Source organism: Schistocerca cancellata, chromosome 5, assembly GCF_023864275.1.
Source record: "Schistocerca cancellata isolate TAMUIC-IGC-003103 chromosome 5, iqSchCanc2.1, whole genome shotgun sequence".
NCBI classification, from domain to species: domain Eukaryota; kingdom Metazoa; phylum Arthropoda; class Insecta; order Orthoptera; family Acrididae; genus Schistocerca; species Schistocerca cancellata.
This window is the reverse complement of record NC_064630.1, coordinates 165,515,402-165,659,580: the sequence shown is the minus strand read 5'-3', so window position 1 is coordinate 165,659,580 and position 144,179 is coordinate 165,515,402.

Genomic DNA, 144,179 nt, shown 5'->3' with positions numbered 1-144,179 from the left:
TGGTCCAGAGGCAGCAACGCTACCCACTTCTTTTTCTTTATTATCAGACTGACTTGGCACTATCATGACACTTCAGTAGACCATAGTCAAATCGTCTTGTAATATAAGCTGCAAATGCGAAAAAATTAATTATGATAACAGAATAATAATAATAATAAACAGAGAACGTAGCCGACAAACCACCACCAAACTCACATGATATGTATCAACAATTATTTTTATATAGTTTTTCAGTAATTTTTAATTTTTTTTTATTTTGTGTTTTATTTATTTTTATCGTTTGTAATAGAATCTAAAAGTAGAAGGAAACGAAACCAGATTACATTCGAAGTAGCAAACTAAGAAAACTCTCAATTTGATTGCAAGGATTGTAGACATTCATGCGTATCTATACTTCATCTGTACACATTTTACATTAGAAATAAAGCGGTGCTGAGTCAATACACAAAACAAAACGAACAGGGAAACCAGGAGAGGATAAGCTGAAGCAAATCAGATGCGAACGCAAATAACAAAGAAAAACACTAATCAGAAAAATTAAATTAACCATCACCTTGCCGACCGGAAACAAGATTCAACAGGTTGGCGAAAATGTCTCGATATCGGGACATTCACAAGCATGTCCAATAGGCAGTGATCATGTACTGCATGAAGTTCACGTGATCTTCCCCCTCGCCCTCTACAACATAATGAAGTGTCCCAGCAATCGCATAATGGCGTGTGTTTTAGACCGTGGAAAGAGAGAAGAATCTGGCCGCAATATGATGTCCGTAGTGTATGCAGCCTCAGATGATCGAGAAAAGAAGGCCAATTGTATCCTGATCCAAGACCAGTTTGCCATATGACCTCCACAAGAAAAGCGATGTCGTATCGTATCTGGAGACGTACAACGACTACTTAAATCCGTTGCACTAAGCCCAATACGGAAAAGTCGCTCGTTCGTTGGAATCAAGTTACTTACTACTTTACACCACGAGGACGATATGCATATCGGTAAAATTGGAAGACTGATATTGAACAAAACTGTCGTCCAGGTTGTATGCGGCGATTTTCTTGCAACGAGGTTCGGACAAGGGACTGCTTCCCATCGAGTCTTTAGAAATTTCATGGTGAGGGCAGCCCCTAAATAGTTTACCGCAAGATAGAAGTCACGAATGTGTTTTAACTTATAAATTATTAGACCAATACCCAGTAAGGGGTCCAAGACTAGCAGGACAGACACAGAGAAATAAATGCGACGTGAATTTCTTGAGTCAGGGTCAAAAGGGTCAAAACAATACGTAGCACATATGGCATCTGCGTCTTCCTTCGTATATCAGTCAGGCTCACACCCCCCCCCCCCCTCTCCCCACCAAAGGACGAGGCTTCGTGATCACCCTATACCGTAAGTGAAATATATGTCTCTTCCATAAGAAACAACCAGACAATTGTTGTAGTTTCTTCGCCATCATCGAGGGAAGCGGATAAACTTGGGCCACGTAATAGGCTTTGTGTAAGACATATGCGTCCAGTATTCGGCTGGAGCAGAGTAAGAGATCGCATTTCATGCTCTAATATCGCTCCCTGAATTTTTTCCGTAACGGACTTCCAGTTGAGCGTCGCTATTTTGAGTGGATAACGATGATACCGAGAGACGTATGCCGATGCACCTCAGTAGCCCATGTAACAACCGCGTCATCAAAACCTCGCAAGGGAAGAAGTTTGCATTTACCTTCATTAAGTTTTGCACCTGAACTCTGACAAAAATCATCCATTACAGCCTTCAGTCGAGGTATCTCAGCAGGATTGCGAAGTAGAACCATCACGTCATCCGCGTATGCACGAATGAGTATAGTCCCGCTGGAAAGCATCCAACCTGTCACCTGGGATTCTAACATTTGAAGTAGGAGCTCCAGAGACATAAAAAAAATGGTTCAAATGGCTCTGAGCACTATTGGGCTCTACTTCTGAGGTCATTAGTCCCCTAGAACTTAGAACTAGTTAAACCTAACTAACTTAAGGACACCACACACATCCTTGCCCGAGGCAAGGACCCTGCGACCGTAGTAGTGCAGCGGTTCCAGACTTAAGCGCCTAGAACCGCACGGCCACTTCGGCCGGCAGAGACATCAAAAGCAAAGTCATTGACAGCGGGCTTCCTTGAGCACTCCCCTGCGGAGCGTCAGTTCGTGGCGTCAGTTGGTCATTAACAACCACCGAAGCCGAAATACCCGTAAACAGATTTGAGAGAACTGAAACCAACTGCCGCTAGAATCCGAATCAGAAAGTCGTGATTAACACGATCAAATGCCTTATCGAAGTCTAGAAAAGCAAGGGCACAAGGAACGGACGTTACAGCAGCAACCGAAACAATGTCACGACATTCGACTATAGGGGTAAAAATGGTATGACCAGGCACGCAGCTTTGATGTTTTGCAACAACCGTCTCCATCAGAGACGACATCCTACTGTTAACTGCCCTCGGCACACTCTTATGATCAAAGTTTATCAAAGTAAGTGCTCGGAAGCTATCAGGGACAGCCGGTCCAATGCGTTTCGGGATTAAAAGAATTTTTCCCACTTTGAACGAGGTCGGCTCTACTCTACCCTGTAACACTTCATTCAAAAGGGAGGTAAAGATAGCACCCAACAACGGCCAAAAGTTCAAGTAACATTCCTTGGGAAGTCCATCTAGTCCCGGGGACTTTTGAGAAGGCGATCCCAAACTTCCTCAGGCTGAAAGGCAGCTAAGGGTGTTGCATTATGCTCAGGTGCAATTGTCGTATCCAAGATGCAGACAAGTGGGTCGTAAAAGGTTTCTTTGGACTCATCCATGTCGTAGATGTCTACTTAGTACTGCTGTAAGATACGCACTATATCAGCTTGCACCGTTACGATACGTCCATCATTTGTCGTGAGAGAATGAAGACAAGCACGTCGGCGGCTTTTCTGATGCCGAAGCAAATGATATGAGGAAGTCAGTTTTTGTCACCAAAGAACATGGTTTCCATCGGATTTTCAAACCTTCCATTTGTATTCGCTCCAAGGTCAATAATTTTGTTATTACACGCCTAACATCCGCAATTCGCAGAGGGGCGTGATCCAAAGCAGCGTAAAGTTCACGCAGAATGGGATAGTAATATTCGTAAGTTCTCCAAAAGTCTCGTGCTTTGGCAACACAAAAAAATATCAAAGCTTGCCTGAGCCGCATATGACACTGGATGTACCTACAAAATTCTATCATTGTACAACAAATAGTTCAGGAGGTGTCTTAAACACTGAGTTGCGTGATAACGAAACTGCAGGGTGAAATTTGCTACACTTGCAGGTGGAAGTAAAAACACGTGTGAAGTATATTAAAGAAATGAGAAATCTACTTCTCATGTGTGTATGCGAGCAAATCCACCTGTAAAAAGCACTTCCTAAACCGCGAGAACTATTTCATCAAATTTGGTACACATATTGGTTACAAATTGGAAAGTAATACTGTAAGGAAAACAAACAGTCTCCTACTGGGGTGAGCGTGATAACGTGTAGGGAGAAGGAGGGGGAGGAAATGGAGAAGCAGCGAGGGAATTTGGAGATAGGCACAGATAGGAGGAAGAGCAGATGGGCAGAGATAAAGGGAGAGGAGCAAACTCACAGAGAGAAGGCAGAGGAAGAGAGGTGCACAGAGAGGACAGGCGAGGAGAAAGGGGTAGGAGGAGATGGATAGTGTTTCAACCAAACATGATCCCAGTGTCTTCTCAACATCCTTACCGCAGTGGTAAAGGTTAAACGCTGTCGGGCTTGGCTAGCACTTACATATATCACGGTACGGTTCTGCCGAGTGCTGTTGGCAATTAGGATGCACACAGCCCGTATGAGGGCAATTGAGGAGGAGCATGATTGAGAGGAAGAGGTACCAGTCACGAAAACTAACAACGGTCGGGAGAGCGGTGTGCTGACCACATTCCCTCCGTATCCGCATCCCATGATACTCAAAGGCTGAGTATGACACGGTGGACGATCGGTAGCGTCGGGCCTTCAAGGCCTCTACGGGCCTGTTTTTTTCTTGTTTTTATGGTCACACTGTGTTACGACTTCCTTAGTAACCCTCCCCCCCCCCATCTAGACTTAGAAACTACTTAAACCTAACTAACCTAAGGACATCACACACATCCATGCCCGAGGCAGGATTCGAACATGCGACCGTAGTAGCAGCGCGGTTCCGGAATGAAGCGCCTAGAACCGCTCGACAACAACGGCCGGCTAAAACTTGCAGATAAACAAACTGCTTTCATAACAAAAGACAACTGAAAGAAACGCTGAGAGTATGTAAATAAAATTGAGGTGCAATATATTGTAAGTTGAACGGAATGGACAGTGTCTTGAAAGGAGGGTATAAGATGAACATCAACAAAAGCAAAACGAGGATAATGGAATGTAGTCGAATTAAGTCGGGTGATGCTGAGGGAATTAGATTAGGAAATTAGACACTTAAAGCAGTCAAGGAGTTTTGCTATTTGGGGAGCAAGATAACAGATGATGGTCGAAGTAGAGAGGATATAAAATATAGACTGGCAATGGGAAGGAAAGCGTTTATGAAGAAGAGGAATTTGTTAACTTCGAGTATTGATTTAAGTGTCAGGAAGTCGTTTCTGGAAGTATTTGTATGGAGTGTAGCCATGTATGGAAGTGAAACATGGACTATAAATAGTTCAGACAAGAAGAAATGTGGTGCTACAGAAGAATGCTGAAGATTAGATGGGTAGATCACATAACTAATGATGAGGTATTGAACAGAATTGGGGAGAAGAGGAGTTTGTGGCACAACTTGACTAGCAGAAGGGATCGGTTGGTAGGACATGTTCTGAGGCATCAGGGGATCACCAATTTAGTACTGCAGGGCAGCGTGGAGGGTAAAAATCGTAGAGGTAGACCAAGAGATGAATACACTAAGCAGATTAAGAAGGATATAGGCTGCAGTAGGTACTGAGAGATGAAGAAGCTTGCACAGGATGGAGTAGCATGGAGAGCTGCATCAAACCAGTCTCAGGACTGAAGACCACAACAACAACAACATATTGTAAGTGACCGTTTTCCAGACCTAGCACAGGAAATTATCATAATGCAGGAAATGGTACAATCTCGGATAATGGTAGCCATAGCGATGGAAGGAGCTAAATTGATTCCAGAAGTCAAGATGACAATGAATGAAATAAAACTGCCAGTGCAAGTGAAGCGCGCACGGCTATTGCAAAATAAAAAACGCAGGGAGGGCATTTTCTAAATGTGTTTAGTATGTTGAAGCAGTGACAGTGAAAGATACATAGTATTATGTCAAACGATTTTTCAATGTGCAGTTGCGTCTGCAATTACTCGAAAGATCTGTGAACGTGCTCTTAACAGTGAAGCTACTGTTTACGACCAAATTGTATGTCTCATATGGCTGCGCTCGTGAAATGTACTCTCTTAACATTTTCTGTCGTATGCTCGCTCCGCCTCTAGCCCCTTTGCTAGTCCTCTACATTGTAGTACCACTCCGTCTCTCTCTGGTATTTCCCCTTCTGTGCATACGAGTGTCCTCCACTGTTTGCATCCCTAGTACATGAAACCTATCGTCGGACTGAAGATCACAGCAAGAACTTCCCAGTAACAGTTGCTGTGCCGTAGGCTAGACGATTCCTTGCAGGTCCGAAGCTGCAGAATGGCGTCGAGACTGTAGTGGAGAGACGCTGCGACGTCTACGACTCTAGCGCATACTTGTGTGAGAGTGTGTGCCCCGCGAGGGAGGTCGCGACGTCGCGGCCTAGCCCAGGCAGCCGGTTGGTCCGTGGGAACTGGCGGCCTCCGCTGTTGGCCAACGCGGGCGCACACCTGCAGAGGCGAGCGGCGCAGCTGACATTAACACCCGGGGCGGGCGCGCGCCGCGCAGCTGCGTGTCCCGGCGACCCACATAGCGGCGGCGGCACCAGCTCCGCTTCCAGCCGAGGGCTCCCGGCCGTGTCCCGAGCTGGAGCCGCCGCCGCCGCCTCTGCCCTCGCCGCCAGCCGCTTGTGCAACGACCAGCGGGGAGGGGGGCTCGGGGGTCCGCCTTCCAAACACCCGCGGCCCCCAAATGGCAGTGAGTAATTGCTCCGCCGAGCTGCGCCGCCCAGTTGCCACATTACGGGCGGCGCAAGTTGTTGGGACGTAACGCTCGCTGCGTTCAAGCGAGTGCCGCACTCCGAAAAAAAGTGGTCGCTTCCTAACTTTCCCAGCAACTTGTCGTTCCCGCGAGAGGCTTTCACTTTAACGACTCTCGGAGTAGCTGGTGACCACCTTGCATCTTCTACATTTCCGTACTAACAGTCCCTTCGGCAGTGACTGAACAGTCTCAACAACAGTTAATAAGCTTTTCACACAGTAGCGATAAAAGGTATATGTGGAAGCGTGTAACTACCAGAAGGGATAGCGTCATGGGATCTGTGTTAACATTATGTTTAGATGATTAAAGTAAGTATTAAAATAACGCCGTTGGCCTTTCATTTAAGTGATATGAATATTCGGCAATAAGGACACGTAAACTGTAGTGTAACTTTACCCATTAGTGCTGGGAACACGCAGGTCGCCGAAGTGAGTCCAGCTTAAGGACTTGTAGACCCATCACATTACCAAGCCTCCCAAGAACATCAAGTGCAGTGACGAGCGCATGGGCGCACGCAAAATGCTAGAAAAAAAGGATGAGGCGAGAAGTAACTAGAGAATATGACATCACGTGACAGATTCGACAACTTTTGAACAAATCACTGCTCTACCCATAATTTGCATATAGATTTTATTTTGAAAGGTATAAAGATTCAGCCCCGAATTACAGCATCTGAATAATCACAGAAATGATGTTGTTGTTGTTGTGGTCTTCAGTCCTGAGACTGGTTTGATGCAGCTTTCCATGCTACCCTATCCTGTGTAAGCTTCTTCATCTCCCAGTACTTACTACAACCCACATCCTTCTGAATCTGCTTAGTGTATTCATCTCTTGCTCTCCCTCTACATTTTTTACCCTCCACGCTGCCCTCCAATACTAAATTGGTGATCCCTTGATGCCTTAGAACATGTTCTACCAACCGATCCCTTCTTCTAGTCAAGGTGTGCCACAAACTCCTCTTCTCCCCAATTCTATTCAATACCTCCTCATTAGTTATGTGATCTACCCATCTAATCTACAGCATTCTTCTGTAGCACCACATTTCGAAAGCTTCTATTGTCTTCTTGTCCAAACTATTTATCGTACATTTTTCTCTTCCATACATGGCTACACTCCATACAAATACTTTCAGAAACGACTTCCTGACACTTAAATCTATACTCGATGTTAACAAATTTCTCTTCTGTAGAAACGCTTTCCTTGCCATTGCCAGTCTACATTTTATACCTTCTCTACTTCGACCATCATCAGTTATTTTACTCCGCAAATAGAAACTCCTTGACTACTTTAAGTGTCCCATTTCCTAATCTAATTCCCTCAGCATCACCCGACTTAATTCGACTACATTCCATTATCCTCGTTTTGCTTTTGTTGATGTTCATCTTATATCCTCCTTTCAAGACACTGTCCATTCCGTTCAACTGCTCTTCCAAGTCCTTTGCTGTCTCTGATAAAATTATAATGTCATCGGCGAACATCAAAGTTTTTATTTCTTCTCCATGGATTTTAATACCTACTCCGAATTTTCCTTTTGTTTCCTTTACTGCTTGCTCAATATACAGATTGAATAACATCGGAGACAGGCTACAACCCTGTCTCACTCCCTTCCCAACCACTGCTTCCCTCCTCATGCCCCTCGACTCTTATAACTGCCATCTGGTTTCTGTACAAATTGTAAATAGCCTTTAGCTCCCTGTATTTTACCCCTGCCACCTTTAGAATTAGAAAGAGAGTATTCCAGTCAACATTGTCAAAAGCTTTCTCTAAGTCTACAAATGCTAGAAACGTAGGTTTGCCTTTCCTTGATCTTTCTTCTAAGATAAGTCGTAAGGTCAGTATTGCCTCACGTGTTCCAATATTTCTACGGAATCCAAACTGATCTTCCCTGAGGTCGGCTTCTACCAGTTTTTCCAGTCGTCTGTAAAGAATTCGCGTTAGTATTTTGCAGCACAGAAATGATAGAAACCTAAAACCCTGTAAGCAGATTTCGGCTGACGTCATATTGAGAGAAATTAATGAGTAGGCCAATATGACGGCGGAAGTTAAAATTATTCAAGTTCAAATCGAGCATCTTCTTCGTCTTGGTCTTCATTTGTGTTGGTTTCTACTACCTTCTCCCAGTATCCATTCAAATCAGTGGCTCCCTACAAGTGGGATCGTAGTCCATGCCTTTCTACGGCCTGTTACTGTGTAGAATAATAACGCCAGATCCCGATGGCCTATCAATAGTTATCGCGCTCACTAACTGGGGCAAGCTCTTTTTATTCAGCCCGCTTGATACGAAAACTGTGACTGGCACTTTAGGTGTTGTACCGTATGTACACCAGTTCGTTGAGCCACACAAAATTACTACGACAGTGATTCAAATGATAACACTAAACCCGGCCGGAGTGGCCGTGCCGTTCTAGGCGCTACAGTCTGGAGACGAGCGACCGCTACGGTCGCAGGTTCGAATCCTGCCTCAGGCATGGCTGTGTGTGATGTCCTTAGGTTAGTTAGGTTTAATTAGTTCTAAGTTGTAGGCGACTGATGACCTCAGAAGTTAAGTCGCGTAGTCCTCAGAGCCATTTGAGCCATTTGATAACACTAAAAATTCAGTAAAATTAAGGGAAATTCAGGAATACAAAAATAAAAGTCGCAAGTCACTGAGAGGCAACACCAGCCGACGCTGCGCATCTCCGCCTTGCCGGCAGACAATTAGCCCCTCAGCGCACTCGCGCCAAAGTTCTGTGGTATTGATAGCCAGAGATTTGCTGGCACGGCTCAAGTAAACTCCAAAATATCTCAGTCTGCTGATGAGACTAGCTAGGTAGTGAAGAATGTTGAATGCAACAAAGGCAATGTATCGAATTCTGCAGTTGAAGACACAAATTCTTGGCTTGTACAAGAAAATAAACCTGTAACGCAGCCATCTGTGTGACTTGCTTATAATTATGTATTATTGATATATTAGGACAACTAATCAGTAAAAAAATGCAGCACATGTTGTAATGAAAGCATGAAAGCCGTCTGACGATGAATTGTAATTATTCGAAACCGGTAACGGTACCTTTTGAATAAAGGAACTTAAAATAAATTTGTGGCTGGTTGCTGTCTCAACGCCATCAAAATCTGTCGAAAAATTAACACTCGGATACAAGTAGCAGCAAACGACGACGTTGACCACGATAGAGGAAGAAATAATTTTATATAAAATTCATTAAATAAATGAAAAGGCTACATGAACTCGTACCAAGATATTCTCACCGACTGAAAACTTCTCCTTTTCACAAGTTTCTAATCAATATGGTTTCCCAATGTACTTCTGTGGCATCAGATTACTCACTGAAGGGCAAAAAAACGAGGACAGCGATGTGGAACGCTAAGGATTTCTACAGTGAAAATGAATCTAGATTGCGGATGTAATTCACAGATTGCCGTCCTATGACAAAAGTGGATCTGGATAATTTAATATGACACGACAACTAGCGGAATCTTTTGAGGACTTCACATGAAAGGAGAAATGTTGAAAGTGGGTTTACATGGAACAAAAGAGTTAAAGCCGTATGCAGATAGAAGCACTTTTCTTAAATATTTCATTTTAGTGACACTAGTGGTCCTTAGACTTTCATAAGAACGTGACCAACGAACAAGCATAGCAAACTTTGTTTTTCCTCAGTTCAAATCTTGCTGGTTTGTGGCTTTCTCTCTTCTAGATCAGCTGAATACAGTGACACTTCAGAAGCTATTTCAAGGGCCTGAAAAAGAGTTGACATTCTTCTGTTCCGATGTGTAGAATGAGACACCATACGGAGACTTTTGTCATTGTGCACTGAAGTTTGCTTTCTGACGTGCAGTCCGATCATTGTATACATACCTAAAGTTTTTTTTTTAAGTTTATTTATGGTGCATTATTTTGGTGAAAATATTTCTATTTTTGTGTCTATCTAATCTGTAAGATTCTGGACAGTATGGTTTCATTTTATGCACTGTTTAATGTCTCCCAATCTAAAATGAGCAACGTTCGAAATATGTCAAGATAAATTATTTTGATAATGATTACCATACGTTATTACGAAAGTCCATACAGTCACTGTGAAACATGACATAAGAAATAGTTTCCTGAATAGTGATTTATGAGTAACGCCAAGAATAACATTGTCAAACGTAATCCATATAATTTATGTATAAGTTTTAAGAACAAAGCACAGCAATGACCAGTTTCGACCCAATTAGACTATCTTCAGGTCTAAACTAGGGACAGCATAATAGCTATCACCAGCATCAACAGTTGCGCATATCTTTACTCTTCCATAACACGCTTGTTGACAAATCATCTCATAACAGTCAGGTGGTATACTTTGATCCAATATTATAATCTGCGAAAAAAAATCTTTTTTCCTTCATAAGCCATAGATAAATGTGGTCCCTCTAGCTTTCCAAAGCAAGACACACTGATGAGCTAAAACATTATACCCACCTGCTTAACAGCTTTTTTGTCCGCCTTTGGAACGAAATACATCACTGATTATCAGGGATCCGACAGTTTGTTGGTAGTTTTGTGGAGGTATGTCGCAGATCATATAATTCCTGTTAATAACGGGCCGCTGTTTCACGTACGCGGTGATGGCGCCCCATTGCGACTCAGATGGGTTCCGTAGGGTTTATATCATGCCAACGTGAGTTGGCTATAATGATCATCAAACCACTGTAGCAAGGTCCTGGCTCCGAGAAACGGACAGTAATACTGCTGAAAGATGACATCAAGCATGAAGGGATGCAGGTAGTTCGCAACTGTCAGCTCGTGTTCGACTACTAACAAAGGTCCCATGCAAGCGCTTGAGAATGTCCCTCATCGTATAATACTGCTTCCACCAACCTGCCTCCGTAGCGTGTTGCACATTTAGAGCCGCCAATCACCTCAATGACGGCGTTTGTGGGGACAAGCGATCTGGTGTACCAAGAACGTGATTCGCCCGACGAGCCGACACGTTTCCTTGATCGATGGTCTAATCCCGATGGTCCCGTGCCCACTACAATCGTATTTGACGGCGTCATTGGGTCAGCAAGTTAACACATAGGAGTGGATAGCTTCGGAGCTCTATGTTCAACAATGTACGATGAACGGTGTGCTTCGAAACACAGAGATGCCACAGATCACCATTTACCCTACTTTACAGAGCAGAGAAGCCTTCGAACACAACGTTATGTGAACAGTCGTGGACTTCCAACCATCTAGTGCCTAGTGGTAGTTTCACTGTCCTTCTACCTCTTTCCGCAGATGTTCACGACAGTAGCATGTGAACGTTCGTAGATACTCTTTCAAAGGCTCTGCGTAATAATAATCTGCCCTTTGTCAAAGTCTCTGATCTCAACTCATTTCCCTGTTTTCAGCCCATATCTTTGCTGGGGTGATTCCCCGCCCGTGTCTCCTCCGCTTATATACTTTCGTTACCACGCCACCTGCCCGCAACGCCACCAGACGGCATCCACCGACGCGGCGGGTAGTGGTCGTAATGTTTTGGGTCACCAGTGTATTTGTGGGTGTTGTGCCCCACACAACTACGCCTGCCAGGTAGTCCACCCTTCGATCACACCGGTGTATCAGCATAGCCTACGTTTAGTCGAGGCCACAACTGGCGAGCACTTCAGCGGTCGTCCACATAGCTTGTGAGAAACATACCCTGCGCTCCAGCACATGCACCGATCACAACCTTTTATATGTAGAGCTTCTCATTAAAAAATGACGTTACTTTGGGAGTGCACAGAAAATCTGCCAGACACAGGCATACAAAGCCATGGATACACCGAAAACTTTTGTATTGTCATAAGGATACACCAGCATATGCATAAGGTTTTTATTGTTGTACTATCCCGTTGAGGGTGATGCACAAACTAGTCAAGAACAATTTTATTACTACAGAGAAAGAACACAAAAACTTTAACAACTCCCGAGTAAAAGCAATGTAAAGGTAAAATTGATCTAATAAAGGTTCCACCCAAACACGATAACAGTTCTTGAACGTACAAGTAGAGTGCACTATCGGTCACTATCGACAAACACTGCGTCAGTAGAGTCTGTACACGTGGCACTGGCGTTATCTCTGGGTTCACTGGCGAGCGCTGCGCTCTGACCAGTAGACTAACGGCACTTCTGATGTTGAGTCGAGACGTCGAGGTCAGGTATGGAATTAGCACTGACTGTAGAGCTGCTGGTCCCTGTCCTAAAAAGGCCACCCGCCAGAGGGGTACAGGGGAAGTTGACTTGTTCATGTCACCCATGAACGCAGTCTAGTGCCAGCCGTATCGGGCAGATGTAGCATCCTCATATATTACAGGGTCTGTCACAAGCAAGATCAGTTGCTGTTGAGTGATGAATCCTGTGACTGAATCGTAGGGCATCAGCTGTAGGCTACGACTGTAGGTAGGTACTGCATACACTAAATGTTGTAGGACTGGTAGGGACAATGGAAGTAACATATATGTTAATAATCGAAGATAGAAACCGCGTAGGATTTCAGTAATGTTTAAGAGATGTAATCTGGGAAAAGACAATGCCCATGAGAAATAGTTCGTTAAAATAAGTTTGAGCCGGCTGGGATGGCCGAGTGGTTCTGGGCGCTATAGTCTGGAACCACGCGACCGCTACGGTCGCAGGTTCGAATCCTGCCTCGGGTATGGATGTGTGTGATGTCCTTAGGTTAGTTAGGTTTAAGTAGTTCTAAGTTCAAGGGGACTGATGACCTCTGAAGTTAAGTCCCATAGTGCTCAGAGCCATTTGAACCAATAAGTTTGAAACTTGGCACATCACCGATAAATAAGAATTGGAAAAAAGAGTAGCAACATTTTTGTTTGTTTAGGTTTTACTGTCTTCACGTCATGTGAAATTGTCTCAAAACAGCCAAAGCCGTGAGCTAACACACGGATCAGAGACGCTTCTTTCGCTGTGGCATGTCAATTAAACCGCTCCAGACCCCTCCAGAGGTATTGTTCATGATATTGGTAAAGTAACCATCAATAGCTTGCCAAGTGAAAGAAGTGGCTTAGCGGAAAAGCCTATCAGATAAGGGGAATTAAAGGAACAGTGGATGATACAGCAGCTGTAGTCAGGCAATTATAGGATTCATGCACTGCAGCACAAGTGGGTCTGTTTAGCGCATGTAGCAGTGTCAGTGGTAGCGGAGAGTTCTTATGGTGGTGCCACTGGACAAATCTCTCAGTGTGAAAGAAACTGAGTAAGGAATTAATAAATGGTAAAATAGAGAGAGAAAGATCAGATAGATTCCCAGTCTTCGATGTCTTGAAACCACAACCAAAGCAAGGCTATCATGGATCTCCTACTACTATAAATAATCTGTTCTCAATATGGAGCAAACAATGGCGTCCAGGCCACAGAGTTCAATCATGCAAGTATTGACAAACTATATGAGCAGTGCACGAAGCATTCTGTTTGCTTAGGTCGTTTCTGGGCTGCCTCTGTTTTTAAAATGAAACCGACAACGTCTGTATTCTCCCTGTTAGTCAATAACCATAAGTTGTAAGATAGTAGCTTAAACTTGCAGATGTCGAACCACTTGCTGTGTCATAGTGATAAAGTGACATGATAGAATGCATATAGATTAACGAAAAATAAGTGTACAGGTCAAAGGGTGTCGGGTTTTTGCATGTTAGTGCGGCATACCATGGCATATTATTTGTGACATGCACGGTATGACTTAACGTTGTATTTGAGACTCCTGTTCCAGCTGTTAAAGGAATGAGATGTGAGAAATATGAGACACGAATTTAGCACGCAGAAGGTGATGAGGTAAAACGCCTTCCTGATTCCCATTACCTTCCTATAATGTGAAGTGACATAGCTGCTACAAGGAATAAAAATGAAGAAATGAACGAAGCGACGAGATGAAAGAAGAGGTTCATAACTTTCTAAACAGCATGGCGGCGAGCTGGTATGACATGGGCATACAAAAACTGCCACAGCGTCTACAAAAATGCATCGACAGAAATGGTGATTATGTCGAAAAATAGCTAAACGTTCAAGCTGTAAACTGATGTAAACCACTGTGGAAATAAACAGGTCTATGTACTTACAAAAAAAGTGGAGGCCGTTACTTTTGGGATTACCCTCGTACTTAGAGGCAGATACACTCGAATGATTGCATGGATTGGATGGAGTAATGCAAAAAATATTGTGTTCACTTTCATGCCTGTCCACAGCCAATTCGGACCTTTCACATGGTAGAGTCCAAGCTGTAGAAATTAGTAAAGAAGTAATGAAATATGAAGTTATTGTATCCTCACCACGTTCTTCCTTTGCTGTTGCTCATCCATCCCATCTTCAGCAGAGAAATGTACCCACACACCCCGCCAACCACTTCCTCCCTGTTACAGAAGGAAATACAGAAGGAAACGAAGATTATAATTTATTGTCCTATCAACCACGATGCCATTAGTGATGGGGAACGTAGTTGGATTATGAAACTATATGGAAGGGTAATCAGCTATACTCTTTCGAAGGGACCATTTCAGCATTTGTCTTTCGCAGTTTAATGGAATCATGAAAACCACACATCTGAACGGTAGAATGTGCATTGGAACCTCCGTTCTTTTGCATATGAGTCCAACGTTTTCTCACACTGTCATCCTGATCGGTGTATTTACATGTAACAGACTTTGTCTCACTGTCGGACACTAGATTACGTATCAAAACAAATTGAAGCAATAAGGCTTTTAGGAAAATGTAAAGAGATCTGAAACATCTTCTGTTTCTAATATCATTTTGAAAAGAGCTTGTATCCATACATTTTGTTGTGAATGACCATTTCTGTCACGTCCAGGAATTTTTTTCTACCAGAAGTAGAAATAAAAATCTCTCCGTAAAATTTACACACTAGCTGAAATTCTATATCAGTAAAGGTACAGCCGTCAAAAAGATCAGCGAAATTGTTGCTAATTCAAAATATTTTTTACATCCACATCTACATTTGCACCCTTAAATCTACCGTTCAGTGCGTGGTTGAAATAAGAATACGTTCCATTTTCCTTATCACTGCTCCATTCGCGGATATCGTACACCTTTTCCTTATCACTGCTCCATTCGTGGATGTCCGTACACCTGTGTGTATAAGTCGACACTTTTCTGATGTAACCACCGTGCCGTAGTCGTTATGTGAGATTTATGTCGTAGAAAGTACTGCATTCCCTTCCTAGATTTGAAACGTGATGCGACTAAGGCACTCTTTGAAACACAACGTATTTCACGTAATTCCGGCAGATTTTTGAGGACTTCCTTAACACTCTCTCATTGAATAAAGTAATCCGAGACGATGCACATATGCCAAAAAGCGACATTCAAGATAAAGGAAGTAAATGCCACTAATTTCTGTTTGAAAAGGGAAAATGTCACAGTTCTATGACATGTACGAGACACCGCTATAGACTGCGTAACCAAAAGAAAATTGATGTAAAGCTTCTCCAGTTGCCAATAATAACATTATTAAGTCCACCCTACCGGTTTCAGCCTTAATATTAAGTCATTTTGAAGTGCTTCTCTACAGCATAACTTTCCGATACACATGAAAATGGCCTAACATAAAAGCCGAAACCGGTCGCGTGGACTTAATAAAGTTCTTACTACCAACTGGAGTAGCTTTTCAGTAAATGAACGTAAAGTTGCGAAAACACAACCATCCGAACGTGGAGAAACTAATAAAATCAAAAGTTTTGCGATTGTATGTTGGTTCTCAGTTGAAGGTACATAGAAAGAGAATGTCATCAGCAGGTTATTTCCCTTAGATGTCATGTCATTAGTGTGTAACAGTCAGTGTCTTTTAGTAGGACAGTACTCATATGTACATCCAGTTCTAAGCCATGGAATTCTTTTTTGGGGAATTTTTCATTGTAAAGACCTGTTCGAGCACTGGGGTTATTACATTTACTGACCAGTTATGGACATCAGAGATGCAACTGATAATTGCTGTACAGATAGCTCTCTCCATAACCATGGAAAAAGGTATAGACTGAATTTACGTGTAGCAAGAATGAGTAAAGGTAAAACTGAAAACGGCATTTTCTCTTCAGGAATAAAACTATACAATAAATTGCCAAAGGAGAACAAAGAGGTTGCTAAAACGAAGCTTTAAAAGAAAGAAAAAGTATTGGTTAAGGAATACACTGTGGGCTACACTGCAAGATTATTTAAAAGATTCAGAGTAGGTGTTAGATAAAAAACTGTAACACAACTAAAAAATAATTGTAAAACACGTTTATTTCAAACAACACTTTAGCACCATGTATTATCTTTTCTTCTTATCTGGAAAACCGTTCTATCAAAGCATGAAAAATCTGACACTAACTCATTATCCTCCTGCTGAGCTCAACATCTCACTCATTACAGGGAAGTTTTTTGTTTTTTTTCAGCCTGGTAAACAGGAATTTTCAGTGCATAAAATGGAAACGGAACATTATTCTTATGGATAATGTGCGCTGAATGCGTGTTACGTAATGAAATAGCTAGTTTGTAGTGTCCACAATGTGCCTAGTGAGTGATGGTAAGAGGTGAATAAAGAACGTAGCAGTAGCGTTTTAATTTCTTCTCTTTTTTTTCTTTTTTTTTTGGCAGAACACTTCTAAATGAGAGAATCTCCAGTTTCCATCCTGCGATCCTTATTAAGGTTTTCAGTGATTTCTCTAAGTTATATTTGGAATATATTAGGAAAGTACGGAGATGGATACTTTTTATTGAGAAAATAGACAACATGATTTATTGGGTATCATCATATCTGTAGCTCTTTCTTCTCTGAATGTGTTGAAGCTGTGCCTGTAATAGTTTGTGTTTTTGAGGGTAAAGGCAGCGTATCGCTCCTTATGTTTCCATTTGCATGGTGAATTTAATGTTGTGATGTATGACACATATCTGCATTTGTAAAATGTGTGTATGTTCTTCTGGTTCGCCGTGGGTTAAAAATGGTTCAAATGGCTCTGAGCACTTTGGAACTTAACATCTGTGGTCATCAGTCCCCTATACTTAGAACTACTTAAACCTAACTAACCCAAGGACTTCACACGCATCCATGCCCGAGGCAGGATACGAACCTGCGACCGTATCAGCACCGCGGTTCCGGACTGAAGCACCTAGAACTTCTCGGCTACAGCTCCTGACGCCAGCAGGAGGGTTAAAAAACACCATTACATGTAAACATGAATTAATAGTTTATAAAATATTTTTATCGGCCATAATGAAGCTACAGCATAATTCCTCTTAGCCATATGCCATTTATTGACAAAATGATATACTGGGGTATCGAACTATATTTGAACGTAATGCTGTCTGAGAAGTCTGAACTAGCTGTAGGCTCTCTACACCATTCAGTTCAGAGAAAAGCCTACAAGTACTTTTTCTGAGGATCATAAACCACACTTCAAAACATCTGATTTACTGAGAACAAAAGCTATTTTCTCAAGTGATTTTAAGCTTCCACCCAACACTTCTAGCCACAGAAACTTATTTTTTTCTTCATTTAGAATCCTAACAAGAAGTCCTAGTCATTTGTCTCTGGAATTTAACTCACTAACAACAACTACAAGTGTGTATTGTTTGTTGTTGGCGCCTGAACAATCAGAGAGCAGCTGATTTGTACACTTGGTTGGTCATCCTTGAATTCCCCCGCACTTCAGAAGTATCTTCAGCCATTCTTTCCAAATTATCATCAGCTGTGAAATAAGAATAAAATAAAATAATCCAGGTCGTTAAACAGAGCAATAACAAGAGCAAAAAAAATGTGAATTAAAAACTGCACAAACGTACACGATGTTACCTGTGTTTCATGAATGAAAAATATGGAACATTATCTCGCTGGAAGGGGAATATATATAGTCTACAAGGTCCTCCATACACATATTCTTTTCTGCTGTGACCTTTACTTTGGAAAGGTGTCTGCGAGGTTGCGTGTTTTCCTCATGGCTTATGGATTTCAAATTAGCTATCAATGCGTTGGACACCGTAGGGACAATTGTATCATAGTAAGAGTTATTTTGAGCAGGTGGATGGTTCAGTATCTGTTATGGATTATAAGTCCAGGTACAAATATTCTGAATCAGAAATAACATCGTGACTTACAGTTTTATTTTCCTGTGAGTCTTTGAGCTCATCATGCGGATTGAATAATAATATCGGGAAACTAATTTTGACAACATGTGTGACCTCTTTTTTAAGCCATTTTTCATGTCATCCAAAATCTGTCTCCAATATTTATTTTCAGGGCCATAAAACGCCATATCCAGCGGTTTGAGTTTTTTGGGATGCACACAAATGCAGTGTTATTTCTGACAGCTGTTTGTATGACTGCAGTTCAGTGGCAAGAGAATTACCTCCAATAAGCACAACTGTGAGATCAAGCTATTTAGCACGTGGAAAAAATCATCCCATAGACCAGACGGTGTAAATATTGGCATTAAACCAGCCAGAACGACTTAAATTTTAACTGGTTTTACTGGGGCCTCCTTTCAACCAGGTTTGCTACAAATGTTCCGAGTTATAAACTACATACGAGGGGTGGAACTTAAATAGTGGCGACTATTTATTTGTGGGATTAAAGGGACCAGACTGCTACGGTCATCGGTCGACTATTTATTCACAACCGATACAAAAGAGTTACATGTTTGCACCTATTACTGTCCTTCAAAGTAGTCACCAGCGTTGTGTAGAACCCGTTGCCAGCGACGTGGAAGGCGTAGTATACCGTTAGCAGAGCCTGTTCTGTTGATGGTTGCGAATGGAGCGGTCTACTGCCTGTCGAATCTCTGGAACTGTTCTGAAGTGAATGCCACGAAGTGGTTCCTTCGTCTTTGGAATCAAATCAAGGTCACATGGATTTAAGTCCGGGGAGTATGGTGGATGGTACAGTACTTCCCAGTCACATCAACCGAACAGAGCAGCCACAGCTTGCGCTGTATGCGCCCACGCATTGTCATGCAAAATGATGGGTGGATTGAGCAGAAAGTGTCGCTTCTTCTTACGCCGCGAAAGTCGAAAGTGCGTCAGAGCCCCAGTATGGGGAAAGTTATGGTGATTCTCGTGCACGACTGTGATGGTGTTATCCTAAAGCATTACTTTCCTCCACGGCAGACCGTCAGTGAACAGTATTACTGTTCGTTTCTGGAGCATTACCTGCGACCAGCTTTGAAACATGAATGAAATGCTCGTTTTACTGCTATCCTTTATACATTCTGCAAATTTCACCTCTCGCTTAAAAATGCGCTGCTTCACACCTAGAGCATCGCAGAGGCTGTTTTTTTTTTTTCAAAACTAAAAATTCTTTCTGGGGGACAGCTTTTTCTTCGTTTTCCTCTCTAAGGGGCTGTTCCAGATTAATTAAATATTTGTTAACCAGCTGTGGTGTAGTTCCTGCTTTTGTGCACTTGACAGTCTGGCAGCTACGAAATGTGAGACGCTCCTTACGTTCTTTACGTCTGTTGAGAAATGAGTGCACGCAAAAAATTCCTGTCATATTATTCTTATCAAACTCTTTATCTTCCCTTCCCTGCATGTCTTCATAAGCCTTAGCCTTTAAATCAAGGGTCTCAAAAATGAAATTTCATCACCAACAACGACTCGATGCCGCATTAAAGTTATCTCCTCTTCTTTTGAAAACTGAGGGGGCTTACCAGACTGTTTCTCATGTCTGTTGTGAAGCGTATTAATTAATATTCTTTTGGCTCTACTGTAGTTTTTAGCAGCTGCAGTTATCGGTATGGTACCTTTTCTTGACTTCATTTAATGATAATTGGGTATTTTCTGGAGTAGCGCTGTTATATTTCCTTACTGAAAACAAACTTTTATTCTTTTTTGGTATATTCTATTCATGTGCCTACAACATGGAAGTGAAAAAATACTGTAAAGCACAAAAAATGCCACTGAAATGGTGCCTCATGCATAAATTTAGTGCTCAACTAGATGTATGTTTTATGTTTAATGCGTCAGTTCTCATACAAAGTATTACATAAGTACTGTCATTAGTTACATTTGTTTTTAATACTCGTATAATAGCCAGAAAATTCAAATCACACCTTACATTCTTGACAAACTTAGATTTCGCCAAGCAAAGAAAGTAAACGGACTTTAACCTCCATTATGTCCGCTAGTTATGGATGCGCACGCATGATAATTGGTTAATGTGATTTGTGCTGCCAGCTGGCAAAAACATAGAACTGTGACAACAAGAGTGCGCTTGGCTACGTTCAGAAATATCCGTGGAAGAGCCACGAATCGTTTTCGTAATTTACGGCGAAACATGGAGTCGAAATATCCCAAACTGGCAGTAATAGAAAACTTCCGGAAAAGTTAGGTGATAGTAGTTTGTTTGTTGTACCCACCATCCCCTGACATTATCTGCAATAAAAGATGCTATCCCCACATTGCACACAATACTATCAGCAAAATTCAGCATGCTGTAACTGGAATAGTGCAAGGCTGTAGTATATAGAAAAGAAACAGTTTTATATTTTACTCACAAATATGTTTGAGTCACAACCAGATATAGCAAAACCAAAACTGATAATTGATTTCATTGTATAAATGGCTGTCGCTTCAAATATTTTTTCTACAAAATGTTAAACTATGAAATGAAGCTAACATCTGTTTGCGACACCTACGAGGTTAACGCACATATGTTTTATGTGCATACTGCTCATAAAATATACGTCAAAACTTGAAAATCTAGCAAAATCAACCAATAATCTGCTGTCAAACACCTCGTGGTATTATGTTTTCCCTCGCTGTTGACGAGACATTAGACCCTAATCTTCCTTTTTCCTTCTTATAATGTTTCACTATTTTAAGCTCCAAGGATATGTAAAACGATATCACAACGACGATTTTGCGAATACATCTGACGCCATGCGTACACTCCGCAGTTACCAATAGCACTGGACTAGAACGACGTTATGACGTCACAAACGTACTGTAACAAGCCCTGTGTCCGACCTTTTGCAAAGAAAGGGAATCGCTTAAGAAAAAGTCGAGAAATGTTATTGGATAAGCTGATGTGGTAGTAATATACCTGAGCTAGCTATATGTGTTTGATCTCTAATGGGCCTATTTATAGTAAAAGCTGTGAGGACTTAAGGGACAAGTTGGGGATGTCATTGGTGAACAAAATACTGAGCTTTTATTGGAAGATATGCGTAAAACAATTGGCTTAGAAGCTCTCTCTTTGGCCGATTGTCAAAGAAGGCCGTGGCTTAGTAGAGGGCAGGAAAGGTGAAGGGGTATGACTTAGAAAGAGTAACGGAGGGACTGAGGATAGCAGGGGTATGGGGGTGGGGGGAAAATGGGCCTTGATGGGGAGGAGGCAGAAAACGGCCGTGACGTGGGAAAGAAGAATGGCCTGAGAAAGGGGCTGGGGCACTATGAGCTCACGCAATAACCACTGTATGCCTATCGCTCTCATCTTGTGACCCAGAATGCCTATTTTCCTCCTACTTTCTTTGAGAAATATGGCATGGACACCGTGCCATTTAACATGACAGAAGTAAATTTTTCAAGAATCAATGAGTAACAGTTGGCAAGTATTTGTGGAAAATCATTTAACATATTAACTTCGTATCATGTAGCTTCTTTATACACAGGGTTTAAAAAAACTTTGTATACAAAATCTTAGCGTTTAGAGGAGATTAGACAACTTCTTTATGCGACAACTTTGTCACAGGTGGCACTGTTTCTCCATTAGGGTTCAATGTAGGTTTTGATCCCAGCAGTGTGCAGAGATGGCGTGTGATAAATATTGCTTTAAGTATGTAGCTGACCTCCTATAGGTTTCATTTGGTCTGGTGGGAGTGGGGAGGACACAGCGTTCGATGTACGAGACATCTGTAGCCGTACCAGAAATGCTGGTTTCCAGTTTGGCTGAAGTTGCAACCGTTATTTGTGAAACACGTTCTGAGTGTGGTAGGCAGTCATTAACTTGCAAATGTCAGTTATCCGTTATATAAAAGGATAACAGTTTCCGCAACATCTCTAAAACAATATATAGCGGTATCCAGTTTGAAGACCCTCTCCGAACATAACTCACCTCAAAATGTGCATGAACTCCACAATGAGGAAACGGTGAACTTATATTTTTCTCACAAGAAAAAAAGTAGTTTCTATGTACTGTAAAATTCAGTAAATGCAGTTTTCTTGCACACTGTATAATAGTTAAAAGATTTGAATGTTATATAACCACAAAATTTTTACACACTGAGTTAACACGTAATATTCTAAAAACCATCAGTATTATAATGAAGATTGCTGTAGTATGAAATCATGTACAGATGACTTACTGAGAATTATACGATTAAGCGACCGAAGAAATTTTCAGAACGTGATAACGATTATAGCTGATAGTTGAACAAACAGGCAACTTGATCGCAAACATCTACCGAGGGGTATAAGTCACTGTTTACATCGCTGGATTTGCTTTCGGAAGGTGATGGGTTGAAATCAACGCACAGTTCCTCTAAATCAATAACGATGAATACTGGGATCGTTCCTTCGAAATGGCTGCGTTACATGTTCTCCCCATCCCTGTCTAGTCAGACTTATTATTCAGTCTATCATGACAGCAATTTTTTTTAAAATTTGTGGTAAGATCTTATTTTACCAATCTGATGAGGTCAACGATCCCTAGGCTTACACACTGCTTAATCTAACTTAAACTGACTTACGCTAAGGACAACACACACACACCCACGCCCGAGGGAGGACTCGAACCTCTGACAGGGGGGGCAGCGCAGACCGTGACAAGGAACCCTAGACCGCGCGGCTAACCCGCGCGGTTATCATGACCGCATCCTTAACGGGACACCGTAGATTCTTCATTCCTATAGTCCAGATATTCCAAATATTCCTTAATCCTTCTACTTTGATTGGTTTTCTCCAATATTTCTGTAATTCATTATGTAAGGAAGCAGGTAAGTTACTTCATCACGGTCGTGCACCTTACGTTTTCGTTCCGTTATGCATCCAGCTGCCGGAGTTACTTTAACCCCTCAGACAGATGAAGGTAAAAAAAAATCAACACGTTGGCATTTCAAGTACCATCTCAGTGATTTCCTGTGGCAATGAAGTACTTCCCTGCTACTAAAAACCTACGGAGCACTTCATTTACCGTAGATGAGAAACTGTTCTGTTTCTCATATCTTTTAGCGGGCACATGATTTTGTCTGTGTATTTTCTTCAGACGCACAGGTCTGGTGAGTACGATGCTAGCTAGCACACTCAGGAAGATCTACACGCTACACGAGTCCCAATTACTCGCACAATTACCGTATTAAATAAAACTAATTATTCGAGTTTACAACCGGCGCCATAAAGCGGTAAAAATTATTGTGCTGTAGTTTGCATCAGAAAGAGAGAGAGAGAGAGATAGAGCCACTGAGAGAGAAAGAGAACGTGTGGTCGCATTTGACAGCACATGATGAACGACAGCAATAAAATTACGCACAGCCCAGGAAAAAAGGCACTCGCCTCTTTCTTGCAACTACTTGCTTCCCGAGCGGGCCGAGAAGCCAGCGGGTAGCTGCGCTGGGAAAATGAGACGGCGGACGTTGCGAGGCTGTACGTGATGATCTCGCATTCTGCGAGACGCCGCTCGTCGCTGATATAAGGACTGCGGAGGTAATACGGCGACGCTTAATGGGTCCAGCCAATTAGACGGGCCGGCGTGCGAAGCGCGTGGTAACAGACTCATGACGCCGTCGGGCCTGTACATGAGTACAAACCGGTTCCACTCGCTCGTCCAGGCGTCCTAATTTGGGCTTTATAACTTGGACAAAGATCCCTCCAGGCAAATGACGAACCGGTCCCATGATAAAGCATACGAACTGGATCACATGCTGCTTCTGCCGATTTGTGTGAGGTCCAGAATACTAGAGGAGAGCGCTCGGAAGTAACGCGCGCGAAGGCGTTTTGAACATTAGGTTTACGTCTCCTAAAATAAAAAGTGACGTCAAAGCTTATACATTGAAGAGCAAAAGAAACTGGTATACCTGCCTAATACCGTGTAGCTCTCCTGCGAGCGCGCAGAACTGCCGCAGCATGACGTGGCATCGACCTGACTAATGTCTGAGGTAGTGCTGGACGCCATGAATCCTGCAGAGTACGAGGGGATGGAGATCTCTTCTGAACAGCACGTTGCAAGGCATCCCAGATATAATTTTCATGTCTGGGGATTTGGTGGCCAGGGGAAGTGCTTAAACTCAGAACAGTGTTCCTGGAGCCACTCTGTAGCGATTCTGGACGACTGGGGGTCGCTGTGTGCTGCTGGAATTGCCCAACTCCGTCGGAATCCACAATGGACATGAACCGATACATGTGATCAGGCAGGATGCTTTCTTACTCGTCACCTCTCAGAGTCGTATCTAGACATATGAGAAGTCCCATATCGCTCCAGCTGCACACGCTCCACACCATCACAGAGCCTCCACTAGCTTGTACAGTCCTCTGCTGACATACAGGGTCCTTGGATTCATGAGTTTGTCTCCATACCCTTACATATGCATCCGCTCGACACAATTTGAAACGAGACTCGTCCGACCAGGCGACGTGTTGCCAGTCACAAACAGTCCAATGTCGGTGTTGACGGGCCCAGGCGAGGCGTCAAGTTTTGTGTCGTGCAGTCATCAAGGGTACACGAGTGGGCTTTCAGCTCCGAAAGCCCATATCGGTGATGTTTCGTTGAATGGTTAGCACGCTGACATTTGCTGATGGTCCAGCATTGATATCTGCAGCAATTTTCAGAAAGGTTGCACTTTTGTCACGACGAACGATTCGTCATTGGTCCCGTTCCTGCAGGATCCTTTTCCGGCGGCAGCGATGTCGGACATTTGATGTTATATCCGATTCCTGATATTCAGGGTCGCACGGGAAAATCCCCACTTCATCGCTACCTCGGAGATGCTTTGTCCCATCGCTCGTGTGTCGACTAATACCACGTTCATACTCTGTGGAATCTTGATAATCTGTCATTGTAGCAGCAGTAACCGATCTAACAACTGCGCTAGATATTTGTTGTCTTATATAGACGTTGCCTGTTTACATATATCTGTATTTGAATACGCTTGCCTATACCAGTTTGTTTGGGTCTTCAGTGTATCATAGGATTTATTTCGGACCACCAGAAGTCAACAGATGACGTTAAATAGAATGCACAACCCGCCCGATTAGCAGTACCCGATAGCATGGGGCTACCGGGACTGAAAGACGTGCCGGTCATGGTTCAAATGGCTCTGAGCACCATGCGACTTAACTTCTGAGGTCATCAGTCGCCTAGAACTTAGAACTAATTAAACCTAACTAACCTAAGGACATCACACACATCCATGCCCGAGGCAGGATTCGAACCTGCGATCGTAGCGGTCGCTCGGTTCCAGACTGTAGCGCCTAGAACCGCACGGCCACTCCGGCCGGCGTGCCGGTCATGTATCGAATTCAGTGGAGTGCCGGCCAGCCTACATGCATTTAGGGGGTTTCACTCGTCCGACTAGGTGAATACCAGTCTGGTACCCATGTCTCCCTAAAGTTAACGGTTCACAAACATTTAGAGAACTTTCCTAACTTTCACATGGGTAACGCTGGACTTAGACAGATAGGGAACACCAATTCCGTCCCATGGAGGAATGGGATTGTTACATTTAGGACATCTGTCTGCGGTCTACCACTAACATTGGCAAATCCAAAAACAATTTACAACTTTGATCAGTATATTTCATAAGTGGGGATTGGTAGAAAGGTGCGGTTTATGGAATAATGTTCACTCGCATACGCACTAAAATTGGCACTCCCGCCTGATGGCACAGTGTGTGGAATGGTTAATAGAGATCATTTCTGACTCCCAGGAACCTCGGAACTGCCGGATATGTTACAGAAGCACATCACTATCATGTCCGACCATTAGAGCACAATAGCACAGAAGATTCAAGTAATCCGGAAGTGTCATGAAGAGGACGAGTCTTGGCGTCCAAGCCAGAGCGATGCGAACGTGAAATTGTGCAAAGGGCAGTCATCCGGGGTCCAGCCAAATCAATCACTCAATCGTCTGGACAGTTGCAGCTACCACCAACCCCGTGGTGCACGGGATGCTACACAAGAGACCGAAAATTTGTGCCTACTAGGTGCAGCTGGTACATATGCTTCAATCTGGTGACAGGCCAAAGCACAAGGCATTTTCAACTCAGATTCTGAGTCGCACAGACGATGAACGAGAGAAAGGTGTTGTTCGCTGACGAAGCTTGCTTTCATGTCCATGCGAAGATGAGCGAGCGCAGTGTGAGGATCAGGGGCTTTGAGAACCCACCACTTTAGAATGAAATAGGTGCGCAACAGTTCGAAGATAAATGAGTGGTATGATATGATTCTTGGCCGTGTGGTGGGACTGTTCTTCTTCGCAGAGGCGTCACTGGCCTCGACTGTTTACCTGGTCACGTCTGGACAGTTTACATTTCCGCAGGTCGAAGAACTGCAACCTGCTATCACACTGCAGCAGGATGTGTCCCGAGTCACTGATTGTTGATTGTTAGGAAGGCATTCAACGACGATTTTCATTTCACTGCATTGGCCCAGAAGGCCCACAAGCTCTCACTGAATTTTTATTTGTGGCTTTGTGAAAGATACTGCCTATTAGGCGCCGGTGCGTAGTAGCAGTTACATACGTAATGAGGACTTGCTAGGCCGGACATGGGAGGAACTGGAATATCGCTTTGATATCGTACGTGCGACAGATGTTAAACGACTACTGAAACTGTATGTGTGTGTGAACATTATGCTGCAAAACGCACCTTTCTGCCTATAACCATTAATAAAATATATGTGATCAAAATGGTGTAGATAATTTTTGAAAAACTTATTTATAGACAGAGCGCAGGGGAACGATGCGGGAGACCCGCACCACCGTACTATGAAGGTCCTAATGCAGGTGGTTTGCCATTGCCTTCGTCCGACCGTAATGGGGATGAATGATGATGATGAAGCCAACACAACAACACTCAGTCATCTCGAGGCAGGTGAAAATCCCTGACCCCACCGGGGATCGAACCCGGGACGCCATGCTCGGGAAGCGAGAACGCTACCGCGAAACCACGAGCTGCGGGCTATAGAAGTTAATATGGCTCTAACATGACGTATGGTCTTTGACTGGGGAATGTGCTATATGCATGATGTGGCGAAGGGGCATTTTGCTATTGACGCGAGAGGACACCTAACGTACCAGTATGAATGGGGCATGCATGGGCTATACCTTGGCGTCCAAGATCACCGGATCACAGTCCTCTGGGTTTTTCTGTCTGATGTCATCTCAAAAGTGAAGCAATGTCGTTGGTATGGCTGAAGAACTGGGGCAGCGAATTTTTCAGTGTTGTCAATATTTACGAAATGATCTGCAGATATTGCAGAGACTTCATTTAAAAGCGTACGAGCGTAACGTAAATGGCAACATGCAGAGTGCTGAAGTATTGTACGTCTTGTTTAGATAGGTCATGGGTAAAATTTGAACCCAGTTACATGAGGAATCAATCGAAAAATCTACATTCCAAATACATCTGAAGTAAGTAGGAAATATTTTATACTGAAGTCAGTGGGGATAGTAACTGCAAATTCGCAATTATATAGCAGGTGGCTTATAAGTGGACCCCTGTTTGCTAGAGCGTTTTTTGCTCTCTTAGCACACACTTACGTTTGTCAGTGCAATACTTAACGTTTATAAATGAATGGCATAAACTGCGGATGTCCTGCACTAGCACCTATAACTGTTACAATTTGGATTCATGTATAGGACTATGTCGTTTTCCTCCAATTCTTCGTCATTGTTGTACAAACTCATGGTTTTTACAATGTACGGCCTTAATGTTTGGTGTTATGCTTCCTTCGCATTTATTTCCTGTTCGCCTAACGGCTAAATATTTCCGCTCCCGGGTACCGTAGTAGGTCGCTACAGGATCCAAAACCAAATGGCTTAGCTCAGTGGTAAAATGGAGGTTACTGCTGCATTGTTCAGTCTCCTACTGCAAAAACAACAAAAAATTATTTATACAACATTTTTTCGATGTGATAATTAAAACTTTATGATAAACTCTCGTATGATTACTGCCAAGGCGTGGGTACAATGTAAGGTGTGTGGGTATAAATAGTGGGTATAAATAGTATAATAGTGGCCATGTGATTGAAATGTACCAGTGAGCCGGCCGGGGTGGCCAACGGTTAAAGACGCTACAGTCTGGAACCGCGCGACCGCTACGGTCGGAGGTTCGAATTCTGCCTCGGGCATGGATGTGTGTGATGTCCTTAGGTTAGTTAGGTTCAAGTAGTTCTAAGTTCTAGGGGACTGATGACCTCCGATGTTAAGTCCCATAGTGCTCAGAGCCAATTTTTTTTTTTAAACAGAGAAATCAATTGTTCACTTCACAAAACTAAAGAGGCCTTTTACGCTGCAAAAAGCAATTACTGAATTAAATATCAAAATGTAATAAGGAATATTTGACTTATCTTTCTCTGTACGTGACTGTGTGCTTCGCAGAGATAATATACATGCTGTCAAACAACTATATCCTCCTACACTTCTCTAAATTACGAGGGTCGTTCAAAAAGGAATGCCTCACATTTTTTAAGCCATTAATATCCATAGACAAACGTCCTTGTTGGTGCTTCATAATTAATGTTTGTTCTGTGCGCCGGTGAAGTTTAGAGACGTTCTGGCAGATGGAAGAGCCGTGGTACAGCGTCAGAATGGCTTCTACATACGACTCACGTTACAAGCAGCGTGCCATTATTGAATTCTTGTGTGCAGAAAAAGAAACCCTGGTGAACATCTATAAACGTTTGTGTGCAGTGTATGGCAATGCTGCAGTTGATAGCAGTATAGTTGGGCGATGGGTAAAGAAAGTTACACGCTCAGGAAATGCAGAAACAGAGCTCCTTGATCAGCCACGCTCGGTACTTGCTGCCACAGCCACTGCTCCAGGTATGCTGAATCGTGTGGAGGCCATTGTTCGTGCCGACCGGCGCATCACAACCCGACAATTGGCTCTTCATTTGCCGGTCAGCATTGGAAGTGCGTTTGCAATGATCAAGACTCTTGGATATTCAAAGAGGTGCTCACGATGGGTTCTACGAATGTTCACAGCGGCCCGCAAGATTCAAAGACAGGCCATTTCATCTGAATTGTTGGAGCGTTTTGAGACCAACGGAGAGAATTTTCTGTCGTGGAGTGCTACGGGGGACGAAAGCTCGGTGCACCATTTTGTGCCGGAAACAAAAAGGCAGTCCATGGAGTGGCATCTTCCTCATTCACCAGAAAAGAAGAAATTCAAGACAACCCCCTCTACCGGAAAAGTCATGGTGACCGTCTTCTGGGATTGTGATGGCGTCATTCTCGTGGATGCGGTACCAAAAGAGTCAACCATCAATTCAGAGGCATACGTGAATACTCTGAATAAACTCAACAACCGTTTCCGACGTGTTCGATCGGACAAGAATCCAGCAGAAATCTTGCTCCAGCACGATCATGCACGCCCTCACACGTCTGAGAACCCATGAACGCATCACCAAATTGGGTTCGACATCATTACCTCATCCACCCTACAGTCCACACCTGGCATCCTCGGACTTCCACCTCTTTGGGCTGCTTAAAGATTCTCTACGGGGAACACACTTTGAAGATGACGAGAGTGTCAGTCATGCAGTGAAAAAATGGCTACGCCTATAGGACAAGAGCTTTTATCAGCAGGGAGTACATGCTCTACCACAACGTTGGCGTGCAACCATAGAGCGTGATAGAGACTGCGTAGAAAAATAGGAATTAGACAAGGCATTTTTATGTATATTTTCACCAAATTCTGACTCTTAAAATGAACACGTTCTCAGAAAAAATTGTGGGGCATTACTTATTGAACGACCCTCGTATATCATATGGGACACATTCGTTGAACTAAACATTTTGTTAAAAATACTTTGGTGACCACCTGTACAATGCAAAACAAATATTCTTCTTAACGAAACGTCGTTTCATGCTGAACGTAAGCGCGCAATGACAGTGCTACCAGCTACGTGCAATACACGCGGTCGACTTCTTTGACATTGCAATGCAGTTTGGCACACACATAAATGAAATAAACAATTTACTAACAGTGATTTCGTAAGAACCGAATTCACAAAACATAAACTTTGTCTCCAAAAAAAGTAACTTTATTCTTTATTTCAGCAAGTATGCAAACTGTTGACCATGCACTGAAAGGCACATTTGCAATCGCCGTTCGAAAGGAAAATGAACAGATCTAGTTACAGTGGACGATATGGTAGAACATGCACTTGCAATTCGACGACATATATCGTCTGCCGTAGTTGAGGCTTCGTCATAGACTTGTAACGTTTATGTCTAAAGTAGGGTGTGACGTTTATGCACAACAAAGAACAGTTATATCAAGTGGTGTGCTGACTGCTGTCCTGGTAGAATGACGCTGACATACACTAATGATGATACATACCAGTGTAGTTCTACATGCCGGTTCATTCAGTATCTCCTTGCTTTCTCCCTACTTGGTAAAAACAACTAATCATTATCCTATTTATGTACCGTGTAGCCGCAGCCTGTAATCTATATAACTGCAAACACCAATACAAGTGTCAACTCTATCTCCGTACTCATGTCCACCAGCTATCCAAGCATAAAATGCAATGGTTCCTCCACTATCTGCCGAATCTGTTGGACTAATTCGCCTACAGTGCTTTATAACTGCCCACGTCGTGTTGTGCCGACTCCACTGTAGCTTGAATGGATTTTTAAGTTTGTTTTATATGCCCGACTTCTAATTTCACCACACAAGTCTCCAGGGTTGAGTAGTTATTGCCCGATGACGACACGCAATACAGTTTGTTAAAGCGGAATTCGCCGTTATTAATTATGCTTTTAGATTTAATTTTATTATTCGTACAGAGACTCAACGTTCCTTTGTTTAACAGCGCATCGTCAAAATAAGTATGAAATGCTAATATCTTTGCAATACATAATGTCGACTATTGAGTTAAAGTTCGTAACTATTTTGCCATTTTAGAGAAGAGCAACCTTAAGCGCTTCTGCTTCTATAGTCTCAGTATCAAATGTTCACTAATTTCTATTTACTTCCTATCTCAGTTCAGTATTTAACACAAATTAAATATCAGTGTCATTTCAGAGATATTATGTCAGTTCCACACTAACGGAATAACACGTAATTGTTATTTAACATCACTTTTATTAATAATCCTTTTTCTTATGACGTAAATCTTAATGAATGATTACTATCTAGGAGGAAAGAGGGATTGATCCTGATCATGAGATAATAGCTTTTAATGAGCCCGCAATCGTTAATTAAATAAAAAGTCACGTTCAAGGATGATATGCGAACAACTTTCGTTACGTCCGTTTTCACGTATCTGTCAAAACTAATCCAGTCGCCCACAATTCAAATTAACAATGACGTTAACCCCTTTTGTCCCCGAATTAATTCCTTTCAGATACGCGCACGTCCGAACAGCAGAACGGAACACAAACAACTTGTTTTAACAACCGAACAACGCAATGACGTTACGTTACGACAATGAACATCTCTTTGACTCTATCTTCTCTACTATGCTTAATTAAATCATTCCTAATTACAATTTATTCAGCTATTTAACGAAAACATCTAACAAAAAATAAAATTAATTTATCCCAACGTAAAAGATCCGTTATAGCTTGCAGGGACCTACATCACATTTAATTAGTAAGGATGTGACATACCAAGCAGACTTTTCGGATGACTTCTAATCTGGGAAAATTACAGTTTTGTTGGTGGCGGTCGTGATAAGACATTGTGTGAAACATAACTCAATGCTTTCCCTGAAAACTATCTCGAAAGATAGTTCGGACCTCGGCTCATGATGGAAATACATTGGATCTAATGGCAACAAACAGACATGACCTCTTTGAGAATTTCACATCGAAACTGGTATCTGTGACCATGATGTAGTTGTGTCGCTAATGATTACCGGAGTACAAAGGACAACTAAAAGAGTAGAAATATACATATGTTCAGTAAACTGGAGAAAAAATCAGCGGTGTCATATTTCAGCGAGGAACAGGGCAGGAACACGTGGAGGTACTATGACTCAAGTTTAAAAGAACAGTTGACCTTATAGTGGATAGATATGTATCCAGTAGAACAGTTCGTAATGGGAGGGACCGACCATGGTGTACGGTCACTGTAAAGGGACTTCTAAAGAAACAGACTACTGCATAATAGGTGTCAGACAACGCATAGGACTGTAGACACAGAGAATAAAACACGTTAGGCTGCCACGACGACAATACGTGAAGCCTTCAGCGACTACCGTAGCAGAATGTTGTCAAATGATATTTCACAAAAACAAAGAAATTCTGGTTGTCTGTAAAGATCGTTAGTGGAACGGAATGTAGTGTACAGTTGTTAGCGGAGGAGACAGAAATTTAGAGTAGCCAAACGAAAGCTGAAATGCTTAGCTCGGTTTTCAAACGTGCCTTTACAAAGGAAGACACAGGAGTACTGCTGCAAATTAACCCTCGCCACACCGAAAAGATGAGTGAAATTAGTATTACTGTCAGTGCTGATGAGAAACAGCTCCAGTGCCTGATGGAATCCCTACTAGATTCTATATTGAACTTGCGGCTGAATTAGTCCCTTCTAAATAAAATCCATCGCAGATCCCTCGAACAAAAGACCGTGCCCTGTAATTGGAAGAGAGCACAGCTAACACCCATCTACAAGAAGGGTAGTGGAAGTGGTCGTTGACACCGACTTGCTGTAGAATCTTAGAACATATTCTGAGGTCAGAAATGATGAGGCAGCTTGGACAGAATGCCTCCTCCACACCAACCAGCACGGATCCAGAAACATTGATCTTTTGGAATCCAGCTCCTACTTTACTCACGTGACATACTGAAAATGCTTTGGATCAAGGCACTAAGGTAGATGGAGTATTTCTTGATTTCCGAAAAGCATATGACTCAGTATCACACCTACGCTTATTGTCAAAAGTTCGGTCAAATGGGGTATCAAGTGAAATTTGTGAGTGGATCGAGAAGTTTTAGGTAAGAACGTCACAGTGTGTTATCTTGGAGGGAGAGTCGTTGTCATATCTAGAAATAACTTCGGTTGTGCCCCAGGGAAGTGTGTTGGGGCCACTGCTGTTCATTTTGTATATTAATGACCTTGCAGACAACATGAATAGTTAACCTCAGGCTTTTTGCAAACTATGCTGTCATCTGTAACGAACAGCTGTCTGAGAGAAGCTGCATCAAAATTCAGTCGGACATTGATAAGTTTTCAAAGTTGTGCAAAGATTGGCAACTTACTTTCAAAGTTAAGAACTGTAAAACTGTGCACTTCACAAAGTGAAAAATGTGGTATCCTATGACTATAATATCACTGAATCACAGATAGAATAGGCCAGCTCATACAAATACCTGGGTGTAGCACTTTGTAGGGATATGAAATGGAATGATCACATAGGTTCAGTCGTCGGTAAATTAGGTGATAGTCTTCAGTTTATTGGTGGAATACCGCGTAAGTTCAATCAGTCTACAAAGGAGACTGCCTGCAAATCACTCGTGCGAACCATTCTAGAATACTGGTCAAGTGTGTGGGACCTGTACCAAATGAGACTAATAGGGAATGTTGAACGTATATACGTATACAGAGAAGCGCAGCACGAATGGTCTTAGTTTTCTCTTTTTTGACCCGTTAGAGTAATGTTGAAGAAACTTAACTGGCACACTGTTGAACACAGACGTAAACTATCCCGAGGAAGTCTACTAAGTTTCAAGAACCGACTTTAAACGGTGACTTCAGAATCATGCTGCAGTCCTCTCCGTATCGCTCACACAGGGATCGTGAGGACAAGATTAGAATAATTGCAGCACGTTCGGAGGCTTTCTAAACATCTTTCTTCCCATGCTCCATACATGAATGGAAGAAACTCCAGTAACTGGTACAATGGGACGTACGCTCACACACGCACCTCGCAGTGGTTTACAGAGTATGGATGTAGATGAAGATGTAGAGGTAGGTGTAGGTGTCATTTTGATTCCAGAAACATTTTCCTCTTACCAACGTTTCTCACATAATGAACATGCAGGTGAACTTGGAATTCTGGTTACACGTGGGAGTACCAACATCCTTTTCCCGCGTACGACCTTTCAGTGGATCAGGAGAAAGTAAAATATTGATCATTCTCTTCTAATAATTATCCACTGTGCACCGTGTGAAGACTTCTGCAGTACAGATGCAGTCTAGGTAAATTGTCGTAAGGGCTAGGCAGTTTCATCAGGACGTGTTAGACACAGGTCCGGCTGACATCCCTATCTCGCAAGATGGCGCACAGGTCGCATAAGAAAGAGCAGGCAGCAGCTTGGGTGACCACAAGGACATTCCGTTCCAGAAGTTTACAGTGTTGCAGAAAGCAGTCGTAATGAGTTTCCTCTTCTCCCGAATGTGCGCACGGTTCATTAACGTGGCTCTCCGCCCTATACGCAACTGGAAGGTGGACGGCCGAGTGTTCTCGTAAGAGAAATGAGCGGTTGCACGGTGGGGCCGTGTAATTTGTGACAAAGAGCTGCGCGGCCTCCCGGCTGCGGGATCAGAAGGCGGCGCGGCTGCCCGGTCTCCAGGAGGCTGCCAGCACGGGCAGTGGGCGGGACTGCAGCAGGTGGCCGCCGGCTGCTAAAGCACACGCTGCCAGTGTGCGCCTTGTGTGCCGTGTGACGTCACGGCCCCTCCACAAGTCACCACACAACGGGACCACACGCCCAGCCGACAAAGACAAAATTTCATGAGCACTAAATTATTTTTGTAGGGGTACCTCATTTTGGGGAAAAAAACCAGTCGACAGTTTGAAGCATGTGCGGTTACTGAACGGCACCGTGTGGAACACGAAAGAAGTTTTCGCCTTCTGAGAAATCAGTGGTAGAAAATCACGCATTGCGAAACGGACACGGTACTGGATTCGACGAGACATCTGCTACTACAGAGAGTAATAAACTCTAAGACAAAGAAAGATGCACTACGAAGGAATTATACGAACGGGACGGAAACTGGTAGATGTGACGTACATGCACAGACAAACATATGAAACATGTGAGAAAAATTTGATGATTTATTCAAGAGAAAGAGCTTCACAAATTGAGCATGTCAACAGTGCGTTGGTCCCACTCTGGCCTCAATGCAATAAGGCATCGATCCATAAAGTTCCTGGAGGTCCTCCTGAGAGGCATCGGCCAAATTATGTCCAAATGGTGCTTTAGACCGTCAGAATACCGAGCTGGTTGGAGGGCCATGTCGACCGTGCTCCAAACCTTCTCAATTGGAGAGAGATCCGGCGACATTGATGGTCAAAGTACGCTCTGGCAAGCTGCAGACACGTCTTCGGCGATGAATCTCATTGACTGGAGTAGAATTGTCTTCAGCAATGAGTCCCGCTTCGAACTGAGTACGACACGGTGTCCTGAAACGCCCCAGACAGTGGTGGGATACTAGCCTGACTGTATCCCACCATACTGCGCGACAACCAGGAGTTGTGGTCTGGGTGTCATTTCATTTCATTACAGGTCCCCTTTGGTTGTCATCTGCGGCATCCTTGCAGCACAGAAGTACGTCGAAGATATTATACTCCAAGTTTTGTAGCCCTTCATGGTAAGCCATCCTGTGCTCACATTTCCGCAAGATAATGCTCTTCCATACACGGCGAGAGTTTTTACTGCCTGCCTTCCTGATTGCCAAACCATACCATGGCGAGCAGTGTTGCCAGATTTGTTCCCAGTGGGTAGGACCCTCCAGCCAGCTTGGAATTTTAAAGATCTAACTTGCCAGTTGTATAGAATTTGGGACATCCAACGACTCTACCTGTACCAAACCGAATAACTGATTGCATAAGGGACCAATGTACTACTGACATGCTCAATTTGTGAAGCTCTTTTTCTTGAATAAATCATCCAATTTCATATCCTTACAAAGTGTTACACCCTGGTATTTGTATGAGCTGCCCTATTCAATCTGTCATGCATCGATACTGATGACGAACTTGGGACACTTAAAATCTTTACATGTACGCCACATCTATCGATTTCCGTCCTCTTTGGATAAATTCAGTCAGACCTCGATAAGTTTTCAAAGTGGTGCAAAGATTGGCAACTTACTTGTAAAACTGTGCACTTCACAAAATGAAAAAATTGGTATCCTATGACTATAATATTCTTTCAGACAGCTGCAAGGCACGCTCTGGAGGTGGCAGCGTTAGGAGGATCAGCGCTCTCGTCTTGAAACAGGGCATGGCCGTGGAAGTTCAAAGACGAGAAACCCACCGGTTGCAAAGCCTCCTCCACGTACTGTGCGGCTATCGCGTAGGTCATTATAAATTCTAACGGCGAACGGGCACCACAGGATGTCGGCCCCACACCAGGCTGGAGGAACGTGTGTTGGGAGACCACAAACCGCTCTCCGTTGCGCTCTCAACAGCGCCTCCAGACAGGGACCCTGTGGTTGTCGCCCTCAAGGAAGAGGCAGGATTTGTCGCTAAATATTACCCGCTGCCATTCTGTAGAGCCTCATGTCCGCCTTTGGCGACCACAGGCCAAACGGGTGCGACCTTGCTGGGGTGTGAGTGACAGACGTTGGCCGGCTGTGGTAGCCGAGCGGTTCTAGGCGCTCCAGTCCGGAACCGCGCTGCTGCCACGGTCGTAGGTTCGAATCCTGCCTCGGGCATGGATGTGTGTGATGTCCTTAGGTTTAAGTAGTTCTAAGTCTAGGGGACTAATGACCTCAGATGTTGAGTCCCATAGTGCTCAGAACCATTTGAACCATTTGACAGACGTTGTAATGGTCGGCGTGCGGCGAACCCTGCGTCATGCAGTCGCCTTCCAATGGGATTAGCACTTACTTGATGTTGCATAGAAAGTATGGCAGTTCATTGAATGGCCTGTATCGTTGCCGTTGAATCATTTCACTCGTGGCGGACAGTTCACCGGACCTCCCGCCTTGTGATGCGTATCGGACGTCCAGAGCCCAAATGCGGCACTCGCGTTCCTTCCTCAGTCCATTGCCGCCAACAACGAGCACTGGTGTAGCCCTTACGACCCAAGTGGCGCACAGTACGACGATAGGACCACCCAGCCTCCCACCTCCCCACGATGCGGCCTCTCTCCTGTCGAACGAGTCGCCTGAGCTTAGTACACGTTCCAGAGATGCTCTACCCGCTGTCGTACTGGCCGTCACGGCCATCTGGAGCGCTCTTTTACCAACCGGTGGGGCACGGCGTCACGGCTCCACCTACGCTCCCCGAGTACACAGCCGATCGTGGAAACGAAATCATTGCCGTAGCTGAGAGTGTTCATCATTCCCACCCGGTTTGCGTTGGGTGCATTGGGTCGATCGTGTCCTTGTGGGTGCAACTCTTTTTGTGACGGTGAGTGTATAAAAGAACTGAAACCTGCTAGTCAAGGGAAGGCAGGATTCGGTTACGATTGTGGACGGGGCCGTAATCAGTTACTGCTGGTTGCCTTTTACAGTTACACACAGTTTATTTTGAACCAGTAATTCCAAACACAACAATAAATAAAAATACCACACATTATTAACGGTCTAAATAATAGTGTTTTCAGTGAGTTATAATTCAGCAAACCACCATTAAATACAGATACAGTAGATAATGTTTTAAAAGCAAGCCACTGTGATCCGGGCAGAAGGCTTTAGACGCCAGGAATGACAATAAATTAAGAATTGTTTAAAACTCGTTGCAACCTACAAATTACAGGCTTTGAAACATTAAAGGTAAGTCGCCACAAACACAGCAGAAGACTTCTGATCCCAGGAATGGCAATAAACAAGGTTTTAAGGCTTACTGCTAAAATACAAATCCCAAATTAGAATTTTAAGGCAAATGACCACAATCACGGCTGAAGGCCTTACACAATGGGAACGGCAATAATATATAAAAAAAATTAGAAACCAGCTGTAAAACAGAAAATACAATAGCAAAGGTTAATGAAAAACAAGTAACTGATCACCAAACGGGTGAATAAGATGAAGGTAAACTTTGTAACACAACCCTTAACGTCCACTGAACACTAACTACAGTGCTAGATTTATTCCAGAAGGCGACCGGAACTATTACACTAGACTTATATAACCTTTAATGTAGGCATTATAAGGTGTTGTAATAAATAACACTATAATAAAACACAAGGACCAGTACATAAGTTTCTTAAAGGGTACTGAGGCAGATTATACCCGCAGAAGGCGTGGGCTGAAGCAGCGTTACACTGAACTACTGACCATCAGACCATCTTTTAGAACACACATGTGTTACAAGAACCAAGGAGCCACAGACGGTGTTCCAGAAATCGAAGGTCCGGCAGCAAACACTTTCGTGTGCGATGAGATAGGCAGCCAAGAATTGCATTCATTTCACAAGACGGTAACTCAGACTGGTGGCAACCTAACGAATCACTAACGATAATCTTGCTGAAGCAACCTGACGTCCGATAAACCAAATGCAAAGACGTAAATGCAACGATGGAACAATACGCCAAGGCTGGAACCAGCGGTCTGCACTACATCCCCAGAATACTGTGATTAGAGCGACCAGAACGAGAAAGGAATCACTGCTACCAGAGTAGAAGAATCACCAACCGGCCTACAATCAAGAAAGTTGTGAAAACTACACGACTTACCAGACAGCAGCGGCAATGAGAGGAAACGTACACTGCCGTTACATACGCTAACCCCCAGGGCAGGTATCTGGGGCGTTAGTGGCCACCAAACAAGAAAAATACCCGCTGGTTAAACTTAACAAACTGTAACAAGTTGAAAGCAGTAAATAGTAGTAAGAAGTCGAGGAAAGCTAATCAGACCCGCCATCCCCGAGCACTCCACTCGCTGCTCTTCGCCTCGACGACACTACGAGCAGCAACACGAACCCAAGTCACTGGAGAATTGCGAGGTATCGCAGTGGTGGAGGTGTCTCTACTTGGATTGAAATGCACTCATCTTAAAGCTTGCTGGGTCCGGTTTACGACGAGGTCGTGCACCCTCGTGACCACAGCCCTTCTGTCTGGCAGTCCATGCGTGCCGCCAGCGGTCCCAGCGTGTTATCGGGCTGCGCGGACCTGGCTCTTCCTCAGTCCTCCACCCAATTGGCCCACTCACACGACCCGGAAAAACAACGACGTCACCCCAAAGATAGGGCTACAGTTACTACAGATCCATAACCGCCGCTGCTGCCACTAGCGGACAGGCAACACTTGAGAAACCGAATGGCGCCAGTCAACACGAGAAAAAGACAAACAACCGCAACCATGCCAACTAAACGATACGGTCTGGCATCCAGCAGAGCTGTAGCATGGCTCAAGAATACTACACTCCTGGAAATTGAAATAAGAACACCGTGAATTCATTGTCCCAGGAAGGGGAAACTTTATTGACACATTCCTGGGGTCAGATACATCACATGATCACACTGACAGAACCACAGGCACATAGACACAGGCAACAGAACATGCAAAATGTCGGCACTAGTACAGTGTATATCCACCTTTCGCAGCAATGCAGGCTGCTATTCTCCCATGGAGACGATCGTAGAGATGCTGGATGTAGTCCTGTGGAACGGCTTGCCATGCCATTTCCACCTGGCGCCTCAGTTGGACCAGCATTCGTACTGGACGTGCAGACCGCGTGAGACGACGCTTCATCCAGTCCCAAACATGCTCCATGGGGGACAGATCCGGAGATCTTGCTGGCCAGGGTAGTTGAATTACACCTTCTAGAGCACGTTGGGTGGCACGGGATACATGCGGTCGTGCATTGTCCTGTTGGAACAGCAAGTTCCCTTGCCGGTCTAGGAATGGTAGAACGATGGGTTCGATGACGGTTTGGATGTACCGTGCACTATTTAGTGTCCCCTCGACGATCACCAGTGGTGTACGGCCAGTGTAGGAGATCGCTCCCCACACCATGATGCCGGGTGTTGGCCCTGTGTGCCTCGGTCGTATGCAGTCCTGATTGTGGCGCTCACCTGCACGGCGCCAAACACGCATACGACCATCATTGGCACCAAGGCAGAAGCGACTCTCATCGCTGAAGACGACACGTCTCCATTCGTCCCTCCATTCACGCCTGTCGCGACACCACTGGAGGCGGGCTGCACGATGTTGGGGCGTGAGCGGAAGACGGCCTAACGGTGTGCGGGACCGTAGCCCAGCTTCATGGAGACGGTTGCGAATGGTCCTCGCCGATACCCCAGGAGCAACAGTGTCCCTAATTTGCTGGGAAGTGGCGGTGCAGTCCCCTACGGCACTGCGTAGAATCCTACGGTCTTGGCGTGCATCCGTGCGTCGCTGCGGTCCGGTCCCAGGTCGACGGGCACGTGCACCTTCCGCCGACCACTGGCGACAACATCGATGTACTGTGGAGACCTCACGCCCCACGTGTTGAGCAATTCGGCGGTACGTCCACCCGGCCTCCCGCATGCCCACTATACGCCCTCGCTCAAAGTCCGTCAACTGCACATACGGTTCACGTCCACGCTGTCGCGGCATGCTACCAGTGTTAAAGACTGCGATGGAGCTCCGTATGCCACGGCAAACTGGCTGACACTGACGGCGGCGGTGCACAAATGCTGCGCAGCTAGCGCCATTCGACGGCCAACACCGCGGTTCCTGGTGTGTCCGCTGTGCCGTGCGTGTGATCATTGCTTGTACAGCCCTCTCGCAGTATCCGGAGCAAGTATGGTGGGTCTGACACACCGGTGTCAATGTGTTCTTTTTTCCATTTCCAGGAGTGTATGTCTAATCAAATGCCTTTTCATGATCCCCTTGAGACATCCTTTGTTTTCGTCTGAACTGGAACCGAGAGAGAAAATGTCAGTCTTTGCCTCCAGCTCCCTTTTTATCCACAAACATGACTTTTGTCTCGTTGTTATTTATTTTCTACTTTATTTTTGTAACCTCTTGATTTAAGACCCTAAACATTTTGTTTCTTTCGTTCCATCACTCTATAACTATACTGTATTTAATAGTCCATGTGTTATAGCGACAGCAGCGGAGACAGCCAGAAACATTTGCGCCATGTATGAGGATAATGCCAAAGGACAGAGCACGGCAATAAAACGGTTTTCTCGTTTTAAGGTGGATCATTTTGACATTAGTGACTCTCCATGTTCAACAAAACTTTCGGGGTTTGATGAAGATCGTTTAAAAGCTTTAATCGACAATGAACCACATCAGTGTACTCTAGAACTGGCAGACGTGATCAAGTGTGATCATTCTACCATCGTGCGACATTTGTAAGCAATGGGAAAGGTTCCAAATAGTGTGCGTGGATACCGTATGCTGTAAGTCAAAATCGCAAAAAAACAGTGGGTGGCCATAAATGCATCTCATATGCATCTCATAGACGCCCCTCATCAATTGACTCGTGAACAACCCTTACCATTCCTACCCTGTATCATTATTGGTAACGAGACATGTCTTTATGCTAAAATAATGAAAAGAAAGGAATGGTTGAATCCATGCATCCACAAAGATATTGTTACTCATCTGGTGGAACAGTGACGGTGTGGTATACTGCGAATTGCCTCTTCGAGGTCTGTCAACAACTGAGACATCTTGCAGACGCAGTCGAAGAAGAACGACCAGGAAGAGTGGGTGAAGTGATGCTATTCCACGATAACGCCCGCCCCCAGTCTGCTGGACTGGCAAAGAACAGGAGCTGGGTTGCAAAGTCACATCGCGTCCATTTTATTCACCTCATCTTGCACTCTCAGATTTCCTATTTCTACGCTCTCTATCGAGGAGCTAACCGGGTGAAAATTTTCTCCGAACTTGGCTCGACGTGTTTTCATCTCAAAACGATATGATTTCTACAGTCGCGGAATCGAGAAGTTACCCAAGCATTGGCAGACAGTTGTAAATAGTGAAGAAGAACATATTATTGATGAAAAAAGTCTCTGTTGTGTGTACCTGTTGTGTTTATTAAAATTACGGAAAAACGCTAGGAACGTATGCACCATACTGATGTATTGTACGGCACTTAAATATGTAGAACTCATGATATTTAAAAACGCTGTGCAGACCACAGCCTCATGTCCCTCAACAACACAAACGGTAGAAAATCCCTGAAATTGCTTCTCGCATTCTAGTGCACGTTTTTTTGATGTGATTATAAGCTTGATCACTAGACTGCAACATGATCATGAAACACCACGCTTTCCTAGGTACACTATCTTCCACGTGTAACATACTCCCTACAACAAGGAAACACATATGATCTTAATTGACTTCATTAAACCTTTTGATCATGTTAAAGAGGGAAGCTGTTTCAGATATTTGTCAATAGGGATTTTCCTCAATCTTTAATACTCAAAACGTTGTATGAACAGTGACACACACCTTCTCCAGGAAAAAGTGGTCATAATATAGAAAGCGTCAATGTACTTAAACTAAATTCTTGTGGAATGGATAAGCGAGTTGCCACTACACTCTTTTAAAAATTCGTACTATACACTATTGTCATTTAGCGTTCGAGTAGTACCGACTTACCAGTGATTACATATACATACACTACTGGTCATTAAAATCGCTACACCAAGAATAAATGCAGACGATAAACGGGTATTCATTGGACAAATATATTATACTAGAACTGACATGTCATTACATTTTCACGCAATTTGGGTGCATAGATCCTGAGAAATCTGTACCCAGAACAACTACATCTGACCGTAATAACGGCCTTGATACGCCTGGGCATTGGATCAAACAGAGCTTGGATGGCGTGTACAGGTACAGCTGCCCATGCAGCTTCAACACGATACAGTAGTGACTGGCGTATTGTGACGAGCCAGTTGCTCGACCACCATTGACCAGGCGTTTTCAATTGCTGAGATATCTGGAGAATGTGCTGGCCAGGGCAGCAGTCGAACATTTTCTGTATCCAGAAAGGCCCGTACAAACCTACAACATGCGGTCGTGCATTATCCTGCTGAAATGTAGGGTTTCGCAGGGATCGAATGAAGGGTAGAGCCACGGGTCGTAACACATCTGAAATGTGACGTCCACTGTTCAATGTGCGGGCAGTGCGAACAGGAGGTGACCGAGAAGTGTAACTAATGGCACCCTATACCATCACGTCGGGTGATACGCCAGTATGGCGATGACGAATACGCGCTTCCAATGTGCTTTCACCACGATATCGCCAAACACGGATGCGACCATCATGATGCTGTTAACAGAACCTGGATTTATCCGAAAAACTGACATTTTACCATTCGTGCACCCAGGTCAGTCGTTGAGTACACCATCGCAGGCGCTCAAAAATGGCTCTGAGGACTATGGGACTCAACATCTTAGGTCATAAGTCCCCTAGAACTTAGAACTACTTAAACCTAACTAACCTAAGGACATCACACACGTCCATGCCAGAGGCAGGATTCGAACCTGCGACCGTAGCAGTCTCGCGGTTCCGGACTGCAGCGCCAGAACCGCTAGACCACCGCGGCGGGCTCGCAGGCGCTCCTGTCTGTAATGCAGCGTCAACGGTAACCGCAGCCATGGTCTCCGAGTTGATAGTCCATGCTGCTGCAAACGTCGTCGAACTATTCGTGTAGATGGTTGTTGTCTTGCAAACGTCCACATCTGTTGACTCAGGGATCGAGACGTGGCTGCACGATCCGTTACAGCCATGCAGATAAGATGCCTGTCATCTCGACTACTAGTGATACGAGGTCGTTGGGATCCAGCACGGCGTTCCGTATTACCCTCCTGAACCCACCGATTCCATATTCTGCTAACAGTAATTGGATCTCGACCTACGCGAGCAGCAATGTCGCGATACGATAAACCGCAATCGCTATAGGCTACAATCCGACCTTTATCAAATTCGGAAGCGTGATGGTACGCATTTCTCCTTCTTACACGAGGCATCACAACCACGTTTCACCAGACAACGCCGGTCAACTGCTGTTTGTGTATAAGAAATCGGTTGGAAATTTTCCTCATGTCAGCACTTTGTAGGTGTCGCCACCGGCGCCAACCTTGTTTGAATGCTGTGAAAAGCTAATCATTTGCATATCACCGCATCTTCTTCCTGAGGTTTAAATTTCGCGTCTGTAGCGCGTCATCTTCGTGGTGTAGCAATTTTAATGGCCAATAGTGTATATTTTTCAGATGAGAAACTCGATGTGGCAGGTGGGGTCTACTTGGAAGTCTAGCATCTGTAAAGATGCGCACATCTGTTACTGCTTCCCACCTACCTTCCCATTTATTAAGCGGTTTAAAATCCTTGCCCTCCATTTCACTACAAGCTGATGAAGCTATTTGCGGATGACTGGTTACTTATTCACAATAGTGAAGTCTACCAAGAACAGAAATCTATCTTAATACATTATGCAGAATCTGGTAACAAAACAAAGGTGATGATATGTTATGGGAAAAGTAAATCTTCCAAAATTGTAATTACTGGATAAGCAGTGGAATAAGCAACTGTAGACGGTTTTTTTACTATTAATGTGGAAATGAATGAACTTGGATATATTAAACATTTGTGTAAGTTCCACATGTTGCTGAGCGCGATCTGGCGTTTGGTGGTAAATAAGAATTTTTGCAGCCAAAATGGCGTGTTGAAATAATTTTATTTCCTCAATGAGCGGTTCCGGCAGAGTCAAGCAGTCATTTTCGGATATTCTGGAAATAATATTACTGTGCATGAATCGCACAACCACAACGAGTGTGCTTTCGTAATCGTCACTGGGGAAATAAAAATGTATCAACACGTGATCTTGACTGTGAACGTTGTTATTTATCATCATTAATCATTTAGGTTAATTATCATTTCGACAACTCACTCTTATGGCTAAAAGGCTTAATTCTCAATAATATTTCATAAAGGCATCCTGTGGCATCTCTATAAACATTTTCTTAAGGCAACCAGTGCGAATGCAGTTCACAAATCTGACATGGGGGAGAGTCTAAAATTGAAAATTAATCGCCTAAGTACAGAGCGTATTAATGTATGAAATGTATTAGTAACAGATAGAACTGCTGGAGATGACACGCTGAATTATGGAAGATAGTACCTCGCACCTGTTGTCGAATTTGGAAGCAAACGTTTCATGTCTTTCAAGGTAACAAATTTTAAGTACTTTTGTTGTATATGACATCATCCTGAAATTGATTTTCGACTTCAGATAGACTAATTTAACTTAATCAAAGACAGGACCTATTATAACAACTTTTAAATGAATGTAAGAAAACAGACACGTCTGAGATTTTACAAGAAAACTATCACTTCTAGTTGTAACATATGAAGGCAAGACTTAGATAACAACAAAGGGTACACCTTGAAACCAGAGTGTAAGTGAAAGTAATCAAATGTGCAGCAGAATACACTATATAATTTCGAAAGCGAAATATCGGAATAAGAGCATAATTACGACCAATGTATGTAAATGAAGAAAAATAAGAATGTAGGAGGAATCGGAACGAGAACATCAGTTGAATTTAAGACGACAGACTACCAAAAATGGCTGGCTCTGAGCACTATGGGACTCAACATCTTAGGTCATAAGTCCCCTAGAACTTAGAACTACTTAAACCTAACTAACCTAAGGACATCACACACACCCATGCCCGAGGCAGGATTCGAACCTGCGACCGTAGCAGTCCCGCGGTTCCGGACTGCAGCGCCAGAACCGCTAGACCACCGCGGCCGGCACCAAAAATGCATGGACACCCGAAACCAGATCGAAGGACGCAGATTAAGCTCTGAAAGTAGGTGTAACATGCAAAGCATAATACGTGAAGAAGATAATGATAAGTATGACAATAATGGTCCTTCTAGGACAAACTTACTGGATGACATCAGTTGAAAAGCTCTTGTAGACGATCACATATCAGTAATTTTTGGAAGTATTTTTACGGCGATGAAACATCCACCTTTAAAATTAAAATAGTCAGTCGCAATAGAACAGTTATTAAAAACGTCAACAGGTTTCCCTCAAATAGCGAACGTCTTCACCACATGCACTGAAATATGAGTACGATATAGATTTTGAGGGAAATGTAATAATGAATGCTAATGTAAGAAACATAAATTATGACCAAAATTAGCTGAGTTAGACCCATGATGGCAATGGTAACGATGAATGGAGCAGGTATCGTGGATGGACACACTTTAACTGTGCTTAGGACAGAGGGCCTTTGCGATGCTCCTTCCACCGCTTATTGCTTTACGTCGGTAACAGCCAATCAGGCATACAGTACTTAAAAAGCGTTATTGCATATTGTGTACAGATAAAAAACTGTACGAAGATTAATAAAAAAGTTACATAACATAACATAAATATCAGCTATATAAAGTGTCGAATTACATTTAAATAGATACAGGAGAATATACGGGAATATAACCAATTAAAATTGATTGTCAGTGCGTAGAATGCCCTCTATGGGCGTTTTAAGAAAACTCGTAGAGTGTAATCGTAGCAAAGAGAGAGCTATGCGACGCCGTTGGTTTCCATAGAGATGGCGTGAAGACATCTATTTGCATCATCGAGGACTGATGGAGACTACGTCAAAGATGTAACAGTAACCGACCATCATGGATATATCTTATCTAACCGTGGTCATATTTTTCGTATCTTCTATTAACTGTTATTACTAGATTTCCCAATAAATCTGATTTCACAGTAGTGGAAATCAGTATAATGGCAGAGATTTGAATGCAAATTAACATTGGTGGGAATAGTTGTGTACAGTGTAAACGCAGTAGTATGAGATCTTATATACCGACAGATGCAGTCGAATGGTATCGCACTTAATGTCAGTTGTACAGTATATAACAAGACATTAACGATTCAGATGGTAGAGGGCGGAACTCGCGATAAAGGCAGTCGGCTCTGTGCGGTGTTAATGTGTGCGTACCTGTACGCGCCTTTGCTGCAAACAGAAAGCAGACAGCACTAGTGACAGTGACTGTTGTGTACATAAGCCACGATTGTGACAAAGCCTTACAGGAAACAATTATCATGTGGTGAAAAAGCAAGTATCGGTGCGGACCAGGAAATGGGACTCTCTAATCGCCAAATCGCCAAGAAGTTGGACCGTTCACGTACAGAGATTGATAATTTCACTAGGCACACGATACAGGCAGAAGGGAAAATATGCGTGAAGTAGAAAATTATATGAGCGGTCGAAACGGTTACTTTTGCGCAAAGAAAGTGCCACAAACCGTTATTCTTGTCAGTTTGTTATTGATTTACAGCTATCGGTAAGTGCCAGACGTGTACGACAAACTATATCTAAAGAGAAACATTTTGTATTCAAGGAACGACAGCAGAAAACTGCTCTGTAACTCAAACGGGTTAGACTGGATTTTGCTGGAAAACGTTTTTCATGGATTTTATAATGAGATAAAGTGATCTTCAGTCACGAAAAGCAGTTTAATTTAGATGGACCGGATGGATTTTAGTATTGTTGGCATGATGAGAGAACAGAGTCGCAGGCAAGAATGAGCAGAAATTTTGGTAGTGTTAGTGTAATGATTTGGACGGCCTTCTGCCCTAAGCGTAAATCACGCATTGTTTGGCTTGGCTGAACATTAGAATCAACTCTGACATGTACACTTAGATGTTAGAGATAGAACTGATTATAATGTATGGGGAACCAAAGGACGAAAGTCTACCGTTTCAACAAGATAATGAATCTGTGCATGTTACCGCTACAATCAAAATGTTTGAAGATAAAAATATGGCTGTCGTCCCATGGCCTGCTCTTAGCCTGGATGCGAACAGCATAGCAGACCTTTGGGGAATACATGCAGGGTGTGTTTATCGTCAAGGAAGGCAATTTGACGCCTTATGTGAGCCGTATTGAGGACGTAGGTTGCAGGTGCTACTCTGAGATGTTATCACAGGAGAGGAATTCGTGGCGGGCCGCATCAAACCAGTCACAAGATTGATGACCAAAAAAAATATGAGCCGGTAAGAGCGATACGTGAAGAGCGGGCGTTAATTTCACTGCAATAACTACAAACGTATACAAAATCAGTGCCAAAGAGAGTTTTTGAGGTAATAAGGATAACGGAGATTGCATAAAGTACTAACAATGCAGTAACACAACAGAACTGTGAGTACCTTTACAACAACTTCCATCTTGGAAATGCTGACGCCATATTTTATTACTCATGTTATCAAAGAAACTACAGCACTGGCCTTTAAAATTGCTACAACAAGAAGAAATGCACATGATAAACGGGTATTCATTGGACAGATATATTATACTACAACTGGCATGTGATTACATTTTCACGCAATACGGGTGCATAGATCCTGATAAATCAAAACCCAGAACAACCACCTCTGGCCGTAACAAAGGACCTGATACGCCTGGGCATTGAGTCAAACAGAGCTTGGATGGCGTGTACAGGTACAGCTGCCAATGCAGCTTCTACACGATACCACAGTTCATCAAGAGTAGTGACTGGCGTATTCTGACGAGGCAGTTGCTTGGCCACCATTGACCAGACGTTTTCAATTGGTGAGAGATCTGGAGAATGTGCTGGCCAGGGCAGCAGACGAACATTTTCTGTATCCAGAAAGGCCCGTACAGGACCTGCAACATGTGGTCGTGCATAATTCCTGTTGAAATGTAGGGTTTCGCAGGGATCGGATGAAGGGTAGAGCCACGGGTCGTAACACATCTGAAATGTAACGTCTGCTGTTCAAAGTGCCGTCAATGCGAAAAAGAGGTGACCGAGACGTGTATGTAACCAATGGCACCCCGTACCATCACGCCGGGTGATATGCCAGTATGGCGATGACGAAAACACGGTTCCAATGTGCGTTCACCGCGATGTCACCAAACACGGATGCGACCATCATGATGCTGTAAACCTGGATTCATCTGAAAAAATGACGTTTTGCCATTCGTGCACCCAGGTTCGTCGTTGAGTACACCATCGGAGGCGCTCCTATCTGTGATGCAGCGTCAAGAGTAACCGCAGCCATGGTCTCCGAGCTGATGGTCCATGCTGCTGCAAACGTCGTCGAACTGTTCGTGCACATGGTTGTTGTCTTGCAAAATTCCCCATCTGTTGTCTCAGGGATCGAGACGTGGCTGCACCATCCGTTACAGCCATGCGGATAAGATGCCTGTAATCTCGACTGCTAGTGATACGAGGTCGTTGGGATCCAGCACGGCGTTCCGTATTACCCTCCTGAACCCACCGATTCCATATTCTGCTAACAGTCATCGGATCTCGACCAACGCGAGCAGGAATGTCGCGATACGATAAACTGCAATCGCGATAGGCTACGTTTATGAAAGTCGGAAACGTGATGGTACGCATTTCTCCTCCTTACACAAGGCATCACAATAACGTTTCACCAGGCAACCCCTGTCAACTGCTGTTTGTGTATGAGGAATCGGTTGGAAACTTTCCTCGTGTCAGCACATTGTAGGTGTCGCCACCGGCGCCAACCTTGTATCAATTTTCCGAATAGCCAATAATAAACTGACAGCATCTTCTTCCTGTCAGTTAAATTTCGCATCTGTAGCACATCTTCGTGGTGTAGCAATTTTAATGGCCATAGTGTATGTACTCGTTATTTCGTCATGATTGTTTATGTTATATTAGTGTCTACTACCTTCATAGTAATTTCGATACATGTATGCTTCAGACACTGTACCATTACTTTCATAGGATGCCTGCCTTAATTCTGATTTCTACTACTGTATTGTACTACTGTATGAATGAAGATGGTCGTTATTTAACCGAAACTGGTAGTCACTTTTGATAAATGTTCTACCGCAATCAAAACTGTTTTAATTTTTAAAAAGTACGAAAACTTGAGCTTTTTTTAATAGGCAGTGTGGTACTACATCGGACACCCTTTGGCGTACATTGGGAAACGATTCAGTTTTGATGCTTTTTATGCAATCTCGATATATGAAAAAGAGAAGTCAAACAGGTCTCCAGAAACATATCTCGCCAGACTAGTGAAGCACATTATGCACGCGTCATCACAGCCTAATTAATGAAGAGTTTCCCGGAATCTGCGCTGCCGCGATGCTGGTCACGTCCACAGAGATTTACTGCTGCGGACACTGGCGTACCATCTGCCCGTTCCTTGGCAGGTCGCTTTAGCGCAGTGCGGGGAGAAAGCCGGCAATGCTTCGTCCCGCTTCGCCACGCGCCACGCATCTCGATGAAATTCCGTTACCACTCAGGCCCAGTGATTTCATTCGTCCGAGGAGAACCGAAAGTCGCATTACCATACTTCATTTCGAGTTCTTCACATCTCCAATTAAAGACAGTCGAGACTGAAAAGTAAAGGTTACTAGCAGAATGAGGGGGCCCAGGCCACACGTCGAAAGTACAGTGTATAACGTACAAAATACGGCCGTCTCGTGTGCCATAATGTTAGCAACAACATTCAGCCTTTCCAGCTCCCTTATTTTGAGAAGAGGAGCCTCGTAAATTCTCATCTTCTCAGCGGGATACCTGCTTTGTTTATTGCAACATGAAACAGCATCATATCATTACAAGGTAACAGTCATAACACGACAAGACAGACTTCAGATAATTTACTGAGCCTCATAAACATTTGTGAGCAATTATTTTAAATGAAGCATTTGTTGTTCCCTTTGTTTAGGGAACTGAGTGAAACAGTGTTTTAGATTTATCTGTAATTACACTACTACACGTTCATCACTCTGCACTGCTAATGAGTCTCGGTTTAGCAACGAATAACAGGATCATATTTAAGTAATATTTTAACTGTTGTCCTATTTCTGGAGAAGGTAAGCAGAAAATTTAGCGAAACGTTGTTTGTCATAGAACAAGAAATTATCATGCGTGAGACTCACTGAAAATGTCGCTTTACATTTGTTAAAAAATGTTCAAATGTGTGTGAAATCGTATGGGACTTAACTGCTAAGGTCATCAATCCCTACGCTTACACACTACGTAACCTAAATTATCCTAAGAACAAACACACACGCCCATGCCCGAGGGAGGACTCGAACCTCCGCCGGGACCAGCCGCGCAGTCCATGACTGCAGCACCTAGACCGCTCGGCTAATCCCACGCGGCGGTTTACATTTGTACATGTACGCCTGGAAACCGATAAAAATTATAGGAAAATGCTCCAAAAGGATGTATGGGAAAAACGTTCAACGATATAATATGACAAAAAAGCTTCATTACTAAAGGAATAACTGAACGATGTGAGCTCTCGAATCCACCCTATTCATCATATTTGATCACTTCTCATTTCCTTATTCACTGAAGCGCCAAGGAAACTGGTATACAAATACAGAGATATGTAAACAGGTAGAACACAGCGCTATGGTCATCAACGCCTATATGAGACATCAAGTGTCTGGCGCAATAGTTGATCGGTTACTGCTCCTGCAATAGCAGGTTATCAAGATTTAAGTAAGTTTGAATGTGGTGTTATGGTCGGTGCACGAGTGATGGGACACAGCATCTCCGAGGTAGCGATGAAGTGGCGTCTTTCCCGTACGACAATTTCACGAGTGAATATCAGGAAACCGGTAAAACATCAAATCTCCGACATCGCTGCGACCGGAAAAATATCCTGCAAGAACGGGACCAACGACGAATGAAGAGAATCGTTCAACATGACAGAAGTGCAACAATCCCGTAAATTACTACAGGTTTCAAAGCTGAGCCATCAGAAAGTGTCAGTGTGCGAAACATTCAACAAAATATTATCAATATGGGCTTTCGGAGCCGAAGGCCCACTCGAGTACCTTTAATGACTGCATGACATAAAGCTTTACGCCTCACCTGGGCCCATCAACACCGACTTTGGGCTGTTGATTACAGGAAACATGTTGCCTGGTCGGAGAAGTCTTGTTTCAGATTATATTGAAAGGATGAAAGCGTACGGGTTTGGTGACAACATCATGAATGCATGGGCCCTGAATGTCAGCAGGGGCTTGTTCAAGCTGATGGAGGTTCTGCAATGGTTTGGGGTGTGTGCAGTTGGAGAGATATGGGCCCCTGTTACGTCTAGATACGACTCCGACAGGTGACACGTACGTAAGCATCCTGACTGATCACCTCCATCCATTCATGTCCACTGTGCATTCCGAAGAACTTGGGAAATTCCAACAGGACAATGCGACACGCACACGTCCAGAATTGCTACACAGTGGCTCCAGGAATAATCTTCTGATTTTAAGCACCTCCGCTTGCCGCCACACTCCCCACACATGCACATCATTTAGCATATCAGGGTTGCTTTGCAACGTGCTGTTCAGAAGAGATCTCCACCCTCTCGTACTCTTACGGATTTATGGACAGCCCTGCAGAATTCATGGTGTCAGTTCCCTCCAGCACTACTTCAGACATTAATCGAGTCCATGCCACATCGTTTCGAGGCACTTCTGCGTGCTCTCTGGGACCCTACAAGATATTACGCAGGTGTACCAGATTCTTTCGCTTAGAAGTGATTTGATCTCTACGGACCATTCAGCTACTCTTTTTGCACTACACATGACAGTCCTTCCACCCCAGACGTGTGGTGCAAAAACGTGCGCAACAAATTTATTCAGTTTCGCAATAGAATAATGCTCACTATTTTCTGAGTGTTTCAATTATGGCTAAGCTGCTCAGCTCAAACGTTTCTGGCTCTTTAATCTATCTTAATCCTGTTTGACCCAGATGAAATGTGAGAATCTTGCAATTTTTAAAACCTGTTTACTAGCTTCGGATAAAAACAGTATTTAGAACTGGGAGTTTATTTCTTTCAAACTTCAAACCGTATAACTTAACATTGCGTCTCAAATTTGGTATACTTGTGAAAGTATACTTGTGTTTGAAGATTATGCCCTCACAAATACAATATTTCAACCCATGAAACAAATTTGAGAACCTAATCTGACTGCTAGCCAGTTAACAACTTCTTAAGCAGCGCAAAGAGTTATAATGAGCACAACAAAACGAAAAAGAGCGTAAGTGATCATGTGATCTCTTAGTAGACGTGAAATGTTCGCTCAACAGTAGCTTATAGCCACTCGCAGCTCCGTGAGAGTGAGCTTCCGGTTTGTTATAGCAGAGATTCTGGTCGTACATAATGCACCCCGTTGGTAAGACGCAATCAATACCTTCACTGCGCTATAACAAAGGTGAAGTCACTGATGACAGTACCACTAAGGCAGAGTTATTAAACACGGCTTTCCGAAACTCCTTGTTTCACCAAAGAAGACGAAGTAAATATTCCTGAATTCAAATCAAGAACAATTGCCAAGATGAGAATCACAGAAGTAGATATCCTCGGTGTAACAAAGCAGCTTAAATCGTTTAACAAAGCCACGGCCTCCGGTCCCGATTCTATACCCGTCAGGCTCCTCTCGTAGCATGCTGAAACAATAGAGCCATATTTAGCAATTATATACAACACAAGGACTGTGGTCTGGGGATAGCGTCTTTGATTCATAATCAAATCGTCTTTGGTTCCGGTTCGAATCCTGCCGCTGCATGAATTCTGATTAATAATCAGCACTGGCGGCCGAAGACTTCCGACGTAACAAGTCAGCCTCATTCTGCCAACGGTCTTGTTAAAGAGGGTGGAGGAGCGGACAGAGGTTCAGGGCACTCTCTCGTCATATGGGTGGGAAATTGCACCTAAGGCGGAAGCATCAGCAATGATCAACGGCATGAGTATGCAGAAGGCAGTGGAAAGCACTGCATTAAAGACACGTAACGTGTATCCACAGGACATGTGGCCTGTAATTGAAGAGGTGTCACGCTGATCTCTCCATTGGCAAAAGATTCCGGAATAGTCCCCCATTCGGATCTCCGGGAGGGGGCTGCGAAGGGAGAGGTTACAACGAGGAAAAGACGAACTAATCAACGAAAGGACAACGTTCTGTGAGTCGGGCCGTGGAATGTCAGAAGCCTCAACGTGGTAGGGCAACTACAAAATCTGAAAAGGGAAATGCAAAGGCTCAATCTAGAATTAGTAGGGGTCAGTGAAGTGAAGTGAAGTGAAAAGAAGACAAGGATTTATGGTCAGACGAGTATAGGGTAATATCAACAGCAGCAGAAAATGGTATAACGGGAGTAGGATTCGTTACGAATAGGAAGATAGGGCGGAGATTGTGTTACTGTGAACAGTTCAGTGACAGCTGGCCGGTGTGGCGCTTCAGTCTGGAACCGCGTGGCCGCTACGGTAGCAGGATCGAATCCCGCCTCGGGCGTGGATGTGTATGATGTCCTTAGGTTAGTTAGGTTTAACTAGTTCTAAGTTCTAGGGGACGGATGACCTCAGATGTTAAGTCCCATAGTGCTCCGAGCCATTTGATTTTTGAAGTTTAGTGACAGGGTTGTTCTTATCGGAATTGACAGCAGAACAACATCGACCACGATAGTTCAGGTACACGTGCCTACGTCGCAGGCTGAAGAGGAAGAGATAGGGAAAGTATATGACGATACTGGAAGGGTAATACAGTACGTAAAGAGGGATGAAAATCCAATAGTCATGGGGGACTGGAAGGCAGTTGTAGGGGAAGGAGTAGAAGAAAAGGCTACAGGAGAAATACAAGAAATGAGAGAGTAGAAAGACTAATCGAGTTCTGTTACAATTTTCAGCTAATAACAGCGAATACTCTGTTCAAGAATCACAAGAGGAGGAGGTATACTTGGAAAAGGCCTGGTGATAAGGGAAGATTTCAGATATATAACATCATGGTCAGACAGAGATTCCGAAATCTGATACTGGTTTGTAAGGCGTACCCAGGAGCAGACACAGACTCAAATCACAATATAATAGTGATGAAGAGTAGGCTGAAGTTGTAAGATATTAGTCAGGAAGAATTAATACCCAGAGAAGCGGGATACGGAAGTACTAAGGAATGACGAGATACGGTTGAAGTTATCTAAGGGTAACAAGGAATAGCTCAGTAGAGGGAAGCAGTAGAAATGAGAACAGCGAGAAACTTAACATCAGGACTGATGGTCACGAAATAGATGAAATTAAGGAACTCTGCTACCTAGGCAGAGTAATAACCAATGATAGAAGGAGCAAGGGGGACATCAAAAGCAGATTAGCACTGGCAAGAAGGACATTCCTAGCCAAGAGAAGTTTACTAGCATCAATCATAAGCCTTAATGTGAGGAAGAAATTTCTGAGAATATACGTTTGGAGCACAGCATTGTATGGTAATCAAACAAGGACAGTGAGGAAACCAGAACAGAAGAGAATCGAAGAATTTCAGATGTGGTGCTATAGACGAATGTTGAAAATTAGGTAGACTGCTAAGGTAAGGAATGAGTAGATTCTGTGCAGAAACGGAGAGGAAAGGAACATGTGGAAAACGCAGATAAGAAGAAGGGACATGATAATAGGACACCTGTTAAGACATAAGGGGATGACTTCCATGGTTCTAGAAGGAGCTGTAGAGGGCAAAAGCTGTAGAGGAAGACAGAGATTGGAATACATCCAGCAGATAATTGAGGACGTAGGTTGGAAGTGCTACTCTGAGTTGAAGAGGTTAGCACAGGAGAAGAATTCGTGGTGGGCCGCATCAAACAAGTAAGAAGACTGATGACAAAAAACAAAAATTACAACCGCTCGTTTACAGAAGGATCCGTACCTAAAGACTGGAAAATTGGTCATGTCACACCAATATCCAGAAGGGAAGTGGGAGTAATACGCTGAATTACAGGCCCATATCACTAACGTCGATTTGCAGTAGGGTCTTGGAACATATACTGTATTCGAACATTATGAAGTACCTCGAAGAAAATGATTTATTGACACATAGTCAGCTCGGATTCAGAAAATATCGTTCTTGCGAAACACGACTAGCTCTTTACACTCACGAAGTAATAAGTACTATCGATAGGGGATGTCAAACTGATTCCACATTTTTAGATTTCCAGAAGGCTTTCGACACCGTTTCTCACAACCAGACTGGGTGCCTATCGAATATCGCCTCAGTTGTGCGATTAGATTCGTAATTTCCTGTTAGAAAGGTCACAGCTCGTAATTATGGACGGAAGGTCATCGAGTAAAACAGAAGTAAGCCGGCCGCGGTGGCCTAGCGGTACTAGGCGCTTCAGTCCGGATCCGCGTAACTGCTACGGTCGCAGGTTCGAATCCTGCCTCGGGCATGGACGTATGTCATGTCCTTAGGTTGGTTAGGTTTAAGTAATTCTAAGTCTAGGGGACTGATGACCTTGGAGACAATCGGCGCAGCCCTCTTACATTGTCTGCAGATGATGCTGTCAATTACCGTCTTGTAAAGTCATCAGATAACCAAAACGAATTGCAAAATGATTTAAAAAATCGTTCAAATGGCTCTGAGCATTATGGGACTTAACTTCTGAGGTCGTTGGTCCCCTAGAACTTAAAACTACTTACTCCTAACCAACCTAAGGACATCACACACATCCATGCCCGAGGCAGGATTCGAACCTTCGACCGTAGCGGTGGCGCTGTTCCAGACAGTAGCGCCTAGAACCGCTCGGCCACACTGGCCGGCGCAAAATAATTTAGATTAGATATCTTTATGGTATGAAAAGTGGCACTTGATTCTGAATGAAGAAAAGTGTGAAGTTACTCATATGAGTACTAAAAGAAATTCACTAAATTTCGATTACGCGATAAGTCACACAAATCCGAAGGCCGTAAATTCAACTAAATACTTAGGGATTACAGTTACAAATAAGATAAGTTGGAACAATCACATAGATAATTTTGTGGTAGAGCAAACCAAAGACTGCGAATCATTGGCAGAACACTTCGAAGGTGCAACAGGTCTACTACAGAGACTGCTTACACCACGCCTGTCCGCCCTATGCTGGAGTATTGCTGTGCGGTGTGGGATCCGCATCAGGTGGGACTGACGGATGCCATCGAAAAAGTACAAAGAAGGGCAGCTCGTTCTATATTATCGCGAAATAGGGGAGATAGTGCCACAGACATGATTCGTGAATTGGAGGGCCAATCATTAAAACAAAGGCGTTTTTCGTTGCAACGGGATCTTCTCATGAAATTTCAATCACCAGTTTTCTCCTCCGATTTCGAAAACATTCTATTGGCACCCACCTACATAGGGAGAAATGATCATCACGATAAAATAAGAGAAATCAGGGTTCGCACAGAAAACATTCTAGTGCTCGTTTTTCCCTAGTGCCGTTCGAGAGGAACGGTAGAGAGGCAGCTTGAAGGTGGTTCATTGAACCCTCTGCCAGGCACTTAATAGTGAATAGCAGAGTAATCACGTAGATGTAGATGTACAATTTTCATATTAATAGCTACTTGCTCTGGCGGACAAATTTAAACGCGATGCTCGTGAAATATTACCAGTTGCAGAAGGAATCACGCGATCGTGTACTGACTTCCGAGTCAAACTCACATTAATTCTTTCGGTTGGACAAAATAGTGAAAAGAAAAAATGAATAGTAAGACTATTTCGATGTAGCAAGGATGCGCAACAGGGCAACAAAAGCATTACTGGTGACCAAGAGCACGTGGTCCATAGAGTTCAAATATAAAATAAAATTAGATAAACGGAATGGTGTACAATTAGTAGAGCATTGACTATTATTCAACGAAAAGGAGAGTGATAAATTTGACTTCGTCGCTCTTCGAATAGATTGATTGCAAGCAGATTCTGTATGGAGTTTCGTTCCAAACTATCCCCATAAAATCACAAAATACCAGGCATCCACATGTCTAACACGTTTAAGTACAGTAACTTCGCGACATAACCAGCAAACAGTTAAACACGAAACACACTGAAGTGAATAACTCAAAATAAAATGTTGAAATGTGTGTGAAATCTTATGGGTCTTAACTGCTGAGGTCATCAGTCCCTAAGCTTACACTGTTGTTGTGGTCTTCAGTCCTGAGACTGGTTTGATGCAGCTCTCCATGCTACCCTATCCTGTGCAAGTTTCTTCATCTCCCAGTACTTACTACAACCCACGCCCTTCTGAATCTGCTTAGTGTATTCATCTCTTGGTCTCCCCCTACGATTTGTTTCCTCCACGCTGCCCTCCAATGCTAAATTTGTGATCCCTTGATGACCCAGAACATGTCCTGCTAGCCTGTCCCTTCTTTTTGTCAAGTTGTGCCACATACTGCTCTTCTCCCCAATTCTATTCAATACTTCATCATTAGTGGTGTGATCCACCCATCTAATCTTCAGCATTATTCTGTAGCACCACATTTCGAAAGCTTCTATTCTCTTCTTGTCGAAACTATTTATCGTCCACGTTTCACTTCCATACATGGCTACACTCCATACAAATGCTTTCAGAAACGACTTCCTGACACTAAATCTATACTTGATGTTAACAAATTTCTCTTTTTCAGAAACGCTTTCCTTGCCATTGCCAGTCTACATTTTATATCCTCTCTACTTCGACCATCATCAGTTATTTTGCTCCCCAAAGAGAAAATCTCCTTGACTACTTTAAATGTCTCATTTCCTAATCTAATTCCCTCAGCATCACCCGACTTAATTCGACTACATTCCATTATCCTCGATTTGCTTTTGTTGATGTTCATCTTATATCCTCCTTTCAAGACACTGTCCATTCCGTTCAACTGCTCTTCCAAGTCCTTTGCTGTCTCCGATAGAATTACAATGTCATCGGCGAACCTCAAAGTTTTTATTTCTTCTCCATGGATTTTAATACCTACTCCGAATTTTTCTTTTGTTTCCTTTACTGCTTGCTCAGTATACAGATTGAATAACATCGGGGAGAGGCTACAACCCTGTCTCACTCCCTTCCCAACCACTGCTTCCCTTTCATGCCCCTCGACTCTTATAACTGCCATCTGATTTCTGTACAAACTGTAAATAGCCTTTCGCTCCCTGTATTTTACCCCTGCCACCTTTAGAATTTGAAAGAGAGTATTCCAGTCAGCATTGTCAAAAGCTTTCTCTGAGTCTAAAAATGCTTTAAACGTAGGTTTGCCTTTCCTTAATCTTTCTTCTAAGATAAGTCGTAAGGTCAGTATTGCCTCACGTGTTCCAATATTTCTACGGAATCCAAACTGATCTTCCCCGAGGTCGGCTTCTACCAGTTTTTCCATTCGTCTGTAAAGAATTCGCGTTAGTATTTTGCAGCTGTGACTTATTAAAATGATAGTTCGGTAATTTTCACATCTGTCAACACTTGCTTTCTTTGGGATTGGAATTATTATATTCTTCTTGAAGTCTGAGGGTATTTTGCCTGTCGCATACATATTGCTGACCAGACGGTAGAGTTTTGTCAGTAATGGCTCTCCCAAGGCCATCAGTAGTTCTAATGGAATGTTGTCTACTCCCGGGGCCTTGTTTCGACCCAGGTCTTTCAGTGCTCTGTCAAAATCTTCATGCAGTATCGTATCTCCCATTTCATCTTCATCTACATCCTCTTCCATTTCGATAATATTGTCCTCAAGTACATCGCCCTTGTATAGACCCTCTATATACCCCTTCCACCTTTCTGCTTTCCCTTCTTTGCTTAGAACTGGGTTTCCACCTGATCTCTTGATATTCATACTAGTTGTTCTCTTTTCTCCAAAGGTCTCTTTAATTTTCCTCTAGGCAGTATCTATCTTACCCCTAGTGAGATAAGCCTCTACATCCTTACATTTGTCCTCTAGCCATCCCTGCTTAGCCATTTTGCACTTCCTGTCAATCTCATTTTTCAAACGTCTGTATTGCTTTTTGTCTGCTTCATTTACTGCATTTTTCTATTTTCTCCTTTCGTCATCTATGTTCAATATTTCTTCTGTTACCCAAGGATTTGTACTAGCCCTCGTCTTTTTACCTACTTGATCCTCTGCTGCCTTCACTACTTCATCCCTCAGAGCTACCCATTCTTCTTCTACTGTACTTCTTTCCACCATTCCTGTCAATTGTTCCCTTATGCTCTCGCTGAAACTCTGTACAACCTCTGGTTCTTTCAGTTTATCCAGGTACCATCTCCTTATATTCCCACCTTTTTGCAGTTTCTTCAGCTTACACACTACTTAACCTAAATTATCCTAAGGACAAACACACAAACCCATGCCCGAGAGAGGAGTCGAGCCTCTGCCGGGACCAGCCGCAAAGACCATGACTGCAGCGCCTTATACCGCCGTGAATAGCTAGCGAAAGATTATTATAGATGCCATCTGACGATACAGCAACTCAGCAAACTGCGGCATTCAACCCAAGCAATCCTCACGTCTTCGCAGCGGAATCTAGATAGACTACTCGAACTCCAGTACCGAGTTCCTAGCGCAGCAGGGAGCGATCTCATTCAGTTGCTGTACAGGTAGCCAAACACATGACCTCTTATAAAACTCAGTCTTCCCAAGACTAACCACACTGTCTGCAGTCGACACTAGGTACCGTAGAGTATTTTTAGTTTGTCTGCATCTACTGTCACGTGAAGTAATTCAAACTTAAACAGTAACAACCGAAATATAATCTGAGACAAATAAAAAACTACAACGCACTACCAATGAATGGTCCGGAAGGGACAGAAATCGCTTGATATGACGTATATGTAAAGACAAATTATTAAAATTTCAGAAAAATTCGATGATTTACTCAAGAGAAAGAGCTGGTTCAAATGGTTCAAATGCCTCTGAGCAATATGGGACTTAACTTCTGAGGTCATCAGTCCCCTAGAACTTAGAACTACTTAAACCTAACTAACCTAAGGACATCACACACATCCATGCCCGAGGCAGGATGTAGCGCCTAGAACCGCTCGGTTACCCCGGCCGTCAAAGAGCTGGTCATCGGGACTCATCACTAAAGACAATTCTACTCCAGTCAATGAGATTCCAGCCCCCGATGACCAGTGAAGACATGACTGGAGACGCCCTGGACAACGGTGGGAAACCATCCCGAATGTCACCCGCCATAGGGTCCAACAACCTAGAGAGATAGTCTGGGGTGAAATTTCATTTCATAGCAGGATCCCATTGGTTGTCACATGATCTGTACTGTTGCGATGCCAGTACAAAATGGACCCTGACAAAATGTTGCTTTCATACTGCCTATATCGTTCTCGTATGTAGATTAGTTGCTTAGCTGAGTCGTAATGTATTTGCCTACCATGCAGCGTGCCCGGTTTCGATTCCCGGCTGAATTGGGGATTTTCTCTATTCTTGGATTGGGCATCATCCCCGACGCGCAAGTCGCCCAATGTGGCGTCGAGTGATATAGGATTTGCACCTCGCGGCCGAACTTCCCTGGTTGGGGCCTCCCGGCCAACAATGCCACAGGATAATTTCATTTCATAGTCCGCCCCGCTAGCTGAATGGTCAGCGTGACGGAGTGCCGTCCCATGGGGCCCGGGTTCGATTCCCAGATGGGTCAGGGATTTTCTCCGATCAGGGACTGGGCGTGGTGTTGTCTTCATCATCATTTCATCCCCATCCAGCGCGCAGGTCGCCCAATGTGGCGTTTAATGTAATAAGACCTGCACCAAGGCTGCCGGACCTGCCCCATAATGGGCCTTCCGGTCAATGACGCCAAACGCTCATTTCCATTTCATTTCACATACATTACAGGTTAGTTTGAAAAAATATTCGTGTTACATATGTCAGGAGAAACCAATTATGCGAATCACGGAGAATACAGAAGGAAAGCGGACAGAACTGTTGAGTTGTAGCCGGCCGGAGTGGCCGTGCGGTTATAGGCGCTACAGTCTGAAACCGAGCGACCGCTACGGTCGCAGGTTCGAATCCTGCCTCGGGCATGGATGTGTGTGATGTCCTTAGGTTAGTTAGGTTTAAGTATTTCTAAGTTCTAGGCGACTGATGCCCTCAGAAATTAAGTCGCATAGTCCTCAGTGCCATTTTGTTGAGTTGTATGCACAAAGATACCCCAACAGAAGGTGTCCAACAACAATGTTATTGGAGGGACTGTAGAATACTTCACAAAGAGTATAGATTGTTATTCTAGCAGCTATTGTTAATAGTCCAAAAATGGTTCAAATGGCTCTGAGCACTATGGGACTTAACTTCTGAGTTTATCAGTCCCCTAGAACTTAGAACTACTTAAATCTAAATAACCTAAGGACATCACACACATCCATTACCGAGTCAGGATTCGAACCTGTGACCGTAGCGGTCACGCAGTCCCAGACTGTAGCGCCTAGAACCGCTTGGCCACACCGGCCATCGTTAATAGTCCACCTGTTAGCTCTAGGGAAACTGAGAGTGCCTCTGGAATAAGACAGCTCAGTGTTGTTCGCATTTTTCGCGAAAACAGCTTCCATGCATACCGTGTGTCACTTCACCAGCAGATTAACCAGCAGGATTGCAGGAGACGTATGGAATTCTGTCTTTCGGGTCTAGTGTGACATCAGAACAATTAGATCCTCCGTCAAATAATTCTCTTTACTGATACCGTCTATAATGACCTCGTTGCCGACGGTACGTCAAACACTAATCTCCTTCTCCTCTTCCTCCTCTCTTTATTGGTAAAGCTACCGTAACAAATCATAGAAACCTGAATATAAAGGAATGTGTGATATTGGGATGCTGAGTATCCACACTGGCTAAGGCAGATTGAACATCAGAGCGAGTGGAGGGAGGACGTTTGGTATGGAATTATTGGACCCTACGTGATTGGTTTCCACTGAAGAAACCTAAACGGGTAAAAGACACACATAATTTCTTACAGGACTGGTAAGTGTTCTGATTGGGGAAACCCACTCCAGGTATGTAAATGTAGGAGGTACGACTGAAAGGGTCATTATTTTGGTACCCCATTCATAATTTTTTTGTTTGTCACATGACAATGCAGGGAGAAGGGTTTTCTGCTGAACATTTGAATTATCCTTCCATACTCCAAGCCTCAGTGTAGTCAGCTGCATGAGATGAGTACACGACAACATAGCTTCCGGTTAAAGGCGGACACTTTCCTTCTTTTTCGGGAGCTCTGGGAATTTTCTTTTGATTCCTTTATACCTACGTGATGCAATGAAGTCTCAGCGGCAGTATCGAGTTCACTGATTGGCCAATAGTATCCCGAGCAGAATTTTTTGGAACCTTTCTCTGTTCGAAAGAACCTATCAGGAAAGGCTGTCCGTGATTTTCCAGCTCTTCTTGTAGCCCTAGTGGTCCTCGCTTTTTAATAGGCGCTGGGGATTGGTCAGTTGCCACCCCTCAATAAAGAACAGACTATAGACACTGCGTCCTTGGCAGGTTTTGTGAATTTTCGTCAGAAAGAGACGCAGATCCGAGCAGCCGGTGTGAGTATAAAGGGTGAGCACTCGTGTTATGATGGAATGTAGATTTATATGTTAAGTTAGTTCGAGATTTTAATAGTTATGTATCGTTCAAATCTGCTAGTTTCAGCTCCTCTGAAAGAAGGGCGTATTCACTTTACTCGTTTCTGGTTTTGCACGTGAAGCTTCATCCTGTAACTCAAAATCATGAAGTGAAGCTGTTGCGTTTTTTTCTCTTTTTTTCTTTTTTTTTACTGTGTTGCACGGCCACCCTATTACGTCACCGGTTAATTGTGCACTATTTCTCCCTCGCGGTCCTCAGATGCAGTTAGGTGTCCGAAGCGTTAATTTCGTATGTCCTAAATTCGGTGTCGAGCAAGTCTTACGATAGTCATCAGCCATTCCAATTTCAAAATTTCAAGTGTAGCCTCCTTAGCTGGAGAGCACTCACATCCGCGAATCTATCGAGAAGGGTTATTCACTACATCAAATGAATAATCCACAGCTGCCTAGAATTTGTTGCAGTTGAGGACAACGGGTCTTCCCCTCTTGCTGAGTTCTGTCTCTATGGATTCGCTACGTGAGTGCATGTCCGTAGATCTACTATAAAGCAGATCATTACCCCAAACGTGTGAATAAACTTTTCGGGCTAAATTTCCGCTTTAAATCAACGAAATTCACCCTTTCGTAGATAAGGCACTAAAGCACTCTAAGGTTTTTCTATTTTTTTTATATATGTCCAATCTGGTATCGAGCTTTGTAATAAATAACGATGCTTGTGGATGTAGGTTAACCGTCGTTTAGCATTATTCCCTCACCATTTCTCATCACAAAGGACTGGTACGATACCACAAATTTATCCAAGGAAATTCGTGCTGAATGAAAGACGGATTTTAGCTTAGCCCTTGCGTCTCTTTGTTGTTTTCCCTTTGTCAGATCATTTAGAAACCATAAGGCTTAGATATTTTATCTTAGCAAGACCGGATCCCGTATGACTCTTGTAGTCGGCGATTTATCCGTCTACGGCAAGTGAAACTTTGCCCACTGTGTTAACGTAAATAGAATCCCCCTTGTTATAACAACACTCACGATTTACCAAATGATGGGGTAGTGATCAGTGGAAAACTGAAGACAAAATAAGGACCCCGCCCTTTTCGCATAATGTGTCTGCTTGGACTTGCAGTGGGAAATGTCGAACTGTATCATAGGTATTTAGAGATACCCCACGGTGGATGCCCCGTTCACTACTCGTTTATGGCTACGATGGCGCTGACTCACCTCTCCTGGTCGCTAGGTAGGACATGAAGGCATTATACTGGGTGGTTGTAACTAAAGGGCATCTACTCAGACAGGTACAGAGTGAACTGTAAGTATCGTATGGCAGTGAGACTTGCTAGGTACTCTAATGCGTTAAAGCGGAACTGATTTCCACTTGAAAAAATTAGTTCCAGTTCTTGCCACCAGGTGCAAACCTGGCGGTGCGAATGTAAGGAAGACGTATAGAAATGTTTCCGTACGTAAAGGGTTAGAAACGTGACGTGATCAGAAATGGTTAAACAAGTGAGAATGGCCTAATGTTGATTTTATTATTAACCGCAGCTTAGAAAATTTATTCAACACGAGCCCGGGAGACGTCGACGATATGCTGCATCTGCAAAACGACGTGATCAACAGTTGTTCGCAGCAATTCCGGTGGAATCCGAGCAAGGTATCCCTGTAGAATGGCCTCCAGACCAGCTAGAGACCGACCTTGTCCCTAGTAAACGCATTGCTTTAGATGTCTTCAGACCCAAAGGCACATGGATTCAGTTCAGATGAACTTGCAGGCCGTGTATCTGGAAAACCTCCGTAGATAACAGGCTCGTGGAAGGTTGGACAAAGCAGCCCTTTCACTGGGCAACGAATATGAGGTGTTTCCCCATCAACCATGAAAAAAGTAGCTTGCATAACTAGCGCTCTTCCAAAGGAGAAATCACATACTCTACAATGAGGTCTCGATAACATGCAGTCCTCAAGGTAGACCTGACAGGCGCTTCCGGTGTGTTCTCTTCAGAGAAGGACGGACCGAGAATAGATGTGCTTGTAAATCCACACCACGCCGTCAGATACGGCGAGCGCAATGGCTCTTCGTGCACAACACGAGGTTTAGCAGTACCCCACATTTGTCTGTTAACTACACCCTGTAATGTAAAGTTTGTCTCATTACTCCATAGAATATTGACATATGTCATCAACTGCGATCCATACCAGAAACCGAAGAGGAAATTCGGAATGTTGTTGTTGATCATGAGGTTTCAGTTGCTGCACCGTCTGCAGCTTGTATGGCGCAGGTGTAATACATACGGCAAAACTTTCCGTACTGTTGGCCATGGGTTGACAATTCTCGTGACATTGTAAGAGCACTAGCACCACCCAGGGCACGTGCTGCATGGTGAGTTACAGCAGCAGCAACCTCGTCAATGACTTCCAGCGGGATAGGCTGCCTTCCTCTTCCATGTGCCACACCAAGCTCACCAGTGTTTTCTAATTTCATTATTATAATCTTCTTTAACCAATTTAATGACATTAGGCTTCTCCTTACACCTTTTAGTCAGCGATACTCTCTCAGTGCATCAGTGTAATTGCTGGAATTCACACAAAACAGGGTCACGAATAATGCGCGGTCTCTCCATACTGTTCACTCAAGTTATGGCACATCAAATGACACCATAAATGTAGTACCGTCATACAGCGTACAGCGCCATATTTGCACCTGGTGGCCAAAATTGGAACCAATTTTTTTTTCGGCGTAAATCGGTTCAGCATTAACGCACTATCACATCCACCACGTTTCGCTGCCATATGATATTACAGCCCACACTGTACCTGTATGGGTAGCTGAACTTTAATTATAGCTCACACGTTCTCATGATTTGAAGCCAGTACACTTTTTCCTCTGGGGAAATATTAAAAACGAGGCCTAGGTACAGGTTCCGACCACCCAAGAGAATTTAAAACACGGCATTGTTGCAGCATGTGCTATGATATCGACGGAATCTCTTCCGTCTGTCCTGAAGTCCGAGCAATAGCGACTACAGAAGTGTTTTGCAGAAGATGGTGGGCGTTTTGGACACTTGATGACTGACAAAAATACAAGTTTAAGGAATTGCCTAGGAGCAAAATATTCCGCGATTTCCTCTTTGGTTGCTGATGTAATTGTGCGATGTAAGTGTTGTGTATCTCAACATCAAACGCATGAGGCGAAGTTATTATTTAATCATATGTGTACCTCAGTCTGTTCAGTTTTAGATGTGCTCTCTTTTTTTCTAATCGTTCAGAGCACGTTTAATTTGGCACAGTGAACGTTAATGTTCGAAAGCACGGTCCTTGTGCCGACGGCGTAAGACAGAACTATCGTGCTCTCAAAAATCTTACGTCAGTGTTACGTGGGTATCACACCCCTGCAGGAGACTCACACGGAAGATGAGAATGCACTACGGAAGCGAGGTCGCGACACTGACTATAAACTAGTGTCCAGCACTAACCACCCTCAGTATGAGACTAGTACGTTCTTTTGCAACGACTGAATGGATGTCTCGGTTATTCTCGAAGAGGAACCTACCAATTACGCAGCTAAATGTATGTTTCTCGGAGTCTTCTAGTGAAGAAGGCCATACGCTACTTATATTCCTTTGTTGCTTGAGCTATAGTGTACTCTCTCATGTAGATGTGTTTATCCTAAACGCTGCAAATACACTACTGCCCATTAAAATTGCTATACTAAGAAGAAATGCAGACGATAAAGGGGTATTCATTGGACAAAGATATTATACTAGAACTGACATCTGATTACATTTTCACGCAATTTGGATGCACAAATCCTGAGAAATCAGTACCCAGAACAACCATCTCTGGCCGTAATAACGGCCTTGATACGCCTGGGCATTGAGTCGAACATAGCTTGGATGGCGTGTACAGGTACAGATGCCTATGCAGATTCAACACGATACCACAGTTCATCAAGAGTAGTGACTGGCGTATTGTGACGACCTAGTTAGTCGGCCACCATTGACCAGACGTTTTCAATTCGTGAGAGATCTGGAGAATGTGTTGGCCAGGTCAGCAGTCGAACATTTTCTGTATCCAGAAAGGCCCAGGACCTGCAACATGCGGTCGTGCATTATCCTACTGAAATGTATGGTTTCGCAGGGATCGAATGAAGGGTACAGCCACGCGTCGTAACACATCTGAACTGTAACGTCCACTGTTCAAAGTGCCGTCAATGCGAACAAGAGGTGACCGAGATGAGTAACCAATGGCACCCCATACCATCACGCCGGGTGATACGCCAGTATGGCGATGACGAATACACGCTTCCAATGTGCGTTCACCGCGATGTCGCCAAACACAGATGCGACCATCATAATGCTGTAAACAGAACCTGGATTCATTCGAAGAAATGACGTTTTGCCATTCGTGCTCCCAGGTTCGTCGTTGAGCACACCATCGCAGGCGCTCCTGTCTGTGATGCAGCGTCAAGGGTAACCACAGTCGTGGTCTCCGAGCTGACAGTTCATGCTGCTGCAAACGTCGTCGAACTGTTCGTGCAGATGGTGTCTTGCAAACATCCCCATCTGTTGAGTCAAGGATCGAGACGTGGCTGCACGATCCGTTACAGCCATGCGGATAAGATGCGTGTTATCTCGTCTGCTAGTGAAACGAGGCCGTTGGGATCCAGCACGGCGTTCCGTATTACCCTCCTGAACCCGCCGATTCCATATTCTGCTAACATTCACTGGATCTAGACAAACTCTAGCAGCAATGTCACTATACGATAAACCACAATTGCGTTCGGCTACAATCCGATCTTTATCAAAGTCGGAAACGTGATGGCACGCATTTCGCCTTTTTACAGAGGCATCACAACAACGTTTCGCCAGGCAACGCCGGTCAGCTACTGTCTATGTATGAGAAATCGGTTGGAAACTTTCTTGTCAACACGTTGTAGGTGTCGCCATTGGCGCCAACCTTGTGCGAATGCTCTGAAAAGCTAATCATTTGCATATCACAGCATCTTCTTCCTGTCGGTTAAATTTCGCGTCTGTAGCACGTCATCTTCATGGTGTAGAAAGTTTAATGGCCAGTAGAGTAACACTTGCAATCGGTTCGGCCAGAAGTTTTGCGCGTGTCTAAATCAGCGCATTATACTAAAGTCTTCACGTGTGCTCGTGGGTGCGACAAACAACGAAGCTACGTAGTAAACGCCGACAGCATCCAGGAACAACCCGGTTCTTCTAAGCCTGGTGCTCCTGCTGTGTCAAATTTTCTGCCAGCAAAACGGCCGCGACCGCAGAGTGCAGGAACAGGCGCCTGCAGACCAGACGCGGTCGTAACTCCACCTCGCATGGTCCTGGCGTCTCTCCCACGCAGTGCGCATGCGCCGTGTCGGCCACGATGGCGCCCTGTGTGACGTACGACGGCCGTAATTTGGCACGACGTTGCCCGCGCCGTAACTCAGCAGAGGCGCGGATGCGCCCGTCGCTGCTTGCCAAAGCTCGTATTTCTCTGCACAACACACGAACTCACGCACACATACATACGCACGCACGCACAGGCGGACGCACAGGAATAGCGGTGCGTTTCCCACAGTCGCTACCCCCCCGCCTTGACCTGCCCAGCCGGGCCCCGCCTTCAGGCTAATCAGCTTCTAGTCTCCACTATGCAGCAGTCCCCCTAACCTCAGGGTTAACGCCAGAGCGGTACCCGTCAATTTACTGAACACAGTTAATAAATCATGGCCGCTTATTTGACGCGGCCGTACACAGCTCTTCCTCTGCAAGACGCGGTGTGACGGGGTAAAAGAGCTTCAGCCACCGTGGCATGAGACGTTGTTTGCCTTAATGAATATTTATTGTTGCGCACACAGGTATTTCTCTGATGGCGGCGACTTAACGTCGACCAGTCCTGAATGCGTGCGATGCAGTTGATATATTGCTAGTCCCCCGCCACTGTATGACCTTTCAAAGAGAGTCCTGATGGGAATCTTCGTATTTTCTGCGACTCAACGTACTTTCATGGCCCCGGCATTACTTTCACAAGCCTCGTGGCTTCCTTGTAAGAATACTGCATGTAAATGGCTGGTTTGCAACGTATCACAATGGTGTAGAACAAGTCGAAACACAACTTAAAATCACATCTAGCATACAACGACTATCTACAGCAACTACCACACATATAGCATGTGCGCCGTGTAAGATTTCGAGTATTCTCTCGCCTTCTCACACAACCGGCTTAATAGTTCAGATCTTAGACATTTTTTATTTCGTTACTTTCCTGCCCCGCCGGGTAGCTGCTTGGTCTTAGGCTTCTTGCCACGGTTCGCGCAGCTCCCTCCGTCGGAGGTTCGAGTTTTCCCTCGGGCATGGGTGTGTGTGTTGTCCTTAGCGTAAATTAGTTTAAGTTGGGTTTAGTAGTGCGTAAGCCTAGAGACAGATGACCTCAGCAGTTTGGTCCCATAGCAACTTACCATAAATGTCCAAAAGAAACTTTCCCGTGAGGATAACGAAAGATAAAAGATTTTTGGGAACATTTTACAAAAGCTAACTACACTTACAATTAGTTCTGTACTCAGCCATTACAACAGCAGTAGAAAGAATGCTAGAGAAACGAAACAGTTTAACTGTTAATCTTACATTGCTAGAATTACCGAAATGTTGGTACAAAATTTACATAGACGTCAATTTTACAATTTGTAAGTTTAAGAATGAGTGTGGTTTGTATTCATAGACTACTTTAGCTAGAAAGAGTAATGAGTTTCTAATGGTTAAGGCAGACTAAACAAGTGGAGTAAGAGGACGAAAGGATATTCAAAACTGCGCACGTTTGTTGTATGTAGCTTACGCGGCTTTTGAAGGGCAATTCGAGGTAGTTTCGCGCCTTTATTGACCACAAGTGTCCCGTATCAGATGGTTTCTTTCGACTTCCCGAACACCACAGTGGTACGTTAAACACACCCTGCATACTACTTCCATGTGAGGTCATTACAGTTATTCGATAACGATGGTTGATTCCCACGATAAATTTTGCCATATCACCTCTTAGTAGCTTCAAAGATTGTGACATGTGCATTACAAAAACCTTTTTTTTTAGTGAAATCGTTTCATTCCAAATTATCGTCTAGTATCGAACATGAGTCATTTTATGTTCTCGTACATGAAGAAATGGCAGATGGAACAACCGGTCATTAGTGAAATCGCATCATTCTAAATTATCGTCTAGTTTCGAACATCGAATCATTTGCAAGTGCTCCTACATAAAGCAATGGCAGATGGAATAACCAGTCATTAGTGAATATCCCAAGAAGACCGGCGTCCCAACAGGTATCACGTTGAAATGCATCATAGCAATTGATAGAGAAAACATCTGTACCTAGTTTGATGTTCTGGTTTATCCGTACGGATGTAAGACAGATCCCGTGGACGACGAGGTCATTACAGACAGAGAACAAGCTCACATTGGGGAAGGATGGGGAAGGAAATCAGCCTTACCCTCTAAAAGGAACTAAACCGTCATTCGCCTTCAGTGATTCAGAGAAACCATAAAAAACCTAAATTTGAAACGCCAGTTGGCGTCTTGAAGAGCCATGCTCCAGAATAAGAGTCTAGTGTGCTTCCAGTGTCACGCCTCGCTATATGGGCTAGCAGATTAAGCTTGTAAATAAGTACATAAGTAATCGTGCAAGGTTGAATACGATGTCTCTTCAAAAAATTCCAGAACTTCGTCCACAAAATTTTTCTGAGCTTACCTTTCACTTCTTGTTCCCGGTCTCTTTCGAAATACTCTCCTCAAAAATTCATACACCGCTCCCAACGCCATGTCCACTTCCGGAAGCTATCTTGGTACGCCCTTGCAGGATTGTGCGAAGCGCCGCCTGCGTTTTTTTTTATCTCGTCTGCTGTTGGAGATCTTCGTCTTTCAACGGGGTTTCCAACTTTGGAAGTAAAAAAAAATGTCCGCGAGGACCAGGTCTGCACAGTAAGAAGGAGGAGGCAGCACAGTGATTTCGTTATTTGTGCAACAGTCAAGCACCAACAAGGATGAATGTGCGGGTGCGTTATGGTGATGCAAGAGTGCACATTTCAGGCCGTTTCCTTCTCACACTTTCTCGCAGGAGTAGCATTACGACCCCATAGTATCATCGATTAACAGTTTGTCCCTGTGGGGCGAATTCATGACGAACTAATCCTTCAGTGTGAAGGAAAACTATCAGCATGGATTTGACATTTGACCTGACCTGATGAGCTTTTTTGGTATTGGAGAACCTTCCCCGACCCTTGTGAAGAGTGCACCGTGCTCTCAACTCAAAACCGTTGACCCTCGTTCATGACCAGTTATGATTCTCTTAACGAACATCTCGTTCTCATTTGCGGGATCCAAAAGCTCTTCACAGATGGCGACGCGAAGGTCTTTCTGGTCTTGACTCAATGCCGTGGGACGAACCTGGCGGCAATACGTTGCATTCCAAAATGCTGCGTCAGGACTTCATGACACGATCCAACTGAAAAATTACATTCTTCTGCAACCTTTGGGCAGTTAGTCTTCGATTAGCACGCGCAATTTCATTGACGCTCCTGACATGAGCGTCATCGGTAGACTCTGGCGGGCGTCCGGCCATTTTTAACCCGTGTGAACCGTTCGTAACACCGAGGACGGCTTAATCACTCATCACCATGTGTTTCTTGTGTCTTTTGTGTGTGTCTGTAAAGGTTTTCTTAAATTGCATGCAAAATTTAAAGCACACGCGTTGCTCCTCTACCTCTGTCATCTGGAAGTCCACAAACTATGCGACCCAGTGTGCTACTCAATACAGCACTGAACAATAACTAACAGACGTACAACAAAGAAACTTCCGGTAGTTGCAAATGAAACACGGAGGTGTGCAGGGATACTAATCGCATTTCGCTCCAACGCGAATGTTCCGGAATTCAGCAATAACAATTAACCATAAGGGAAAGGTAATAAGCGAATCATTTGTGCCACAAACTAATTTACTTGGCACGGGTGAATAAAAAAAGACGCCAAAATGTTTCATGAAAGCCCTTATTAGCGAGTCAGAATGGGACGGGCCACGCCCTTTCATCAGGAGCGACCTGCTAATGCAACAGGCACTGTCACTACGGAAAGCTGAGCAGAGAGATCTTAAACATAACATCATCGGCACAACGAAGGCAGGCCCGCTGGGGGGGTTACCTGGTTGATTCACGTCTGCTGTCGCTCTGTTGTGACTTACAAAGAACGGGCCAAGCCCACATAAATGCCACAGAAGCATCTGGTCTGGTAGCCACCAGCTTCAAGGGCTTGTATACGTTGGCCTGCGTCATGCGTCTGCCATCTGGTATCATCGGACATTGCTAGCTTCAGCCATGATGTTCGCCCAGCTTAATACTGGTCCCTTGTCGCCCTCCAACCAATGAGCCACCTGCGAGCCTGGTTCAGCCGCTTGCGGCCTCCTGCCTTTGTAGTCACGGTTCGTGGCCGGGATCATACAGTACAGGCACTCAGCCACCATCGCGGGCAGATTCCTGGCTGTCTACTTCCGGTTGCACGGATAGCACTGTTGCTGAGGGCCGCCGCCTCCACGTTCGGCCGACGGCAAGATTCTGCGAGCGAGTCCCAGCGCGCTCTGTCTCTATCCGTGGGGCTGCCGTTGGTCCATGTGAGTGCCCTCGTGGGCTGCCAACAGCTGCTGGAGTCAGCGACGGTCCCGAGACGCTGCCGCTATCATCCCGCCGGCCGCACGACACAGAAGGTGGCCAGTGACAGGCCACTCAATGACGGCAGCGCCTTTTCGCTGACAGTGCACAGCTGACACCATGAGGACACTGCCTTCTTCGAGCATTGTCAAGACTATTTTAGTTTGCTGTTTTTTGCATAACAAGACCTCCATAGGCAGCCATCACCGCTCACCGCTCCAGCACTACCTTACATAGATGCGAACTATTACCGGAGTGACCTCTGGCAACCCATCTCCACCATCCACTGTAAGGGTCAAACATCACTGGCCTCTTAAATTAGTAATGACAAAAATCAAAATTAAATATTCACATTTAAAAAGTTGAAACGCTTATGCTCAGTAAGTTCTTGTCTGCATAAGAAAAGCATATTCGTTGAACACTAATGAATAAAGCCCCTACAAAAAGTAGACTTACAAAGCAGTATTAAGTTATAAGATCAGCCTTTAAGAAGGACTGAAAAAATTTAGAAAAATATTTTTTATATGCAAATATAGCAGTAGGGATAAGAATGTCCCCAAACCTTGATGACTGTGCCTTCCTCTAGCAGAGACAAGAGCAAAGTGAATAGCCTTAAAAATATTTGATTACCTACACAGTGATTTAAAAGCCATCGGAAATAATAACAGTTTTAAAAGCAACTTGAAACGTTATTTGCCTGTTAATCTCTTTCGCTTCTACGACGGGTATTTGAATAGTTTGTATGTGTGTGTTATCTCTGCTAAATGTCTGGATTGATTTATCACATGAAGTACTGGGAGAATTTCGGTAAAGGTGGGTCAGCTGCAAAGGAGACCGTATATAGGATGTTAGTGCTACCCATTCTTGAGTACAGATCGGGTGTTTGGCACCTGCATCAGGTCGTATTAAAGGAAGACATCGAAGTTGTTCAGAGGCGGGCTCGTCGATTTGTCATCGGTAAGTTCGAACAACTTGTAAGTATTACGGAGATGGTTCGGGAACTCAAATGCTAATCCCTGGAGCGAAGGCGACGTTCTTTTAGAGGAACAATATTGAGAAAATTTAGCGAAGCGTTGATTAATGCTGACTACATAACGGTTCTAATGCCACCAACCTTCATTTCTCGCAATATCCACGAAGATTAGATAATTTGGGGCTGTCACGGTGTCAAATAAACAGTCGCTTTCCTTTTGCGCTCTTTGCGAGTGGAACAGGATAGAAATGTCTAGTAGTGGTACAGGGTAACCTCAGCCACACACCGTACGGTGGTTTGCGGAGTATATGTTTGGATGTAAATGTATAAATTCAACAACGTTTCGTCTGTACAAATAAATTTGTACTTTTTGCTTCCGCCGATATACCATTGAAATTCATTTACGAAATTTGATAAAAGCTAGCTGGTAGTACAAATGCTGATGTAAGACTAGTTATTATAAAAGACACATACCACATACACCTGAATACCACATAAAGAGTGCATAGTCAGCTGTTGGTCTAGCTTAAAACATCAGACTTGCATCAAGTGAGCTCTTTGTGAAATGTCTGAACGTGAGTGCTCTGTATATCTTCATAAAGTATGTTTTATAATGCTACGAACATGAATCTTGGTCACTGAGCCTGTAGCTGCTGTTGTGGTCTTTAGTACGAGTGGTTTGCTGCAGTTGTCAATGTTAATGTGTCCTGTGGAGGCCTCTTCATCTCACCATAGCTACAGCAACCTACATCCTTTTAAGGATGTCTACAGTTTTTATCCTCAGGCGCTTCCTGATGATTCTTTGACGCCTCAGTATGTTTGCCATCAACCGATCCCGTCTTTTAGTAAAATTGTGTCACAAGTTTCTTTTTACCCTCAGTCTGAATCAGTGCCAACGCATTAGTTACTCGATCTACCCATCTGATCTTCAGTATTCTTCTACAGCACTAAATTAAAAGTTTGCGTTGTCTTGCCCCATCGAGGCTCCACTTCTGTACATGACGCACTCTATACAAACACCTTCAGATACATCCTCGTAACACTTAAATTTGTTTTCGATGTTAAATTTCTCTTCTTCAGAAATACTTTTCTTACTATTGCCAGTCTCCATTTTATATCATTTCTATTACTGACATCGACAGTTGTTTGTTGCCGAAGTAGCAAAATTAATCTATCACTCTTAGTGCCTCTTTTCTATTCCAATTAGACTACATTCTATCGTCCTGCACGTCCATGGGAAATATAACGGATGTACTTTCCTCTTTCTTTCAGCCGTCTGTGATTCACTGCTACACTTCCTTCGGTTTACAGTTTGATGCAGTGTACGAACCAGAACAACATTATGAAAATCATATTTCCTCTGGTAAACTGACACCAAATTGCATTCGACGAGACATCTCTCATTAAATGATCATGTGGCTTCTGGGCTAGCTTAATGAAAGATGCGATAGAGATAAAAGTATCTGACAAGACCCTCAATTGCCCAAATCTGCCCCCTTTTATGGCTACGCGATCTAATATGAAGAACGCGAGATGGCTGACATCACCTACGAACCAAACAGTAGGAGACACTACTTTCAAAGATGATCTACAGTGGTGTGCAACCCCAGTGGAAATAAAATTTACGTGATCACAGTCGTTTAACTTTATAGCCCTAATAAGCCAAAGCAATTAGCAATATTTATTTATTTTTATTTATTTATGCATTTATTTTACCTGGCAAGATTAGGGCCTTCAGGCCCTCTCGTACACCTAACCAGGCATACTCAGATTCAACAAATTTCAGTTTCTACAGAACATTAAGGGCATATAACATGTTATACAGTATTAATGTTAAAGAAAAAAATAGAGATTATAAAAGTAGTACAATGATAATTATAACAATCAAAAAATAATTATAACAATCAAGAATAATAATAATAATAATAATAATAATAATTACTATGTATATGAAAGTAAACATATTTTTCTTTTATGAATGTCAGTCCTATTGCTAGTTGGGAATTTTCTCGTTATGTTCTTGCAGCTTGTGAGTTATTCTCATCAAGCAGAGACATAAGACGATAGAATGGGGTGAGAGAGATATAGAAGAGGTAGATAGGTTAGAGGAAGAGAAATAGAACGGTAAAATTCGAAGCTATGATGGAGAGGAGAAAGAAAAAGATGAGAGGGGCACAACAATGGTGGCTATACCGTCCCTAATATGTAAGTCTTGAGTTCCCTCTTGAATGTTGAGTGGTTCTGCATAAGACGCAGATCACAGGGGAGCGCGTTCCATAGTCGTATGGCTGAGATGGAGAATGACACGTACATACTGCGTCCGGTGCGTCGGAGTGACGGTTCTCGTACACGTCTGCAACGACGGAAGAACTCCAGCCACTAGGACGGCAGAAGACGGTTCTCCGACTAGTGTAATCTAATACTGTCTTCTCCTCTGTTTTCTACAGACGAGAAACGTGAACTCCCAGCCACAAGGACAGAGTTCAGATAACGTCTCAACGTGAGTATAGGCGGAAGAAGTGCTCTCAATCACTGAACGCTGCGTACTCAACGATGACTCCCAACTCGGTGGCGAAGTCCAGAATCGCATATGTTCGCAACAGTACAGTGCCTAACCGTTCTAACTATAAAATCTCCTTAGAGCAAAGACAGCAAGTCTGTCTGTACCAACAAAAGCTGATACTGAGTGATCGTCAAAGCCGGGCGCTCAAAACGGAAGACCTCTTCTCTCCACCGCTGGCTTCCCAGCAAAGCTCGGCTCCCCTCCTTCCTAACTCAGAGGGCGAATCATATTCTCGAAACCACGGAATATTCTCCCTCTCTACAGATTCTTCCGAACGCCGACCAACCATCTTTTAGTCTTTTGTCTTCCAGCGCGGAAAGTTTGCGAGGAAACACCCATACTCATACGATGGTACGCTTCTCAGAGTAAAAAGTCCTCGGAAATAACCCAGCCTACGATTTCCGAGGTAACGCTTCCTCATTCCTCTCTGCTGCGTCCAAGATTTTCAGAGTTTCCAAAGTATTATCTGGTTATCCTTCCTGCCCCACTATAATACTGGCTGGCCGCCGCTGTACTGTGCTTCCGCTCTCAGGTGCCGCGACCTTCCTGTCCATCTTGGCTACTTCCTGTGTCAAGCAGGACCAAAACACCTGTGCAAGCTTTTTCCACCCAGGTCTTGAGTTACGCCTGCCGTTTCATTTCCACTGGCGTTCCAACCCCTACTAGTACAGACAATCATTCATTACGCCGTATTGACACTAAAGACACTCCGTCACCTTTCTTGCAATAAGCGTTAACAACTATTTACAAGATGTACGTGACAATGTCAGACTTCTTTAAATATTCCTATATACGATGTACAACCTACCAAATGATACGCAATTCCGCTTGTAAATCACGGCAAAGTATGTAGATGAGTGCCTGTAAGATGCGAAATTAAAGCCACCTTAAAACTTAAGAAGTCGTTAAGCCACCCTCATATCTGGGAATTTAATCCGCATGCTCTTCATACCTTCGTTAACTGCATTGGGACACCAAATCAAATGCTTTTCGGAAACTTAGGAGTATAGAATATGCTTGTTGCCTTTCATCCATAATTCGCAGGAAATGATGTGGGAAAAGGGAATTTGAGTTGCACCGTTCTGAATCGCAGACAGAGGTTCTTCCATCACAAGGAATTTTATTATATCGAACCTGAGAATATGTTCTAGATTTATACAGCAAACTGATGTTAAGGATACTGGCCAGTAATTTTGCCGTTCTTTTATTTTTTTTTATGCACAGGAATAATTTACGCTTTTCTCTGGTAGCTTGGGACGTGGTTCTGGACGAGAGGTTCGCGATAAATACAAGGTAAGTAACGGGCCAGTGCTGTAGAGTACTCTTTGTAAAACCGAACTGTGATTCCATCCGCACCTTTAGACGTCTTTGCTTTGAACTCTTTGAGATTTTTTCTTCTACGCCATGCAGGAGCCCGTGCGATAGTCAAATGACGATGTGCTTGTTCGATTCTCCTATGTGATCGATTTCTAAAATGAGAAATTTAAAACTTCGACTTTCCTTTCTCTGTCTTCTGCTGCCAAACCAGACTGGTCAACGAGTGAACTGAAAGAAGCCTTAGACCCGCTTAACGTCATTAGTTAGGGTCATAATTTTGTAGGGTTCTCGGCAAGATCTTTTGCTATGGGCATCAATTTTTTACAGACGCAGGAACTTCTGCTAAAAAATCAACCTTCTTAACTACAGTGTCACATCATTCAAAACAGTGATTCTTAATTTGAGTCACTTAAATAATCCTTCCTTGTACGATGAAGAATTGAGGATCAAGAATGAAGTTTTCGAATTAAAAATGGTGTGACATAGTGATGGAACACCGGCTGGTCTTAAGAACCGATTGTGCAGTCGACTGTTTTTTCGTTCAGTCGGTTTTTTTAATCGATTGGAACAACCGAAATAAGGTGGTCTGTGCCGCCACGTCATCTACAGACTAGCGACGAATTGAACATGAGACTGAGGATGACGAAATTAAAGGATTGTGCTACTATGGAAACAAAATAACAGAGTAAGCAAATTAGCACAGGCGAAGAGGGCATTCCTGGCCAAGAGAATCCTGCTAGTATGAAACCAGCCTTAACGTGAGGAAGAAATATCTGAGAATGTGCGTTTGGAATACAGGATTGTATGGTAGAGGATGATGGAGTATGGGAAAACCACTCAAGAAGGGAATCGTAGCGTTTCAGATGTGCCGCTAGAGCAGAATTTTGAAAATTACGTGGACTAATAAGGTAAGAAATGAGAAGGCACTCCTAAGAACCAGCGAAGAATGTAATATGTGGAGAGGGGACTGGACTGAAGGACTTGTGTTAATATCTTAGGGAATAACTTCCATGGTACCAGAGAGAGTTATAGAGAGTATAAACAGAAGGTGAAGACATAGACTGGAAAATATCTACAAATAACTGAGGCCGTAGAAAGCAAATGTTACTCTGAAATCTACATCTACCTAATACTTTACAAGCCACCTAACATGGTGTGGGGGAGGGTATTTCTGGTACCACTAACTAATCCCCCCTTGCTTGCTCTGATCGGGGATGGCACTTGGGAAGAATGACTGAAGATAAGCCTCTCCATTAGCTCTAATTTCTCATACTTTCTCTTCTTGGTTATTTCGCGATATGTATGTGGGAAAAGCAATTTTTTGTCATACCCTTCCCAGAAAGCACTCTCTCGAAATTTCAATAGTAAATGCACAACGCCTGTCGTGTAACGTCTGCCAAAGGATTTTGTTGAGCATCTCTGTAACGCTCTATCACCAATTAAAGGATCTCGTGACGAAACGGGCTACTCATTGTTGGATCTTTTCTATCAGTCTTCCTTACAAAGAATCCCAGACTGATGAACAATAATCAGAAAGAAGCGTTTTGGAAACCACATCCTTCGTGGATGAGTTACATTTTTTTGAGATTCTTCCTATGAATCTCCGTTTGGCATCTGATTTTCTTACTATTTGTTTTGTGTGCTAATTACACTGTAGGTCTCTTTACGATGCATACTGCTTCCACCAATTTGTCATCAATAGTATAGATGTGCTGTAGTGGCTTTCCTTTTCTATGTATGTGCAATACGTTGCAATTATCTACGTCCAGGATCAACTGCCAAAGCCTACACCACCCATGAATCTCTGTAGATCGTTCTGCACATGGATACCGTCTTCTGGGATTGTCGCTTTGTTAAAAACAACCGCGTCATCTGCTTCCGAAGTGGTTGGCACATCAGAAATGCGCGGCGGGCCGCACCGAACCAGACGGAAGATTGATGACTACAAAGAATTGTACGGTTACTGCTCTGGTAGGGGTTAAGGACGGTGACTTTCTTTGCTTGATCCCTTGGTACCTCCAAGGAATTCCAGCGACCATGACGCAGGTTTTCCAACGTTATTTATCATGCAACCGCATAATCACTGCCTTACATCGGCAATATTGTCCTCTAGCAAACAGCCCAGTTCGTCGCCGATTACACGGTTCGTGTGCGTTTTGCTCAAACAGTGCAGAAGGCGCGAGCGTGCGCATGTACGTGAAAGCCCTGTTTGTTTAATCGCAAGTGACCTCGTGGCACACGGTCGAGCCGGATGCGCGAGATGTAGAGACGCGCTCTACAGAAAGGAGATATTGGCGCTGCCGCCTCTGCGCACACAGCGGAGCGCGATGTACGCTGGCCGGGGCCACTTGATCGCCGGCACGCGGTCTCCGCCACGGGCGGTGCTGCACCGGCTGCTCCGTGAAGGCGGAAGCGCTCGCGTCTGCACTGTCCGTCCCTGGCGGCTGTTAATTTGCGTCGCAGACCGGCCGAGAACACTTGTCCCGCTGCCTGGTCCTGAACTTGCTGGGGTCAACTGCGCAGTTAGCTCGCCCAACAGAGTTCCTTATCTGCTTTTCACCGTTCTCTCATCGAAGAAATACGCAGCTTACATTTAAGTGCAGGGCAGTCACCGCCAAGATACACTACTGGCCATTAAAATTGCTACACCACGAAGATGACGTGCTACAGACGCGAAATTTAACCGACAGGAAGAAGATACTGTGATATGCAAATGATTAGCTTCACAGAGCATTCACACAACGTTGGCGCCGATGGCGACACATACAACGTGCTGACATGAGGAACGTTTACAACCGATTTCTCATACACAGACAGCATTTGACCGGCGTTGCCTGGTGAAACGTTATTGTGATGCCTCGTGTAAGGAGGAGAAATGCGTATCATCACGTTTCCGACTTTGATAAAGGTCGGATTGTAGCCTATCGCGATTGCGGTTTATCGTATCGCGACATTGCTGCTTGCGTTGGTCGAGATCCAATGACTGTTAGCAGAATATGGAATCGGTGGGTTCCGGAGGGTAATACGGAACGCCGTGCTGGATCCCAACGGCCTCGTATCACTAGCAGTCGAGATGACAGGCATCTTATCCGCTTGGCTGTAACGGATCGTGGAGCCACGTCACGATCCCTGAGTCAACAGATGGGGACGTTTGCAAGACAACAACCATCTGCACGATCAGTGGGTTTACGTAGTTCTAAGTCTAGGTAACTGATGACCTCAGATGTTAAGTCCCATAGTATTTAGAGCTCGGTGTTCTTCTCCGAGCGCGGATGGTGAGCCACAGTGAGCGAAACTTCGTCACTCTGCTGTTAGACTCGAAGCTCAGCAGTTTTTCGTTTATACTTGGTCATGATGATAGCAGGCTCCAAATTTGGCAATTTCCATTATACTTTGTCATTCTGACTAAGAACTATTCGATGTGTAGATTAGGTAGCGCACGGGCTCATCAGTCCATGCGACCCGCCACGATTTCCTCACCTGTACCAACCTTTCCATCTCAGAGGATAAGTTGCAAACTATGCTGGATGGCCGACCGGAGTGGCCGAGCGGTTAACGGCGCTACAGTCTGGAACCGCACGACCGCTACAGTCGCAGGTTCGAATCCTGCCTCGGGCATGGATGTGTGTGATGTCCTTAGGTTAGTTAGGTTTAAGTAGTTCTAAGTTCTAGGGGACTTATGACCACAGCAGTTGAGTCCCATAGTGCTCAGAGCCATTTGAACCATTTGAACTATGCTGGATGCATCTGAACCTCTGTCTTCCTCTACAGTTAAACACTCTCTACAGCTCCCTCTTGTACCATGGAAGTTATTCCATAATTTCTTAATAGATGTCCTACCGTCCTGCCGCTTCTCCTTGTCAGTGTTTTCTATGTATTCCTTTCCTCTCCGATTCTGCGTAGAACCACCTCATTCCTTACCTTATCAATTCGTCTATAGCATCACATCTCAAATGCTTCGATTCTCTTCTGTTCCGATTTTCCCACAGTCCATGTTTCACTTCTATACAATGCTGTGCTCCAAACATACATTCTCAGACATTTCTTCATAAAATTAAGGCTTCTGTTTGGTACTAATTGATATTTCTTGCGTAGGAATGCCCCTTTTGACCCTAGGCGACTGAAGAACTATGGCCTGGTCACATGAGTCCCAATTTCAGGTGTAAGAGCTGATGATAGGTTTCGAATGTGGTGTAGACGCCGCGAAGCCATAGACCGAAGTTGTCAATGAGCTACTGTGTGAACAATTGGTAGCTCCATAATGGTGTGGGATGTGATTACATGGAACGAATTGGGTCTTTGGGTCCAACTCAACCAATCATTGACTGAAAAAAGTTACGTTCTGCTACTTGGAGACCATCTAAAGCCTTTCAAGGACTTCATGTTCCTAAACAAATATCGTATTTTTATGGAGAATAATGTTCCCGACTGATTTAAACATCATTTTGGACAGTTCGAGAGAATACTTTGGCCACCCAGGTCGCCCGACATGATTCTCATCGAAAATTGGACAAAATCGAGATCTCAGTTCATGCACAAAATCCTCCATCGGCAACACTTTCATAATGATGAAGGCTGTAGAGGCAACATGGCTCAAAATTTCTGCAGGGAACTTCCAACGACCTGTTGAGTCCATACAACGTCGAGTTGTTGCACTGCACTGGCCAAAATGATGTCTGACACGATTTTAGGAGGTATATTTTTGTCACCTCAGTGTCTAATAATCCGATTCACACTTTTTCATTCTATTTTTGGTTTCACGTTTATTACTGTAACTCCGTCCGCCCCCGGTAGCTGAATGGTCAGAGTGACGGATTCGATTCCCGGCTGCGTCGGGGAATTTTCTCCGCCAATGGACTGGGTATTGTGCTGTCTTCCTCATCATCCTATCATCCTCATCGACTGCAGGTCGCCGAAGTGGCGCCAAATTGAAAGACCGGCACCCGGCGAACAGCCTGCCCGACGGGGGGTCCTAGCCATACGACTAAATATAATAAAATGTAACTCCGTTGTTTTCCACGGGAACCTGATTGTTACGCCATTAAGAACTGGTTATTTATTTGTAGTCCGCCCCTGGTAGCTGAGTGGTCAGCGCGACGAAATGTCGTACCTAACGGCCCGGGTTCGATTCCCGGCTGGGTCGGCGACTTTCTACGCTCAGGGACTGGGTGTTGTGGTGTCCTTATCATCATCATTTCATCCCCATAAACACGTAAGTCACCGAAGTGGTGCCAGCTCGAAAAGACTTGCATCAGGCAAACGGTCTACCCGATGGGAGAGCCTAGCCACACGGCCTTTCCATTTATTTGCACATTACTCACTTGTTAGCTTTTCCGCTTACGTAAGAGGTCTATGACCGCTAGATTTATGTGGGACACACTGCATCCAGTCCAGATAAATGAGCCTAACGAAGGTAGTACGTCATCAGCCCGAGGGTGGTGGCTTCCAGCGAACACTGGATGCCAACTGTTGAGGGTAGATATATTCCGTTCGGTGGGTAAAGGTGTGGCAACAGGAAGAACATTCAGTCCAGGCCAAAGGCACAAGAAAAAGAAGAAACCAGTTGGAAGTTAATGATGTTGACGTTTATGATTATATACTACTGGAGACGGGTCAAGCCTGATACTGGTTTCATGAAAGTCTAGGAGTCTGAGCTAGTAAAAGAAATGTAAGTAATCCAGAGGGACATAGAACTTTGTGATGCGGGCAGCCACAGTCATTAAACTTCGTAATAAATGGAAGTATGACGAACAACAAGACAGCTGCAATTAACGATTTCTTTATAGTCTCAACCGGTTTCGCTGCATTAAAATAGCATCCTCAGGTGAATTACATAAGAAGGAGAGGATCCCATGTAACACATATGATTAAAATACCACACGAATCTTTTAAAAATGTTTAATTTTTTAAAAAATTAAATTTTCCCGATAATTTTTAAGACTGCTGTTTCAAGGATGCTGTTTTAATGCAATGAAGCCCTTTGTGACAGTAAAGAAATCACCAATTAAAGCTGCCTTCGGGTCATTTTACTTTCATTCATTAATCCAGAGAGAATTTTGATGATCACTAGACCGAGATTATACAGAGCTACTGTCTTGCAGTGAAACCTTCCGCTGCTGTGTGTGTGATGTGAGGCACTTTATCTTCTGCTAAGAGATCGCTGAAGAATTTGATCACGAGTTTAAGCAATGAAGATCAGTTACAGTAACTGGCAGTAGACGTGTGGCCCAGTTCAACACGACTGCGGCTACCCAGAGAGGCCTGCTTTTGTGCAAAATTGGCAGATAGTCAACGCATCAGACGTGCACCAACTGCTAGCAAAATGTATAAAAATACTCCAGTAAAAGAGGAAAGTATTTGTGTTGAACGTGAGGTACAAATCCGAAGCCACTTAGGAACGGGTTAACTGCTGAAGCAACGTTACCAATGATCTCAAGATAGTTATTTTGCAATCTAAAATTGGTCTAGTGGCTAGTATTGCTACCTCTGTATCACGGGGTCCCGGTTTCGATTCCCGTGCGGGTTGGGGATTTTCTCTGCCCCGGGACTTTGTGTTGTCCTCATCATCTCATCATCATCCTCATCATTAGTGACAGTGGCTACATTGGATTGTGAAAAAATTGGGAATGTGTACGGGCGCTGATGACCGCGCAGTTGAGCGCCCCACAAACCAAACATCACCACCATCATCATGTGCAAGCTAAACTATTTATCAGAATCGTATCTTGCTATAAAGACAAATTAACTTTATATGGACACCATGTTTTGTAACTTAATCAATTCAGGCTTTACGAAACCTTAGTTGAAGCCTGTCTCCAATAATTGCTAATGTCTCTGATGCGGACCTAATGGATCATCCAAAACATTCCCCGGTATTTCTTTGGCCACTACTGAGATTGGGGAGTGGAAGGCGGAGTTCGGTTGTGACCAAGAGCATTTCGTACGCCGTGTGGGAACTTTATTTACAAAAACAATGCTTACAGTTAAAACAAACATTCAGAATTAACATTAACATCTTAAAATAAAAGATTTGAAAATGAAGGAATTTAAAACTCACTTTATGAAAAATGATTAATCTGTCTCGGAACAGATGGGCTTCAGTATTGTTTGCCAAATTATTTCAAATTTTTGTTGTTTAAAATATGGGCGACAGTAACATTAACTGGCGCCAGGAAGAACCTTAGAAGAACACGATAAAACAATGTTAAAGTAAACGGTCAAAATAAATTACACTACTGGCCATTAAAATTGCTACACCAAGAAGAAATGCATATGATAAACGGGTATTCATTGGACAAATATATTATCTATAACTGACATGTAATTACATTTTCACGCAATTTGGGTGCATAGATCCTGAGAAATCAGTACCCATAACAACCCCCTCTGGCGGTAATAACGGCCTTGATACGCCAGGGCATTGAGTTAAACAGAGCTTGAATGGCGTGTACAGGTACAGCCGCCCATGCAGCTTCAACGCGATACCACAGTTCATCAAGAGTAGTGACTGGTGTATTGTGACGAGCCAGTTGCTCGGCCACCATTGACCAGACGTTTTCAATTGGTGAGAGATCTGGAGAATGTGCTGACCAGGGCAGCAGTCGAACATTTTCGATATCCAGAAAGGCCCGTACAGGACCTGCCACATGCGGTCGTGCATTATCCTGTTGAAATGTAGGGTTTCGCAGGGATCGAATAAGGCTAGAGCCACTATTCAAAGTGCCGTCAATGCCAACAAGAGGTGACCGAGACGTGTAACAAATGGCATCCCATACCATCACGCCGGGTGATACGTCAGTATGGCGATGACGAATCCACGCTTCCAATGTGCGTTCACTACGATGTCGCCAAACACGGGGCGACCATCATGATATTGTAAACAGAACCTGGATTCATCCGAAAAAATGACGTTTTGCCATTCGTGCACCCAGGTTCGTCGTTGAGTACATCATCGCAGGCGCTCCATTCTGCGATACAGCGTCAAGGGTAACCGCAGCCATGATCTCCGAGCTGATAGTCCATGCTGCTGCAAACGTCGTGGAACTGTTCGTGCAGATGGTTGTTGTCTTTCAAACGTCCCCATCTGTTGTCTCAGGGATCGAGACGCGGCTGCACGATCCGCTACAGCCATGCGGATAAGATGCCTGTCATTTCGACTGCTACTGATACGAGGCCGTTCTGCTTCCCAAACAGAACTACAGGCTGTGAAACATTGCTTCCCGTGATTGCTACAGCTCTGCTGTGATTGATAACATACTACGAAGAAAAGAAAATGCATTATATTACACATGTTCTACACGCTGACCAGCGGAAACCAGTCAGCAGGTACAAAACACTGGTGCATTATCCAACATATTGGGAAAATTTCGGACAAACAACAAGTTAAAGTCGTGCATCTACAGACATGCATTTTATAATAGCGACAGTGGATCAAAATTGTTATGCAATTCTAAAAACAAACTTAAAACCTTGGCACAGAGTAGTATGTATGAAATTACATGCGAGCACTGCGGAGAAGTCTATGTCAGTCAGGAAGTCAGAGCTATGACAGAGTACCTGAACGTGAAAGAAGCTGGAGTTTAAGAAAGAAAGCTTCAACTTTTGCGCCACCATCTTTTAAAAGAAAACCAGTCATATCATGGAGAATGTGAAAGCTTACATTCTGTTAAGAAAAGAGAAAATCTGAAACAAATGGAAATATTATAAAGCAACAAATATGCAATACATAACGCTTAGTTGTCACTTGAAGATGACCTAAGAATCCGAAAGGCGGTTCTTGACCAAATAAATATAATTTTTCAGAACACTAATATGTTTTTCCTCTTTAATATTATTCCGTAATAAGTTATTAGTCAACTTCGTAAATCGTAAATACAACTGGCTTCGCTTTTCTCCGAAATAGATCAATACTGTGGGCTGAAAGAAAAGTATGAGGTAGCCGAACTTTTAATTACATTTTTGTACATCCTAGATATACTTATTTTGTATTACATTCAAATGGTTTAGTTACGTGTATTTTTTATAGTTAATACTTTTCATTAATGTAACATGGGCTGTATCCATCAGTACATAAATTAGCTAAGCAACACTGGGCTAACAGTCTATAGTGAAACTTTATATATTGTTGGGCTAACAATCTATCGTGAGAATATATATATGTATATATATATATATATATATATATATATATATTGTTTGAGTGGAAACCTACGTGAACAAAACTTTATTCTTTCTTCTCTTTCTTTAGCACTATTACAATTCTCAACAAATTCAAAATACTTAAATACTTATTTTTAACCGCTGTTCGATAAACAGCACCTCATCAGAAAGTTTACAGTGGCATTAATCACATCTAACTAAGCAACAGGTTGCGTACAAATTGACTACTTTGGTGTGAAGTATGTCATTGTAAGTCTCTTCATGATAGGGTAGTTCCTGAAGACTAGTTGAGGAATAAATATTTGATGTGCAGATCAAATATATCCAACTCCGGATACTTAATATATAACTGATTTAATATATCCAACTCCGGCATGACCTGCTGTCTTTTGCCCAGTGCTTTCATTTATCTCTCTCCCTCACATAAGGCCAGCATGAAGAACAACATCATTTTTATTTCTTTATTTTGAAAGAAGGCTAACGTTGCAGATGGATAGTATTCTAAACGTTTCCCTCTAAAATATAATTGGAATGGATGGCTACTCTAGAATAAATCGAACATTTATCTAAATAGTAAACACACTCGAGCTGAAATTGTGAATCTATCGTCCTAGTTACAATATATCTTCATGGTTCAGGGCATAGAACGTTTCAGTATTCCAACCATACAAAAATAAACTGTTGATCTCAGGGTTGACTTTTATACAGTCATGTGAGTTACAAATTTAAGGCCATGCGTATATGAGCCATGAAAATCTATAATAACTATGGTGCTTGGTGAACGACTTATACATCAATCGAAAGAGGAAATTAAATAAATGCACGTTTATTAACAAATAGAGCAGAGATGGGGCGCATATGTTTCTTATTATTTGGTGGAACCTAAAATGTAAAAGATGAGTACTACCTCTGTTTCGCACGACGACGTGGAAAGGTATCGTCTCAGTTAAGGAGAGCACACTGTTTCTCATCTCTCCACTAAGTTACTGAACTACCCGCTTGTAACACAGGATATTTTGTGCGTAATTATCTTGCAGCATTCTGGAACGAAGCAGGTTCGTTTCATCCCAAAGATGTGTTGCAGTTATAACAATTACTTGCAATTTGCTCACGTTTAGCAAACTAATACAAGAACCTAAAATTCATTCCTGCGGAATGCTGAGTAAGAACCATGTTCAGATATGTTCGCACGAAAATAAATACGCGAAACACACCACCTGAAAAGCGTACGGCTTACCACAACGGCCGGCCGTGGTGGCCAAGCGGTTAAAGGCGCTACAGTCTGGAACCGTGCGGCCGCTACGGTCGCAGGTTCGAATCCTGCCTCGGGCATGGATGTGTGTGATGTCCTTAGGTTAGTTAGGTTTAAGTAGTTCTAAGTTCTAGGGGACTGATGACCTTAGAAGTTAAGTCCCATAGTGCTCAGAGCCATTTGAACCATTACCACAACGGGATATCTGTCCCTGCAGAGCGTGTCATAAACTACATATCTCTTGAGGTGGTCTAATACAGACTTCTCTACTCGAGCCGACGTTAAATACTGTTCCCATCTTCACCAGCCGTTTGGATGTTATTCACTAAGCCTTTCCTAGTTTACATTTCTTGTAATTTTAGTACTGATGACATGTAGGGGAGTATAAAATTGTCAAGGCTTTCGTGGCCACTTGTTGACAAACTGCCTATTGGCTTCTGTCTCGGGTTCTTCTGCCGAAGTTCATCTAATGATTTTTCTGACGTTTCGCCAGCACGAGTGGCTGGCATTGTCAAAGCTTCAACCTCCATTGCCGGTGGTGAACTGGAGCCGAGCACGCGGCCGCAGACAATATGTACCTGGCGCACCAACGTCCGAGGGCTTCTCCGCGGTCATTTCCGGTGCGGTTCTCCTCTTGCTACCTGCGACGGTCGTTCGCTGCAGTACGGGAAGCCAGGATCCCATTACCTTAAGACTTTGCTCTTTCTTGTTGAAACTGTTCGCGTGTTTCTGTATTTCTACAGCTTCTCTGAACAAGGCGTGTGATAGTGCTTCTCTACAGCCAGAACTTCCATGTCGGCGAATTTTATTACGTGGTCGGTCTCATTCAGTGCGTGCTCTGCCACAGCCGATTTCTCCACGTGCCCCAACCTGCAATGTCGCTTATGCTCTTTGATCCTGGTGTTAATTGATCGTCCAGTCATTCCGACATACAGTTTTCCGCATGTGCATGGTATACGGTATATTCCCGACATTACAAGTGGGTCTCTTTTCTCCTTCGCCGATCTAAGACACTCTTTGATCTTCCTTGTCGGTTTGAAAATCGTCTTTACGCCATGTTTGCGCAATATACGGCCGATTCTGTCCGTCACTCAGGGAATGTATGGCAGAAAGGCCGTACCCGACATTTCTTTTTCTGGTTCCTTACTTCGCCGAGTGTTTGGCTCTGTTACACTTCTAATATAATTTGTGGAGTACCCATTGCTCCTGAGAACAGTTTCCAGGTGTTGCATTTCTCGTTTGACGTGTTGCGGCTCACATATTCGTCCTGCTCTCGTTACGAGAGTACTAATCATGCCTCTTTTCTGGCTCGGGTGGTTTGACAGTTTGTGCAGGTATCAGTCCGTGTGTGTCGGTTTTCGGTACACGCTGTGTCCCAGGTTTTCGCCGTCCCTTGTGACCAGCACATCTAGAAATGGCAGTTTCTTGTCCTTTTCTACTTCCATGGTAAATGTTATGTTGGCGTGGAGGCTGTTCATGTGTCTTAGGAAGTCACCGAGCTGTTCTTCACCATGGCTCCACACCACGAAAGTATCATCGACGTACCTGTACCACACCTTAGGTTTTCAAGTCGCCAAGTCCAGTGCCTGTGCTTCGAATTGTTCCATGAAGAAGTTGTCCACCACTGGACTAAGAGGTCCACCCATGGCGACGCCTTCCAGCTGTTTGTAGAAATCGCCATTCCACGTGAAATAGCTCGTGGTGAGACATGCATGGAAGAGCTTTTTGATGTCTTGCGATAAAATGGAACCGATGTGCTCCAGAGCGTCACTGAGTGGCACCTTCGTAAACAACGAAACAACATCAAAGCTGACCAGGATGTCGTTTGGTGCAAGTTTCAGTTTCTTCAGCTTCTCAATGAAATGTCCTGGGTCCTTTATGTATGTGTCGGTCTTCCCCACGTGTGGCTGGAGCAGAGAGGCCAAGTGTTTTGCCAGTTTATATGTCGGTTAGCCAGGAGCGCTAACGATCGGTCTCAGTGGAACTTCGTTCTTATGGATTTTGGGTAATCCATACAGCCGAGGTGGTAGGGCTTCTGTGTTGCGCAGATTTCTCTGTATGTCCGCCGGCAGAGAAGAATCCTTGATTAATCGATTCGTATTGCGTGTGATACGCTGCGTCGGATGTGCGCTTAGTTTTCGGTACGTCGTCGGATCTAATACGTCTCGGATCTTTTGCTCATAACCTTCGGTCTTCATTACGACGGTCGCATTCCCCTTATCGGCAGGCAGTACCAATACACTCTTGTCGGCGTTGAGATTCTTAATGGCTTGTACCACTTCTTTCTTCAGGTTGCAAGCTGGTGGTTTTGCCCAGCGCAGTATCCTGGCTGTTTCAGTGCATATTTCCTCTGCCCTTTCAGAAGGAAGGGTCCGAATGGCTGCTTCGGTATTGGCGTGATGTCCTCCATAGGTATAGTTCTCGGGATGATAGCAAAATTCCCTCCATTTTGAAGAACAGACACTTCCTCTTCGATGAATTGTCGTTCAGTGAGGTTAAGCACTGCGTGTGAGATGTCAGGAATCGCCTTGTCGGTCTGCTTCCGGCATCTTTCAAACTTTTTCTTCTGTCACTCGGTGCAGCGCTCGATTTCGTTCTCCGGCTCCTGTGAGTGATGCTGTCGATCTTGTCCCAGTCGTCTCGATGCATTCTGCTACTTAGTTGATAGAAAATGTCCAGAAGTTCCTGATCCGTTCTTGCCAAGTCTCTCCGTGTTGTATGAATTCGCTCACGAATAAAAGCTCATTCCAATCTGTCGTAGATATGATGTGCTTGGACGGTGGTGAAAGGCGCTTACATCTCAAGAACTTCGACGTAGCACTTTCATCTCGGCACCGTGACAGAAAGGCGAGAGAGGACATCAATCGTGCTTTCTTCTTCCGTCGTTAGTCAAGGCGTCGGTACAATCTGAAAATCTCCTCTCCGTAGAGGCGTAATACAAAATTGTTAAGCCTTTCGTGGCCACTTGACAAACTGCGTCAGGTACATATAGTCTACGGCCGCGAGCTCGGCTCCAGTTCACCACCGGCAATGGAGGGTGAAGCTTTGACAATGCCAGAGACTCGTGCTGGCGAAACGTAAGAAAAATCATTAGATGAATGTCGGCCGAAGAACCCGAGACAGAAGCCAATAGGCAGTTTGTCATGTAGGGGAGTGACAGAACATTTTTGGTCGTTTGGATTCCTGTAGTTATCGAAAGATATTGCTGACCAGCTGAAAGAGGCCCACTTCACTTGAACTGTATTTTCATTTCTTTTCTGAGAACGTTCAAAATCACTTGAGAAAATTAGACAAAACATCGTAAAATCAATATTCAAAACGACCGTAAAAATAATGGTTCAGATGGTTTAAATGGCTCTGAGCACTATGGGACTTAATATCTGAGGTCATCAGTCTCCTAGAACTTAGAACTACTTAAACCTAACTAACCTAAGGACATCACACACATCCATGCCCGAGGCAGGATTCGAACCTACGACCGTAGCGGTCGCTCGGTTCCAGACTGTAGCGCCTAGAACCGCTCGGCCACACCGGCCGGCGTAAAAATAATAAAATGTTTTGTTAAAGCTCTTGCGATCATTTTCTTTATGAACTACACTCATTTTAAGTCTACTTAGTCCGATTCATAATCTTGTCTTTTCAGCTGCTTTTTTTCAGCAATGTCTCTATGTGCGCTTGCTGAGTGTCTTACTCAACCCTCTTCTCAAATACTTTTCAACTATGAGGCCAAACGCGCTTCCAGCTCTTCAGTTGATTCATTTCTTCGCTGTTCTTTTTGCTTCGTTCCTTTCAGCACACCGTTGGCAATTTCACCTTATCTTCTGTGTTTCGGTATCGTGTTAGATGTCACAATTACTTAAAATACTAAAATGCCATTTAATACACTGTTAATTAATTTAAACAATTCGCTTTCACCTCAATTCATTTCACTTTCTATCACTTTCACATTTCCTTGACCAGCTTCAACCGATTTTCAAAATTATATCGATGCTTGCGCTTCGCCATCGCATGGATATACGCTTCTGAGCTGCACCGTATCCCCGCCGTGACAGTCTAATTCAATATTCGACAACATTCTCGAACACGCTGGAGAATTCTAGAGCGTTCTCGAACATTTTGAAATATTCTTGAACGTTCTGAAATCTTCTAGAATATCCTTTAATTTTTTCGAAGATTCTAGTTCTCGAACGTTCTGGAAAATTCTGGAACATTCTACATGTTCTCTAAGATTCTAAAAGGAACATTCTGCCCACATTCGGCCCCTTCGGCACTCGATTGCTAGGTGCTTCATCGACTTCCCATAATAAGTTCGTTGATGCACTTGTAAGCCGAAAATTTCTTCATGACTGAGGATTGAGGGCTATTACACAATATAACTCCCATGAGGCTACACGGGTGGTTTGTGGAGCTATAGCGAGATGCACGTACATATCTGGTTTGCAATGATTTTGAATATTGATTTAAAAGGTGAGTATAGAGTGAGTGTACTTGTGTGATTCCTGATATGACAAGTTAGCTGTTGAGTAAGTGTTTACGATCGACAACCTGAACAAAAGCATTATTAGTAGCAAGCTCTGCTATAACAAGAGTTAAACAGTCTCAACTATTGTTGTGTTTTCTAAAACTAATTTCGTTCCGAGTTAACTAAAGCAGCAACAACCTTAATCGGTGTTACACACCGCATACCGCGTGTACGTTTGTATTAGTGTTCCTATATGTTATAGAGTAATGTAGTTATCGTAATTAACACGTGTAGTTTTCATGGAAAACAAAAACATCTTTCGTGGCACTTCAGCAACATTTTCTTCATTAGCACATTTTCTTCACCAACATGTACATAACACTCCACAAGCCACCTTAAGGTGAATAGCGGAGAGTACTATAACACATCTTTTGATACAGACGCTAGGATGATCTCTTGTGGCAAATTAAATAACCCTGAACGGACATAACAATAACAAAGTCAGACAATGTTCCTGTTTGTAGAACGCCACGAAATAGCTGTTAGTATTATTTCAGCTAAAGTATTTGCGAGTTTACGGTCATTCCATTGAAAGAACAGTAAAAAACCATTTCCTCTTTTGTATCTATATAAAAGCAAAGTTTCGGAAAAATCAATATCCTTAACACAATGATGTCATACGCATCTATGTTCTGCATGATAGTTCTATTTGAGAAATATGCTACATTAAATTTCCTTTTCCTTCTTGTTCCGGAATCGTTGTACTAGACCTATTTTACTGCAAGCAATAACAGTAATGTTACATTTTAAACCTGTTTTATTCTGTAAAACGACAAACCTCTTTGTTTCTCAGTTATGGTGTTTTAATTAAATCAGACAGCCTCTTTCTGCTCATTTTAATTAAACTGGAAATGACTTGTATGGTGATCCGCTCTGTCGTTAGTTATTCTATTATTAAAAGTCGAGCCTGAAGTCCGTTTAACTTTTTACAGAATAACTTCTATTGCATGTACTTCAAATACTTACATGGTGATTCGCAACCAAGGGCGCCGCTAACTATCAGTAACCTTTTGGCCTAAAGCTAATTTTCATTCGAACTATTAAGGTCACTGAACATGATTTCAATTGAATTAAAAATAATTTGCATTCATAATAATTTCAATTACAAATGAGAACAATTGCACTTCCCGTTCTTTATGGCCTTTAGAGTGGGTCTTTTCGTTTGAGAATCTTAATCAACTGATACGAAAGGAGCCAGTCCACAGGGTGACCGATTATCAGGAGTTAGTCGTAATTTGTTTATTTTCTGTATATACGAATTTGGTCATCAAGTAATTACAGCTTGTATTCTTCATTCCCAAGCTTCACGCATGTGTCCATTGAGACAACCTGATATCGAGAAAAGAAGTAAATAAGCTACATATATATGAAAGGAAAAATAAAAATAAAAAATTATGACATACGAGGGTCACTCCAAAAGAAATGCACACTATTTTTTTAAATCCATCTTATATTCTACATGTTTGAAAGTCTTACAGTGTGTAGATACATCCTTTAGGAACAATATTTTCATTTCTCCACATAATTTCCGTCCCTCTCAACTGCCTTACGCCATCTTGGAACCAGCGCTCGTATATCCGCATGGTAAAATTCTGGACCAACATGTTGGAGCCACTGTTCGGCAGTGTGGACAAGGGAGCCACCATCTTCAAACCCTGTTCCATGAAGAGAGTCTTTCAGTTTCCCAAAGAGATGATAGTCACATGAAGCCGTGTCAGAACTGTAAGGCGGGTGTTTCAGTGTTGTCCATCCGAGTTTTGTGATCGCTTCCATGGTTTTTTGGCTGACATGTGGCCGTGGATTGTCATGCAACAGCAAAGCATCCTGCTTTTGCCGAGGTGGTTGAACGCGACTCAGTCGAGCTTGAAGTTCCTTCATTGTCGTCTCATATGCGTCTGTCAGCAGTCACCATTTCGTTAATTCTCTGCTCATTGTCTGGAGTGTGTGCAGTACGAGGCCTGCCACTGCGAGGACAATCCTCAATATTGCCGTGCCCACTTTCATCACGTAACCTGCTTGCCCACTAACTAACTGTACTGCGATCGACAGCAGCATCTCCATACACCTTTTTCAACCTCTTGTGGATATTTCCCATTGTCTCATTTTCACAGCACAGGAATTCTATGACAGCACGTTGTTTCTGATGAACATCAAGTGTAGCAGCCATCTTGAAGACATGCTGTGATGGCGCCACTCACGGGAACAGGTTGAACTAAGTTTGAAAACAAGCGGGAAGGATGTATCTACACACTGTAAAACTTTCACACATGCAGAATGAAAACTGTATTTTTAAGAAAATAGTCTGCATTTCTTTTGGAGTGACCCTTGTAGTTCAAAAACAGTTTCCCGATGCGGATATTTTGCCGATGATCTAAAGTACAAATGGTTCAAATGGCCCTGAGCGCTATGGGAATCAACTGCTGAGGTCATTAGTCCCCTAGAACTTAGAACTAGTTAAACCAAACTAACCTAAGGACATCACAAACATCCATGCCCGAGGCAGGATTCGAACCTGCGACCGCAGCCGTCTTGCGGTTCCAGACTGCAGCGCCTTTAACCGCACGGCCACTTCGGCCGGCCAGCTAAAGTACATCGCCACACAAAAGTAAGTATATCATTGTTGGTCACTCTGCCTATGCGTGTTGTAATCGCGTAAAGAGTTCACAGCTCATTATCTGTCTCAAATTTAGTTGTTCAAATTTGTTAATTAATTACGACATTCGTGAAATTAGCGTCAACAAGAGAGCTGAATTTCTGCAGATGGAGTAGTGCTACTACTTTTTTTTTCAGATCGATAACGTCTTGCTGAAAATTCACTCGTTGAGGCAATATTACTTGTATATTGCTACTTAAAAGTGGCAGGAAAATTTATTAAAACAGTTTCTGCCATCTGTGGCCTGGTAAAAATAGGTAAATCTATCAATATGCATTCTATAGAAAACAGTGATAATGAATCTCATGCTGATGGCAGTTAGCTTGCTGATCCATTAGCTGACAATTTAGAACCGTCAACTGTACAAATAGAATCATAAGCTGAAGGTGAGGAGTTCATTCCACTCACGGAATTCAATAAATCACTTGAAAGAATGATAAATAGAAATTTAGATCGCTTATCATTAAAACAGAACACCTTTCTGTCCACTAAGAACACCTTTTAGTCCACACAGAATGCCCGAAGACGCGAAATCTCGGAATTTAAAAGTGTTCACCGGAGCGTTCTTCATGCTATAATAATTTAACAGGTGACTCGGATTAATACAATCGGAACCATCCAATGTAAAAGAACTGTTCAGCAGCTAACCGAAAGAGTAAATAGCTGCTGAACAAGAGGTAAACGTGAAAGAACAGCTTGATATGCAGAGCCAAAATTAGTCCTTACGATTAGCACGCCTAGTAAATCCATATTACGGTAGCTATTGAGAAAGAAACAAAAGCCAGCATGTGCGATCGAAGGCTTCCGTGGCCGTTGTGCCTTCGTCTAAACGTTTCCGGGTAGTGGTTCAAAAAAATGGTTCAAATAGCTCTGAACACTATGGGACTTAACAACTGAAGTCATCAGTCGCCTAGAACTAAGAACTACTTAAACCTAACTAACCTAAGGAGATCACACACATCCATGCCCGAGGCAGGATTCGAACCTGCGACCGTAGCGGTCGCACGGTTCCAGACTGAAGCGCCTAGAACCGCTCGGCCACCGCGGCCGGCTGCGGGTAGTGAGCACGCTTCTTTCGCAGATCAACATTTCGGCCACTCCAGTGAGTACCGCTCGCTATAGTGATCTATAAAAAACATGAGAAAGTAGATTTACTGAAAATGCCAGTATAACTTGTCTTGCTTAAAATCACCAATACTATCACCAGCAAAAAGGGATTCTTTCCGAAACATCTTACATATATCGTCCGTTTTTATTCATGGTGTATAACCGACCTCAGCTCGGTAACTACTGTGGAAGCTTAAAATAACAGCTGTAAATAACAGATGTGCACTCAACCAGTGAGCAGTGAGCAGCCAAAGTAGTAGACTTGGAGCCGTAGTGTATCAGCGCTGTTATATCACAAAACGCAGTGGGGCAACATATCTAAATCAAGTTTTCAAGAGATTCTACAGAGTATTTTGAAGAAGAGAAATAGGCATGAGAAATTTGTCCCACAGCCGCCCGGAGAGGCCCCCGGTTTGACACGGATTGCGCGGCCCCTGACGCCGGAGGTTCGGGAATGGGTGTGTGTGTTGTTGTTAGCATAAGTTACTTTAAGTAGTGTGTAAGTCTAGGGACCGATGACCTTAGCAGCTTGGTCCTTTTGGAATTCACACACATTTGAACATTTTTTTGTCCCGCACACCGTAATTTCCAAACAACAACAACAGCGACGAGTGGACGCTTACAGCAGCGTGATTGAAATCAAAACGCGTGGCGAGACTCGGTGTTATCAATACGAACCTACCAGAAAAGGGCACAGCGCTGAAATTCACCTGCGAAGTCAACTCTTTGGCGGCACAAGCGACATTCAAGCCAATTGACGTGCGAGTTGAACAACGTTCCAAAGCAAGACCTTTATGACAGTTTCACTTGGTTGTGTGAATGTTCTTTGCGTTGTTTTCAAGTTGTGGTGGGGTGGGGTGTGGGGAGGGGCGCGGGTGGGTGGATTGGACACTATGTACTCGTAGAATACATGAATCATTAAAACCAACCTCTTAACTTTATTTCTGATTATTAGAGTCTCGAAACTTTCTGGACTAACGGGGTACATCCAACACACCACACATAGTTTTCTGAAATCCCGTTATTCTTATCTGCTTCTGTCGTAACTTGGTCACGAAAATACAATACTATTCGAAACTGACTGCTTCGGGGAACCTCGAAGTTTAAATAACAAAGGGTAAAGAAATTCTACAGGATGAACTCAAACGCTACCGACAAAATTTGCAGCTTCAGGAACTTCTTCTCAGTGCATTGATACGAGGGAACCGTAGTCTCCAGTGGCTCGTAACAATGTAATGGCTTTTCATTTGATTTTGTACCCTCATTTAGTAGTGTATCTCTATTGCACTGAAAAATACCTGTCAAACAGTGCAAAAATATCGACGTATAAACTACTTTTTTCGAAACTACCGTGTTCGAGTTGTTAACAGCAATGCCCATACTATTCTTTACCGTCGAGCTTGCATTCTGTGTTCCTGCAATCAGTCGCGAACTTTTTTCCGGCTTATTTAGCCGTATGTTAACAGTGATAGCTACTCAGTAGTACTACTAAAGTGTTGGCCGATCTGCACCTCCTGAAGGGTACACTGAATATGCAATGGAACAACGGCACATTAACGATATTCTTAGCTGTTTCCCCAGCAAGGGCAACAACATCGCAGTATTTTTGCGTTTTTGTTGAATTACTCTTCGTCTTGTGTTGCACGTCTTTGTGACCGCATGTTGTAACATACAGTTTTGGGAAGGTATTTTCTCAGAAAAGAAGGTCACTGGGTTAACAATTCCGGGGAAGTAATTCGCAGTGACTTTGCTATTCTATAACGACCCACCAGAGACCACGGATTCCGTATGCCAAAATATTCAGTTAATATCCTTGAATAAATTTCGGAATTTAGTCACCAGAGTTCACCCGGTACAAGTGTCTGATAATGGGTACTGAATGCCTGTAAGCTGTTAACCCTTACAGAGCATAAAGCGATGCCTGTGGCTGAGAACCAGGTACCCCCGTGCCCACGTATCCAAGCGCTGTCCACTCGGCTGTGGAAAGCAATTGACCCTGTGACGTAATTACACCTCGGCCCCGGGCTATAGCAGCCTCCCTTCACCTTTTATCGTGGAGCGTGCGAAATGCACATGACAGTGTTTGCCGGCATGCGAACAAGCATGTCCTAAATTTTACATTAATTTAACGCCAAACAGAGTCCGACTTTCTACTGTAAGCACAGTTGTGTTCTGATGCAACACTGTGATTATCACTTAATCCATGACGTTATGAGGCAGTATCACGTCAATTAATCGTCTGATTACCCACTTAGCGTGCCCGCAGACAAAGTTGTTAGCGAACATACATCGGGTTTTGAAACGCAAGACTCTCACTGGTGAATGTCTGGCCACAGCGTTAACTACCTTTCTACAGACCAAAGGATTAAACCTCTCAGAGGTAGCGAAGCCAATCAAGACACAATAGCAGAGATTAATGGCGAAATAACCTGGATAAACAACATTCCAGTGATTCTTCTCCAAAATGACACATTCAAATTATAAGATCCACTGAAGACTTTCAAGGGCAGTTCAATATGTGTCTAGTCATCCACATTCATTGCGACGATCTAGAAAATCATAAATATCTGTCATCGTTTTATCAGAAGCTCTATTGGTGCCAATACAAACGATTGCTCTCTAGATATTCTAGGCAAAGAGTTGTAAGTAGCCTTCTTTAAAGATCTCCACGATGTCGGTAACATGCCTCACAATAGCGCTCACCACGTGTATGAGAAAATTTCAACAGCATTTGGTAGTCAACAGAGAAATACGTGAAATGTTCAACGACTACTGTAGTAGAATATTATCGAAAGATCTCTCACAAAAACTGAATCAATTTTGGTCATATGTAACTGCTGTTAGCTGCACTGACATTCATTTACCAGTAGTATTTATCGAATTTAAATATCGTGTCACCACAAAGATCATTAAAACAGATATAGTGTCACCGCCGTTGAAAAGCAGCTGAAATCATTAAAACAGAACAAATGTCCAGTGATCGATGGAATCCGTATAAGATTCGGTACTGAATTGACAGCTGTTAACTACTCATTTAACTATAATATGCCGTAGATTACTCGATAAAATATCTGTACCCACATGTTGGAAAATGGCACAGGTCACATCCGTCCACAAGAAAGACAACAGAAGTACTCATTACCGTCGCTCAATAGATCTGACATACATTTGTTGTAGAATCGTAAAATATGTTGTGGGCCTAAATATAATGAGGTATCTAGGTTAGAATTTCATCTTTCATGCTAACCAGCACATATTCAGAAAACATCGATCATGTGAAAACCAGTTCGTTCCTTACCCACATGACATCCTGAAGGACATTGATCGTGTCAGTCAGACAGGTGCATAATTTTCTGAAATTCTAAAATCAGTTTAATTACACTACTGGCCATTAAAATTGCTACACCACGAAGATAACGTGATACAGAGGCGAAATTTAACCGGCAGGAAGTTGATGCTGTGATATGCAAATGGTTGGCTTTTCTGAGCACTCACACAAGGTTGGCGCCGGTGGCGACACCTACAACTTACTGACATGAGAAAAGTTTCCAACCGATTTCTCATACACAAACAGCAATTGACCGGCGTTGCCTGGTGAAAAGTTGTTGTGATGCCTCGTGTAAGGAGGAGAAATGCGTACCCTCACATTTCCAACTTTGATAAAGGTCGGATTGTAGCCTATTGCGATTGTGGGTTGTCGTATTGCGATATTGCTGCTCGCGTTGGTCGAAATCCAATGACTGTTAGCAGAATATGGAATCGGTGGGTTCCGGAGGGTAATACGGAACGCCGCGCTGGATCCCAACGGCCTCGTATCATTAGCAGTCGAGATGACAGGCATCTTATCCGCTTGGTTGTAACGGATCGTGCAGCCACGTCTCGATCCCTCAGTCAACAGATGGGGACGTTTGCAAGACAACAACCATCTGCACGAACAGTTCTACGACGTTTGCAGCAGCATGGACTATCAGCTCGGAGACCATGGCTGCAGTTACCCTTGACGCTGCATCACAGACAGGAGCGCTTGCGATGGCGACGAACCTGAGTGCACGAATGGCAAAACATCATTTGTTCGGATGAATCCAGGTTCTGTTTACAGCTTCATGATGGTCTCATCCGTGTTTGGCGACATCGCAGTGAACGCACATTGGAAGCGTGTATTCGTCATCGCCATACTGGCGTATCACCCGGCGTGATGGTATGGGGTGCCATTGGTTACACGTCTAGGTCACCTATTGTTCACATTGACGACACTTTGAACAGTGGACGTTACATTACAGATGTGTTTCGACCCGTGGCTCCACCCTTACATTTCAGCAAGATAATGCACGACCGCATTTTGCAGGTCCTGTACGGGCCCTTCTGGATACAGAAAAAGTTCGACTGCAGCCCTTGCCAGTACATTCTCCAGACCTCTTACCAATTGAAAACGTCTGGTCAATGATGGCCGAGCAACTGGCTCGTCACAATACGCCAGTCACTACTCTTGATGAACTGTGGTATCGTGTTGAAGCTGCATGGGCAGCTGTACCTGTATACGCCAGCCAAGCTCTGTTTGACTCAATGCCCAGGCGTATCAAGGCCGTTATTACGGCCAGAGGTGATTGTTCTGGGAACTGATTTCTCAGGATCGATGCACCCAAATTGCGTGAAAATGTAATCACATGTCAGTTCTAGTATAATATATATTTGTCCAATGAATACCCGTCTATCATCTGCATTTCTTCTTGGTGTAGCAGTTTTAGTGGCCAGTGGTGTAGTACAATAGACACGCTTGTTAGATAGAGTACGATCGTGTAGGATATCAAGAGAAATTTACGAGTGAACTGAGGATTTCTTATGTTATTTTGTATGTAGAACCATCGACAGAGGTATTAGTAACTATACTCGTGTCTCAGAGAGGTGTTCTGATACCTTTGCTGTTCATATTGTCCCTGCCGACAACATCAGTAGTAACCGCTGACTTTTCGTCAATTATTCATTATCTATAATGAAATTTTCTCCGAGAAAAGCTGTACACATATTCAATCAGAACGTGAGATGACGCCAAAGTGGAACAGAAGCGAACAACACATTTATTATGTTCAAAGCGAGCAGGATAGCGCAGTGGTTAGCACAGTGGACTAGCGGTCCCAACCGCGTCAAGCCATCCTGATTTAGGTTTTCCATGATTTCCGGGATGTCTCCTTTGACAGGGCACGGTAGCTTTCCTTCCCCATCCTTCCCTAATCAGAGCTTGTGGTCCGTTTCCAGTAACCTCGTTGTCGACTCTGTCCGAAAAGGCCTTGTAAGGGCCAACGGTACAGACCGGCCGCTGTTTCATCCTCAGCCCACAGGCGTCCCTATGGAGGGGCATGTGGTCAGCACACCGCTCTCCCGGCCGTATGTCACTTTACGAGACCGGAGCTCCGACTTCTCAATCAAGTTGCTCCTCAGTTTGCCTCACAAGGACTGAGTGCACCCTGTTTACCAACAGCGATCGGCAGACCGGATGGTCACCCATCCAAGTGCTCGCCCTGCCCGACAGCGCTTAACTTCGGTGATCTGACGGAAACGGTGTTACCACTGCGACAAGGCCGACTGCGAAGGATTATGTGAGCATTTTCACTGACGAGCTCCATCCCATGGTACAATGTTTCTTGTCCATGGCCCAAAGGTGATGCTGTGTTCCGAGAGGACATGGCTCCTGCTCACACAGGTTGCATCGTCCAAGACTGGTTTTGTAAGCTCTAGGATAAATTGTTGCATCTTCCCTGGTCTCCAAAAATACCAAAACTCAATATTACTGAGCCTTTGTGTCTAATTTGGAGAGAAGAGTGCGTAATTACTGTCCATCTCTGTCACTGTTACTTGAACTTGCCACTTTTTTGCAGAAAGAATGGTATAAAATATCCTTGAGAACCATACGGACCAGTATTTTCCCATTCCAAGATGACTGGAAACTGTTTTGAATGCCAATGATTTTCCTAGACCTATTAAGTATGGTACTGTGTTATGCTTTTGGACTTTTCATATTTTTGCCCACCCCTGTGCTGCACTTAGGCTGCCGTACAGAGGTAGAACGTAATCTATAGTTTGGCACGGATCATCGTCCACACAATTTTGTTTGCCTTTTGCCAATTTTTAACTATGTGAATCTAAAAATTACTTCTCTCACAAGTTGTAAACGTAGAACACTGTCCACAATATTTTGTTTTACTGAAATTGCAATCGTGTCGTGATCTTTTATCAGGAGCTTAAACAGAATATACAACAGTGGAAAAATGCTCGTATCAGAACACAAAGAACGCGAATATGCTGCCTCATTTTACCTTCCTCAGCAGCTTTAAAAAATTTTGCACGCGAACATATACTCGCTCTTTTTAACGTGAAACTCACCTCCCCCTTGCTCTCTCTTACTGTTACTGTCTCTCTTTCATTCCTTCCCACTGTGCTGTATCTTCTCACTTTCTCTCTCTCTCTCTTCCTCGCTGTCATTGCCAAACACTCTGTATTTCATTATTACAGGCTCTTACCCACTTCCTGAATCTCCTTCTCTTTATTCCTCTCTCACTGGCAATGTCTCCTTGACTCTTTTCCTTGCACTGTTCGGTCACTATCAATAATATTCCACTGCTATTGTGTCACTCTCTTTCTCTAATACTACCGTTGTTTCGTTCGCTCTTTCTATACCACAACCATTGTCTACTATTTAGCAGTATTTGTATCTTTTCCATTTCTTTCCCACTATCACAGTCTCCTTCTCTCAGCACAAAAAGCGGTGAATGTTTTCGCACCCAAAAATTTTTGGGAACATTTTTGAAGATGCTTAGGAAGCTAGAATGAGGCAGCTGGTACCCCACGTTTCAGTCAGAGTCTTTAAACAGGAGCATATCGGCTTTTTTTCGCTGGTTCCCTTCTTATCGCTTTTACAGCAGGGCATTACACTCATGTGAAAAGAACAGTATGGATCAGTAAAATTTTGATAGTTTGCATATATGAAATTTAAATTCTACATCTCAGACAAAATATTACGCCCACAAAAAATTAGCATGTACTTCAGTACTACAACATGGGATTCTCGAGCCCTCCTGATGATAACAGAGACACTTTACACCACATTTTTCTGTGCTACCTCGCTTTATGTACTGTGTATTCGCCTCGCACCAGATTTAAAATGCGTATTTTATGTGTACAAGTAAGGTAACTTTGACCTCTGTATTTCATAAACAGGTAAAGATATCAAAAAAATTGTTGGAGATCTGGATCTTAGCAATATATCGTAAAAATTTCAGCCATTTGCCGTGATCAGCCGTTTGGAACCCGAGACTCCGTTTTGCTACTAAAAATAAAAAAAAACACTGTTTTGGGGTTTTCTAAGAAGCTGCCATAAAGTAATAAAGATTTTCGAAAACGAGAAGACGGCACTTCTAAATAAATTACTCGAGAACATACCGTTAAAATTTGAGCAGTTTGCTGCAATTACTCATTATTTACATTTCGCCTCGTACCTGATTTCACGTACGTGTTTTACACGTGAACAAGTAGGGTGACTTTGAACTTCTGTATCTCGCAAACGGATAAAGATATCAACAATTCTTTTTTTTTTTTTTTTTTTTTTTTTTTGAGTTCTGGATCGCAAAAGTTTCAACCATTTGCTGTGCATAGCTGTCTTGGAATCAGCGGCTCGGTTCTGGTACGAAAAAATGGCAAATAAAACTGTTTTAGAAGTTCTCTAAAGAACTGTCCCAGAACAAATGGTTCCTCCTCAAGGCCCACCTTGGACCACATCATATGCAAAAAGAACCATTCGATTACACCATTTGCCGGAACAGGTGGAGGTTTGTAATACTTTCACCCTGTGCTGTACGATAGTGCCCAAAGGCTAACCTAAACACTTGACCCTTCCCTCCTGCCACCAATAGAACTCGAGGTATGAGCCACGGAAGAAATGGAAGAATCCCGCGTTTATGAGCGATGTTTCGGAACACAGGTAGCCGCGTGGAGTGACCTATGGTTTGAGGCGCCATGTCACGGATTGCGCGGACCCTCCCGTTGGAGGTTCGAGTCCTCCCTCGGGAATGGGTGTGTTTGTTGATCTTAGCATAAATTAGGTTAAGTAGTGTGTAAGCTTAGGGACTGATGACCTAAGCCGTTAAGTCCCATAAGATCTCACACACATTTGAACAATTTTTTATCTCTGATGTCAACGGATTTGGAACATTTTGCGTAAGGAGTTCACCAGCTTATCAACTGTTCCACCCACTGTATTCAACATATCTAATACCTAAACCCGTGTTCCAGGATAAAGTCGTGTAATTGCTTTCACAGTGAAATTTATTTTTATATCCGTATAAATGGTTCCAATGGCTCTGAGCACTAAGGGACTTAACCTCTGACGTCATCAGTCCCCTAGAACTTAGAACTTTTTAAACCTAACTAACCTAAGAACATCACTCACATCCATGCCCGAGGCAGGATTCGGACCTGCGTAGTGGTCGCGTGGCTCCAGACTCTAGCGCTTAGAAACGCTCGGCCATTCCGGCCAGCTATCCGTATATAGCAATGGTCTCATTAACAAATTTGAAAAATCGGAGTATCATTGAAGAAAATATAGCACTGCCAACTTCTTGAAAATAACACAACTTCTGGGGATAAAAAAGCGTAATAAGTATGACTGACGTCAAAAAGAGGAAAGGCAGCACAAAAGCAAGAATCTTCGGCTCAACGTCGATATCAAAGATTCAAATTAATTTTTTTGGGTATAAGAGTCCTGGACACCAAGAATTTAAAGTCTTCCAGTGTATCAGAATAACAACTGCACAATTGTACACTGAAGCGCCAAAGAAACTGGTATAGGCCGGCGTAGTCAAATACAGAGATATGTAAACGCAGAATACGGCGCGCTGCGGTCGGAAGCCCCTATATAAGACAACAAGAGTCTGGTGCAGTTGTAAGATCGGTTACTGCTGCTACAGTGGCAGGTTATAAAGATTTAAGTGAGTTTGAACTCGTTGTTATAGTCGACGCACGAGCAATGGGACGCAGCATCTCCGGACGTAGCGATGAAGTGGGGATTTTCCCGTACGACCATCTCACGAGTCACAATTAAAAGAAAACAGCCCTCGGTCACTAATTTTTAACGAATTAACCGGGTTTCAACACTGCTAGGAGTGCCTTCCTCAGAATGTAAGCCAAAGAATGGTCTATAACATGGTAACAGAATTATGACTAAAAACGTATGATACGGTAAGTACGGAATTATCGTGAAAGACTGGCAGTACTTATATGTCATTTATATAACAATAAATATGCCAAAAGGACATCAGTCACAAAGATATTTAAGATAAAAAAAACTTTGATGGTGAGCCACTAAGCGCTGCTCGTTACTTGCGTGGTGCAGGTTGTAAACAATATATAATTTGTGTCACACGTTGAAACGTCCCCTTAGAATAATTTTACATATGAAACGTCCACTTAGAACAATTTTACAACCCTGTGCTTAACCTGACACACAATATTATTTAGCGCAACGCAATCTGACTTTCAATAACCCCTACAAAACAATGGCCCTGACTAACTTTAACCTATACCTTTTACAAATCACTTACCTCACAAAAATCTTCGCTACTCAAGCTACTGCAAAACAGCGAGCGCCACTACTGCCAGCTAAATAAAAGATTCAAACTACTGAAGGTACTAACTACTGATAGGGATAGTTATCAAATGAAAGATATTAATAGAGAACAAACAATGTATTTACCTTAATATTCATAATTGACATTCAGTCTTACAGATTATCAAAACTCCGCCATCTCTCTCCACACGTCCACCACTGCTGGCGGCTCACCTCCAACTGCCCAACGCTATCTGCTGTTCACATCCAGCTATAGCAGTTCATGACAACAATGGCAGGCAACAATGCAAACTAGCCACATACTGCACACAGCACAGCCAGTGATTTTCATACAGAGAGCGCTACGTAACCTTGCCAATAAGAAAACATAAACATCAAACAAGTTAGTCAGGGCCATTGTTTTGTAGGGGTTATTGAAAGTCAGATTGCGTTGCGCTAAATAATATTGTGTGTCAGGTTAAGCACAGGGTTGTAAAATTGTTCTAAGTGGACGTTTCATATGTAAAATTATTCTAAGGGGACGTTTCAACGTTTTTAGTCATAATTCTGTGACCATGTTATAGACCATTCTTTGGTTTAAATTCTGAGGAAGACACTCCTAGCAGTGTTGAATCTCGGTTAATTCGTTAAAATTCGTTAAAAATTAGTGACCGAGGGCTGTTTTCTTTTAATTGTAACTATTCACGGTCTCTGATCGTGCAGCAATGTACAAAATTTTGCATTTCACGAGTGTACCATGAATATCAGGAATCCGGTAAAACATCAAATCTCAAACATCGCTGCGGCCGGAAAAAGATCCTGCAAGTGCGGGATTAACCACGACTGAAGGGAATCGTTCAACGTGACAGAAGTGCAACCCTTTCGCAAATTGCTGCAGATTTCAATGCTGGGCCATCAGCAAGTGTCAGCGTGCGAACCATTCAAACGAAACATCACCGATATGGGCTTTCGGAGCCGAAGGCGCACTCGTGTACCATTGATGACTGCACGACACAAAGCTTTACGCCTCACCTGTGCCCGTCGACACCGAGTTGGACTGTTGATGACTGGAAACATGTTGTCTGTTGGGATGAGTCTCGTTCCAAAATGTATCGAGGGGACGGACGTGTACGGGTATGAAGACAACCTCATGAATCCATAGACACTGCATGTCAGCAGAGGACTGTTCAAGCTGGTGTAGGCTATGTAATGGTGTGGGGCGTGTGCAGTTGGAGTGATCTGGGACTCCCGATATGTATAGATGTGACCCTGACATGTGACACGTACGTAAGCATCCTGTCTGATCACCTGCATCCATTCATGTGCTTTGTGCATTCTGCCGGACTTGGGAAATTCCAGCGGGACCATGCGACACCCCACAAGTCAAGTAATGCCTCCAGGAACACTCTTCTGCGATTAAATACTTCTGCTAGCCGTCAAACTTCCCAGACATAAACATTATGGTATGTTATGTACGTCTGAGAAGTATTTCAGATATGCGTACCAGCTGTTACGTACTTATCGCTACTATGCAGTGTCATGACTCGCTCTATTTCATGTGGTACGTCTTCTACACCACCACACATGTATAAGGACTTTGCTTAAATTTTATCAATAACCTAAAAACAATTACCCATATACTCCTTGAGGTTCATTGTTTTTGTTATGAGATTTCCCCTGCATTGCCTTGAGGTAGTTTTTTTAATCAGTCTTAATTTACTGCTTAGAAGCATGTCGACGTCAGAAGGTAGTTGGACTGAGAAACAGCTGACTGAGATTACATCTGATCACATGCTGATTATGAAATTAAGAACTGCCAAGTACAGGGTGGTTGTAATTAAACTTTCTCTGCTTGAGCGAATGGAGACAGAAAATAATTTACCGTTTGGTTACCCAACATTATACGAAGGAGTGATTTGCGTTGTTAATAGATTTAGCGTCATGACCTGCCGTTAGGAGCTGGCAGTGTTCGGCGACATAGTGTTGAAGCACAAGCATAAGTGTGCATTACAGCTGTAGTCAGTCAACATGGGTCTAGACAAGGTGAGCAGAGCTTTATTCGTAACGTTGTTTCCTCAAAGAAGCAGCCATACTACTGTTGCTCTTCGCGTCTTTAGAGGCATTAAGGGAATACAGAGAGGCCCTCTTTTCGCAACGGTGTTGAAGAACGTGATTCGGAAGTTAGAATTTAGTAGCTACTTAGGAATTGCTCCTGGGAGAGGGCGACGGCCAGTTGCGCCACAAATTGTTGAACGAGTTACTGTCGCCATGGCCGATAATTCTGGACGCAACGGGCGATATTCAATTCTTCATTCTTTCATTGTCCTTCGAGCACTCGTTTTTTATTGGGGCCCAACGATGTACTGGAAGTTTAATGATAACCAGTAATTATAACTCCTGTGTCTGATGCACAGCTACGTACGTAGTAGGCGACCAGTGACACGGCAAGGGCTACTGCAACGTGTCCATCAATTTTTAGCGGGTTCGTTTATTGCAGATCAATCTCTACTAACTCATTCACCAGTATACCAGTTACAGGAGAAATAATTGCGATCTAGCGAGTAGATAGCCCTCTCGTTGGCCGTTTTCTATATAGTACGCTCTACCTCTTAATATGGAAGTGTAGGAGAAATATCGTGTTTCTCTAAAGTAATAAGATCTTAGAATTAAATTTTCCCTAAGACATTTAAGTCTCGTCTTCATCTACGATGATGTTGGAAGCTGGAGAAATGAATCAAAATTTGTGCGGCGGCCGGGACTCGAACCCGGGTCTTCTTGCTGACTAGGCAGGAATGCTGACCATTACATCACCGCAGCTCTTTTTTTTAAGTGCTCTACCATTTTTTTGTTTTGTTTTGTCGGGAGTGAGTGGTTTTTATTTACTTTTTATTTTTTTATTAAGGAAGGTAGGAGAAACAGAAACCTTTATTATTCACAAAATAAACATAGTACGTCCTGACACATGATAACTGTCCTGGAAGGAACCTCGCTGCCATCCTACCATGCAGCATGAAATAACAACAAAATCAAAGTGGGGCCACCTCCGGCACACTAAAGAAAAATATTTATAGAAATGAAAACAAAATTTGAAGTACATCCATTTGCTAACTGTGCAAGCATGAGTTGTTCGTAGGTCGCATACTCGCATAGTGTTCTTAGTCGATCACTTTACTTGGTCGGTTTCACAACGAAAGCACCGCCGCTCATCTTTGCGCACCCGGCACACCCCAAGTATATGGCGGGTCCGCAAAAACCGTTACTAGGAAATTGGCATACCATTCATTGTACTTTTGTAGCCGTAATAGTTTTGTGTGTCCATCTTGCAAGTATTGCCAGTAATCCAGGACGTTCAGTAAGTTCGTACGTGTGTCTCTATAGATGTAATGGACCGTCATACCTGTGATCCACGCCACTGCCTTCGTCTTATGACGCGGAAAATATGTTTCCTGTGGAAAAAATACTATGTCAGAACAGACTGCTGTATAGATAGTGCGCCGCATGAACGCTATTATCTTTCTTGCGAGAGTCCAGACAGCCAATGCCTCGCCGCAGACCAGCCGATGGTCGTCCGTATCCAGCACGCCGCATTGCTGACACAAGGGCGAATCCTCCAAGTGTATTGCGTACTTTTTATCATTTGTAGGGTATTTTCGGTTGACGACAATGTACCATGTTGATCTGACTGTTGTAGGTAGGTGGGGGTGGTGGACCGTGCGCCACACCTCGTGCCAATTAACAGCTGGATGTTTCCGTTCCACCCTATTCCGGGCGATCTGTCGAAGAAGCAGATGGTACACGTCCTTCGATGCCGACTGTCGGGTCGTCGGTAAACGCTCTCGAACGTAACTGTGTTCCACGATGAACGTGCGCACATACGTTAAAGGGGGCGATATACGGCCGAGACTGACTGGAGGCAGATGCGATGTTGGTACGAGTTCTTCGATTATCGTCCCCGTAACCGAGTGATTCCTGTTGCGCCACCGTTTGAGCATAACATTAATATACATGGCACGCGCCTTCTCGTGCACGTTCACCAAACCAACGCCCCCCTCTCGCGCTGGGAGGGTAAGCGTTTTGTACTGTACCTTAAAGAGTTGTCCCAGGCACACATTGTACCCAAAAGCCGCCTGAATCTTCATAGCCATCGTGTGCGTCAATGGGGGAAGGTGTGTCAGGTGGCACAGCATGGGCGCGAGATAAAGGTTGGCGAGTAACACTCGCTGTAGCATATCCATAGACCGTGGGGCGTTTAGTCGTACTGCCGTGCGGACTCTCAGTAACAGTCTTCGGTAGGTGTCCGCAGCCGTTCTCGCTGTCTCTTTACGAAAGGTGATACCCAAACAGCGGAGGGTTTCCACCGCAGGTAAGGGTCCTTCCGTTCCTGGTTCTAGTCCACGCCCCACATGCATGAAATGTGATTTTTGGTAGTTGACCACACTTCCAGCTGCCATCCCATACGTCTGTAGCCAATCCAGCGCTGTTTGAGTGTCCCCCTCATTCCGTACGAGGAACACAATGTCATCCGCGTATGCTCTGCATTTGAATGATAAATGCCGTAGGGAGATCTCGGTAAGACGGCGGCGAAGGCCTGCGAGGCACTGTTCTAAGGCGATCGCATAAAGGAGGATCGACAAGGGGCAACCCTGTCTCACTGATCTTAAGATCTTAAAATACTCAGTTCTCCCTCCGTTGACCACCATCGCTGATCTGACGCCGTGCAACAGCCGCATCACAGCACTGGTCAATAATGGCGAGACACCCATCCTGTTCATCACCGCCGCGAGGTACAAATGATCCACGCGATCAAAAGCATGATCGAAATCTACTGCAACCATCGCCCCCCGGAGGCGGCATGCAGCCGCGAAGGCGACTACGTCTCCCAAGGCTGTGTGGATATTACTGATGCCGCCAAGACAAGTCTGATCGGCATGTATTCGATTCTCCAGCGACTTTTTGATACGACTTCCCAGGATGCGCATGAAGGTCTTGTAGTCACTATTAAGGAGGGTCTTGGGGCGATAATCACAAGACCGTTTGCCACCACAGGGCTTCGGTATCGGTATCATGAGCCCTTCCGTGAATTGAATGTGAACCGGTACGTCTTGCCGCAGAAGCTCATTAAACATACATAGCCACATCTGTGTCATAATGGTCACAAAGGCACGGTAAAATTCCAACGGGAATCCGTCTGGACCTGGGGACTTGTCGCAGGTACCTCGTGTAATCGCTTCCTCCAGCTCTTCACACGCAATTTCAGATAACCCGTCAGCTTCCCCGTTCACACTCGTCGCGTCTGCGATCTCTTCCAGGACGTTCCCCAGCTCCCTCTGACCCTCCCCGTTGCTCGCATAGAATCTGCTAAAATGATCCGTGAACGCCTGTGCTATGCCACTTTGTGTTGTAAAACGACGGCCATCGTCGAGCTCGATCTCATGTATTAAATTCCTGCGTCTTCTTCGTCTTTCCTTTATCACATAATGCATCGAGGGAACCTCGTTGGGCAGGAAATCCTGCGACCTCGCGCGTATCATCGTACCTGCCATCCTCTGCGTCGCAAGTTGTACCAGCTTCGCCTTAACTCGGTGGTCGGCCTCCTGGCGTTCTGGTGTAGGTGGTTGAGCTAACAGTTCCCGGAGAGCCGTAAAGTAAAACTCAGTGGTCGTGCGCTGCCATTATGAAACCTCCTTCCCGTAACCTATTAACGTCCTCCGTAAAGCTGGCTCGCGCACTCGATCCACCACTGCAGGACAGAACCGAAAGAATTTCGTCGACGGAGGCAGCCATTCCACGCGTCCTCCACCATGCGTCGGCATTCTATATCTCGCAGGTGGGAGACGTTCATCTTCCAATTACCCCTCCGTCTCCATACCTGCTGTCAATCAAGGTTAACCGTACAAATATATGCCTCGTGGTCTGTAAACGCTGTCGGCCATATTTCTGCGTCCACCGTCGACATTGCTAACGCCCTTAAAACGTAGATCCGATCCAAACGGCCCGCGGAGTGGCTAGTAAAAAATGTATATCCTGGTTGGTTGCGATGCTTCAGATCCCATGTATCGACTAATTCCATCCCGTTGACCAGCTCCCTAAGTTCTTGGCTAGTAGTATAGTTAGGTAGTTGGTCCTTTCTGTCGAGCACACAATTAAAATCTCCGCCGAGTATGCAACCATCGTATCGTCCCTGGAACAACGGTGTAACCTCATGGGCGTAAAAATCTGCTCTGTCTCTTCTCTTATCCGAGCCTGACGGTGCGTATATGTTGATCAAACGTATTCCACCTATGGTCACGGCCGTACCACGCAGAAGGCAAATACTCTACTTCGTCTGCACGTATCCCTTCCTTTAATAGTATAGCTGTGCTAACGCCTCTCTCGCCACACGGGGAACAGTAAATGTCGTAACCGTAAAAGTCCGAAGGGGGAAGTACCCGAGCTTCTTGTAATAGTGCTATGTCTAAATCCGCAGCCTTTATCATGTCACTGAGCATCTTGATTTTTACCGGCGTCCCAATGCTACTGATGTTAACAGACCCTATCCGATAAGCGTGTTGCATGGTGGTCAATGTAGATAGGGTACCGTACGGTCGCTAATTTTGCCGTACATAGGCTGCTGTCGGACTAACGTTCCCCGCCGTCCCCTCATATGGTCTGCCGTTATTCCGTGCACTCTGCCGGTCTTACACCGGGAGAGTGCGTGGGAGCAGTTCCTCCGGCATCATCTGTTCCCCACGGGGGTGGCTCTTCTGACAAGTCCCCTAGTGTCCCATCGTTGTCGTGCGGTGCAGGCGCCGTAGCCTCCTCAGTAGCCTGTTGCCGTCTATCGAGCTCCTTCGCTGTGTCTGGAGCATCGTCAGCGGTAGGTCGTGCCGCCGTCCCGCTGGCCACCGTTGCATCCACGCTAGGCAGTTCTTCTGTATCCATGGTCGTCTGTTCTGTACCCGTGAACGGCTCAGAATTGTCGGCTAGATCAGAGTGGTCGTTCTCCACCGTGAGGCGGCGCTTCTTCCGGCGTTTTGGTGATCGCTGTTTACGTTGCCGGGCCTCGGAATCAGAGGTCAGGATGGTCTCCAGTTGCTCGTGGGGGAGCCGGAATCGTGCGCCGTCGTATTATCGACGTCTCCAAGTGCCTTATCTGAAGAGGCCGCACGCGGAACCGAAGAGAGGGCGTCCTGTGACTGCTGCAGGCGGTCCAGCGCAACGTCGTCTTTCTGTGGCTCGCCACTATCCGCCGCTGTCTGTGTGTTCTGGTACGCGTCGGTCTCGCGGCCCACGTCATCGCGTAATGCGGCGACGTAAGTCATGGGGAGCACAGTCGGATGCGGCGTGAGGGGTGGATCATCCCGTGGCAGCTGTAATAACCTTCGTTGAGCACACTCAGAACGTTGTGTCCCTCCTTCCCACACCCAGAGCACGTCCTCGGTTGTTCGTCGTAAACGACAATCGCCCTACAACCGGCGATGTACAAGTATGACGGAACGTGTTTTCGGAGTTCGATCGGTATTTGTCAGACGCCATTGAGCACAGGATACGTCTTGGAACTCGCCCATATTTCAGCCACGTGGGATAGGACCGTTCCGTAAGGACGCAGGGCGTCTGTCACCAATTCTTCTGGCACTTCGAATGGAAGCTCAAAGACGCGGATCGTTCCGAGTCCCATGCCGGCGTGTTCAACTGTTACCGCTCCAACATTCCCGTCCGAATGACAGAAACGAAGTCCTTGTCGGTGTCGAAGTAGTAGTTCGTCACATGCCGCTTCATTTATGAGCTTGACATAGACCACGCTGCTGATAGATAAGTGTATTCGAAATAGAACGTCAGGTTCGATTTTCACCTCGTCCCGTAAATAACGTTCGATCTCGTAAGCCTTCGGTCGAGCATATTCGTTAACAAAACTAAATTTCAGTGTCGATTTGCGGGACGATAAGGCCATGATTCGCCGGCCGAGGTGGTCTAGCGGTTCTGGCGCTGCAGTCCGGAACCGCGGGACTGCTACGGTCGCAGGTTCGAATCCTGCCTCCGACATGGGTGTGTGTTGTCCTTAGGTTAGTTAGGTTTAAGTAGTTCTAAGTTCTAGGGGACTTATGACATAAGATGTTGAGTCCCATAGTGCTCAGAGCCATTTGAACCATTTTAAGGCCATGATTCGTTCTATGTACACCGCGACACACCGCTACACACGTAACGTAAACACCTCTCGCGCAGACGTGCGGCAGGGACGTAAACACCGTCCGAACCGCTGCGCCGCCGAAGGCTGACTGTCAGCTCGAGATATGCAGAGTTTGTGTTGAGGAAGGGCGTTGACCTTGAGTAGTTCATGTAGCGACGTTGACCATAGCTTTGCGGTGGGGTACTGGTCAGCATTTCTGCCTAGTGCATATATATGTACTGTTAGTTTGTTCGATTAAAAAAACAAGTGAGCAGGAAGACCCGGGTTTTAGTCCCGGCTGCAGTATAAATTTTAATTTATTTCTGCAGCTTCCAACGTTATCGTAGGTAAAGTAATAAGAATTTAACCGTGTAGACCACAGTGCAAAAGATCTAATGACGCCCACAGCTCCCTCACACCACTGCCGCCTTAAGGCGACCGTCGCTGCTTTTAAGAGGTCCCTTTTGTTACTTTCACAAAAGACGGCTAGTTAGCTACGTTTTCTAATTCTGCGACGTGAGAAACTACTTAGAAGAATCGTCTCTTATGCCCCGGGTGGCAACAACAGGTGCCTAGCTGGCGGTTAACACACCAACGCGCACATCCTCATTTTTGGTGCGCAAAGTGTCGGTTAAATTTTTGAAATTGTTTGTGAATAGGGACGGCGACTGGAAGGTACCTCGGGAGCCGCTTACTTCAGATTTCCTCATAGGAAAGGGAATTTCTGCGGTGGGCTGCTATCATCTGTTTGGCTTACAGCGGATCACGAGCTTCTGACTGGCCGATTCTAGTCTAATTGAAATTTTTCATGGGATGTCAGAAAATTATAGAAGAAAAGTTTTTCGTCACTCTGCGTCTCATTCTGGCACTGTCAAGCCTGATTTTCTGGACGTAGTTATGCACTACTCTGGGATTAGACTTTAACTAAGACTGGAGAGTATGTAGTCGATCATGCATCGTTTGATTTCTAGGAGCGACACGGTCACGTTTCATTTAGTTTAGCACCATTTCTCATTATTTCCTTATTTAGTTATTTCATTTTTTGAGCAATTAGTGAGTGGATTCTTTTTACAGTGAATCCTGTATTTTCATCTTCTGTTTATTACCTTGCCAAGTGCATCTATTAATTTGCTTTGAATACCTGAGTAGCACTCCTCTTGGTAGCATGGTCAACATGATTATTTCTGCTACACCGGTGGAAACAGACTCAAGGGCTACCACTGGAGATAACATTTATGTGGTGTCACCGCCAGACACCACACTTGCTAGGTGGTAGTCTTTAAATCGGCCGTATACGTCGGACCCGAGTGTCGCCACTATCAGTGATTGCAGACCGAGCGCCGCCACACGGCAGGTCTAGAGAGACTTCCTAGCGCTCGCCCCAGTTGTACAACCGACTTCGCTCGCGATGGTTCACTGACAAAATACGCTCTCATTTGCCGAGACGATAGTTAGAATAGCCTTCAGCTACGTCATTTGCTACGACCTAGCAAGGTGCAGTTACTATTGATACTGAATAATGGACCGTCAAGAGCGACGTTCACCATTAATGGATTAAAGTTAAGTATTCCACCAGCTACGTCCGTTTTTTCTAAATTCTACTTTCCTATACATGGAAGAACCCTGGAGATACTAAAAGGTATCAGATAGATTATATAATGGTAAGACAGAGATTTAGGAACCAGGTTTTAAATTGTAAGACATTTCCAGGGGCAGATGTGGTCTCTGACCACAATCTATTGGTTATGACCTGTAGATTAAAACTGAAGAAACTGCAAAAAGGTGGGAATTTAAGGAGATGGGACCTGGATAAACTGAAAGAACCAGAGGTTGTACAGAGTTTCAGGGAGAGCATAAGGGAACAATTGACAGGAATGGGGGAAAGAAATACAGTAGAAGAAGAATGGGTAGCTTTGAGGGATGAAGTAGTGAAGGCAGCAGAGGATCAAGTAGGTAAAAAGGCGAGGGCTAGTAGAAATCCTTGGGTAACAGAAGAAATATTGAATTTAATTGATGAAAGGAGAAGATATAAAAACGCAGTAAATGAAGCAGACAAAAGGGAATACAAACGTCTCAAAAATGAGATCGACAGGAAGTGTAAAATGGCTAAGCAGGGATGGCTAGAGGACAAATGTAAGGATGTAGAGGCTTATCTCACTAGGGGTAAGATAGATACTGCCTACAAGAAAATTAAAGAGACCTTTGGAGATAAGAGAACCACTTGTATGAACATCAAGAGCTCAGATGGAAACCCAGTTCTAAGCAAAGAAGGGAAAGCAGAAAGGTGGAAGGAGTATATAGAGGGTCTATACAAGGGCGATGTACTTGAGGACAATATTATGGAAATGGAAGAGGATGTAGATGAAGATGAAATGGGAGATACGATACTGCGTGACGAGTTTGACAGAGCACTGAAAGACCTGAGTCGAAACAAGGCCCCCGGAGTAGACAACATTCCATTAGAACTACTGACGGCCTTGGGAGAGCCAGTCCTGACAAAACTCTACCATCTGGTGAGCAAGATGTATGAAACAGGCGAAATACCCTCAGACTTCAAGAAGAATATAATAATTCCTATTCCAAAGAAAGCAGGTGTTGACAGATGTGAAAATTACCGAACAATCAGTTTAATAAGCCACAGCTGCAAAATACTAACACGAATTCTTTACAGACGAATGGAAAAACTAGTAGAAGCCGACCTCGGGGAAGATCAGTTTGGATTCCGTAGAAATACTTGAACACGTGAGGCAATACTGACCTTACGACTTATCTTAGAAGAAAGATTAAGGAAAGGCAAATCTACGTTTCCAGCATTTGTAGACTTAGAGAAAGCTTTTGACAGTGTTGACTGGAATACTCTCTTTCAAATTCTAAAGGTGGCAGGGGTCAAATACAGAAAGCAGATGGCAGTTATAAGAGTCGAGGGACCTGAAAGGGAAGCAGTGTTTGGGAAGGGAGTGAGACAGGGTTGTAGCCTCTCCCCGATGTTATTCAATCTGTATATTGAGCAAGCAGTAAAGGAAACAAAAGAAAAATTAGGAGTAGGTATTAAAATCCATGGAGAAGAAATAAAAACTTTGAGGTTCGCCGATGACATTGTAATTCTGTCAGAGACAGCAAAGGACTTGGAAGAGCAGTTGAACGGAATGGATGGTGCCTTGAAGGGAGGATATAAGATGAACATCAACAAAAGCAAAACGAGGATAATGGAATGTAGTCGAATTAAATCGGGTGAGGTTGAGGGGATTAGATTAGGAAATGAGACACTTAAAGTAGTAAAGGAGTTTTGCTATTTGGGGAGCAAAATAACTGATGATGGTCGAAGTAGAGAGGATATAAAATGTAGACTGGCAATGGCAAGGAACCCTTTTCTGAAGAAGAGAAATTTGTTAATATCGAGTGTAGATTTAAGTGTCAGGAAGTCATTTCTGAAAGTATTTGAATGGAGTGTAGCCATGTATGGAAGTGAAACATGGACGGTAAATAGTTTGGACAAGAAGAGAATAGAAGCTTTCGAAATGTGGTACTACAGAAGAATGCTGAAGATTAGATGGGTAGATCACATAACTAATGAGGAAGTATTGAATAGGATTGGGGAGAAGAGAAGTTTGTGGCACAACTTGACCAGAAGAAGGGACCGGTTGGTAGGACATGTTCTGAGGCATCAAGGGATAACCAATTTAGTATTGGAGGGCAGCGTGGAGCGTAAAAATCGTAGGGGGAGACCAAGAGATGAATACACTAACCAGATTCAGAAGGATGTAGGTTGCAGTAGGTACTGGGAGATGAAGAAGCTTGCACAGGATAGAGTAGCATGGAGAGCTGCATCAAACCATTCTCTGGACTGAAGACCACAACAACAACAACAATTTTCCTTGACCTGTTCCAGACCTCACGCCAGCCTGCGTGAGCTAAAACGCGTGCCTTTCGGCTTCCTCTAGTAACACGGTGTTGGCTCTCCTGCCAACCACAATAATTTATTCATTCCATTTTCCCCAGTATGGTATCGCCTATCAATACCACGCCGCAGGCGTCAACGTTGGCAACGTAATTGCAAGTTTCCATTTGACGCCGACAGCAGTCGTGCAGGATCGGGTGGACCCAATGGAGCACGGCTGGTGAGCCATGCCCCCAGTGGGTCCTTACCACGAGTTCCTTCTGCTGCGCAATATAGAACTGCTAGTGGCAGCCAAACTACCCACTCGCACTCAGAGCCTCTTCGCTGTATGACGCTACGCAGACATTTCCTAGTCGCAGCTCTGATACCATCATTTGTCCTTAGTTCAGAGAGCCTCTTCCTTGTCGATATTAAGAGCTGGACTCTATTTCTTGCTGCATTATTCGTAATGAATCTTCATGTGCTTGGAGAAATACAAGTTAAGCAAATCTTCTGTTTATTGTGTTAACCTGTTCTAGCAGGTAGATAGCATTCTTGTTGGTCCTTTTTTGTATAGTACGCTGTACCTCATAAAATGGCAGCGTAGGAGAAATTTCATTTTTCACTAAAGTAATAAGATCTTACAGTTAAATTTTCCCTGCGACATTTAAGTGTCGTCTTTATTTACGATAATGTTGAAAGCTGGAGAAATGAATTAAAATTTGTGCTGCGGCTGGGACTCAAACTGCTTTCCAGATTTCCAAGTTGCACCACTCTGTATCCCACCTCCCCTTACCATTGCTTATGAAGTTGTACCCAGTAGCTTGTCGCCCACTCATACGCGTATGAAGTGTAACTTATGCTCTTTAACGATTTCATACGTGTCTTCAGATTTTCTCTAAGTCCAGTTTTCCCCAAACATTTAATGTTGTTGTAAAAAAGTGCACTGACTGAACTTTCTTTTGCTATTATATCTGTAGTTAGCTAATTTCTGCTATTATTGATTAGTGGAATTGAAAGCGTCCTGTCTGCCAGAAAATCCAGCCGGCGTCGGACAGCAAACCGCCTGGAGTTCATCAGTTGTTGGTAAATCTGCATCTGGTCCCCTTTCCCACGATCTCTATAAAAGAGAGGATTTTGCAGTATTCCTCTGAATGCACTTGGAACATTAACCATTTGACCTGACTGGAAGGCAGATAAATCTTTGTTTATTCGTATCGCCATGAAACAAACCATTCGCCAGTTCCATGAAAGATTTTCTAATAATACTACAGTTCTAATGGAGCTTCATCGTATCCACCCGTTGTGCCTCACTTACATGGTGATAGTCCGTATTCAAGAGTTATCGCAATTGCTAGCAAAAAGTGACACTTGTGAAAGTACATGTAACAAAAAAAGCAAAAACACTCTGTAAACATGGGTCCGAAAACGACCCGTTTGCGAGATAATAGCCATTATGTGGGTACGAGTCGTCAGTTTCATGGCTGAGTATTGTCCTGGTTAACACAAATGTTTTTTGAATGTAAACTTTTCGATGTAAATCTGGGCTCAGGTCACACCCATGGCCTATGTTAGAAGGAATGCATTTCACCCACGATGGGGCAGCGGCATATTTGGCAAGTGCCGTAAGACGACATTTAGCGTACCAGGGCAACAATAGTTGAGCAGGGACTCTACTCTGGCCTGCTACATCATCTGACCCCAGTCCTCTCGACTTTATTCTGTCTGGCTCGATCCCGGAAACGGTGTGTACAGCATTGCCAATGATGCGGTTGAAGAGTTGTACAGTCTTTTCAAGATATACGGGATTTTCTTGGGGTGTCAAAGAATTCGTAGCTCACTGCAGAGATGAGTGGACTGTAGTATCCAAATCCGAGGACGAGGTGTCAGAGTCCTGTAAATTGTAAGATGTTGAGATCTACTTATAGTTTTATTTTAAGTGGCACTAATTCAGTCACCCACTAGTAAAGTTGGTTCCCAAATCTACTACTCCAGCGGATACAGTCATCTTGTAATCCACGACCGTACGTCCACATACTGGGTGATTATAATTAAAGTCCAGCTACTCCCGGAGGTCCAGTAAGGACCGTTATTATCGTATGACAGCGAAACTTGGTAGATATGGTAATGCATTAACGCGGGACAGTTTTACGGTGCAAAAAACTAGTTTCAGTTTTGGCCATCAGGTGAAAATTTGGCGCTGTACATCATCTCTTCGACGTGTCCGTTGCTCATATTAAACAAACTGTATAAGCAGTGGTTATAAATAAGAACAACGTGATGCCTGTCTCCCTTTGATCTTTTCTGCCCACGTCCCGTTCCTAATCCATTATATATGGAAACATTTCTATACGTCTTTCGTGCATTTACAACACCAGATCTGCACCTAGTGACCAAACTAGGATCTACTTTTTACAGCGTAAATCGGTTCCTCATTAACGCATTAGAATATCTGTCAATTTTCGCTGGAATACTATAGTTACAGCCCACACTAGGCCTCTATGAATAGCTGTACTTTAATTACAGCCACCCGATACGTTTGAGGTGACTTTTTAACTTCATGAATGACAAACGGAAACTGCGAATAACCTTGGTCTACTATTGTTCTGTACACAAACAACGTTATATATGTTTTGAGATATCTTGCTGCCTTATTGAATCAGTGTTGCCATATTCACACTAGGCAAAAATAATGCAGCACCATCTTGTAAACAAACGTACATTTGTTGCCTGCTACACTGCCTGCCAACTCTGACCAGGAACACTGGCCACACAACAGCTGCTACCAAAAAATGTCAAAGTGCCCTTCATTAACTGTGGCTCGTACTGCTGCTCTAGTGGCTAGTGACTCATTCCCATGGCATCATACATGACAAAGACTTGTCTGATAATGAAATTAATTTTTGCGTAAATTCAAATTAATGGCTAACACCACAGATATACATACATACATACATACTAATACCAGGACTGTAAAACGTCGCGTCTTTCTGAACACGCTAACTAATAGACGAATTTTCATGGGGTTTTCATAGGTAACCTGAGTGTATCTTGGAGCAACGAACAGGCTTTATTTCATAAAAATCGGATGACGAAAAAACAAAATACATCGTAACTTAAAATTTTATTGAAAAACACCCGGGGACCTTCGACCTCGCTGTTTGGACCCATGAGAAACTCCGATCAGTTGTGGAACATGTTGTTTGTGGCAAAAAATGGCGAACAGCGTATTGAACAAGTCTTGCGCCAGTCTCATAACAGTTAATAATCGATTTCATTTTTGCATTTTATGCGGTAATTTGGCCTCAGGACGGTTAAAAACCAATTTTTCCCCTCCAATTTGTTACGAACTTGCTGTGGTGGATGGATATAACTACTAACAGTACCACATCTGTTAAATTCCCAACTTGTGCGGTCATGCACAATGCAAAGTATTTTTGTTTAATGCGCAACTCCCTCTATAGCCGTCGTATTGCGGTTCATCCCGTTTACGTTATGGAGCTTACAGCGCCATCCAGTGGTAAAATTTTCGTTACTATTTTTATTTCCATAACGTTTGCTCCGATAATTTTCTATTCAAATTGGACATCACCCTGAGCAGCGGTTCTTTTTTTATGCGTTTTTAAACTTGTACTTTAATTATATTCACTCTGTAGTTCAGTGCATGACATAGGGAGTTCGTCACAAAATTGCCGTTTCTGATCGCATGAAAATTTTGTTTGTAAACTGCTGATTGAACCTGTTTGAAAGGGGCGGTAAGGGTTAAAACATATAAAAAGAGATACCACTAGAGAAATACTAAAAAAATTAAACAGAGTGTTATCTCTATGCCCATGGAACGAATCCATTTAGTTACAGGAATGCAAACCCGTAACTGATTTTCCCCTAGGCAAAGTATTATGACAGTTAGTCATATATCTTTATCGATGTTTTAATTAAATAGCAGTAATTCAAACATAACCTTTTAAGTGAAACTTGTTGTCAGAAGCGATGTATTTTGATCTCCTTCTAGTGAAATGCGCCTATAGCTTCAAAATATTTCTTCTAAATACGTGTCGAAATTAAGACAAGATGTGTTTTCACATGAGGCATTCCATTGCATTGCAGTTTGTTGAAGTTGCCCACATAGAACCTATAATGGCACTGCAAATACGAGGAGATTCTGACATGATATATGTTGGTAAAACTGGGGATAATTTCTAAAAAGGGAAGCCTAATACGAAATCTGCAACCAAATTAAGAAAGCTGATCATGAAAATATAAGTAAAAAGATCGATATGGGAAGTGGTAGAAAATTTCAAGCAATATTGTGTAGTGGCCGAAAGTGTCTATGACGTTAGATCAGAACCAGATGCAATTACGTAGAATTTAGTATATCACGAACAAGCAGTTTTCATCTGAAGCAATCAGTTTAAAATTGATAGATTGCTCACAATCGTTGTCGGATTTAAGAGAAGCGTTCCGAGTTGAATGGAATTATTTCACCAATGTACGAGCAACATTCTGAAGGAGTTTTATATTTCTTGTTAGCGTATGCCATTGGTGTTATATGAGCCCAAGTTAGGTGATGACTTAATCGAAAAATTCTTTTAGTAACCTTGCACTATCTCGGACCAATTTGTCTTAGTGGCTGCTCAGAATTCACTATCGAACGGTTCGTTTGCGAAACCATGCTTACTGTTTCGGTCTTATAGTGTACCTTCACCCATGTGAGTATTCCCTCGTATACAACGTGCCATTTGCAAAACCTGTGTAAAAAAAATTGCAAAATTAGCGTAAATCATCTTTTACCATTCCCTCTTCATAAATCGTAGATTCTTTTCACAAGTTTCATTAAATATAAAATCTGCCCCGTCTTGGTGCTGTTCGAGAGGTGTCGGGTGATCCCTTATCATGAAGAACACAAACATGACAGTTCAGTACAGACATGCTGATCAGTCACCTGCAGGAAACAGTTACCCTTAATACACTTGACAAGCAAGCAGTCCAAGTGGCTTGACCAGTCTGCGAGAAACACGAGTAAGTAATTATCACCGGGAAAGACGACAACTATCATATCCGCTATGTACCGGTCTTTCTCGCCTCATGTTTCACGAGTATCACATCATAAAGTACGCGTTTCCTCCTCGAAGACTGTCCTATATTTTACTGTAGCTGTTAATAAATTGCGTCCGAATGCTCCAGTGTTTCTCGAGCCACTCTTCATGAATTCAGTAAGGTTACTGCGAGATCTGTCGTGGATAATTCCACCCGTAAAGTTAGTCAAAAGCGACAAGAATTTCCCCATCTCTCTCGCGATCGCTATTCCGCCAGTCCGCTAAACAGCAATTTTGTCGCCACTGCCACCAGCGGCTCGTAACGAGTTCTCCCGGCTCTGGAATGCCGGCTCTCCGGTCGCACAGATAAACAGATGGCTCGCGGCCGATAAGGGCCGGCCTGTGACTCTAATTGTGGCCGACGGGACGCGGCCGCGCACTTTGCAGGCGGTTTGCGCAACGCGAAAGCTGCGGCGGCGGTGGCAGTGGGTGGTGGGTGGAGGGTGGCGGAAAGCGGCGCGCGCGTGCGGACGCCCGCTATCGGCGCCGGAGATCGACTGCCGACGTCGACTGCGCGTTCGCGGCCAGCCGGGTGGCCGGCTCAATTTGTTTAGGCCGGGACAAGCGCACCAGGTAGCGGCGCAGGCCCCTAAATTACAGGGCCGGCTCGCGTGTTTGCCTACCCGCGCGCCCTTATCACTGTAGCTGATCGCGGCGCCAGGATTCGAGAAACACTTGCTCTCGCCGGAGAATCGGCTGCGAGGCGTTTTTTTATTGAGCTCAAGCTTGCGTCAGGAGGCACATTCGCGGAAAGCAGAGCGCTAGCCACAGCTGACACGGTAAATCAGAACCTGGTAGTCGAGTGGCAGGTTCAGGGCAAGACGTCTCTTGTCTTGCTCCAACAGGCACCTGTTTGCCCACGCAGCCGCGCCATACACCTTGCGCTGAAAACGGCAACGAGATAAAGCTTTTCTGCGACAAGAGCCTTCTACAGTACGAGAGAGTGCAAAAAAGTACCAGGTATTAATAATTTACTATAAAATTAAGTGAAATGAATAACTCAGCCCCAGCAAAACAATAATTACGACAAACAATAATGAACGTTTCGTGATGTTATGAAACACAAACTGTAATAATTTTTGAGAAAATTTCTCTTGGAGTTTTCTTGTTACTTAAAAATGAACATGAACAGTGAAATCCGCCAGAAACTTGTTTTTTTATTTTTTTTGTTACCGGTTTCGATCTGTTTTAAACCATCTTCAGACCTCATACGATGTTGGTAGACGGTACCTGTGAATGAGGCAGGTGCTACGACACCACCAACGCTAACTGCGCTAGCTAACAGCAAAACGAATGGCTTCAAACACTCTGCGACTTAACATATGAGGCCATCAGTCCCCTTGACTTAGAACTACTTAAACCTAACTAACCTGAGGACATCACAGACATTCATGCCCGAGGCAGGATTGGAACCTGCGACCGTAGCAGCTGCGTGGTAACGGATTGAAGAGTCTAGAACCGCTCGGTCACAGCGGCCGGCGAGCTAATAGCAGTTAGCGTTGGTGGAGTCATAGCGCTTGCCACATTCACGGGCACCGTCTACCAACATGGTATGAGGTCTGAAGATGGTCTAACATAGACCGAAACCGGTAACCTCATAAAAAAAGAAGTTTCTTGCGGTTGTGATTATTCATGTTCGTCAGGAATTCCACGCGACGGAGGGTGGATGCATGTATCCTCGCTAACGGAGGATATTTTGAACATTTCCTGTAACAAAGTGTTTGAAGTCACGCTGGTACGTTCTGTTGCTGTGTGTTTCCATTCCATGATTAATGTGATTTGAAGAGAAGTAATAAAATGAGCTCTAACATGGAAAGTAAGCGTTTCCGGACACATGTCCACATAACGTATTTTCTTTCTTTGTGTGTGAGGAATGTTTCCTGAAAGTTTGGCCGTACCTTTTTGTAACACCCTGTATGCAACTGAGAACTGTTCACTGAACAACATTACATCAACATTTAGTTCACGAGTTCCTGTACGTAGCTATTAGGAGTAGCATGTTTTTAGGCTGGTTGCTACGTCCAAGTACACGTGGGCAGCAGGTCACTTGTCGAAGTGTGGAGGCTGAATGCAAAACGGTCAGTCTCTAGGGACAGGCGTAGCCTCATCCGTAAAGAGAACCTTTGCACTGAAATGAGGATTGACACATTGTTGGATGAACCATTCGCAGAAGTGTACCCGTGGAGGCCAATCAGCTGCTGAGATTGCCTGCACACGCTGTACATGGTTCGGAAACAACTGGTTCTCCCGTAGCACTCTCCATACAGTGACATGGTCAACGTTACCTTGTACAGCAGCAACTTCTCTGACGCTGACATTAGGGTTATCGTCAACTGCACGAAGAATTGCCTCGTCCTTTGCAGGTGTCCTCGTCGTTCTAGATCTTTCCCAGTCGCGAGTCATAGGCTGGAATGTTCCGTGCTCCCTAAGACGCCGATCAATTGCTTCGAACGTCTTCCTGTCGGGAAATCTGTCTCGATACAGACGTACCGCGCCACACCTATTGCCCCGTGCTAATCCATACATCAAATGGGCATCTGCCAACTCCGCATTTGTAAACATTGCACTGACTGCAAAACCACGTTCGTGATGAACACTAACCTGTTGATGCTACTTACTGATGTGCTTGATGGTAATACTGTAGAGCAATGAGTCGCATGTCAACACAAGCACCGAAGTCAACATTACCTTCCATCAATTGGGCAACTGGCGGTGAAACGAGGAAGTACAGTACATACTGACGAAACTAAAATGAGCTCTAACACGGAAATTAAGCATTTCCGGACACATGTCCACATAACATCTTTTTGTAACACCATATATATATATATATATATATATGTGTGTGTGTGTGTGTGTGTGTGTGTGTGTGCGTGTGTGTGTGTGTGTGTGTGTGTGTCAGGTCCCTGATGCACTGATGCACATTTACTGAGAGGAAGCTAGATTTTACCTCCAATGGCAGTAAAGTTGGTTCCTCAAATTTGATCAGACTTTGCTCCGATGTCCTCACTTAAATCCAAACCTGTCTAAAGTACCTCGTGGTGTGAGGGCATGTCTCACTGCTCATGGTGATCTGTCCGAGCTATTCAAGATGAGTAGGCTACGTGTTGGCACCAGATTTCTTACGTTTTTTTCCTTCATCCGAAATAACACTAACACAACGCTACAGTGTACAAGGACTCATCAGAGGCGTCCGAACGACGCAAATACGCAATTGATTATTTCTTATCATCATGATTTTTCCTTGTTATCTCAACGATGACGTCTTTCACGCAGGTCGGACATGTTGTGGCAACTCAACTTGCACTTGAGAATGGCTATTAAACAGAAATACAATTGTGTGAAATAAATGAACAGTTATTCATAGTCAAATGACAAAAACTTCTTTCAAAGAAATTATTTACATATTTGTGTGTGTGTGTGTGTGTGTGTGTGTGTGTGTGTGTGTGTGGGAAAAGTTTCTGATACAAAAAAATCACCACTGTGTTTGTATTGGATTTCAAGAAATTGTAATTTCAAGTAATGTAATTAAAAGGTTTGAAACAATAAGGTTTTTATTCAAGTTATATTTTCGTCCTTGAATGTAGTCTGAAACATCGAAATTGATTGAAAAATAAAAGCAATTTACCTAACTTCAGGATGTGTGTTGAGATATTTTTCAAGTTGTGATTTGATTTTAAATGATCCATTATTGCGAGATGTAAAGTCCTTACTCTTTCCTTGTAATAACAATTACCTTCTTTTCCGAATTTCCCGGTCGCCGTCTTCTTTTCTCTTGATATTGTGGTCCTGCCTTGCTGCGCCACCTATTGCACAGGGAGCTTCTACATTTAAACACACAAAACACCATTTTCATAAATCTTCTATATTCAAGTTATTTCTCCACTCACAACAACTGGTAATTGACACAGTATTTCAGACAATATGTTCACACATGGTGTTTCGATGCTCCTCCAAAACCATACGTCCATGCTTAACTTGAGATAGCATGGCATAGAGTCTATGTAAGAACATTCATTTTTTTTTTTTTTTTTTGTGCTCAACCATTGTCATCAGACCCCTTTCCTAATTGGAGTCCACAGCGCCTCAAAGCGTGACTCCAAAGTGCAGGTGACCCCCGTCTCCCACTTGCCGGTCGAAATTATACATTCTTTGTCACTTTTGAGCTTTTCCCGCATTTTTCTTTGACATATCTGCACATAAATTCCAAAAACACGCGGGCACAGTAGATGCTCTTTAAGCTAGGGCGACTTAAAGTCACGTTCTCACACGCACATCTTTCATCGGTGTAGTAAAAAGAAAGCGTGACGTGTTGTTATGCTTTGTAACAACATGTAACACTGAAGTGTCTATACATTACATTACGAGTTTCATATAGTGTGTTAGGGTAGGCTACTACAAACACCATAGTGAACGCATTATTGTGGCCAAGATAGATACGAAGCCCACGCCTACTACAGTAGTAAAAGTTTATATGCCAACTAGCTCTGCAGATGACGAAGAAATTGAAGAAATGTATGATGAAATAAAAGAAATTATTCAGATTGTGAAGGGAGACGAAAATTTAATAGTCATGGGTGACTGGAATTCGGCAGTAGAAGAAGGGAGAGAAGGAAACGTAGTAGGTGAATATGGATTGGGGGTAAGAACTGAAAGAGGAAGCCGCCTGGTAGAATTTTGCACAGAGCACAACTTAATCATAGCTAACACTTGGTTCAAGAATCATGAAAGAAGGTTGTATATATGGAAGAAGCCTGGAGATACTAACAACTTTCAGATAGATTTTATAATGGTAAGACAGAGATTTAGGAACCAGGTTTTAAATTGTAAGACATTTCCAGAGGCAGATGTGGATTCTGACCACAATCTATTGGTTATGAACTGTAGATTAAAACTGAAGAAACTGCAAAAAGGTGGGAATTTAAGGAGATGGGACCTGGATAAACTGAAAGAACCAGATGTTGTACAGAGTTTCAGGAAGAGCATAAGGGAGAAATTGACAGGATTGGGGGAAAGAAATACAGCAGAAAAAGAATGGGTAGCTTTCAGGGATGAAGTAGTGAAGGCAGCAGAGGATCAAGTAGGTAAAAAGACGAGGGCTCGTAGAAATCCTTGGTGACAGAGGAAATACTGAATTTAATTGATGAAAGGAGAAAATATAAAACTGCAGTAAATGAAGCAGGAAAAATGGAATACAAACGTCTCAAAAAAGGGATCGACAGGAAAAGCAAACTGGCTAAGCAGGAATGGCTAGAGGACAAATGTAAGGATGTAGAGGCTTATCTCACTAGGGGTAAGATAGATACAGCCTACAGAAAAATTAAAGAGACCTTCAGAGAAAAGAGAACCACTTATATGAATATCAAAAGCTCAGATGGAAACCCAGTTCCAAGCAAAGAAGGGAAAGCAGAAAGGTGGAAGGAGTACATTGAGGGCCTATACAAGGGCGATGTTCTTGAGGACAATATTATGGAAATGGAAGAGGATGAAGATGAAATGGGAGATATAATACTGCGTGAAGAGTCGAAACAAGGCCCCGGGAGTAGACAACATTCCACTAGAAGTACTGACAGCCCTTGGAGAGCCAGTTCTGACGAAACTCTACCATCTGGTGAGCAAGATGTATGAAAGAGGCGAAATACCCTCAGACTTCAAGAAGAATATCATAATTCCAATCCCAAAGAAAGCAGGTGTTGACAAATGTGAAAATTACCGAACTATCAGTTTAATAAGTCACGGCTGCAAAATACTAACGCGGATTCTTTACAGACGAATGGAAAAACTAGTAGCAGCCGATTTCGGGGAATATCAGTTTGGATTCCGTAGAAATGTTGGAACACGTGAGGCAATGCTGACCCTACGACTTATCTTAGAAGCTAGATTAAGGAAAGGCAAACCTACGTTTCTAGCATTTGTAGACTTAGAGAAAGCTTTTGACAATGTTGACTGGAATACGCTCTTTCAAATTCTGAAGGTGGCAGGGGTAAAATACATGGAGCGAAAGGCTATTTACAATTTGTACAGAAACCAGATGGCAGTTATAAGAGTCGAGGGGCATGATAGGGAAGCAGTGGTTGGGAAGGGAGTGAGACAGGGTTGTAGCCTCTCCCCGAAGTTATTCAGTCTGTATATTGAGCAAGCAGTGAAGGAAACAAAAGAAAAATTCGGAGTAGGTATTAAAATCCATGGAGAAGAAATAAAAACTTTGAGGTTCGCCGATGACATTGTAATTCTGTCAGACACAGCAAAGGACTTGGAAGAGCAGTTGAACGGAATGGATGGTGTCTTGAAGGGAGGATATAAGATGAACATCAACAAAAGCAAAACGAGGATAATGGAATGTAGTCGAATTAAGTCGGGTGATGCTGAGGGACTTAGATTAGGAAATGAGACACTTAAAGTAGTAAAGGAATTTTGCTATTTTGGAAGCAAAATAACTGATGATGGTCGAAGTAGAGAGGATATAAAATGTTGACTGGCAATGGGAAGGAAAGCGTTTCTGAAGAAGAGAAATTTGTTAACATCGAGTACAGATTTAAGTGTCAGGAAATCATTTCTGAAAGTATTTGTATGGAGTGTAGCCATGTATGGAAGTGAAACATGGACGATAAATAGTTTGGACAAGAAGAGAATAGAAGCTTTTGAAATGTGGTGCTACAGAAGAATGCTGAAGATTAGATGGGTAGATCACATAACTAATGAGGAAGTATTGAATAGGATTGGGGAGAAGAGAAGTTTGTGGCACAACTTGACTAGAAGAAGGAATCGGTTGGTAGGACATGTGTTGAGGCATCAATGGATCACCAATTTGGTATTGGACGGCAGCGTGGAGGGTAAAAATCGTAGAGGGAGACCAAGAGATGAAAACACTAAGCAGATTCAGAAGGATGTAGGTTGCAGTAGGTACTGGGAGATGAAGAAGCTTGCACAGGATAGAGTAGCATGGAGAGCTGCATCAAACGAGTCTCAGGACAGACGAGCACAACAACAACAAAAACAACAACAACAAGATAGTGTTTATGAGCTGATAAGAAATTTTAATGACGGAAATGACGGAACGGACTCTTTTTGGATAGTCTCTGATATCTTTTCAGAATTCAACGATCATCGTCTCAGTTTCTGCCATTTCCTTAATTACCAGTCTTCAAGTGAAAGGAATTGGGATTATTGCCAACCGATGACGTAGAGAGCAACGTTCCACAGGAGTTGGTTCCCATTTCTGCAAGACACACTATTCCTCCGCAGAGTGTCAGACGGGACTTGACCAACGAGAGCTGAAGCTATTAAATATTCTGCGTGCTTACTTATGTTTCACATTAGGGCTTCAGATATTCACGACACAAGCGCGATAACATCGCTGACATGATGGACGAGATGAGCGGAGTCGATCCGCGGGAGGCGGTGACGCGCGCATTGGCAGCGCTTCGACTTAATAAGCACGCCGGCTAAGAAAGCCGCTCTTCAGCTATGCTCATAGCATGCAGAACCAGAGGAATCAGGAAGGCAGCGAAAATGTTGCAGAACTGTGCAGCCTGCGGACAGTCCTGACGTTTCTACATCTCTCTGTCTATATTCAATTACTGCGTATTCTTTTCCTTCCATTCATAATTTTCTTTCGACAGAAAGTTGTATCTCTAATTACCACGATTTAACAGTAGATTCTTATATTCTTCTGTGTGAAATTTATTTTCGCTTATGACTTTCCTGGTCAGAGTAGCCTAAATAGGTTTATACCCTTTTGCTCGAATATACGTAATTGTTGCTATTCCCTGTGACGGATTCGTACTGCCTCATTTACTTCGTAGTTTTTTTGCCGAAGAAAACCGCCTTTTTACTAGGAAACACTGACTTAGTGTAAGATGTTGTTATGAGGACATGCTGAAAAGTAATACCTGTGAATATAATATGTGAAAACTCTTAAAGCTTTTTAAATAAAACAAACACTATTATCATTCTACATATTTATTATTCATGTCTACATATTTATTTCTCAACATAGTCACCCTGGCAACGAACACATTTGTCCAAGCAAGAGATTAGTTTCTTGACACCGTCACTTTAGAATCTTTTACTTTTTTGCCTCCCACGAAGGCGTTTCTTCATGTTAGAGAATAGAAACAAGTCACATGGGGCTAAATCCGGTCTCTATCGAGGGTGAGGGACGCACTTCACTTAGATTTTTGCAAGGTAGTCAGCAACAACATCGGCAATATGCGGCCACGCGTTATCGTGGTGCAGCATCCAGCCTGCTTCATGGAAATGTGGTCTTTTGCGCCTGATATGAACTTCCAAAATTTCAGGTTTCTCCTTGTAGTATTGTCCAGTTACTGATGTGTTCAGGTCCAACATGCTGATAACCATTCCATGAATATCGTAGAATGATATGACCATAACTTTCCCAGCCGAAGCAACAACTTTCGCTTTTTTAGGGGTTGGTGATGAAGGAGATCTCCACACTGAGCTTTGCTGTTTGCTCTCAGGATCAAAATTATGTAACCAAGTTTCATCAGCAGTGATTACATTTGAAAGAAACTCCGGATCTTCCACTAACATCAACTTTAACTGAATGCAGACATGCATTCGAATGTCCTTTTGTTCGGGAATGAACAGTCTTGGAACTCATCACCCACAAACACGAGCCATGTGCAATTTTTCTCTGACCAACGTGTGGGTGGCACCCAATGAAATGTTCAGTATTTCAGGAAGTGATCTTAATGTAATTCGTAGATCGTCTCTCACAATGACAGCAGCAGTGTTGGTGATTTCTGCCGTAAGAGCAGTAACTGGAGCACCGGGTCTACCTCCCTTTGAAATTGATTGTTTCCCCTCTTCAAACATTTTAAACCACCTTCGAGCTGAGCTGTAGCGAAGAACAGGCTCTCCATAGGCCTCCTGTAACATTGTATAGGCCTCAGCTGAAGATTTGTTGATTCGAAAGCAGAATTTCAAAGTCGCTTATTCTTCCTCGCGTGTTACCCCCATTGCGGCGGTAGGCGATACTAAACATGTCTGACCTTTCCTGCCTCTCACAGGCGGGAACCAGTAGTCCCAACAATGAAACTACTACGGCGTGTTTGTTACACATTAAGCTAACAGAATATCTAAATTTTAGCGCGAGAAATTATGACAAAAAAAATTATGGTCATTCTTTATTAAAGATCTCTCGTAGAATCACATATTGATACTACCCCATGGCAAGCGAAGTTTGTAATGGAATAGTATGTTACCGTCTGACGCCGATAGAGGTCGCGAGGGATGAACTGGCGGACCCAACGTTGTGCGTCCGCTTGGTCGCACCTCCAGCGACTCTGGACTACAAGCGCCCCCTGCCGCCGGGGTATAGGACAGCCCACAGCAGCCGCTCAACCCACTTGCACCTGGAGCCTGTTTACTACGACACTGTGGTTCACGCTTAGGGCACGAGCCCCATCCTTGTTGACACTGTGAAAGCTGCATTATTTGTAATGATACTTCGTTTGCCTGCAGAAACACAAGTAAAGTAAATTTCTGTTTATTGTGTTAAACTGTTCACTAATCTTCGACTTACCTTAATATGCATTGGAGTTCCAGTTGTCGTCTGACCATCCTGGGCTTCTTATTGCCACGAAAGGTACAGAATCCAGTTAATTTTGGCCTGCTGCATGCGATTCTATTTATTGAAGATGAAAACGGTTGTGGGTGGCAGGTTACGTTCGGGCTCTGAAGATGACACCGTGTGGTGTTGAAACTGGTAGCATGCGCTAAAAAATAGTAAACGACGTTCGATACAAAGAGAGCCACTCGTTTTGCTGTCATTATTCAAGTACTACATGTGCAACTGCACTACCACTGTCCTTGATGGAGTACCACAGACTGTTCACCAATCATTTCTGCTCCTACGCAGTTTTTCTGTGACGACAGTTGCTGCACCACTCTGTTACGCACCTCTCCTTACGGTTGTGTACGAAGCTGTACACAACAGTTTACGATCTGGTCAAAATACGTACTACTGCATCAATATTTCCAGTTGTGTAACGTTTGTTTAGGTCATTAACCTTAAGGGTGGCTTCTGCATCCTCTTCGTTTCACAACTGAACTCTTCCTTTCAGCCAAAATGCTGCTTCCTATATCACGATCCGCCTTATATCTTTTATTTCTTCTGTCCCATCAACTACAGTTCTGCGCCAGTTCATGTTGTAATGTGTGGCCATCATTCTCTTCAATTAATTATTTTCTTCATCAGTCATTTTGTCTCTGACTTGTTGGGCATGTCTTTATTCCTTAACTAGTTGATCAATCCACCTTATCTCATGTAAAATCACATTTCAGCAGCTTCGAAACATTTCAGTTATGACTTCCGGACTGTTCGTGACTCGCAAGGAGCTGTGCTCCAAGCATTGTTTTTAATGGGTCGTTCTTTTATCTAAACTTATATGTACGTTTTCGTGAAAGCTCCTTTTCTTCGTGAAACTCCTGCTGTTGCGCATCTTCTTTCTTTTCTATTATATTTCTGAAGCAGCAAAATTTCACCCTTGATACAGCATATTCATCTGCTGCCTTCTCACTAGACGCCCAATTCAATTACTGTTCGCTTTTGGCTTCCACTCTTGTGTCATTAGTGAACCATGTCAGGTTGATCCTCTGTTCGTGACAAAAAAACTCCCGCATCCAGTTGGTCGTCTTTTTCCCCTCATTGCTTCTGCTTCACGCACAAATTAAAGATCAATGGTGACAATGTGCCACCTTGCCTTACGCCTTTTCTCATTTACGCCCCTTGTATCTCTCTGTCAATGGCGACTAATTCAGTCTCGTTCACGTATCCCTATTGTGGATACCACGTTCAGTAGGTGACGTCGTAGGTATCACGTGCAGCTATGCTGTGAGTGATGACATCACTGGCGACCCTGTCACCTCACCGCACTTCCGATGTCACCAACGCACGCTTGCCATGCGATAGTGGTCGACTGACGTTGGACGAAATATTTACTGTCAGAGGAGAAGAGGTGGTGGCGCAAAGTTCTTGATCACCAGTCTCTCCGACAATGGCCTGGTTCAAATACCAAATCTCTTTGTAATGGTAAGTTCCTATGGGACCAAACTGGCGAGGCCATTGGTCCCTAGTCTTACACACTACTTTATTTAACTTAAACTAACTTACCCCAAGAACAACACACATACCCATGGCCGAGGAAGGATTAGAACCACCGACGGCGTGAGCCGCGCGAACCGTGGCAAAGTGCCAGAAACCAAAAGGCTACCAAATCTCTCGCAGTGTCTCATCAAGTGAGGGCATGTCACACTGGATGGTAACCCTCCATCAAGTGGGAACATTAAGCTTGGCGGCCTCATTGGTGCTATTCGTAAGGACCAGGTTATGCGCATCAGGTTTCATCCTCTTCCTTCTGTCTTCGTCATTATACGGTACAACATAAACATAGTTAATTACTCTCAAACATTACGTTCACCTTTACTTTACACGTATACGTACAACCATCTCATATCCGCAAGGAAGAGGCCATTGTACGAAGAGGAAGAATACCCTCGTGGGATATCTCAGCCAACAATCGATGCTACATTTTTAGTTTTACTACACAGAAGCTTAGAGGTACACTACTGCGAATGCAATCGGTATTTTGTATTTTAAAACGTATAAAAATTATTGAATTATATATTAATTAAATAAAACGATAAATTTGCCTTTACTTAAAATTATAGCATTTTTAAACTGAACATCGTAGAAACACAGCCTGTGCAATATCTTCAGAGTACCAATTAGTACACCGTACTTTCGTAACCACTTGTTGACCGTAAAAAAGCCATTTTTGTAAAGTTTTCTTCATTTTAAGTAGCTCAGCGTTATACCAAGACAGATCTTCTGCGAATCTCTATTCTTTTGTCAAAGTTCTTTTACTTATTTTCCCACTATTTCTAATTGTTGGCACATCACACAAAGCCGCTTTAACAGCATTGTTTTCGTAGTAAACGAATTTTTACTAGCAGTTCCTACGTTAGTTGGTAGTATATTTACCAATAAAACCCCTTCTCCATCTTTGAGGGACTTTCGTTTCTCTGACCGAAATTTTTCTCTCATCGCGCTCTTTACTGTTCCCTAAATCAGTTCTGGAGACTGGGAGATACACAGCTGGAACAGAATCAAGCTTCAGCTTGTGTCTCGGGGGATAGTCAGAATTTCACTTTCCAAATACCTTTCCTAATGCGAATCAGCGGAATGTAATGAACACACACAATCATTAGCAACTGAAAAGGGATAAACGTTTACAATCATTTATCTACGATAATGATCGAAGCAGACGAAATGAGTTAAAATTTGTGCTGCAGCCGGGACTCGCACCTGGGTCTTTTTTGCTTGCTAGGCAGAAATGATAGCCATTACACCACCGCACTACGATGATTAACATTGCTGCACGAACCACCTAAGCTGAGTGCCCTCCCCAACACAAACTTCAATTAATTTCGTCTCCTTCGATCATTAACGTAAATAATAAAAAGAGACTTAAACGTCTCAGGGAAACATTTAATTATAAAATCATTTACCTGTTTCCGTTTCCAATAACTGCTCTAATAAATTATGACACTCGTCCTCTAATTATTTTCATTGTCTGCAATGGTTAGTACGAAAATATTTTCACTGACAAGAATTCAAAAGATCCAGAAACCTTCAATACATTGATAACTGCAATGTAACGTTGCACTTTATCGGTAACCATAGGCGATGCTGTTGTATGTATGGAAGTCGCAATGGTAGAAAATGTAGGAATACCTATGGTGCAGGAATTGGAAGTTGACTTTGTGTGTAAAATGGCTCTGAGCACTATGGGACTTAACATCCATGGTCATCAGTCCCCTAGAACTTAGAACTACTTAAACCTAACTAACCTAAGGACAGCACACAACACCCAGCCATCACGAGGCAGAGAAAATCCCTGACCCCGCCGGGAATCGAACCCGGGAACCCGGGCGTGGGAAGCGAGAACGCTACCGCACGACCACGAGATGCGGGCTTTGTGTGTAAACAAATGTAGTGTACTGCGTATAAAGAGGTAGACAGACGATGTATGTGATATACGATTCAAGAGCAATCACTGGAAGCAGTCACATTCGTTGAACAACCTTTCATTCATTCAAAACCACGATACTCTATACCAGTGGCAGACTGCCGAGCGTTTGCAGAGTCGGCTAGTAACCGTTTCTCATACTATCGTAAAGTTTAAAAATGTAGTTCTTAGTATCGTACGGTGTCCATAAGTGCAATATTTAGGTAATCCTGCCACTAGGGACGCTACAGCATACCGAATTTCAACGGAACATGGATCAACACATTTCTGCCACCTCTCGCGTGCCTTCCGACTATAAGTGAACGTGGTCAGCCGCAGGAGAGTGAAGGAGAGTGCTCCTTGTGTGGCCGAACTCTTTGATTTCGTGCTTCTAGTTTCCTGACGCTCTTACTGCACCTTGCAGAGTTTATGGTGGTGCATTTACGCATAAATTCCAAATGTGCCACACACTGAACATCCCAGAACCCTCCGAGCACGATTTTGCCTGCTGATTGCATAATCTTGAACTTTCATGACATCAGTGACCTCTTTTGCGGACCTCCATCGATGCTTTCTTGTTTTCGGGGTCTAAATCGCGAAACCAGCTTTTATCACGCAACGTCGCACATTATTGATGTCGATACAGTCATCGCCGCACACGGCATTCAGCCTCCCACGAATTTGAATTGTTGGCACGTTTTCCTTGGTTAGAAACTCGATTACAGGCCACTGAAGCACCGACACATTTATTTTACATCGCCATGCTACACGCTACAAATCGGACACCTCTAGCACAGAGGGTTGCAACTGGCGTCAGAGAAGAAGGAAAATCGACCGAGTAATATGCATGTCATGTGAGACCTCAACCAATATTGAGAAGAGAATAAAAAATTCGGAGTCATTACTACCCAGCACGTCGTCGTACATGTTATAGTTCGTAGGTACCACGACAAGAATGGAACAGTAGTGTCCGTTGCGACATAAGTAATGGGATGTTGATCAATGAATGTTTCTCTACGATTTGTCTACCTGACGATCATGGAGAAGGGTGTGGAAATAGTCTGATACCAACATAGTCTCAAGCAAAGCATGTAGACCGAAGGGGTCAGTAAGAATGCGGGAGACCGGTCATGCTTTGGGCCGGTATCATATACGGAGATTTCTTTGCTTCAGAGGAGAGCGTCAAAAAAAATATTGTAATATTCTTACGAAATCTCAGTTACAAACTTTCAAGAACTAAAATAAAGTGCACAATCCAGGGATACCCGACAGCCCCCTGTGTTTTGTTCACCTAGGAATCACGAAGACATGCTTAGATTATGACTATTTCCCGGGTACTGAGCACGCATCGCCGACCAGATGACGTGATACTTTGGCAAGCCGACTTCTTGCCGTTCTGAGGCGTTCCAGATGACTGACTTCTGCTGGGCGCTGACATTAATGCCCTCCCTCCACCCCACAAAATCCCATCCCGCATGGCTACGTTAATTACATTGCGCAAAGAAGCTTTTAAGCATTCATTCTTCCCTACGACATGTACTTGTCTATGGTTTTCATACCATGGGTGTAATTGTAGATTTAGGACGCCTCTGATTGCCGTCGAGGATAATTTATGGTTTGTGGAGTATCGGGGCATAATTACGTAACGTGTTATCCAACCCCACAGTCACCATTCCGCAATTGTTTCTTCTTTCAAGACGACAGGCACACCTTGCCCACTTGCTGAACACCTTTCTCCAGAAGGCAGCATTCAAACGAATAACGCAGCCTCCTGCTTTCTCTGCTGATGTAATCCCGATTGCGCATGCTTCGGTTCAACTGAAACTTGCAGTGCGCGGTCAGCGAAACCTGCCTCGTACTTTGAAGAAAGTCCGCCATCAAGGAGTTAACAACCTTGAGTGGCAGCGACTCGATGACCTTGCGACAGTATCCTGCGGAGGCTGCGATCGTATTACAATAGACTGGACCAAGCATCAAGGTATTAAATTTTACCCTCCATCACTCAAAAAACACATTTTGATTTTACACTTTCGAAGAAACTGCCTTTAATTTGGTTATTGTTTAGTTTTGTTTTCCTTTCATAACAAAGTTAAGAGTTCTTTTTAGTAACTTCCTGTTTCCCACACACTTTCTTAGATATGCAAGTGCTGCAGAATTTTTTCCGAGTCTTTTAGTAAGGTTCTTCTTTCTGATGAGCGTGTAGCCTAGTGACTTTGCTTTATGAATAAGCACCAACAGAAGACTTTTAGAAAAGGCAAATAGATAAATGAATAATAGTTAATCACTCAGAGTAACTGTTCCTGGAACAGGATGAGTTTATACTGCAATTTTCTTACACACAGTATTTTACAAGATAACATATACGTAATTACGAGAGCCTGCTGGGAAGTAACACCTCCGATTTTTATACGGAAACTCTTAATACATTTTAAATAAAACAAATGTTATTGACATGCTACATCCATATTTTTCATGTCCGCGTATTTGCAGCCCTCTGCCACTATACGACACCGAATCGTAGTGTTTAATATGGCACTGTGTAACGTAAGTCGGCGGGTGGGAAACAGAGTGCTGCAGTCGAGTTTCTAATTCATAAAATTCGTCTGCACATGGAGCACTCTCTTCTTCAGCATGACAACCCGAGACCACACACGAGCGCTGCTACATCAGCAAAACTCCGACGCCTTGGGTTCACTGTCATCGATAATCCTCCAAACAGTCCCACCTTGGCCCCATTCGATTTTCACCTGTTTCCTAAATTTAAGGGACCCCTTCAAGGACTTTACTTTGACAGTGGTGAAGCGGTGCAACCGGAGGTGACGTTGTGGCTCTTTCAAACATTCTCTTAGGAAGAAATATGTTCGTCGCCAGGTGACTATGTTGAGAAAAAAATTGTTAGACATGAAGAACAAAGATGTAGAATATTAATAACATTTTTTTTTATTTTACAGTTATCAAATAGAAAATTCGGAGGCATTGGGTTTCAGCACGCCCTTGTATCTAAACGTGCGGGCAGTTTTATGTTGTCCCACTCTGCTGCGTTATTTCCTCAGACTGTCATGCCAGCTGCGAGGAGGAACAAAGGCGCCGTGCAAACTAAGCGGCACGCACGTCCATGGCCCACACCACATGCCTCTTGCGTGTCCAGAAGGCCGTCAATGACCTCCCGCCAGCCAGCACACTCCTCGTGCTCTCCCAGACGACCGTTTGTGCGTCAAGGGACCGCAGACGGTCAAAACAGAGGCAGGTGGAGCCGTCTCAGAGTATAGTTCGTCGAAACCTCTACACAGAAAGAGAAAGTCAGACGAGAAGACCATAATCGAGCTTGGAGATGAATGGAGGCATCAGTTGTGGCATTATCGATCGAACCACCTGTTGTGTCCGTGGTGGAGGTGGCCAATTAAAAGAAAACAGACAGCTACAAAAAGTAACATATCAATAAGTTTATTTACACGATGTACACTTAATAAATGAGTTGTACATAACTTTCAATGCTGTAAGTTCTTCTGTGGTGCTGAATTATATACAAAGAGCCCAAAGTTCATTATTGTAACAAATACTATTGAATGCTCTGAATATTAGCAATGTTTAGCGGCCTCGTGATACGACGATATATTGTCCTTTACTGCGTAGTGCGTCACATTAGTCCGTATTCCAATAAAGGCGCCACAGTCGAAATGACACGTGTTGGAATAAGAGACAGCAAACAGAATATCAACAGAAACCACCTGTACAGAAAATGGCAGCATCTGGCATAATATTCAACAGAAATTATGAGATAGAAGTTGACGCCTTCTAGCAACAGTTTATGACAAGGTCTCCAAGCAACTTAATAAAAGAGGAAGTCATGTCTGTTTTCTAACTCTTTTACATTTATGGAACACTTTTTGTGCTACTTTATTATGATATCTTCGTAGAACGAAAATCTTCATGGTAGAAACCGATATGCCGGCTGTGGTTGCCGAGCGGTTCTAGGCGCTACAGTCTGGAATCGCGCTACCGCTACGGTCGCAGGTTCGAATCCTGCCTCGAGCATGGATGTGTGTGATGTCCTCAGTTTAGTTAGGTTTAAGTAGTTCTAAGATCTAGGCGACTGATGACCTCAGAAGTTAAGTTCCATAGTGCTCAGAGGTTTTTTTTTTTGGGGGGGTGTCGCGTCAGAGATATGAAGGTCAACTATAGTTTGATAGTCATTTTCTGAAAGCGGCTATCGAGACGAATCCAATGATGTGTAACAGTAAGGTCTTTGAAGGTTAACGAAGGCCAGAAAGATGGCATGATGGTCCATTTAGAGAAGGTGTTCGATGTGATGAATATTGGTATCAATGTACTGCTGCAATCTTCTTGTCATTGATGGAGCGGTATTCCTTATCACTTCGGCACTTATCGAAGCACATGCTCTGACAATTCTCTATCGTATATCGTGCAAATAATAAATATTCGCCGAATACGGCGTATCCATCTGACGTGCCATTGACATGTAAACACCATTCGACGGTTTCGCAACACAGCACTAATAGGAACGGTAAGACTAGTATCGTCGAGTCAACGGAATGTGAATAATGTATTCCTTCGAAGAACAAGTCGATATGCTCCTCATTTACGGAGAATGACAACGAAATTCAGTGAGAGCTAGAGACTTATATGCTGACAGATATCCTCAACGTCGTACATTTAAATATGTGTATGATAAATTGAGGACAACTGGATCTTTAACGCATCACAAACATATCCGGCAAAGGAAAGTTACTAACGAGGAAGCGGTAATTGGTACTCTTGCCACTGTGGTTCGAGATGCTTGTGTTAGTTCGCGTCAAATCGCAAGGGAAGCTGGCATGAGCCAGAGTAGTGTTGTTCGTGTTCTGCATCCACATAAAAATCATCCTTACCATATCAGTCTCCACCAAGAATAAACTGGTACGGATTGTATGCGTCGCATTGAATTCTGCCGATGGGCTCAGCTTCAGATTCAGAGGGATGACACATTTATTAATTTGATTTTATTTACTGACGAGGCTACATTCACGAACCATGGAAATGTTAATTTGCATAAAATGCGTTATTGGGCAACTGAAAATCCATGTTGTCTGCGACAAGTTGCACACCAAAAGCCGTGGTCGGTGAATGTGTGGTGTGGGATCCTGGAGGACAGAATTATGGGCCCCTGTTTCATCGAAGGAAATTTTAATGGAAATACACCACATTCCTGCAAGAAAGATTAGGTCTGTTATTGGAAGATATACCTTTAGAAACAATGTACATAATGTGGTATCAATGCGATGGATGCCCGGCAGATTTTTCGCTGATGGCTAGAAATGAGTTGCAGAGAGAATTCCCAGATCGTTGGTTTGGAAGCAGAGGAGATTAGTCGTGGCCGGCTCGTTCACCAAGCTTGACGCCTTTGGATTTTTTCTTGTGGGGATTCGTAACAGACGTTGTTTATAAAGACGTTCCAACTACAACTGGAGATATACGAGAGAGAATTGTGCCCGCATCTCGTGGTCGTGCGGTAGCGTTCTTGCTTCCCACGCCCGGGTTCCCGGGTTCGATTCCCGGAGGGGTCAGGGATTTTCTCTGCCTAGTGATGGCTGGGTGTTGTGTGCTGTCCTTAGGTTAGTTAGGTTTAAGTAGTTCTCAGTTCTAGGGGACTGATGACCACAGCTGTTAAGTCCCATAGTGCTCAGAGCCATTTGAACCATTTTTAGAGAGAATTGTCAGAGCACGTGCTTCGATAAGTGCCGATGTGATAAGGAATACCACTCAAGCCATGACATGAAGATTGCAGCACGGCATTGATACCAATGGTCATCACTTCGAACACCTTCTGTAAATGGACGTTCATGACGCCTTTGTGACTTTCGTTGACCTTCAAAGACCTTACTGTTACACATCTTCGGATTCGCCTCGATAGCAGCTATCAGAAAATAAGTTCAAATGGCTCTGAGCACTATGGGACTTAACATCTGAGGTCATCAGTCCCCTAGAACTTAGAACTACTTAAACCTAACTAACCTAAGGACATCACACACATCCACGCCCGAGGCAGGATTCGAACCTGCGACTGTAGCGTTCGCGCGGTTCCAGACTGTAGCACCTAGAACCGCTCGGCCACTCCGGCCGACCAGAAAATAAGTACCAAACTATAGAACCCCATTTTAAAAAAAAGGTTGACCTTCATTTCTCTGAAGCGACCCCACCTAGCAACAAAAAAACCAACGTCATATTATGGACCCGTTGTCCCATGCAACTTTTGTCACACAAACGTTTCAGCTCCTATCATTCTTGGTGGCAATAGTTAGAGACTCACCTTGTATAATGTCAGACCACCTGTGGCTGAATTCAGACCTTCGTAGCAGATAAAACACGTATTTTTTAATGTCCGAGATAGACGAATGTCGATAGTGTCTCAAGGGAGTGTTATGAAACTATTACTGCTTACGAATTTTTTAATACATGCATGACGGAAAACGTCGTAGGCTTTGCTAGGGTGTTTTCAGATGATGCATTGTATATTGAAAAGTTCGTAAGCCAGAAAATTGTAGTGAAATGCTGGAAGATGTGCCAAGGATCAGTGCTTGCTACTGGGACTGGGAGTTGACCATGAACATTAAAGAATGTACCATGTTATAAATAAATAGGCCGAAAGACCTATAATTATTTGATTACACAACTGATGATAAGCAACTGGGAACATTAATTATCATAAAATATACGGGTGTCACCATTTGGAGCACTCTGAAGTGGAAGGACCTCATTAGACTAGCAGTAGGAAAGGCAGTTGTCATACTGAGTTTCACTGACAGAATACTAAGGAAATGTATCTCACCCACGAAAGAGGTCAGTCAAGAATCACTGTCGCAAAGAAAAAGAAAGATGATCCAAAGAAGAGCGGCGCGTTTCGCCACGGGTTCGGTTAGTAACAGCGCAGCGACATGGAGATGGTTATCAAACTCCAATGGCAGAAGTTACAAGGGATAAGCTGTGCAGCCGGGAGATGCCCGGTTTTGAAACCCAGAGCGGTTATGTTCCAGGAAGAGTGAGCAACATATCATTTCCTCTCAAGTACACCCCGCAAAATGACCACGACGGTGAAATCAGAGACACTATTTATCATACGGAGGCCTACCGATAGTCGTCATTTCCGCATACCATTCTCTATTGCAGTGTGAGATGGGGGTAAGTGGTAGTCTTACCAGAAGTACTTTCCGAAGTACATCGAATGACGGCTTGCAGTTTGCGTAGATGGATATGCAGTGTTCGAGTCAGATTTCGTTGACCATTTGGCAATTTTGTAAGTCACGGCTCTGTCCACTGGTAGCACACAAACAGCACTGTCGTAATAGCTTTGTCTGTGCCAGACGGAGAAACATAAACAGAATTTAATGTATAAGTGGAAAACACCATGAACATTACTGGAACTGTTATGTGCGGAGTGGAGGCGAACGCAACATTGGATCGTGACTGTCAGGGAAGTTGAACACGTCGTGACAGATGAAAACGGCTCAGAGGATTTCAACCTCTGAAGAAACTGTTTAAACTCCTGCCTCAGGTGCGAACATTTATGAGCTGTCTTGATATCTTTCATACTTAACACAGTCCTTAGTGACGAAACACTTGTGTGTGATGAAATTCTAAATTTGTAGCTGGACAACCGTAAGTTAATGTCCATAACAGGTTCCGGGAACTCTGCGCAGCTTGTGGGGCAGAACACAAGCAGCTTTTAGCATCATAACAGGCGCCAGGAATTCATCACATTT